The sequence below is a fragment of the Zingiber officinale genome, chromosome 1B (assembly GCF_018446385.1).
Source record: "Zingiber officinale cultivar Zhangliang chromosome 1B, Zo_v1.1, whole genome shotgun sequence".
Taxonomy (NCBI): domain Eukaryota; kingdom Viridiplantae; phylum Streptophyta; class Magnoliopsida; order Zingiberales; family Zingiberaceae; genus Zingiber; species Zingiber officinale.
Window position 1 is genome coordinate 58,575,828 of NC_055986.1, and position 144,179 is coordinate 58,720,006.

General features: G+C 37.1%; 2 protein-coding genes across 6 annotated transcripts; both read left to right on the top strand.

Moving 5' to 3' along the window:
• The first annotated feature begins 843 nt into the window (after window positions 1–843).
• On the top strand, window positions 844–7,558 carry LOC121967351. 4 transcript variants are annotated; one of them, XM_042517510.1, is made up of 6 exons: window positions 844–873; window positions 1,015–1,474; window positions 5,553–5,643; window positions 6,145–6,219; window positions 6,591–6,797; window positions 7,447–7,558. In XM_042517510.1, the coding sequence occupies exons 1-4, from the start codon at window positions 852–854 to the stop codon at window positions 6,208–6,210; spliced, it is 639 nt and encodes a 212-aa protein (XP_042373444.1). In that variant the 5' UTR covers window positions 844–851; the 3' UTR covers window positions 6,211–6,219; window positions 6,591–6,797; window positions 7,447–7,558. The 4 variants fall into 4 exon arrangements, 2 of the variants coding, with proteins under 2 accessions (XP_042373444.1, XP_042373452.1); XR_006107730.1 differs by lacking the exons at window positions 844–873; window positions 1,015–1,474 and adding exons at window positions 4,318–4,424; window positions 4,905–5,093; XR_006107732.1 differs by lacking the exons at window positions 844–873; window positions 1,015–1,474 and adding exons at window positions 4,318–4,424; window positions 4,905–4,984.
• A 9,417-nt stretch (window positions 7,559–16,975) lies between these two features.
• LOC121967368 (serine/threonine-protein kinase BSK2-like) lies at window positions 16,976–73,083 on the top strand. Of its 2 annotated transcripts, none has more exons than XM_042517544.1 (10): window positions 16,976–17,210; window positions 17,291–17,514; window positions 17,612–17,747; window positions 22,767–22,900; window positions 45,079–45,184; window positions 62,293–62,378; window positions 63,391–63,579; window positions 63,724–63,882; window positions 71,631–71,744; window positions 72,637–72,831. In XM_042517544.1, exons 1-10 carry the CDS (start codon window positions 17,129–17,131, stop codon window positions 72,685–72,687), a joined length of 1,281 nt encoding a protein of 426 aa, XP_042373478.1. In that variant the 5' UTR covers window positions 16,976–17,128; the 3' UTR covers window positions 72,688–72,831. The 2 variants fall into 2 exon arrangements, with proteins under 2 accessions (XP_042373478.1, XP_042373471.1); XM_042517537.1 differs by having other exon boundaries at window positions 16,977–17,210; window positions 72,593–73,083.
• Window positions 73,084–144,179: the final 71,096 nt, after the last annotated feature.

The window sequence follows — 144,179 nt, forward strand, 5'->3', positions numbered from 1 at the left end:
AATAAGGAAGTTTTAATTATGTTCAAAACTTTCCTTATTTGTCATGACTAAGGATTATTAAAGAGAGGGAGGGGTTGCCCCTTGGATAACACATCTATTATTTCTCTCTTCTAGTTCCTTGGTGGTCGGCCCTCTCCTCTCTTTTTTCTCTCTTCTCCTTTTGTTGAGGTCGGCGGCACTTGGAGGTCTTGTTTTATCTTGGTGGTCGGTTGCTTGTGGAGAAGACGAAGAGAAAGAAAGCTTCCCTTGAAGAATAGTTGGTGGTCGAAACTTGCAAGGAGAAGAAGGAGCACTACAAGAAAAACCCGCATAGACATCAGTGGAACAACAACAGTTTTAAGCAAAAACCGATGTCTTTGAGTATTTTACACCGATTTTTCCAAAAACCGGTGTCTATAAGCCCAGATTTTCGCTCATAGACATCGGTTTTTTAAGCCGATGTCTATGAGCGTCTTTTTTTCATTAATAGACATCAATTTTAACAGCGGTTTATAAAACCCGGTGTCTATGATAAAATAAAATAATATATTTTTCCCACCAATACTTAGCCGAAATTTGCAACACTTCACTCTTACCTCTAAACCTAAACCTATATCGCGCCGTTCACCGTATACCGTCATGACGCCACCACCACTTTCCTCCTCGCGCGCAGGCAGTCCAACCATCTCTCTCAGCTTCATCTTCCTCTTTCCCTTCTTAGATTGACGCCTCTTCCTCTCCTGATCAGGATTGACTCACGACGCATCTCCTCCACCTCCTCTCTTTGGGTAAGAAGAGGAACGAGAAAGGAGAGGTGACGAGTTGGTCTTGTTTTCTAGGGTTTCAGAGTAGTAACGACGGAGGGAGGCAAGATGAAGATGACTAGAGGGAAAGGTGATACTAAGTTCCACTGATCAAGACGATCAAATCGTACCTTTTATTTCTAAATTCTAAGTTTACAGGAACCTCACCGCTGCCCTCTTTCCTCTCTCCCTCTTCATCAAATTCTAAGTTTTCGATCTTCTTTTTTTCGAGGATCTCGACATCTCGTCACGGAGGAGACCAGAGAAGCGAAGCCTAAGGCTGGCACTTCCCTTTCCCGAGCCGCCGTCAGTGTAAGTTCCCACCTCTCGAGCCGCCGTCACTTCCCTTTCCCGAGCAGCTCAATCGACCAAAGCATGCCCAGTCTCCGACGCCACCCACCGCGATCCTCGCTGCCTCAGCGCCATCATCTCCGGCCTCGCCCTCGACGGTCGCCCGCTGGAAGCTCTTCGCCTCTTCAAATAGTTCCAGACCTCCGCCCTCGACCCCGACGAGTTCACCCTTTCCAATGCGCTCTCGCTCTCCGCCAATCTCAGCGCGCTGGACCAGGGAAGGCAGATCCAAGCTCTCGTCTTCAAGAAGAATCTACCCATGGACGTCGCCGCCACCAACTCGCTCATCAATCTCTACTTCAAGTGCGGCAGCATCGCCGACGCGGAGAAGGTGTTCGACGATATGCTTCTGAGAGACGTCTACACTTGGAACAATAGAAACAAAACGTCATCTAAAACACTCCCTAGATTCCAAAAACTCTACTTGAGAAGAAAACTCCTCTCTACAAGTTCTTGTTCTCCAAGATTCATTGCACGTGCGTTAATGTGTTGTGTGAACTTTAGTATGCAATTGGGGTAAAAAAAAATCATAGTACTGAAGTTACAACTCATCACATGCTTTGTGTAGGTGTAACGACCCGCCTCCTACTGACTAGGCTGCGAGGCCGATCGTTACGTAATGCTGTGCTAAATTACTATTGCGGAAAATCTGGATTGATTAAAATTTTTACTAAACTAATTACTGTAAACTGAACTTAATATTCTAGGTGTACCTAGGAGTTGTACACATGCTAGAGAAGGTAATCTATGCCTCTTAGATGACCTGCTAGCTGTAATCAGGCATTTCAATCGACTCATGGATCGATTGGGCTGTCGGATCGATCCAGTGATCGATCCAGCTTGACACTGGCACGGAAGAAGACTCTGGATCGGTCGGCTGACCGATCAGCAAGCCATCTCGCTGCTGTATGCGGCTGGATCGGTCCACCGACCGATCCAGGAGTGCACTGATCGGCCCAGATCCGATCGTTAACTCACCGATCGGCACCGACCGATCGCTGAGTTGTCGCACCGTTCGATTTGGATCGGTCGGTGACCGATCCTTAAACTCTCGGATCGGTCCACCGACCGATCAGTGCACTACTCCTCTCGATTGATCCGTGGATCGATCGGAGTTCTGATAGTCGAAACTCGATTTCAAAGACTTGTTCGTGCCAAAATCTCACATTTCACTTATACAATCCATAAAATATATTCTAATGACATAAAGCTAGCATTCTAAACTGGATATAAAGCATGGTTTACTAGTTCGTAGCATTTAACAATTAAAAGTGCGTGAAAATAGAAATACTAAAGGTTCAATTGTTTAAGCTTGCTAGATCCCCTAAGGATCTTTTATTCCATATTCCTGCCACACACACCATCTCTGCATTGACCTCCAGCTTCCTCTGCTAGTCCATCTTCCCTTTACCTTTATCTGCAGTATAAGGGAAAATAGTATCTGTAAGTTTTAAGCTTAGTAAGAAACCATCTACCTCACTAAAACATGCATACGATGCAATATGTTTTTAAAACATGCTATTTGAAAATACATACTGAATATGCTAAGCATGACATGGCATACAACACATAGAAGTAAACTGATCATGGCAATAAAGCTAATGATAAATTGTCATTTGTATCAACAGAAAACTAAACTGATCTGAACATAAACTGAGCTAGGCTGGAGCTGAATTCAAACTCAACTAACATAAATAATCTTTGTGAGTTTTGAAAAAAAACTAATAATGTAATAGATTAAAGTACATAATCATACTGCTAGTGGGCCCGGCAACTGTACATGCTATGCGCGCATCCTTAACTAGACCCGGGGTTGCAAATCCCGAATTTAGTAAGGTTTACTAGGTTATCTAAACCTAAGGACCGACTATGGGAGCCCAGCCTAGTGGATATCTAATCCTGTACAATGCCACTGAAAATAAAATACTGAACATAACTACTAATTGCTTATTTTGCTATTTCTAGGTTATCTGAACTTAGAGCTAGGTTATCTAAACCTAGAGGCGACTGTGGGAGCCCACCCATTGGACCGTAGTCCCCTGTAAGCTGTAGTAAGGCTAACTAAACTATTTTAGATGCTTCTATTGCATTTACTGAGCTATTACAAATACCTAAGTTGCATTTTACTGAGCTAATCATTTAATCGAACATCTAGTGTGCTTAACCTCTCCCCTCTATTAGGGAGACTACCCCTAGGCACCCGACAACATCTAAAACCTCCAACTGAAGGGGGAAAGATGTGTCCGGCCCATCTAAAGGTACTCACTAAATCCCTAAACCTGCGAGGAGGGTTAAATACACCCTATGTGTCCGAAAAATCTGCATATAACTAAACTAATGCATAGAAAACCAAACGGAGCTACTTATACCGCAGGTGAGGGGTTTCTTACCTCGTACGCTAATTTCCTTACAATACTATTCGCTAGAATTCCGGTGGAGACGACCCCTTCGACAATCTTCTCGCGTCTATGCGTTCCTCTCGCGAAGAAGAGCATCCTCGTGCCGGAGTTGTCGCCGGAAGATGACCTTGGGGCCCTAGGGAAGGAACCCTAGGGTTGGCGCCGAGAGAGAAAGAGGAGAGAAGGGAGAGGGTCGGCGGTGAGGGTTTGGGAGGAGGAGAAGTTGCCGAACCAAAATAACCCTTCACCTAATTAATTCCCTATTTATATTAAGTGGGTATTTTGGCCCAACTTAAACTCAAATATAAATGTTTCCCTTTCCTTTCAGCACGGCCCTGCTGGGTTCAACTGGTTACTAGAATTATTCGTAAACCATAGGTCTCGGGTTCAATTCCCGCCTAAGCTATTTTGCGGTTCTAATTATTTTTGCTGCTTTCGCTACTCGGAAAATTCCGGAAAAATATCTAAAAATTCCAGAAAACTCATAGAATATTTATAATGCAGTTTCGAGAATTTTCGGGCGTTATAGTAGGTCATGCATGCTGTGCACAGGTGTCATACTCATTTGGGCACATGATGTTCTGCTCAATACTGAGAAATACCATACCAAGCAATTCTTAGTAGAAATCATATTAAGTGGAAATCTCCTTGAATGTGTTTGGACGGTCTACTTGCACGATTTGTTCTTAGACATAACACAGTTCATGTTTTTTTTATTCCTCTAAATATAGATCACTATATTGAACTTCACCTCTCAGGTGCCATCTACCAGGCCAGATATGGTTGAAGTTGTGAACATACTCGAGATGATCAGATGCCCTCAGGATAATCCGGAAGAGGAGCTTTCTTGACGGTTTGGTCCACAATCTCTGCGACATAAACCAGTTATATGGTAGATACCTAGAATGATGAACTAGCATGGTAGTTGGATTTGGTTTGCACGAAATGAAAGTAGAAAAAGAAGGCCTAGCTGCTACAGAATAGCTTGACTAACAATTTGCAAGCCAGAAATCCTTGTGAAAGTTAATCGAGGTTTTTCCCTTTCTCTAGTATTAGTGTGCTGCTGCAAGGTGGATTACATTCACCAGGTTCTTATTTGTATAACCTTCTTAAGTTGCATTTTACCTTTCATGCTTCTTTGCTTCCGTTACCAATAAAAACATGGTTTCTTAGAAGCAGGTTGGGTAAAAGCACAATGTGCAACTCTTTATGTTAGTATGTTTTGAGTGTAATTTAGGAGGTTGATCGTGATAAATCAGTTTCAAATTGGTTTTACTCGATGTTATAGTTTTCTTACTCTTACAGTTTCCTTTATGGATGCATCCTGGATATCCATGTGATTGAATTCTGAGTTTTCGATTCGAACTTGCAGGCCCAAGTGATGCGATCATTCCATTCATCTTGTAGCAATTACCAGGAACTCTAAGTTGCATGTTTAATTAAATCTGAAAGGTCTTACTAGTATTCAAATATTGTTACCTCATGTTTCTCCTTCCTTGTTCAGTTCTTGCATATGTAGAGGATTGAGATTGTGAAAGTTGGTGAAGTTCATATAGAGAATGTAAGCCCACCAATGGTTAAAAAAGAACTTGATGATTTTTTTTTCATTTTCAATTGACAAATTTTTATCTTATTCATTTAATTGGTCAATTGCTTGAGTAGCATGTAATTATGTTCTATTACTTGAGTTTATAGATCACTATGACCTTCTATATTGAAAGTGTATCCCTCATAGAGTGACTAGTCATTTTAGGATGAAATGAGTTTTACTCATTAATCCCACATGGATGAATGTCGGTTGTCCATTATACCTATATATTACAAGTGTGTTGCCCTCTCAAGTGAATAAGCTCTGCTTGAATTCAGCACTAATGCTGCAAAGTGGTCACCAACAAGTCATCAAAAATACCATCAGTCACTATAAATGTTTCTTATCATCTCATGTCAGCTTCTTTTTCCAAGTCTGTCCTTGAGGATGGGAACTGACTCATTGCATTGTTCTTTTTATTGTTATTAATAGGCAAGTCTCCATAGAAGAAGGAGAAGGTAAAGCGCAAGAGCTCGGTGTCATGTTTATCAAAACAAGCGCAAAAGCTGGCTTCAATATAAAGGTAGCTATCATACCATGACAAGAACCTATTATGCTTCAAAATCACTTCATGTTTATGCTTTTCAAATTACCAATGCATATATGCCTGATCACAGCTGAAACAGACAAATACTTGTACTGCCAACATCTCCTTTAGGTGCACCAATGACTTGGCCCAAAGATCATTAAACTAATGATGTTATACTTGTTAGACAGATGCACTGAAAGCAACATATGTCATCTTTACGTGCCTAATTCTGTTCAATTCCTGACAAAATGCTTAACAATGGCATGCTAATTTAGTCTCACAAGGCTAGCAAGGGAAGTTAGCTAATGAATAGGATTTATATGGACTTAACATATACACTATTATTAACTCGGGCTTCAATATTTTATTCTCATGGCTGAGAATAAGTTTGTGGATCAATTTTTCCATCAAATCCAATGGCTTCTTATTTATTTATCTGAATATTTCTGATTTTTCAAGGACTGCGGTTACTAATTGCTTCCTCAATCTTTTCAGGCTCTCTTTCGAAAGATTGTGGCTGCCTTGCCCGGGATGGAAACCTTTCTCCTCCATGTTGCTTAGATTTATGAGGTTTAAGAATGAAGGAAGAATCTTTTATTTTGTTCTTTTGAAAATTTATTATGTCAATATAAGTAGAATCTTTTTGAGTTTATGAGGTTATCTATTTAAATAAAAATCTTCTCTTCCTATTTCATTTTGTTCTTTTGAAAATTTATTATGTCAATATAAGTAGAATCTTTTTTGAGTTTCTGAGTTTATCTGTTTAAATAAAAATCTTCTCTTCCTATTAGCTAATTTTGTTGCTTGCTAGTGATTATGCTTATTTACTATTTGCTTTACTCTCACATGTGAGAGTCAGTTCTTTTCTTACATGTTTCTTTATATCAGATATTTAAGTTTATTTTATTTATAACAAGTACTCTCTTTTTTCCTGTGTTTAGGAAAGTGAAAGTGAGGATGATGGTCTTGATATGGGTGATGATGATGATGTTGAGGAACTTGAAAATGAATCAGAGGCTGTTAGGAAAGAACCAACCATTGAGAAACTTGCTCCTGTTTCAGCATCATTTGTTGTTTGCCTATTGAAAATTAATGTCTTGGACGGAATGCTTTCTTGCATTTCTGTGTTCGGAGTTGCTATGAAGAAGGTAAGCTGCAATGCAACTAATATTTTTTTTTTAAGGTTCTTATCTAGGATGTTGACTTGCAACCAAATAGTCATCCTATGTTGGGAGCTAATGGATCCTGTCCAGATTTGGTTAGTCAATAGTCAAAAGACAATTATGTCATGGATACATATGGATGTTCATCTTAATAAAAAGGTTACATATTTCAGATATTGACAGAACATTAACTGAATGTGGAATTTGCACTAGTTGTGTCTTACTGAGCCTTTTGTGCTTTCTAGAGGTCCTTACTTGTCTCTTTAAGAATTTGCATAGGTTGATACAAACAAATCTTAATGAAGTATTTATGTCTATACGTCATAATATATGGACACTTTTTTAGTTTCATCTTATTCTATTTTACTTTTTTTTTCTAATAACATACTCTTTGATGCAAGGTCGAGAAAGCTCATACTACCGACCTTCATTGTGTGGACTGGAACCCCCATAATCAAAATCTTATTTTGACTACGTATATTCTTGATGTTTATTTGTTCCCATTCTATAACCTCTACTGGTTCTTAGGCAGTATTTTGTTACTTTCTCCTATAAACATGATGTCTTGAGTTTGTGAGTCAGTGATTATATGCAGCCTTAGCATTTCTTTATCTATGATCATATTTTTTCTCAGGTTTGTTGATAAGTCTGTGCATATGTTTGATCAACGTAACCTAACTTCTGGTGGTGTTGGTGCACCAATACACAAACTTGATGGTCACAAGGCTGCTGTTCTCTATGCTCAGGCATGCTATATTACTATATTATTAGCATTGGAATACTTCTATTAACTGTTGCTATAACTTACTGTCCTTTTGACTTTATTCCAGTGGTTTCTTGACAAAGCATCAATTTTTAGAAGAGCTGTTGAGGATGGCTTCCTCAATATATGGGATTATGAAGGTATTTGTTTATCTATAATGAAGGTTTTGGAAAGTCATTTTCCCATATATTTTTTTGAGGCGAGTCTTTAAAGACAATAGAGGACCTCTAACTACATTATCAGATAGAGACCCCTAACTACATTATTTAGGCTACAAGCTTGACCTCTACCACATGGCTATAGGGAAAATTTTCTTGTATTTAATTTTCAACTTTTATTTTGTTCTCCATTCATCAAGTTATCAATAATATGACATTGATTACCTATTCATTTAAATAATTTTATGCAACTGAATTTCATAAAATTTATATTACAAGAATAATCAGTTTGTCAATGTGATAACAACCAAGATCATGGTATAAAAATGTTATCAATATTATATAGAGTCTAACAAGTAATGGTATATAAAATCTAGCACTTGTTACATCAATCTATCTGATTAACCCTTTTCTGAATCCAAATTCAGCCTTAAATAAAAAAAGATGAAAAATCACCCAGCTCAATGGTAACCGTTGTATCAATTCACTAGCAAGAAAAATTTCTCCTAACAGGACTTCATTACTTACTAAACCATGATTTTATGGAATTTATATAGAAATCGCAAAAAAGAAACACACTGAATCATAGTGAGGAAATGATCATGTTGATCCCTAATCTTATCCCTAGCCGATCATTAAACATTAAATGTGTGGGAATTTACTAGAATCTACTCCTACATGAAGCAAATGAATAAAAACTACAAGTAAAGTTTACCATAAACCAAAGGGAAAATAGTTTATACTTACTAGAGGATTGAATGGACCCAAAAGGAAGCTCTAACTTGCTGTTTTGGGTGCTGAACTAAGGAGGCAGCTGCCTTCTTGCCGCATTCCTTGCTGCTGTGGTTGGTAGCAGAAATCACAAAAAATAGGGGGCTTAGTGCAGGATATTCAGGATACCAAGATGGCATCAGAGGTAGTACAATAAATAGTATATCTCTTCATCAGAGGTAGCTTTGTTCTTCTATGCTTCACTGGATTTGTTGTGTAGTCATATTTCTTTGTTCAACCATTATCATGCCTAGTAAGTTGTTGTATGATGCTGTCGGTTCTTATCGATCTGTACACTTGAATTAGAAGGAGCAAATTATCTATGTTATATTCTAAGCAGTATATACTAAGTGTCATATATGAAAGTTTTAGATTCTATGTTATATTCGTTATCTTCCACAACAGCCTTTAAAACTCAGTATTCTATTTTATTTGATACATGTACACATTTGTTTTAGTTATTTGACATATGGTGGATTTATGTGTTTTTACAGTTTACAAATCTCAAGTACGAAGTGCGGTTCGAGTGGGCTGAATGCATGCTAGATTACATTTGAAATGCGGTTCTACCTTGATGTGTTAAAAGAATGTTCTACCTTGATTTTGATATCTATTAGCTATCTTTTGATGTAAAAAGAATGTTTGGGTATTTTATGGATATTGTTGTAAGAAGATTATTTATATAATTTGTGAATATTTGTGTATTTTATGGATATTATTGAATGAAGAATATTTGTATAATTTGTGAATATTTGTGCATTTTTTTTTGTTATTATCGGTTTTTCATTGTTTCGGAAATCAAATTTGTGCTGTTAAAAAATATACATATTACATCGGTTTTCTACCGCTGCAAAATCGGTGTTATTAACTAATATTACATCGGTCATTTACCGCTGCCAAAACTGGTGTTATTAACATACAATATTACATCGGTTTTACACCGCTGATGAAACGGTGTCGTTAAGTGATACTACACCGGTTAACAACCGATTCGAAGACCGGTGTCGTTAAGTGATACTACACCGGTTTTAACCCGATGTCTAAAATGACAGACTTTTAACATCGGCTTCATAGACATCGGTCGAAAATGAAATAGACACCAGTGGAAAATCGATGTCTATGAAGGTTTTTGTTGTAGTGGAGGCTTGGGTGGATTCTCATCCTGGTAGATCGTCGCCCACACGACGTCCGAGATAAGAAGAGGAATACGATAGAAGATCAAGAGGTCTCTAGCTACAAAGAAAGGTATAACTAGTTGTCTTATTTCGCATCATACTAGTTTTCTTTATATGGATTTTGAAATACCAAACGCAAGAGGCTAACAATTCTAGGTTTCGAATTTATGATTCGATTTTGTGTTTCTTTTATTTTTTCGATCTTGTGATTCGATTGTTCTTAGTGGTTAAACATAGGGTTACTATAAGGAGATTAAATATTGAATTTCGTTGAAAGACTTTGACTAGGAAGTGGTGGATGATCCCATACCCAAGAAGGCCTAGTGATCCAAGTTTAACCTGGAAGCCGATTTCTGAAATAAATATTTAATCAACTTTGTAACATGGGTGGATTTGGATTAATAATGTCAAGCATCGTTTGTGATCCAAGTTTAAACCTCTAAGAGCAGATAAGTTGAATTTGAAATCAATAATGTTAAGTTCTGTTTGTGATTCCAAATTTAATTTCTAAAGAACACAATAGGTTGTTAGGAATGGTTCGGGGCTTGTACAAAATTTTTGTACAGGGGAACCAGTACGATATTTCGAGTAGCAACCAACAGGTATAAGATGAGATACCACAAGAAACTACTATACGTGTCACAAATGATACACAATTACAAGTAGTGTCTCGTCGTAGTGGGAGGGTTGTTAGGCAACCTGATAGATTTATGTTTTTGGGAGAATCTTCGAACTTGATCTTTGGTGAACATGAACCTGATCCCTGGACATATGATGTAGCACTCTAAGATAAAGATACAGCATCTTGTCAAAGTACAATGAACTCTGAAATATAATCTATGTATTCTAATCAAGTCTGGGAGCTTGTAGAACCACCAAATGGTGTAAAAATCATTGGATGTAAATGGGTCTATAAAAGAAAAAGAGAGACAGACAGAAAGGTGGAAACTATCAAAGCAAGGCTTGTTGCAAAAAGGTATACTCAGAAAGAGGGAATCGATTATGAGGAAACCTTTTCGTCGGTAGCCATGCTTAAGTCTATCCGGATTCTTTTATCTATTGCCGCTCATATGGATTATGAGATTTGGCAAATGGATGTCAAGACAACTTTTCTTAATGGAAGTCTTGAAGAAAATATCCATATGAAGCAACCATAGGGATTTAATGCGAAGGGCAAAGAGCATCTTGTATGTAAGCTCAATCGGTTTATCTATGGACTAAAGTAAGCTTCGAGATCTTGGAACATCCGATTTAATGAAGTGATCCAGTCTTATGGATTTATTCAGTGTCCGGATGAGTCTTGTGTATACAAGAAGAGTGACGGAAATGTGGTGATATTTCTTGTACTATATATAGATGACATTTTGTTAGTTGAAAACAATATCAAGGTGTTATCGGAAGTAAGGGTATGGTTGTCCAAGAAATTTGATATGAAGGACTTGGAAGAATCTGAACATATTCTTGGAATCAAAGTAATAAGGGATCGCAAGAAAAGAATGTTGTGCTTATCCCAGGCTTCATATATCGATACTATCCTAGCTCGTTTTAGCATGCAAGACTCCATGAAAGGTTTTTCTACCTTTTGGGCATGGAGTATCTTTATCTAAAGAGATATCTCCGAAGACATCAAATGAGATAGAAGAAATGAAAGCAGTTCCTTATGCTTCAGCTGTAGGGAGCCTAATGTATGCTATATTATGCACGAGACAGGATATCTGTTTTGCCATGGGCATAGTTAGTAGATATCAAAGCAATCCAGGACCCGGACGCTGGACTGCCGTAAAGCATATATTAAAGTACCTAAGAGGGACTAGAAATTATATGCTAGCTTACAAGGCAGATGCTTTGCTTCCTGTGGGATACACGGATTCAGACTTCCAATCTGATAGGGACAATAGTAAGTAAACCTCGGGGTTTTATGTTTACTTCAGGAAGTGAAGTCATAACTATGGAGGAGTGTTAAGCACTGGTGCTTTTTCAGACTCCACTATGGAAGCTGAGAAAATGGCAAACTCTGAGGCAGCCATAGAAGTTATATGACTCAGAAACTTCATGATGGACTTAAATATAATTTTTGGTTTGCCAAAAAATTATTACAATTTATTGTGATAATAGTGGTGCAGTAGTAAACTCGAAGAAACCATGAGTCTATAAGGCAAATAAACACATTGAGCGCAAGTACCACCTAATAAGAGACATCGTATAAACGAGAAAAAGTTGTTGTCGCCTAGATTGCATCAGATGATAACCTAGAAGATCCTCTCACTAATGCCTTTAAGGCAAGAGCTTTTGATGGGCATGTTGAGGGGTGAGGAATCAGATGTATGGTAGGGTATATGGCAGCATAGTCTTTTAGTATAAGTGGGAGATTGTTGGAATGTATACTAAAAGCCTAGTTTTTTGTATAAATATTTATTTAGAAATAAGAATCACATTGGTCAAATGTCTACATTTATGCTAAGTGTAGTTGTCCATTTAATTTATATTGTAGATAACATGGTGTGAGGAGACACACATAAGATCATGTTATCAGTTCCTTATAAATTATAAACAGTTGCTCACAACCAAGATATATGGAATGTGATAAACCATTGGAGTGGTTGTAATATAATTAGGTCTTAGTTTATCTTGACTAATAAATTACATTAGTACACTATGAGTATATTGAGCAAGACCATTTGAGGTAGTATCTTTTTATACTGACTATACAAAAGAACAATACCTCAGTTATTATGGAAGTGTGTACTCTTAATCCCGATATAACAACAAGCACATATACTTAGTATTTATTTCTTTGACTTATCAATGGGTGAGATTTAGCTCGTTAAATCATAAGGGTTGATAAGTTGGGAAATGATATTATTTATAGTGTGTGTTGTTGTTTATAGAAGGAAACTGTGTCCTAGTAATCTAGGTTGATGATGTCCCCTTGAGGACCTCATAAGGATTGTCATGTAAACCCTACAGGTGGACTTAGTCCGACATAACAATAAGGTTGAGTGGTACTACTCTTGGAGCTAGATATTAATTAAGTGAGTTGTCAGTAACTCATTTAATTAGTGGACATTTGATATCTTAAACACAGGAAGATTAACACACATGATAAGAAGGAGCCCATATAATAATATGGGATTGGTGCGGTAGTTCAATAATAACTCTTTAGTGGTATGTGTTATTATTGATGAACTCGAGTTGAGTGTTCGGGGCGAACACGGGAAGCTCAAGTTCATCGGGAGACTAAAATCAATTCCTCCTCTCGGTCCCTATTGTAGCCTTTTAATTATAAAGTCTTATATCCACCTAAAGCCCACCTTCTTACCCATCCTTAGGTGGCCAACCAAGCCAAGTTTGGAGCCCAAGCAAGGGTCAACCAAACCAAGCCTTGGATGGGATTAAGATGTGGCCGGCCTAACTTGGAGCCCAAGCTTAGGTGGCCGACCACATAAAAAATAAAAGGGAGTTTATTTTTAAAAACTTTCCTTATATGCAAGCCATGATTTTAAAAGAGAGTTTTAAAAATTAAATCTTTCCTTTTATAGTTTCTACAAAGGATTAAGAGAAAGGTTTGATATCTTTCCTTATTTGTAGTTAAAAGGAAGATTTTAATTTTTGGAGAAAACTTTCCTTAATTGTAATCATCCACATGTTTTAAAAGAGAGATTTTAATTTATAAAAGTTTCCTTTTATAACCAACCATGAAGGAAATTTAAAAGAGAAATTTTTATTTTAAAAATTTTCAGGAACAATAAGGAGGTTTTAATTTTATGTTTAAAACTTGTCTTGTTTAGTGCACATGATGTGGCCGACCATTGAAAGATTAAAAGGAAGTTTTAATTAAATTTTCTTTTTTAGTCATTGGCAAGGAAAATAAGGAAGTTTTAATTATGTTTAAAACTTTCCTTATTTGCCATGACCAAGGATTATAAAAGAGAGAGAGGGGTTGCCCCATGAGATAACACATCTATTATTCCTCTCCTCTCTTCCTTGGTGGTGGCCGACCCTCTTCTTCCCCTATTCTTTTTCCTTGGTGACCGGTGGCATCTCATCTCTAGGAGTTGTTGGTGGCCGGATCTTGTTAGAGGAAGAAGGAGAGATAGGAGGCAGTGTTTCTTAGCATCCCTTGGAGCTTGGTTGGTGCCCGAAGTTCTTCATCTCTAGAAGATTGCTGGTGGCCGAAACTTGCAAGGAGAAAAAGGAGGCTTGGGTGGATTCTCATCTTGGTAGATCGTCGTTCACACGACGCCCGAGATAAGAAGAGGAATGCGACAGAAGATCGTGAGGTCTATAAGCTACAAAAGGTATAACTAGTTTTGTTTTCGCATCATAACTAGTTCATCTTTTGTATAGATTTTGAAATACCAAACACAAGAGGCTAATGATTATAGGTTTCAGATTTATGATTCGATTTTGTGTTTCTTTTGTTTTTCGATCTTGTGATTCGATTGTTCTTAATGGTTAAACCTAGGGTTACTGTAAGGAGATTAAATATTGAATTTCGTTGAAAGACTTTGTCTAGGAAGTGGTGGATGATCCTATACCCAAGAAGGCCTAGTGCCTCGCCATGTTTAACTTGGAAGTCGATCTCTGAAATAAATATTTAATCAAATTTGTAACATGGGTGGATTTGGATTAATAATGTTAAGCATCGTTTGCGATCTAAGTTTAAACCTCTAAGAACATATAAATTGAATTTGGAATCAATAATGTTAAGTTCTGTTTACGATTCTAAATTTAATTTCTAAATAACACAATAGGTTGTTAGGAAAGGTTCGGGACTTGTACAAAATTTTTGTACAGGGGAACCGGTACGATATTCCGAGTAGTAACCAACAGAGAGGGACAAAGAGACATAAGAAGGGTTAAGGTGAAGGTGAGGTGAATCGAATGGAGGGTTAAGGTGAGGTATATACCGTGTGTTTGCTTCTTATATGGTGTTTGCTTGTTAGATGTAGGGTTAAGGTTTTTCATTTTTTTCTCCCAATTTTTTACAAGAGTTTTAAGGCAATAAAAGCACAACGGTTATAATTTTATTGACAATATTTTTTAATCATTGTCTTATTATCACAACCGCTCAACAACAATGGTTTATGCACTATTATTTTAACGATTATGATTTAACTAAAATGACATTTTGTTGACAACAATTCATTGCACTGTTGTCCCAACTACTTTTAAACTAAAAATGCTTAAAAATAACAGTTTTGGAAAATCATTGTAAAAAGCGTTGTTATTAAAAAAATGCACTCAACAACAACATATAATATAAACCCATTGTCTTTTGCATTTAATGGTCGTTCAAAGACAAATGTTTTTTTTAAAAAAAAATCATTGTCTTTTACCGAAATCATAATAGTTTATCCTAAAATCGTTGTCTTTGTGGTATTTTTTTTTAGCATTTTTGTTGTAGTGTATATTTAGATGATTATATTTAGATGCTATGCATTATGCATTTAGATGCTATGTACTTGGATGATTTTGAATGCTTGTTAGACTATTATTATTTAATGTAAGACTATTTACTTGATGATTGGATATATGCTTTGAGGTTATTATGGTGAAATTGTTTTTATAAAAATAGGATAGTAGATGTTTTTGTTTTATGATGATTTGTTTGTCGTGTTATCCATACTTTGTGTTTTTTCACATGTAGATTTAAGAGGCCAACTACATGGTATAACTCTGTGCTTAATTTTTTCAATTAGTGTTTCATTTTCAACAAGTGTTGTCGGTATTTCTCAAGTCTTATTCTAGTACTAGCTATTGTCGTGCAATTGTTAATGGATCAACACAATTTTTTTATCTTACCTATAGTTCTATTTGCCTTCAAAATTTTAGAGCCTTCTGATGTTGATGGCCTAGGAGTTATTTACATGCTATTCTTCTTTATCTTTCTCCTCCCATCAAAATTTTTATTGGTATTTGACATTTCACTAAGCATAGATGAAGATATGAGTAGTCTTGTATTTTTGTGAGAAATCATAAATGGAAGATAATTTTATAATTTTATATATTTAACATTCATTTATCTTGCTTTCCTTCGATGCATATTATGTTAATGAACTTTTCCTCCCTCATAAATAAATAAAAACATAACTACTTTACTTTTCTTACCTTCCCCTTCCTTTAATAAACCTTTTCTCACTCTCCAAATGCATAATGGTAGTTACATCTTCATCATTAAAAGTTTAAACACTTCCATGAAAGTGTTGATGACCATTAACATAAAAAATGCTACTAGATGGCGATCATATGGCCGGTAAATTGCTTTAAAAATCCCTAATAGCAAACTCAACTTCATCCTCAATCACTCTATCGGAAAAACTTTATTCCTATTCCATGCATGCAAACTTTTCTTTCCTTCAGTTTTTTAATGTACATTGATTTATCTAATTATCCTTATTTTATATATATAAAAAGTCTAAAAATAAGATATATTTCTTCCTAAGTGTAATAAATTTAATATAAAATATAATATATTTTTTATCAAATTGAGCACGACTATTTTTTCATTTGACCAATCAATTGATATACTCGATTTTAGTTAAATAATACTGCATTTAAGAAAAATTATATCTCATTTTAGATTTTTTATACCGATAAAAAATATCGAGGGATTTTAGTCTAAAAATAATGATATAATTTCTCATAAATTTAATATCATTTAATTAGAATCAAGTATATCAGTCGATTGATCATGTAAAAAAAGAATTGTATTCAATTTGATAAGAAATATATTAGATTCTAATTTAAAAATATACTGAATTTAAGATGAATTATATTTTATTTTAAATTTTTGTACATAAAAAATAAGAATAATTAAGTAAATCAATGTACAATACAAAGTTGAAAAAAATTTATATGCAAGAAATAAGAATAAATTTTTTATAATATAAGAACTGAGGAGAAAATTAAATTTGCATATAATGAGTTTATGATAATTTATCCACTACAATTGAATTATTAGATATATTTATTATTATTATTATTATTATTATTATTAGTTTATATTTGTGTTTGTGTTTGAATTTGCATTTGTATTTGTGTTTGTGTTTGAATTTGCATTTGTATTTCTATTTGCATTTGAATTTTTTGATTTTGTTTTTTTGTTTTTGTTAGTTTTTTGATTTTGTTATTTTGTTATTTGAACTGGTTTACACTGAGCTGAGCCTGAGCGGTCGAGTGTGGTTTGGTCGCGTCATCCGTCATCCGGTGAAACCAAGAAGACGCGTTGAGTTTGGCAGTGAGCATAGGACTTCCCACTTCATTTATATCCCGGTACGGATCCAAACACACATCCATCAGCTTCGCTTCTCTCTCCGCTGTCTTCCTCACTCTCTCTCTCTCTCTCTCTCTCTCTCTCTCTCCCACTTCGCAGTTCTCCCTGTCTCTCCCGCCTTCTGCAGCCGCCCGAGGCGAATGTGAATCTAGGGTTCCGGCCTTCCGTTGAAAATGGGGTGCTTCCATTCCAAAACCTCTAGTCTTCACTCCCCTGAGGATGATGATCCCAAACACGGAGACAAGCCAGATCACGGTGCTGTTCTACTTCAGCTTTTGCGCTTTCTCGTCTGTTTCTCATTTATGTTTTTTTGTCTATGTTGTCCTGGTAAATAGAAGCTAATGGCGAGGCGGGGGACCAGGATCAGGTGCCGGCGTTCAAGGAGTACGGGCTGGCGGAGCTGAGGGCGGCAACGAAGGGCTTTAGCTCGGAGCTGATAGTTTCCGAGAGCGGAGAGAAGGCGCCCAATGTTGTGTACCGGGGGAAGCTCGACGGGGGGCGGCTCGTGGCCGTTAAGAGGTTCTCCAAGCAGTCCTGGCCCGATGCTCAACAGTTTGTGGTCGGATCTCTGTTTTGGTTGGGGTGCTAGGTCCTGTGCCACTGGAGAAAGTTAAAATTTTTCTTTGCTAAGGGTGCTTTTTTGGGCTTTCCTTCAGGCGGAGGCTGCCGGGGTGGGGAAGCTCCGGCACAAGAGGCTGGTGAACCTGATCGGATGCTGTGCAGAGGGTGACGAGAGGCTTCTCGTGGCTGAGTTCATGCCAAATGACACGTTGTCGAGGCACCTTTTCCATTGTACGCTTTTTACATTCAATCTCTGCATTTATTTATTTTTGCTCTTTGCACTTTTTGTTTCGTAGTGCTTTTTTTTTGCCTCTCTCTTTTAGGCTATCTTCAACCTTTTTGATCAGTATCTTAGTATCGCTGTTGCTAAATAAAGAAGATTACAGAAAATATTGTTTCTTTCGGGAAAGTCCTGTGGCAATTAATGGAGAGGCATATAGTATAAAAAGAAAGTATCTAGTTGTCGATTTATAAGACTGGATAACCAATCTGCTTTTCCTTCTGCACATGATTCTGATTTGTCGCAAGCTGGTGTGGAACAAAATTGCCATGGGTGAGAACTTTTAAATTAATTAGAGGAACCTAAAGCAAAACTTTGGTTGCATGAAAATGTATTGTTTGTTGGTCAGAGATTCCTGCATAATCCACACAAATTGGAGATGCTCAGTGGAAGCAATAAGTACTTTTGACTTTAGAGAATGGTGGAGAAGAGAAGTGGACTCTCATGTGTTGCAGTAAGCAAAGGAAAAACTAAAGGATCTGACAAGATCTGCAACAGTCTGGAGGTGCGATTTCATGTACAAGGAGGTACCCCATCTAATAATAATGTAATAGAAAACATCCAAGAACATATAGCAACAATAAATAATTTAAGGTAAACAAGAAGCATTCAACAACATATGCATTTTATTCATTCCATTAAAAGCAAATACAGTAAGAGAATGTACAGGAACAAAATGCCAAATTAGAAGAAAGAAAAGTAAAAGCAAAATCTGACTTTTAACACATTGGAAAATCTTTGAGCAATTATATATGTAGGCTGAAACACGCTATAGCCTGAAGAATATGAGTAAACACAAGCGTTAAATGGTAAACAAAAAGTATGAATATTTAATTTTCATTAAGAGTTAAGAATCTAAATGAGATATGATTTTCATTTTAGAACTAGATTTTCAAGTAAGATTTTTATTTAATGTATCATCAACTCTTAATATTTATTCCACTTTTCAATGACCATTTATGCGTTCATATCCACTTTTAATCATCACGATTTGGTTGTGATAGACAAATCTAGTAAAAAGTGAAAAACTTGTCAAACCTATAAATAATGATATCTAATACATGGGCTAAGACCCTCACTGGTGATAAACAACAATTTAACATCAACACCTAGAATAAATAGTGTATGTGGATTACCCATAGATGACATATGTTACCACATCTTTGTGAGCTATCAATAGCTCTGAGGTTCTGAGGTCTTGAAGTTCCGATAAAAGGCTAATTTTACTTTTACTATTCATTTCAATCATATATTCCTTTTGGGGTGTTCAGATTTAAGTGTTATTTCATTTTCAGTTTTCATTGTGAAGTAATTATTTGTAGTTTGGGTAGATTAAGCGACTAACCTAGTCATTGTTTAATATCAATTGCACAGACTTCACACTGATTAAACAATATTTTAAATAGGGTTACAAATGCTAATTAGCCACAATGTTCATAAGTGATTAGGATTGACTATGTTGTCTTGAGGGTGTTTTGATATCTTTGACAAAGAGTTTATGTTTGGGTACTAATATGTGTGAAGGGAGGTGAGAGGGAAAAGGTTGATAGAGAGAGGGGGACAAGGAAAAAAGGCTACTATTGCAGGCTCTAGTTGGGTGGAACGCCTGCATGGTGGAGGGTCGGGTGGTGAGGTTGCATGAAGGAGAAGAAGAGAGTTGCAAGATAATTTAAGAGAGGAGCACATGGAATGATGGAGAGAAAAGAATATATATAATTTGCGACATTCCAAAAACTCCATTAAACCCATCCAAACGAGACTGAACCTAACTACCAGCTACCTAAGTAGCTTGATTCAGCTCTACATTGGCTAAAATGAGTCAAAACTGAGCTCGGTTTGGACCCACTTGACACTATCATCATGCATGCCTGATGGATACAACCAAGCCCTAAACTAACTTTCAATGGACCCCCAAAACCTAAACTAACTTTCAATGGACCCCCAAAACTCAAAATATTAGTTTGGTTCAGCTTGATTAGCCATAAAAATTTTAAAATTAAATCATGACAAATAAATTAAAATAGAACAAAATTTGATACATAACAGAATCAGGAATAAAATTTATAAAGCCTTTTTGTTCCCCACAAGATATTGGTTGTGAGACTATACCCATTTAAGCAACAAAGTGTAAAACCCTTTTTATTGTGGAGAAAAAGTGGTGAGAAAGGACATCATGGTGATTTGCACCTTCTCTACTGTTATGCAATGTGAAAGAAAATAACATTTAAAATAACTAAAAATAATAGGTCCTAATTGGTAAAACTTTTCCTTTTCTGATCTATTTTACTCTTTCTCGAATCAAATAATAGAAAAAATGTGTTCCAATTAGTTTTTCCCTTCATTTATACAAAGAGAAAAAAATTTTCACAACCCAAAACAAAAACTTTCATATCTTTTTCTCGTCTCTTAACTTTACCAATCCATTATCTAAGCAGAATAATTCTTTACATGTTACCACTGCATTATTAGTTCTTCTGTTCTCTTTAACTTATTATGAAATTCATGCAATATATATAACTATTTAGGGTGGAATGACTTTGATGCAATTAAGATTTTAGAACCTTGTTTTTTTATGACTGTTTGTTTTTGTACAGAAGACACGATAGGTACCCCTTCTTTAATTTTTGCACAGTTTAACTAGGAAAAAATATTAATTTTCACTACAATTGACTAGCAAATATTTCGATATGCCTCAACGGAATAGAAGTTTTCTCTAAAATTCTCTTCACTGCATTAAGCAAATTTTCATAATTTGAATGCCAAATTCCATTCTTGTATCTTCCAAAAAGAGTCAAACTTTTGCAAGAGGACTTGAGATGTAAAATGAGACAGTTGAGCAATTCATTATGTGCCGGTCTGCATAGATGATACATTCTGTTCCACTTTGTGTATCAAAGCTGAAACTCATCAATTTAAGTGAAACTTACATGTTTTTCGTTAGGTGCCAACATTGTTGTCCCATGTATCACCCACAAACTTGGGTTTTAGCCTATGAAAAGCAAAAAACCCTATGAGACTTAACTCATTTCAACTCAAAACCAAATCTAACTTAGGACTAATTCAAAATAATTACTCAACTAACAGACGGTTTGGGTTAATTCAAGCCTTAGGTATGATGATAGATTGATAGCTATATATAGTAGATAGCCATATATTGTATATATAACTACAGATACAAGGATTACATTAAGTCAATAAATTCATGAGTGCTCAGCTTAAATCAATGATTGAATTTCATAATATTCGTGACCTTCTAACTGCCCTGGTTCCAACGTCATACTCTGACAAATCAAATTAAAGCCCAAACAATTTACTTGTATCCAATTTTGTACCTATTCCCGGTCCAATTTCCATTATGATAATTAAACTTCCAATCTATGTTTTGGGAGTAATATTTAATCTAAGCTATTGAAAACTATGATGCAATCCACTTAGGTGCTATACAAACCGGAACCAATGTTCCAGATACAGTCCAGTACGAGGCACTGATTTTGATTTTAATGAAATCTGCTAGTATGTCTTAGACTCTCTTACTGGTACGATATGTTGAAATTGACATGCTTGTTATCCTTTTTAATTGTTTCTATGAAATCCAAGCCATTATGAAATTGATATTTTCTTATTTCTAGATGTAAACAAGTCAAATAGGAGACAAACAAAAGAGTGGAGCCAATTCAAAATCATGTCCATGCCTAGTGTTGGTATGGCTTAACATTGAGATGGCACCTTGATCAATATTCACACCCTAAATCATTATCATCTTTTGTTACCGATTAAGATAATTTTCAATTATTATTATTATTATTATTATTATTATTATTATTATTATTATTATTAAATGACAACAATGGTATAAATTTGAGCACGTGTATCAATGATATAAGTATTAGCATGTAAAAATATCACCAATGATATAAGTTTGGTAAATCTCTACTAGTAAAACCACTAAAAAGTGAATCACTAGAGTCGTCCTTAAAGTGTAATAACGGTATTTGATGTATAGGTTAAAAGCCCCTTCACCTATAATACAATAATATAGCGGTAGTGTGCAAATAAATACTAATTGAGATGACTCCTCACTACTACGTATCTCATATAGGTGATCATTAGGCACTCTGATATAAGGTTAGGTTTTGAGTTTCTAATTTTTAGTATTTTCTTTTCTCCATTTAACATCTTTATTATTTTACTTTAATTATTTTTACCTCTAGCAGTTAGTCTGATCCACCAGCCTATATCAACTTCTGAATAATTAATCTTTGTTCCAGGGTATACCGTCAGTAAAATATTGTTGCCACGGAGTATAGAAAATCCAGGTTAAATGGAGAACTCTTTAAGCTATCTTAATAGATATTGCTGAAATTTAAATGAATATCTGACCACGTGCTACAATTTTTGAAAGGAACAATCAGACATCTAAATCACTATTTAATATTAGATAGGAGTTAGTGAATCAATCCTTTATCATAGTTTTACAAGGGTTTTATTCTCTGTTCTTACTTCTGCCATCCATTGTCAGGTGCTTTTAAAAGACTGACACTACTATACTGTTTTCCCTTACCATTTCAACAATCTCTACACAAACTGCATTTATCTGACTATACTGCTATAGTTTACTTAGCAGGATATGTTAAGTTAGCCTGTTAAAATAATTCTAGATACAATCGGAAGAAAACAATATCTGATATATGACAATTGTTTTCTTAATTCCTTGAATACAGAGCTAGAGACATACTTCTGCCACCTGTTTCCTTTTGTAGCTTTTATGTATGCATGATGTTTGTGCATCCTCTTATGGAATAGCAATCTTTCTTATTGTTTTTTAAAATAAGATTAAGTAATTTAATCTGACTTATATTATGTAGCATTGTGCTACTGCGACATGCAGGAATCACAACTGGAATTTTTTTGAAATACAGTATGTGATTATATTGACATATTTTGATAACTACGTCTATTTCTCTTTTTAGGGGATAAACAACCTCTTCCATGGGCAATGCGGGTTAGAGTGGCATATTTCATTGCACAAGCACTTGATCATTGTAACTCTGAAAACCGGAGGATATATCATGATCTGAATTCTTATAGAGTTCTTTTTGATGAGGTATGATAAGTCAAATATCAACCTGTTCAAGTATTTATGTTGATCTTTTATGTAACTTATTGTTATGTGTGGTAAACTTTCTTATTCTTTTGATAAATTTCAATCTTGGTGCGCTTTGACTATTTATAGTATGATGCTATATTGACAACTCTATTTTTTAATATGCTAGCGATCCACAGTAGCTTCTTGAATGTCTAGAATCAAGGTTCTAAAATTCGCTAGGCGTTAGCTGGGCAACAGACCAACGCCTAGGTCGCCTAGGCGGGGATTAGGCACCGATAGGCGAATTCCTCGATATCTCTTATTTTATGTGGACTGTGGACAATGTCATATGCAAATCTGAATGTTGTCTTAAACAATTTCATAGCAATAGAGATCTAACTATGATGATGAAATAAATGCATACTTTTCAATACCAAAAAATGAAAAACTAGAAAAGAAAACTAACAATTTTGTGCAAAGGAAATATAATAGACTCTGTAAATACGAGCAAAAGAAACAATTGAACAATAGAACATGCACTAAGTCATCATAATCATGTAGTAAACAGTAGAACATTATATCCAACTCGAAATTTTAAAACCTTGCTATAAGCTAAAACAATTTTAGTGGTGGAAAACATTAGAAACTAGTAGCAAGAGTTCAATTCAAGATTACATCATGGTGAATTACTAAGCAAAATATAATTGTTGAATAACATAAATCATGCCTTAACAAAATGAGTTCAAAATTACACAACTAATAATATCTTAGACTCATATTTATTCTACTTCTTCTCCATAATTTTCAATAACTTGTTCTTACACAAACTCGATATCATTATTTGGATCCTCCTTTTCTTCTTCGGATGCAAAATCATCTTCATGAAGTTCTCTCACTCTAGAGCTTCTTCGGGATTGTAGATTTTCATTTGCTCCACTTGCTTTATCAACCATTTGCCAAGTGAGCCTGGAACCTAGTTCAACTTCATCATCTTCCCCACCATCCACAATCCAACCTTGTGCATTTGAAGCATCTTTTGCAAGAAGGACATCGATATTCTTTTCTTTTTCTTTTTTTTGTTTGTTCAACAATATAACATTAAATTGGACAAATACAAAATTGTTCAACCTATTCACCTGCAACTTATTTCTTTTCTTTGTATGAATCTAAAAAAAAAAGAGAAAGTAAATATTATAGTTAGTACACGAATATAAATGTTACAAATTATAGCTACTTTAATTAAAGACTAAAAGTTTAAAACTTACTCCTTCAAATGTACTCTAATTTCTTTCATACCCAGATTAACTTGTAGTTAATGAAAGTATCCTCAATGTCACCCTTAGCAAGTTGGATGTGTGAGCACCGTATGTACTCTATGCACATGGATCAAATGCATTATCATTTCTTTCACATGCTTTTGCTGTTCATGTTTTTTCCAATGACCCAGTCTTATCTCTATATTTTGCAAATTCCTTGTTAATAATTGTATCTTGTAAATCTAACTCATTGACATGCAAATTTTCATGCATTCAAAAATCCTCGTTGCGACCTTCTCATAAAGAGCAATGGAACTATCTTTATAGTAAAAATAAGGATTCAATGTAAAGGCAGTGGTATGCAATGATGTATCAAGTTTATCTTTCATTTTTGACTCAATAATGGCTATGATAGGCCGATAATTTGATTCCATGTTGTTCAAAACCACCTTGATATTTTCTTTAGCTTGAAGAAGCTCCTCATATAGAAACTCCATTGATGGCTTTCTATCTCCATCTACCAATCGAAGAATTCTTACCAAAGGAGCAAATATTTTTTAATAAAATGTCACAGCATTCCAAAAACTCATGCTCATCAGTAGAGTAAGCCAATTTTCTTTTGTTTATTTTTGACCATTTACATTTCTCTCACGTATCACTTGTAAACATGACCCTTAAACTATTTTTTTTTTCAATCAAACTTTGCAATGTGAGAAAATTTGATGCAAACCTAGTAACTCCTGGTTGGACTATGTCTCTCTTCTTCGTGAAACTTCTCATCAATGACAAAGTCTTATGGTGAGCATAGATGAAAATGGTAAAAGACTTGGATTGTTCAATAACCTTTTTATATCGTGCAAGTTTGCCAATACTTTCAAGCATGAGATTAACTGTGTGAGTTGCACATGAACTCCAAAAAATCTCATATCGCTTTTCTCTCATTAATTTAGCTGCAGCCATATTGTTGGTGGCATTGTCTATTACAATTTGAACAATATTCTGAGCTTTTACTTGTTCAACACACTTGTTAACATACTCAAAAATAAGTTCAGTTGTATGTGCCTCGTCTGAAAACTCCTTAGACTTTAAAAATATAGTACTCTCCTTGCAATTAACACATAAATTTAAGATGCTTCTTCTTTTTCTATCACTCCATGCATCTGTCAAGATTGAGCACCCATTCTTTGCCTATTCTTCATGTTTCTTCAGCAATTGTTTTGTTCTTTCAACTTCGGCTTTCAATGGTGGCTCCCTAAGTTGATATTGAGTTGGAGGCTTGAATTCTGGTCCAAATTGACCCACTGCCTCTATTAGTTGCTTGAAGCTATCATTATCAACAGTATTGAATGAGATTCCATTTTCATAAATCCATTTCCCAACATATTGTTGAACTTGTTGAGTTTTCTTTTTGAAAAGAGCCTCATTTATATTTTTTTGACGAAGCATTTTACTCCCACTTGAATATACATTTTTTTGAGCAATTACTGATGCATATCTATCCATGAGGCCAAGTGGAATAGGTTTTTTTAATTCCATCTATTTCTTCAATTTCAAGACCTTCTTCTTCGTCTAGAGAAATAACCATCTCTGCTCTACAACTTTATTCTTCTATTATTTGTTCTTCTTTCTGTTCCTTTCTTCTAAAATAGTTTGTTTGCATTTATTTTTATCTTCTTGAGATGCTTTTCGACAACCAGATACATTTCTATGTATATTTTCAATGTGCTCCTTGATCCTATACACTTCTCCCAATATTGTTTTTTGACACAACTTGCATTTAATTTTGTCGAGATTCTTAGATCAATCAATATCTCAAACTCCCATCCGATGTTATTTGACTCTCTTCTAAGAATCTCGAATTTGGGTTGAGTGACAGATGCTGTCGAAGATGGATTACTTGCCATTATGATAACAAATAACCTGAAAAAATTATATATAACATAATAAAATTTAATTACAAAATATACCATATGATATAAAACTTAATTTAATATTTTAAAATCTGATTAATACAATTATAAATTAATAAATTATAAAATTTATAAATCTGATTTATATAAATTAATAATATGTATTATTATTTTTAAATTTTAAATATAATTTTTATATTTTTAAATCTGATAATATTTATTAGAATTTTTAAATTTTAAATATATTTTTTAAATCTGCTATATAAATTAATAATATTTATTAAAAAAATAAATTATATATATTATTTATATATTTAAATCTGACTAATGATTATATAAATTAATTATGTTTATTAGAATTTTATATATAATTTTTATATATTTAAATTTGTTATATATAAATTAATAATATTTATTATAAAAAATTTAAATTTTAAATATATTTGATTAGGATAATTTTATTAGGCTTTATGAACCCTATTAAATTATCCCAGTTAGAAATTGTTTTATTTTTTTGAATCCTAAAAAAATTATGCACAGTAACAAAACGACAAATGCATGCACGAGACGGTGTGGACGACTCGCGGGAGGCGTCCGGCGTCGCCGGAAGCGTCGCTGGACGTGTCCGGTGCGTTTGGCGAAGTCTGACGTTGCTTCTAGAGGTGTTGGTAGTGTCGCGGAAAGCTTCCGGTGCTGTCGGAAGCATCGCGAGATGCTGTCGGATGCGTCCTGCGACGCTTCCGGCTGCTGCAGACATCCTGCGACATGTCCAGCACCGTCGGAGACTTGTCGCGACGACAATTCAACGGGAGACAAAAAAAAAATTAACAGAAATAAAAATAAAAACTTATTGGAAGCCGAAGCCGAAGCCGAAGCCGCGGCGATGAGAGAACATGAAGTCTCGAGCAAATTAGGATTTTAGATTTAGTCATATTAAAAGCCTAAAATATGCCTAAACTACTTGTGCCACATAGCCGAAGCCTGCAGAAACCCGCGAAGGTCGTCGAAGCCCGCGAGGACCGCCTAGGTCAACCGCTTGGTAGGTTTCCGGCGCGGCCTACAACCGCACAGCACCTAGGCGCCGCCTAGGGCATTTTTTCGAACACTATCTAGAATGGGATTGTAGGTTGGATGAATTATTAATACTTTTTTCTTGAATACTTAGATTTAATACCCTTCCATCTCTTGGATGCTCAATCAGTTTTAGCTATTCTTCCATATTTGGTGAGCTACTGCTGCTTTTTTGCAATGCCAACTATTGATCTGTTATGATATGCATGAAATCCAGCCCAATAAAATTTGACATAACAATGTTTTTCAGATTGGTAAATTGCTCATACTTTCATATAACATATTTATATTACCTTGTCTAATAGGATATAAATCTTCACAACAGAATTTTATGACATATGTCTAGGTTTCACATCCTTTTTATTTGTTTATGAGATTCTTTGGAGAGGTATTAACATAGAACACAAAACATGAAGCTTAGATACAGCGAGAATCTCAAAAAAAGAAGATAAAGTAGAATTCATATGAAATATTCATTAAAAATTGCAAACCTTTTATAAACTCAACTTTAAGAAAATTCTGAAACAAATGAGCCAATCCAGAAATATAACAATCTCATTGATTGATTACTCAAAATAAAAGAAAATAAAACACAACAAAAAAGAAGAAGATTATTTAACAAACAATTTGAATTTGAAATAAAAATTCAAATCTGATTTTTCAATCTGCATCATTCTCCGTATTAAGAATCCAATTTTGTGGAGTATAGCGATCAGACTTTCCAAATCAAGCTTTGTAATGCTGCACATAGGTGCAAAGTTGAGGCGTCTTCCAAGAGTTTATTGCTTTATTTCTTCAACCGAATTGGTAAGTGGTAAATTATAATACCAAATATCTATTTTTTTTTTTAACTTATAGACACCTAAGCAATTTTCTATAGTTGATGATCTCGGTGTGCCCAATAGTTTGTATACAACAACAACAACAACCAAGTCTTTTCCCACTAGGTGGGGTTGACTGTATAAATCCTTTTACGTCATTGAGCTATATCTCCTATTATATCATCATCTATATTTAAATAAATTTTATCTTGTTTTATTATTGCTAATCAAGTCTTTTTTTGTCTTCCTCTTCCTTGTTTGATATGCATGTTTATTATAGTTTCACATGCCTAACTGGAGCATTTATTGGTCGTCTAAGTACATGTTTATACCATCTTAAACGTGTCTCTCGGAGTTTTTCCTCAATAGATGCAACTCCGACTTTCTCTCTAATGCTCTCATTTCTTATTTTGTCCATCCTCGTATGCCTACACATCCATCTTAACATCCTCATCTCTGCAACTCTCATCTTCTGCTCATGTGCTCGAGTCATAGCTCAACATTCAGCTCCATATAACATAGCAGGTCTAACTGTGATTTTATAGAACTTACCTTTAAGTTTAAGAGATACTTTATGGTCACATAAAATACTCGACGCTCACCCATCCTCTTGTATTCTATGTAAGACATCTCTCTCAATCTCTCCATTGTTTTGCAAAAATGATCCTAAATATTTAAATCTATCAGTTCCGGGCAACTCGTCCTCTCCTATCTTAACAATTGTTTCATTACTTCTAATATTGTTAAACTTAAATTCCATATATTCTGTCTTTAATTTACTAAGCTTAAAACATTTCTCTTTTAGTGTTTCCCTCCAAGATTCTAGTTTATCATTTACTCCTTCACGTGTTTCATCTATCAAAATAATATCATCTGCAAACAACATGCACCACGGTACTATGTCTTCAATATGTGCAGTGAGTTCGTCCATAATTAGTATAAAAAGATAGGGACTTAGAGTTGATCTTTGATATAACCCTATCTTTATTGGAAATGCTTTAGTTACTCCGCCTGAAGTCTTTACTCTAGTCGTTACATCCTCATACATATCTTTAATTAGTTTAATATATGATACGCTAACATCTCTCTTTTCTAAAATTCTCCATATAATTTTTCTTGGGACTCTATCATAAGTTTTTTCTAAATTCATAGATCTTGTTTTTCTCCCGATATTTTTTAATTAATTGTCTAAGAAGATGTATAACTTATATTGTCAACCTTCCAAGCATGAACCCAAATTGATTTTCTATCACTGTGGTCTCCTTAATCTTTTTTCTATTAATTTTTCTCAAAGTTTCATAGTATGACTCATTAGTTTAATACCCCTATAGTTTGCATAATTTTATACTTCTCCCTTGTTCTTAAATAAGGGAACTAGAGTACTTATCCTCTATTGATCAGACATTTTTTTCGTTTTCAATATTATGTTAAATAATTTTATAAGACATTCAATACCTTGTTTCCCTAAGCACTTCCGTACTTCTATCGGGATATCATCTGGTCCAACGGGTTTTTCATTGTGCATCTCATTTAAAGTTTGTTTTACTTCTAAAGTTTGAATTCTACGATAAAAATTAAAATTTCTATGCTCATTTGACCTATTTAAATTACCTAAGTTAAGTTGGTCATATAAATCTTCATTAAAAAGTTGATGAAAATACCTTTTCCACCGTTCTTTTATTTCTTTGTCGTTTACTAATATCCTACTACATTCATCTTTAATACATTTTATTTGGCTGAGATCTCTTGTTTTCCTTTCTCTCACTTTAGCTATTCTATAAATGTCTCTTTCTCCCTCTTTTGTATCTAAATTTTGATATAATCATTTAAAAGTTTCATTTTTTGCTTCACTCACTACTTTCTTAGCTTCTTTCTTGGTTATTGTATATTTTTTCAAGTTTTCCTTGTTCTTACAAATATATAATTCCTTATAAGCTATTCGTTTTTCCTTCACTTTCTCTTGTACTTTCTCATTCCATCACCAAGATTCTTTATTTAGTGGTGCATGCCTTTTTGATTGACCGAGTACATTCTCAGCTACTATTTTCAACTTCGATACTATCTTATCCCATGCTATATTAGAGTTATCGTATATTTTACTTAATGCTTGTACTTCTACCTTCTCCTTGAATATATTTTGCTTCTCATCCTTTAACTTCCACCACTTAATTCTAAAAATTGTATATATTTTCTTTTTATTGATATTATGTTTGAGGCGTATATCCAACACTACTAACCTATGTTGGGTAGTTAAGCTTTCTCCAGGGATGACTTTGCAATTTTTACAATTCTTTTTATCCTTCTTAACTATAAGAAAGTCAATTTGCGATTTATTATTCCCACTTTTGAATGTGATTAAGTGTTATTCTCTTTTATTAAAAAATGTATTAGCTAATATAAGATTATATGCTATCGTAAAATCTAATATAGTTTTCCCTTCCTCATTTCTCGTTCCAAACCCATAACTCCCATGCACTCTTTCATATTCCTCATTTTTCACTTTGACATGTCCATTTAGATCACCTCCTATTAAAATCATTTTATTTGGTGGAATATTTTGTAATATTTCATCCAAGTCCTCCCAAAACCTTGATTTGGTAGCTTCATCTAATCCTACATGTGGTGCATATACGCTAATTATGTTCATAGTTTCTTTCGCCATTATTATCTTAAAGGCTATAATTCTATCTTCTTTTTTAACTGCTCCTACAGCTTCATCCTTTAACAAACTGTCTACAATAATACCCATTCCATTTCTTACTTTATTCTTTCCAGTGTACCATAACTTAAAACCCGAGTTCTCTATCATCTTTGCCTTATTGTCTGTCCATTTTGTCTCTTGTACACACAAAATATTAATTCTTCTCCTAATTATCATATCTACTACTTCTATTGATTTACCAGTGAGAGTTTCTATGTTCCATGTTCCAAATCTTAGATTATTAATTTTCCTATTATATTTGTTCTTATCCAACCTATGGTGTGAGAACTTTTGCCTATTTAACACTATATGAACTCTTGCATATTTAGTACTACACCCGAGTTCTGGAGATGTAGCGGTCCTTGTCAAGACGTTACAGTCGGACCCTGCAATGCGTTCCTTCCGGGGAACAATCTATCATTAGTACAATAGTTTAATGGATCAATTCATTGAATATTTGTCATAGTTTTGACGCTGGCTGTCAACCTAACGCAACCCTCCTCTTTTATCCGGGCTTGGGATCGGCCATGACCGGTTGTCATGCCCAATAGTATGTACGTGGAAAACAAATGAAAACTTAAGTTATGTTCTCAATAACTTCCCATGGATTTTAAAAAAAAAACAGATAACTTTACATCCCTATCTAAAAGTTGTAGACAGTAAAAAAAATTCGTATGAAACAAAAGACTTTCATGGTACTGCACTTGGAGAAGAAATCGGAGAAGGATTTGCCGATAGAAGAACGATCACAAATGAATCGAAAAGCTGTTCAAGGTTCACAAACCAAATCCCTCTTCTGCAAATGAGCCAATCAGCCTTGATCTGTTCCTCACTGCACACCCCTTTTGCACTAATTGCATTGAACGCCTTTTATATAAAAGGCAAGCGATGATAACGTTGCTAATTAAAGAGGAAGATGAAGGGGAAGAGGCGTCACCTTCTTAATTCTAACATCTCCCATCCGTCCAAGTCAATTCACAAAGGTCATCTAGTCACAAAGACTATGTAAAAACATTCAATTCATACTTTAGGAAAAATGGTTCATGTGACTGTAACCATACTGAGCAATTACTATTAAGAAAGTTGTTACACTTCATTGAGCTGCTCTATCAAACCAATCAAAGACATCAATAACTTATTTTTACACCAAATTAAATAATTTATATAAATATCTCTAATCTCTCATAATGATTATTATGTTGAAAGTATGTTCAATATTTTCAATTAATACAATTATTTACAATTATATTTTAAGTATTAAAAAAATATAACTGGTCGACCCGTGAATAAATGTCAAAGATGTAAATAAATTTAATCTTCCTTTTTTTAGCTAGAATCTATTTATTCTAATCAGCCGCTTTCTTAATTATACTCGATAGACCGAATCATCCATAGCTAATAGATACATGTTAAAGTAATAGATATTGATTAGAACTTTAAGTAGACTCACATAGTAGAGAAGTAGGGATCCATTCTTATACTACCGTTATTGTCACTATATCATGTATGAATCTACGATGTTTTTTTCTTTACTAAAAAGAGTATGTTTTTTTTTCAAAATTTAACATTATATGAGTTTTGATCTAGACATACCTAATGTCTAATTTTGAATTCAACTTATGAATTCCAATCTGACCTTTAGTAGATTCAGTAATTGGTGAGTTCATTTACTTTGATCATTATTAATATATAAATCATCTCATTTTGACACAATTATCAAGACGACCCTAACTTATGAGTATGTCTCTATTCACAACTACATAAGCAGTCTCATAAGTAATAATCTTACCTGTATTTATACTTAATAAATAGAAATAATTGTTTATGTGAGTGGACCAAACTCAACCTGTTAGCATGCTGCAACAACATATATGCTGAATAGATCATGATATTTGACAGAGGCTTAAAGACTTTACATATCCTTGAAATGACTCTTTAATACTTAGTAAAATAATCTGTAAGCATAACACGTGTAGGGATATATTTAAGAATTATCTTTTTCTTGTCCACAATATCCATTACAAAATTATACTTAATTTTTATGTGCTTGCCCTTGTTATGATATTTGAGATCCTTAGAAAAAACTATAACAGCTTGACTGCCATATAACATGACTTTTACTATTCTTAGCCATTTTCAAATGCTTCAGGAACCTTTTAACCAGATCTTGCACAACTGCTGCCACAAGCCATATGCTCAGCTTCCATTGTCGACAGCGCTATACTAGTCTGTTTTTTGCTATTTCATGATATGACACTATCATTTAGTAAGAAAGTATAACCAGATGTGGATTTTTTTTTCATCAAGGTCTTTCGCTTAATCTACATCTGCGTAGCCTTTCAAACTCATATTTAATCTTTGGAATCATAGACAATAATCTATTGTCCCTTTGAGATATTTGGATATCCTTTTCATCGCTTTCCAGTGTTTTGGGAAACGACTAACTAAGCCAATAACATAACTTATATCAAGACGTGTACACAACATACTATATTAAACTATCAAGGACATTGACATATGTTTTTTTCTTCATTTCAGTTATTTCTTTAGGAGTTTTGGGATATATACTTTTGCTCAGAACAGTACCTCTCACTGTAGTATTTGTTTAATGTTGCAATGTAACATATTGAAGTATTGTAGCATTTTAGTGATATAAGTCTCTTGAGACAAACTCAAAGGCCTTTTTGATCTATATCTAATGATCTTTACTCTTAAGATGTACTCAATTTCTCTTATATTTATTATATCAAATTGTGATGAAAGTCATGATTTGATTTCTATTATAAACTTTATGTCACTTCCATCTATTAACATATCATCAACATATAATGATAAAATGACATTTTTTTTTTCATTTTTTCCTTTTTAGGTAAACATAATGATCCTCATTGTTCATTTCGAAACCATAAGATTAAATGACTTCATTAATGTGACGTTTGGTTAAATGATGGGAATGACTATGAGTATGAGTTTGATAGTAAGGTGGAATGAGAATAGGAATGGAAATGAAACCCATCTAGTTATATGAGTTTTATTGATTCAGAATCTAGAAATCATTCCCAAATTGTTATTTCCAAATCCACAATCCAAACACTATCTTTAACTATCATTCCATTCCCTCATTCCCAAACCCATCAACCAAACAACCCCTAAATCTTATGTTTTATTGTCTTGATGATTGTTTTAGTTTATATATAGACTTTTTAAGTCTATATACTCTATTATCTTAGTCTTCAATAATATAACCTTCTGCCATGCTATTTAGATTTCCTCATCAAGATTACCATTATGGAAAGTCGTTTGTACATCTATTTGATATAATTCCATGCCAAAATGTGCTACTATAGGTAGGATGACACGTATTGACACAAACTTCACAACTGGGGAGAATGCCTTTTCAAAATCAATATCCTCTATTTAGGTATATCCTTTTACAACTAGTCGAGATTTGTAATCTTCTTGATTTTGAGAATCCACTTATTCCTAATAGTCATTTAGCCCGAAGGAAGATTGACTAAATTCCAAATTTGATTCTTTTTCATAGACCCCATTTCCTCATCCATTGTAACTTTCCATTCTTCTCTAACTGAGTATTTCAAAGCTTCCTCAACCGTTCGAGGTTCCTCATCGTTGGGAGAATCATTAATGCCTCATTCTCAATATGTAACTTTCTCCGATAAATAATTTGATAACTACTTTAAATGTTAGATTGTTGAGAAACTAAATCATTTATCGGTAAATCACTCCCACTAGGTTGACTAAATTCATGCATATCTCGTGATACCTCATCCGCTGATAGAGGAACATTATTGTAAATAAAGGAATGGTCTTATCAACTTCACCTCTTGTTGGGAACTCAGTTTCGATAAAAAATAATATCTCTTGACTATATTTCAGAGATGGTTCTATCTTCCTATTCACCGATGAAGACATAATCCTTAGAAGTATCAGAATACTTTATAAAGATATATTTCTTGCCTGGGTCATAATTTTTCATATTTGTGAGCCTTATCATGAACGTAGTTGATTTCCAAGGTCTCAGATTATTCAAATATGGTTTTCTACCAACAGATATACTTTTTGCCTGGGTTATAATTTTTCATATTTGTGAGTCTTTTCATGAACGTAGTTGATTCCCAAGGTCTCAAATTACTCAAATTCGATTTTCTATCAATCTAGCGTTCATATAGAGCAGATGAAATAGATTTAGAAGACACTCGATTAAGTATATAGGTTGTAGCTAATAACGTATCAACAAATTAGCTTGAGCCATCATATACTTAACCATATCTAGAAGAGTTCGATTTCTTCTTTTAGCAACCTCATTTTGCCTGGAGTTTCAGGGATAGTTTTTTAATAATTTCTTTCTCATCACATATTGTTATGAACTGATCAAGTAAATATTCATCTCCATAGTCAGTGCATAAGGTTTTAATCTTATTCTCTAATTGATTCTCAATTTCGTTTAAATAATTATTGAAGCAATCTAATGTTTCAGATTTATGAAAAATCAAATACACATGACCAAAATATGTAAAGTCATCAATAAATGTAATGTAATAAGAACTTCTTGTATAGTTTTAACATTTATTAGAGCACAAATATCCGAATGAATTAATTGTCATGGTGATTCAGCTTTGATAGCCTTATCAAATGGTTTCCTAGTTGCTTTTCCAGTAAGACAATGCTCATGTATAGACAAGTTAACTTTAGTATGAGTGCCGAGTAGACCCTTTTTAGCTAATTTATTCATTCGTTCTTGTCCTATATGTCCTAATCTAGCATGCCAAACTTTATCATCTACATGAACATTTAAAAAGAAACCATCATTGCTATAATTAATATCTGGTTCTACATCAAGAACCATGAAGCTATTTGATATATAACCATAGCCTATCAAATACTTAGTTCCACACAACGACTATAAAAGTTTGCATAATAACCCAAATCAAGAAGACTAGTAACGGAAACTAGATTCCGTCGAATCTCAGGAGTAGGATATCATATAAAAACAATGTACGCCCACCACGTAGGCTGAGTTTGCAAGTACCAACTCCTTTGGTACCAGACGGTACTCTATGTATATAGCTGGATCATGAGCTACATAGTTCGTTGCTTTGAATCTATAATCTATAATTATAAGAATCAACAAACAACACTGAATTAGTAATATAATGCTCATGGAAAGAAGATAAATATGAATCAACCTTTTTCGGCTCGGTACATTCCCGAGCAAAGCGATCCTTTTTGCTACGGTTAAAACATGTTAGCTGCTTGCTTTTAGGTTTCTTTCCATACTTCCTTTCTCCTTGATTGAGCCTTACCCAACAGGAGTACTAGCTTCTTTTCCCTTTCCCTTTTCTTTCGAGAATCATCTTTTCTTATTCTTGGATCCAGATATTCCAATAGAACCTTTAGCTACAAAAGCTTATCTAGAAATCCTTACGAATTCTATTCTCTCTGTCTCCAATTCAACATGACCTGAGACATTAGTGAAAGTCTTGATACTTTCACTGCGAGTCAGATTCTATTTTATTATTTCTCAAGAATCAGGAAGGGAAGGATAACTGCCTTAACCTGTTTTTCATCTCATGACCGATATTCTTTAAATCCTGAATTATATTGCCATTTCCCTATATGCTGGGCCACGATAACATTTGGATGATTTTTGTAGTTGTCAAACTTGATTGTTAGTTGATGAAGCTTGCATAAACTAACTCCATTGAATTTTTCTCTTAGGGTAACTCAGATGACATGAGCTGATGGTAATGACTCATATTCAAATACTAAGTCGTTTACCATTGAACTAATTAATATCCCTTAGCAGTGGAGTCCTTTTTCTTTCATGCCTTATAGGCATGAAGATCACGTCTATGTTGTGTTGTAGAACCATCGGTAGATTTTTTTATAAATTGATTTATGATTTCTAGAATTTCTTGTTTCTTAAAAACATATTGTATCTTAAGGTGCTATATTTTATAGTCATCTTTATATAATTTCTCTCCCTTATTGAGTTCAGTTATGATATTTGTAGTAGCCATGATCTAACATAAATAAACATATTATTCATTGATTTAGTGTATTTCTTCTGTATATAATGTATGATTGACTCAATACTAATTTGCGTCGGTTTACAATATCAAGTGACAATTGTGTTTCCATTCATCATTCGTACGATCCAATCTAACCAACATTGATTAATTGTATTATACACATCCCATAAAATAAACCTAATCATTATGTGAACAAATTATGAAATAAACTCACCATTTAAATAAACTAATTATTCTTTTAAGACGGTTAACACATAACATTCTCTTTTTTCGTAAAATATAGCACTCGTATATAGCAACAGCTTCTGTCACGCCCCGGAGGAGTCCCTGTCCGAAGAAATTTCGGCAGCATCTCCCCTGTATGGCGGACAATCTGAAACTTTCTACATATCCACATACCTCAGCCACATGCGGCTGGAATAATAGCAGAAATAAAATACAATCACAGACATTCCACGCAGTTTATATAATAAGTAAACAGAACAATAATACTCTGACTCGAAATCAACCCTACTCAACTACACTCGTAAAGCTCAAATCTGATTTTTCCTACTCCACTACACTCATAAAACACAAATCCAACAAACTCACCTCTTCTGCCGTCCAGGCAGGCATGTAGTAAAACATATCGAATAAAAATCCATCAACAAGGACAATCCATACAATTTCCAGGTATCAAACAAAACCAAGTGTAAACATGGTCAAATAAGAAGCAAAACAAAACCAAAAGATCCATAAGTGTTCGGGGTCTTCGGGGACCAGCAACTAGAACTCTCTCCTGACAGCATCATCCTGAAATATAACAACAATGGAGGCGGGGTGAGTCCAACACTCAGCAGGTGCAATTGATATGCAAAGTAAGGAAATAACACCTACCACTAATCATGCGTACAGTCTCTTGATAAAATAAAGGTAAATGCAAATCGAAGTAAAACAGGAGAGAAACTGTACTAACCACGATCTGGGTATCAGGACAAACAATCCGAGTGGTATAGAAATCCTGTATGCATGTCAAACATAGGTATCCAAACAATATGCAGCATATAAATGCAGCAAACACAAACACAAGCAATAAATGCATCATGCATATGATGTCAATGTCATGGTCACCCCGATCGACGCCACCACCAACTCCCAATGAAGTGGGACCGAGTGGGTAGACGGCGTGCACTCTGCATCACTACTCCCGATGAGTGACCGGGGATCTGTCGGAATACACACATACTCCTACCCCAAATCATAAACGGGGAGCGAACGCTCATCTCCCGACACGATGACGGGGGGTCCCTAACGTACACGTCACACACTACCCATGAGCGGACCAACGGAGCACCTAACTACCAAGCTGCGTCACGCTACCCACGAGCGTCAACAACGGAGCACCGAATAGTGATGAAACTCGACAATAATGGAGCAATCTATCACACAGCATGCAATCATGCGAATGATGCATGACACTAAGCATGGTAATATACTAAACCAATCTATGGACATATAATGATGTGCACCATAGTGAACAAATCATAACAAAGTACACTGATCAAATAAGGTATCAAACCTAGGTCCTGAACATGGTGAATCATGGTTATATCACTACCCCAGCATGTGTAATCAGGTACATAACAACACGAAATGCAAAACAAACAATCAATCAAGCAGGTAACAGGTAATCGGGTAGTGATTAACCGTAACAAATGAAGAACATAATTAACGCAACTTGTTAATTTCATTACTATGCATATCAAAGACAATAAGTCAAAAGTACCCGCCTCCAAATAACAAGATCCAAATCGGTCCAAATCCGACGTCGAGATGCTCGTCTCGCGTCAAAGTCCTGTGATATCAATATGTATATTTTACTTAGCTACAATCCAAAGAAATGGTTAAATAAAATCCTTAAGGCTAAATTAGGGTAAACCTAATCAACCTAACCATCCAAATTAGATCCAAGACTCAAATCCTCTATTAAGGTTAACTCATTACCTCTATTCACAGCCTTGTTACTGCTGGTGGAATACGACCCAAGGAGTTCACCACTGAAACTGGATCATCGGAACCGTGAATTACCCGCAATCAGTATTAACCTAAGTTATACTAACCAGACAAGAATAAAAATCTGATACAAATCATACATACCCCATTTCTGTGCCAAAAATCCCTTCCTCTCTAATGATCGGCAGCCAAATCTCTGCCGGCAATGTCACCAAATCTAGCCGTTGACAGAATCCACAGCCTACTAACGTCAACAGATCGAAGATGACGGCTTGGATCGGGAAGAGGGCATCGGCTCCTTGCTCCTTGCTCCTTGCTCCTGTCCGAAACCAAACGCGTGCAGAGGTGGCAGTGGACCGAGACTAGGGCACGGAAGCACAAAATCTCCAGCAATGGTCGGCACTACTCCGTGCGGCAGCGACCACAAATCGGGATCTAGGGCACGGTTCTTTGCTACCTGAGCACAGCAAGATCGGCAAATGTCACGAGCTCCGGGAGGAAGAAGCTTGGGTTGCCGAAGGGATAGGATCGGGTGCTAGTCAAAAGAGAAGAAACTCCGGGATGCTCGAGACGGTCATCGGTTGAACTTCAAGAGGCGCTTCAACCATCGGCGCTGGAGGAATCGGTGCCGGAGAGGAGAAGAGGAAGAGGGGTGCTAGGGCACAAGAGAAGGAAAGGGAAGAAGGCAGTGGTACCGGCTCGGGGAGGAAGAAGGAGAAGAGAAATGCCGTGGGCGCGTGCGGTTAGTGCAAGCCGTCAGCGCGAGAAAAGAAGGGAAGAGGGCGCGCGGGGGTTTCGGCGAGGAAGAGAGGAAATAAAGAAAAAAGAAAAAAAAGGAAAAAAAGAAAAGGAAATATAAAAATAGACATTTCCTCGCTTAAATGGGTAGCCTAAACAGACTTTCCCCGGGCTCCGCTATTATCCCCGTTAACTCATCCATACGAGCTCCGAAAAATTTCAAAAAATTCCGGAAAATTCCCCTATTAAAATTTCGCCTATTTTCCGGTATTTTACCGTTTCTATTACATTATTTTCATAAACTAAATGAGCTAATACTGTTTGTGCATAACGACAGTAAGAACAATAAAACTCCAATAAGCTAGATAAACTAACATTACTTTCACTAGGAGAGACACTAGTGTAGTGGTCAACATTATCCCTTTTATCCTAGACTTGGTTGGGACAATCTCAGGTATGCCAGCTTCAGGATTCTCCATTTGGTTTATATTTAGATCCTTTTCAAACTTTTCAGGATGCTCCTCAAACTTTTTAGGATCCTCTTGCTCTACATGGTGAAGTAGCTCCACACACGACTTTGTATATGAGGTACGCCCTTCAGAGACACCCATATATGGTGTGCTACCACCTTGGGATACTCCGGCAATGATCGAATGCCCGATCCTGTAATTATCCAGGATTAGAAACTCTTCCTGCTTGAGTTTTTAGAATAATTGGTCGAGCCGTCTAATATGTCCTCCGACTTCGTATTCCGGGTCATATTTTATCTACTGAATTGGCTCCCTTAGCTCGTTCCGTCGCACGTCGTAATGAGTCATCATGTTAGTACGAAATTGATAAATCAGTAACAAAATTGGTTCAATTCAATTCATACATATGCATAGAACAAATACACAAAATTCATAAGTAAATAAGAAAAATAAATTATCTTTATTTGAGGAGCTCCAGTTGACTGATACACTGCACCAGTCAATTGGGAAATTGGATTTTGAGCATTAGCTTGATCCATTATCTTCGTTAGAACTAATCTAATTGGATAGGAATCCCTTATATCTATGTACTATTGTTGCTTAACCTAAGTCCTTTTAATTTAGACTTAGACCTATTGATTAAACAAGACTCATTTGATCAATTCTGACCCATTGGACAATCTGTCCCAATTTTTATCAAATCTGGTCCGTTAAAATAAATCTGGCTCATTTGATCAGATCTGGAAAGATCCGGCCCAATAAATCAAACTGACCTATTAATTTTGATTAGCCCAGACCCATTGGATTAAACCATCCCAATTAGATACAATCCGGTCTGATTAAATGAAACTGATCTGGTTAAACCAATTAATGGTTTGAATCAGACCGAGGTCAAAAAGAACCAACCTGGTCGGGTTAAACCAACTAATGATTTGAACTAGATCTGGATCTGATTGGACCAACTTGGTCGGGTTCAAATAAACCAAACTGATCTGGTTTAAATGAACCAGACCGGTTCTTTTTCTCTAAACGTGAACCCAAGAAAAACTTTCACGTTTTTCCTTTTGTTTTGATTTTTTATTTTTAAAATCAAAATTTTCCTCTTTTGACGAATACAAGTTTTTTAAAATTTTTATCCAATCACCGACCTACCGAGGTAGTCGTCGACACTTTCCGATGTCGAACATATGTTGCTTGTGACTTCCTGCGTCGCTACATAGCTCTTCTCCGATGTAATTCTGCTGTGATGCGGTCGTCGGTGCGCCACACATTCGCTTGAGCGATTTCTTCTAGTCGAACATTACTTGCTCTGATACGTATACAGAAAGAAATTCATACGAAGCAAAAGACTTAGAGTGTTCTGTGCTTGGAGAAGAAACCGGAGAAGGACTTGATGGTGGAAGAGCAATTACAAACGAATCAAAAAGTTCTTTAAGGTTCACGAACTAAATCCCTCTTCTGCAAATGGATGAACCAACCTTGATCTATTCCTCACTGCACACCCTTTTTTGCACCGATTGCCTTGGACGCCTTTTATACAAAAGGCAAGCCACGATAATGTCGCTAATTAAAGAGGAAGATGAAGGTGAAAGGGGCTTCTTAACTCAACAAAAGTATTGTATGTGACAAATATTGACGTGGCTATCATGCATGTTAACAATCACCCTACAACTTGACTATTTGCAATGCATTGTTGGTCTAGTTTTGTGGAATGAAATCTGCCATCTTCAAGAATTGGTCTAACACTAAAAAAGATTTGTGGCTTTAGCTAATCCACACAAACTTAGAAAATGAAGTTCATGCTAATACATTTTAGTGTCCTTGGAGAATGAAAAACAATGCTTAAAGACCTATGTATTGCCTAGTTACCTTAGTTGTCTGACGCATTCAACTTTGCAATACAATCCAAGAAACATCCTGTCGCAATAAAGATTAGTAAAATCAATCTAACATGAGACCAATGATCTTAAACATCTTGTCACAATGAAGACTAGTAAAATCCATCTAACATGAGGCCAAGGTCTTATCTTTTCTGCAGCATCTAACTAGTGCATTTCAAAAACAAGAAAAAAGTGCCTAACTGAAGGCCTACGAATGCATAAATGTGTAACTTCAAATTGGTAATCATTTCTAACTATGAAATTATCTGAATCACAATGAATCTCATCACAAACATCTTAAAAATTTGTCCAAATGTTAGGACAAGAGGCATGCTTATCCTTAAGGCAATCAAATTCTAGACAATCGTGTTCATTGCATAATGTAGATATAACACAACTTGGTGCATCAACGAATTTGTTATTTACATAAGGTCAATGTTTTAGAATATAAGTGTATTCCTGGAGATGCTAGACCAACCTAGTATGCTTGACCTCCTAGCATCTTCTGAGATGGAATACAACTTAGTGCCTTGCGGTTAAAATGGAGGATGAACTCATGTAGCATCATGTGATAGAAGGTAGTAATGCTAATGTCTAAGGGCTTCTATGATAACAGATGCAATCAAGTGCCCTTCTTGTCTCAAAATTCCTCCTATCCCTTCCCCAAATGCATCACAAAATACCTTAAAAGGCGTGCAGACTTAAAAATATTTATGAAAGGGAGCTTTATTTATCTTTCTTTGATCTCCTGAAAAGGTTGTGGAGGTGGATATAACAATCTAAACTCTCCTTTCTGAAGGCAGGTTGCTATAAGAGTTGTAATGATGGTAAAGTTCTTAATAAAACATCTATAGAAAGATTTGAGGATATAAGGTTCGGGCTAGTCCTTGAGTTCCTTAATTATCTTGGGTTTGTTAAAATGATCTCTGCTCTCTTTTGAAAAAATAAATTAGAGGAAAGGAACCTGAGGTTACAAGGAACACTCCTTTAGATAAATAACAACTTATAGTATCAAGGACAAGACAAATGTGTTCCAAGTCAGTGTGTGAGTCTTGCTTTAGATTAGGATCTTATTAAAATCAATTACGAAGAATTTCTCTATACAAGATTTAAGAACTTGATTACCCAAGTTACAGTATTTAGATGGGGTAGGCTACCTAGTGACATTGTTTGAAGCCTTCAGCTGAGGGGTTGTTGGTCCCAAGTTATGGCAATCCTAGAATTGTGTAGGTTCATGAAGAGGTAAGTGGAGTGAAGGAGGGAACATTGATAGTATTTAGTCATTTGGAGTATTTAGCTGACTAGATCATGTTAGTGAACTGAAACTTTTTGTTTGCACAACAATCGATTGGATAAAGCTTCCACTTGACTAGAGACTTGAGTGGTTGGCTGGATGTCTCTCCAGTAGACTATACTATAGCCGTTGGCTTTTAACTGAAATATTTGCTTGAAAACTCGACTGAAGGGACATTCTAGTTGACTAGAGGTGGACAGAATGTGATTATTGGAAGCTTTTCTATATAAATTTTTGGGGGACCTTTAACCTTTAGAAGGGTGAACAAAACATTTATATATTCCTTTGATCAAGCGCTAACAATGCTTAAAGATCTCCAAGGGCTTGCACCCAATAACTCTTATGAAGGGGTGATTCTGTTAGAACATTTTAAGAATGATGCACCAAACAAATTATAGGTTATGGATTATGAGCAGTGTCTCCGAACCATGGTAAAATGTTGTTTGTTTATCTTTATTTCCGTTTTGTATTCATATTCTTGGACGAACAAATATAAAGGAGAACTCTCAAACATAAAATGTTTTGTCTTTGTTTTTGCATGAGATTTGCAATTAATAAGCTTTGTGTAATCACTCTCTCCCCCTCTAGCTGAACTCATATCCATAACATTGATAGTACTAGATAGCCTGCATGGAAACTACATTCATGGAGCTTTTATTGTGACTACGATTTTACTTGTTTCTGAACTTCACATCAATATGGATGATTGTAGTGCACTCCCATGTATCATTTGACATGAATGTGGACAAGATGAAACACACTATATGAAGCCCTATAGTATCTTCCTCACCTTCCACAGTCTCTTGGTCCTGAGTGTTCTTTGCTCAATATCTACCTTGGGCTTTGGATTAGACCTAAACCTTGTATTCAATCCCTTTCACATTGTAAGACCATCTTTATGCTAGCTTTTCGCAAATCCAGAAGTACTGGAGCCCACCACTTGAGCATTTTATTTTTTCTGGTTTTAAGCAGATTGGACGCTGAGTTGGGATCTAGGCAGCTGCTAATCTCTCTCATGAATGGGAAAGGGAACTCGACTTGTGGAGTTGATTGACACAGAGGAGATATAGCTTGTGTCAGGAGTATCAGTTACACTAGAAGAAGGTTGGCTATGGGTGGAAGAAGATTTCTGCTCATGGTGAGGCGATGGTGGCTTCATTGCTGTGGACAGTGCTTGGGTAGGAGAATAAGGTCAGTGGTGGCGATGGGCACTACTCGCTCTCTTGGTGAGTTCAAGATCTCATTTCAATTTATGTGGATTCAGCAAGGAGCGTCTCTCATGAAGTCAAAGATGGGGCATTCACATACTGTCGCTGACGTCAAGCATCACAAAGGGAAGAACATGGACTACTGGAGAGGTGGCAACACTCGATCAGAAGGGTCACCACATTGGTGGTTCACAGGAGGTGCTGTGTTGTTTTGCTACCTTCTGGTGAATGAGAATAACAGAGTTGAGGAGTTGTAGGCATTGGGTGGATAGGGACTAGTGGGCGGGAGAGGAAGGAAACAAATTATCAAATTGAATAAAGTTTGGCTCTAATACTAATCAACACAACACAAACAATTTGATACGATGCAATATTGAAATGCTTTGACACCAATTGACATAACACCATGGAACATAAACCTACAGCTAGGGGGAATCTCACATTGAGACATTGTGACACTTGTATAGGTTTGATCCTATAAAAACTAGGATACAAATCAGTAAATTGGGAAATACAATAATCTTATTAATTGCCCATCCAAAATGAATGATACCAAATTATCATATCAAACAACTTAAATTTGATTTCCAAATCTGCATCAGGCATATTACCTAGAAAGAAAATATTGTCGAGCCAAAGGCTTGGAAACTTGGTGCCAACTAAAAAAAAATAGAAAGAAAATATTGTCTTTAGCAGCATCTAAAATTTTGTCCTAGATTGTATTATCTTTGAAAGTAGTATTGTTGTTATTCTGTATGCTATTCACTTCAATGTTTATGTCAATTTTCTCTTTGTTTGTCAGGATGGAGATCCTCGCTTGTCTAGCTTTGGTCTCATGAAAAATAGTCGAGATGGAAAAAGTTATAGCACTAACCTAGCTTACACTCCTCCTGAATTCTTGCGAACTGGTAATTCTAGTCTGTCTTAGTTTTGCTGAGATTCAATTGATCTTATGAACTTCCCTTTTTGTATCTAGACCACCAAAATTAATTTGATATTTGTGGGATCTGCATTTTGTTGATTCCATAAATCTATGGAACCAGAGATGGGTTGGATAAACGTCTAGAGATCAACAAAGAGATCTTAGCTATAGAAACTCAAATGGTATATTGTATTTTTGCAAAACTAAGCTTGTAGTACTGGAAAATGATCTTACTGCATAGCATATACTTTATGATTAATTATATTATACTTATTTTTTAAAAGCCGTGATTTGTTTTCTTTGCTCCAAATATGCCAGGTGACTCTTTGCTTGCAAGTTTTTTTTCCCGTTTCTATGCATTCTTCCCATCTTTTATATAATTTTATGCACTGCTGTAATGTATTAAATTTGATAACATATGTAATTATATTATACAGTTAGCAACTAATATATTTTTACATATATCAAGAACAGATGTATTTCTGCACATATATAGAAAATGTGATATTTAAATAAGGCGGTTTTTGCCATTTTTCTCTAAATGTACAATGTTGAAGGGACTCTCCTAAATAAATGAAAAAAAATCCATTTGACTCGAGTCAATCCACAACTTTCCTAACTAAAAAACATGGTCCATTAATTCTTAAGCCAATCTAATAGTGGGAATGAAAATATGTTTACAATCATAAGTGAACAAGTAATAATTGATAAGGAATTACTAAACACATAACCACCACAAAAGATATCACACATCACATTACAACGAAGAAACAAAAATCACAACAATTGTAAAATTCATACTCTTAAAATTTATGTACAACAACAAATTCTTATCCCACTAGGTGGGGTCGGTTATTTATATCCTTTTATGCCATTGAACTCTATCTTCTATTATATTATCATCTATATTATTTAAATGAATTTTATTTTATTTTATTTTTGTTAACCAAGTCTTTTTTGATCTTCCTCGTTTGACGTGCGTATTTGTCATAGTTTTACATTGCCTAACTGGAGCATTTATTGGTTGCTTAAGTATATGTCCGTACTATCTTAAATGCGTCTCAGTAGATGCAATTTTGACTTTTTCTCTAATGCTCTCATTTCTTATTCTGTCCCTCTTCATATGTCCGCACATCCACTTTAATATCCTTATCTCTACAACTCTCATCTTTTGTTTATGTGCTTGAGTTATAGCCCAACAGTCAACACCACTGATTGCTGTTTTGTAGAACTTCCTTTTAAGTTTTAGAGATACTTAATGATCATATAAAATACCAGACACTCTCCTTCATTTTAACCATCTTGTATTTTATGTAAGATATCTCTCTCAATCCCTCCATTGTTTTATAAAAATGATTCTAAATACTTAAAGCCCTCAGTTCCATACAACTTATCTCCTATTTTAATAATGTCTCGTTATCTCTAATATTGCTCAACGTAAATTTCATATATACTATTTTTACTCTGCTACGTCTAAAACCTTTCACTATTAGTGTCTCCTATCAAAATTCTAGTTTAACATTTATTGTTTCACGTATTTCATCTACCAAAATAATATCATCTGTAAACAACCACGGTACTGTGTTTTGAATGTGTCTAGTGAGTTCGTCCATGATTAGTGTCAAAAGATAAAGATTTAGAGCTGATCATGATGTAATCCTATCTTTATTGGAAATGCTTCTGTTAATCCGTTTGAAATCTTTACTCTGGTCGTTAGATGCATATATTGTAAAATTCATGTACAATATATGCTATGCTAACATCTTTTTTTTAGAATTCTTCACCAGGGAGCTCCACGGTCACTTGGAGTATGCTTATGTGGCTGCAAACTTTATCAAAACATTTCCGCGGACTTTGGTCTCCTAATTTCCCTCTAGGCACTTGGAGCGTGGTCGAACTCCAATCTTGATTGCCTCCAACGGATCGCTGGATCACATATCTCCGCCACTTGGAAGCCTTCTCCGGACGTCGAGGTCGATTCGCTCCTCTCTCAGTCACTTGGAAGCTGTTGACTCCGTCGAGACTTATCCCTAGCTAGTCGTTTGGAACCGTCCAAACAACTTCTCTACAAGATAAACTTAGTAAGAAATAGTAATATAAAGACAAACTCACTTACCTTTGCTAGATGTTCAACTCTCAGTTGACCGACCCATCTAGACTTGTTGCCAAAACCTCAGCTGACTTGCTTGGACTTTCTTTACCTAGTTCCTAATTGGGTCTTTCTTGCTTGGTTCCTAACTAGTCTTCTCGCCTGATTCCCAATCAGGTCTTCCTTGCCTAATCCACTAGGGCTTCCCACTGCCTTATTGCTTCCGTTGCCTAGTCACATTAGGATTTTCCGCCACTTGGTTTCCAACTTGGACTTCATCATTGCCTAACCCCACTAGGTCTGAGCCATTCCTGAATTTCCAACGAGGATTTTGCCTCTTTTCAAGTTATTTGCATCTGCAAACTTGATAAAACTATCAGATCACAAATAACATAACTTTAAATTTAGTCATACATCAAAACATAGGTTCGATGTGGTGCTCCCAGCACCAACATAAGTTTGTACACTAATTCGGTTGTTGACTTTGTATCTCCATTAGACAATTTTACACATAGCAAAAACACTAAGCTTAATATACACTAGAACAAAATTTGGTGCTCATCACAATAGTTTTTGATTTCTTGGATTTAACATTTTTCCGTCTATTATTTGCATTGCACTTACTCATCTACTTATCTGAATGAATTACCTTTAACTTTTTTCACACATTCATAAATTTATGCAATGAAAGAAAAGAAGTTGCAGGCATTGTGATTCCAAGTCCTAGAAAATCCTTTTCTGAGTGATGAATCATGCTCAAAGGCATATAGACTCTATATAAAAATGAGAGTTCTTGCCTTTTCAACTATATTCTTGATCTTTTTTTTTCTTCTACCAGGTTCCTCAAGCATTAAATCAACACTACAAGCTACAAGGACCAAAATGTTTGGGGATATGCCTCTTTCATTGATCTTCCATACTAAATTTGTAGCAACATTATTTGCCACTATCTGCAAAACACTTTCTTCCTTGAAATCTTATTTAGCAATCATCAACAATAAGGCTGTGTTTGGTAGGGGGTAATCTGCCTTGTAATGTAATCCAGATTACATTACAAGGTTGATTATTTTGTTTGGTTTAATTTTAAACTTGTAATGTAATGTAATTTGGATTACAAAAGGTAGTGAAGATTTGTAATCTGGATTACAAAACAAATACTATGTAATCGGATTACATTACGAGGTTATCGTTTAACCAAAATTTAAATGTCGAATATACCCCTAGTCCACCGTGGCTATCATCCACTGCCGTCGACGACCACCGCCGGTCGTCGGCGACCACCGCTGGCCACCATCGACCACCGCCGGACGTCGGCGACCACTGCCGGCCGCTGGCCACCACCGCCGTCGGCCGCCGGCGACCACTGCCGGCCGCCGGTGAACACTGCCGGCCGCCGGCGACCACTGTCGGCCGCCGGCGACTACCGCCCGCCGACGTCATCGCCACTGCCGGCGACCACCGTCGGCCGCCGGCGACTACTACCGCTGACCATCACGGCCATTACCACCGACCACGGTTTATAGGATGAACCGGGAAGATTTACGGCTTATTGCCGCCACCGTCGATGACGACGGTGATTATCGCGAAGCGACCGCTCGCCAGAGCTTTCCCTTTGTCGGGCGGAGGAGGCCAACGGCGACGACCGTTGGTTGCCGCAGGATATTTTTGTCATTTTATAATAATACGAATTACATTCTTTATAAAAAATAATGGACACCAAACAAAAGAATGTAATCATCCTTGTAATCAAAGATTACATACATTACATTATCAAACATAGTAATGTAATCAAGATTACATTACATTACATTACAAATTTGATTACATTACAAGCAAGATTACATTACACCCAACCAAACGTAGCCTAAATAACAATGTATTCAGTTGTGTGAGAGGTCTCAAATGCATTAACGAACTTAAAGAAACTTATACCTAATTCACAATTTATGCATTAAGTTCATAATGCTTTTACCCAAGGTTTAAAATTTTGATCTGTGCCGAAGTTTCAGTCCCAGATCGGAACGATACGGTTTCGGTATTATATCGTGCCGTGCTGATACAGTTTCGATATTTTTTTATTTATATATAATAATTATTAAATAAATATATTTATTGTATATAATTTAAAAATAAGTTATATATTGATTTTATATAAGTTCTTTATTATTGAATTATTTAATATTGTTATAAAAAACAATTAAATATAGTTTTCTTTAAAAAAACAATTGATGTATAAATAACTCGAATTAAAATTGATACATCATAATATCATAATATGTTACCTTACTAAAAGGAGTGGCGTGAATCAAATGGAAGCATGATTCTTGTAATATTTTACTTAAATAACCTTTATAGTTCTCCAATGTCCAAATTAAATAATCATAATTATATAAATTAATACAAAATACAATTTTATATATAATAATCATATAAATTAACTAATTAATTAATAAATTAATAATTTAAATAATATATATTTAAAGTAGTAAAAAAATTAGAATATCAATTAAATATTAAAACAGTAAAATAATATAAAATAATTTAAAAATATATAAAAGAATATAAATTTGAATTATTAGAATTTTTATAATTTTTTTAAATTTTTAAGAATTTAAAATAGTAAAAATAGTTTCAGAATATTATTTAATAAAATTTAGTATTTTTTAAAATTTAAAATTTATTTTTTATATTTTATTGGGATAATTTAATTAGGGTTTATGAAAGCCTCTTTAAAATAACACAATTAAATGAGAATTATTTAATTTATTTAAATTGTAATTTTGCACAGTGTCCCGCGACCTGCGACCCACGCCCGCGACGCCTCCGACGGCGCCGGAGGAGTCCGGCGGCGCCAGAAGCGTTAGTGACGTTTTCGACGTCGCCAGAGACGTCGCGTCGCGACGCCTCTGGTGCCTGCGACGCGCTTCAAGCGCTGCGAACCTTCCGACGACGCCGGAAGCTTCTGGCGACGCTGTTCCCGACTCCTCCTGGCGCGTGACGCAGACGCACGACACGACGAAATCTTCACTATTTCGGTGCCGGTTTCGGTGCGCTGGAGGAACGGTAAGTTCGCCCGTTTCGCCCAGCACGGAATGAAATTTTGAACCGTGCTTTTACTCTTTTATTATCTATAAATGAGTTATGATAGTACAACCAATTCACTTTAAAGCATCCTTGAGATGGCAAATATGTTTCATCCTTGCCATTTCTTTCTTAAGCAAAGGTTTACCAAGCTAATAAGGAGTTGGAACTTATAGCCTGGACTATATTGACCAAACTGCCCATCTTTGTCTAGCCGGTGAGCTCGCATTAGAAATAATTTGGTCTCGTATCAATAACATCTTAATCAAGGGGGAGTTTGTAGAGGCTACCAGGACGACGGAGTGGCTCGGGCATATGACTTCTTTAGATATCCCAGTCCAAAGAAGGTATGAGCACGAATGGTGTGGAAGACTTACTTGCATCCTAGTTACATCACCACTTGCTGGATGCTGCCCTTGGGGCGTCTTCGCATAAAGACATGCAGGAGTACTTCGAGGATAGATAGTGCACATTTTGTCGACAGGTGTTGGAGACGTAGGATCATTTGTTTTTTGGGTGTTCCCCTATCGCTGAGTTATGGAGGAGGTTAAGAGACTGACTTTATATGTTACAGGAGATGTCCATTTCTCTAAAGGGTGTTTGGGAGATGTTACCATGGAAATAGGGTATTAATGAAGGCTTGACAATTGACTTTGTCTTCATTAATATACTATGTATGGAGAGCTAGAAATAAATGTATCTTTAAATGAGCAATTGAATGTTGAGCGGATATTCAGGAGTGTGAGTATACATATATACAAGTCTTTAGGGATGTACTATGTTTGTCTCAGATATAAGTATCCACTATAGACCACCATTTTCTGTACTCTTGACCCATGATATGATATTTTTTCTTATCCAAAAATTGACCCATTGCCTCTACGATAGTGTTGAAAAACTTCAAGGTGCTAAATGAACTCGAATGCTTAGTTCATTAAATCATCTAACATGTTGGTTGATTCCCTTTCTACTTGACAAATCTATTCTTTATGCTATTTTGCCTCGATCACTATCGTGATTGATCCTTTAGTTTTTAGCTTTTGACTATCTATTTTTTGGATTTTCCTATTGATGCCCCCGTAGGTATTGATCTCTGCTCTCTTTTTCTTCAAACAACTTTGTCATGTCATTCTTCTTTTCTATTGGCTTCATGTATTCGAAACTAACCTTCTTGACTTCAGAGGTTACCTTTTGACAGCCAACAATAGCAACCAGCAACATTACCTTGAATATGAGCCTCGAATAAAACAATGGTAAAAAGAACAAAAAAAAACAAATAAATTGGTCAAAAAAACATTTGGTATCAGTATGAAATTAAATGATGAAAAACATAAGAATGGATAAGAAGAATAGACAATTGATAATGGAGAACCCACCTATAGCAGAGAAAGAAGACTAGATGACTGCAAATGACCGTTGGTCGTAGAGATCAGATGAAAAAGGGGTAGCCGAATGGGTCATCATACATTTTCTATGTTAGGTGAAAAGAAATGACTAGGAATTGAGGAGTATGGAATAAGAATATGGCTAGAGGTTTTTATTTTATCAAGTAAACCTGCCTGAATTGCCTAGGCAGGCCACTTGGGTCGCCTAGGGTGCCAGGTTGGCTGCCTGAATAGCCTGCCTAATGGGAATCACCCACTGAGTAGGTGAGGCAGTCCCCATCTAATCCTCCTAGGCAGCCATGTAGGAAGCCTCTCAGAACTATGCTAGGGTGAGATTAGAAGGAAAAGGAAAGTCATTGTGAGTGAAAAATGGAGAATGTTTTGCCAAAAGAAGGGAGACAAACGAATCATGTGCATGGGCTCTTTTAAATAAGAAAGTTATTACATATTTATGCTAACTTGTTTGAGTGTATGTGTTGTGTGGCAACAAGTGGCCACTTAGTGTCCTATGAGCCATAAATATAGTAAATATTGGCACAATATATTTATAAATGTGTACAGGGAAAAAAGCTGATGATGAAGTCTACTGTTTATTAACTGTAAGACATTAATATAGAACAATGAAAGATAAATGTAATGTACAATTGGTTATAATAAGAATGAAAAGTAAAGAATCTGGAATGAAATTATAAGGTAATATGCAAAAATATCCAAAATTTACTAACTGTTTATAAATATTTTTAATAGACAATTTATTAATACATAATGTCTATTAGTATGATCATTGTATTAAATACAATAAGTATTAATATGCCACACTGAAGGCATCTTACAAAACTATCATTGAACATTTAGATTTTATAATATTTGAGGATATATTATATAATAGTTTTAGTATTTTTCAAATTTGATATATATTAAATTTATACATATTATTGATGATTAGAAGAAGTTTATTTACTTTGTCTTTGATTGCCTAATTAAAATCATAATTTTTTATTTTAAAATTATTTTTGAAACTCTAATCCTACAATTTTATCAACTTGAAATGGTTGATATTATGATTTTTGAATTGGGTGATCTGACTGCTTGATCTCGATACTCTTGATTCCACAAATTATGATGTGAAGACCTTGATAAAATGAACAATATTTTTTTTCATCATTAAAATTATTTTGAGGTCTTTTCATCACTTAGTGCCCAATAAAATTTATTTTGTAGTGAATAACAAACTCGTTTCTCTCTATCCTATCATTCTTGACTTGTTAAACCAATTGGGAATATTCCTTTTAATTTTACCCTAGTTGTAAACAAGCAAGAAGACATGATGTTTTCTCCGCTTACCAAGAATGATGAATTCTTCCATTGATGCTCACGGCAATAATACACCATGGAACTACACCTAGATAGTTATAATGCCTCTTTTAAATCAGGACGGTCCCAATGTATGTACTGTTTAACATGACAACCACGATGCCTCAAATCACCACAAGTATGACATAACAATCTATATTCAGCCAACTTCTAATTTTAAGTCCATAATGTAGGAATTCACCATATAATTTTTTTTGTTAATCCAAGTATCTAACTCGTTGAACTGACTAATCTTGGAGGTGACTTGTCTGACTCCACGAAAGTTTTCACTGGTCACCATGATAAATTGGAAAATACATATGGGTCCTGGTGGGCCACCCATATACCCTACATGAGTAGTTCGAGCATTGCGAATGTTCAAGAATGTCCAGCGTGGGAATTGAACCCTCGCTGCATGGGTATCCTATCCTACTGCTTACCAGCACACCATTGCTCTAGGGGCATATGAATTCATCATATAGTGATTTGCTACTAGATGGTATTCGTTGCACATTGTATTGTTGATTGTGTTAGTCAAATGGCTTAGGTTTGTGAGAATATTAATAATCACTAGTTGGAGTAGAATGTGTTTTGTGTAGGACTGAGTTGTCATATGTTTTTTAGAAGTTTAAATTTTGAAAATAATACTAAGAGTATTTTTCAAACATTTTTTCAATTGAAAATATTTTTCAAGATAAATTTTACAATTATGAATTAAAAAAAATAAGTGAAAATTAGTTTTAAAATTAAATTTTAAATTAATTTGCCTAAGTATGATAAATTTTCTGAAAAATTTTCCTTAGTAAACAAAAGTTTTCAAAAATATTTTTGAAAATGATATTTTCTAAAATATTTTTTAAAAATAGATTCAAAAATATTTTTTAAGTTATAAATAACCTTTGAATTTTAAGTCAAACTATAGATAATATTTGAAAATAAATTTTACAAAAAGGTTTTGAAAAAAGAAATGCTCTCCTTTAATTTGACACTTCCGTGGAAATTCTTGTTAAGAAAGTTATACCTATGTATGTAAGGGCTTAGGAGTTCATAGGTTGACTTAAGGATTATATGAGCTTAAGTAATGGTCAACAATCATTTTCAAAATATATTGATTTTTTGAAAAGTATCTACATAATTGCACCCAAATAAATCAATGTTTTGAAATAAATTTATAATTGCACCCAAACTAAAGAATATTTTCCATTTGCTTTTTCTATTACCTCGCACATTCTAAGTGATCTAATAAGGAGAACCCTATGGCTTTGTAAGATGATTTGTTTAATTGAAAATTTTATATTAGTTTGAATTTAATCACTTAAGTAAAACTTTAATTAAATTAAATCTTATTAATTAATTATGGATTAATTTGTATAATTAATGATTAATTAATTGAGTTTAAGATTAAGTTTTTAAACTATAAAATTAAGTTGATAAATTAGGTTTTATTTTAAGTAATTAGACTTGATTAAATTAAAGTTATTGTTTTAGATTATTAATTAATTTCGGTTTATTAATTAGGTTTTAAAATTGATTAGGTTAAGATTGATTAAAATTAATTTTAGATTAGTTGCAGAATAATTATTGATATTGAATTAATTAAGTTAATTAATTAAATAAATTAAGATAATTGATTATTAATTATTAGCTTTAGGTTTAATTAATTTAGGATTAATAATTAATTTCGAATGAATTAACTTAATTTAGATATAATTTGAGTTAATTATTATTTAGATTTCAATAAAAAGTTGATTATCATTTAAAGTTAAATTTATTTAGGTTTTAAATTAAGTTAGGAAATTTAATTTTAATTAAAGTAATTAATTGATCAATTAAGTTTCTAATTAATTAAGATTACATAGAGTTAAGGATTGATTATAGTTAATTATTTTAATTTAATTAAGAATTTGATTATTGATTTAATAAAAGTAATTTATTTGATTTGATTTAGTTAAATATTATATTTTTAAATTATAAAGTTAAGTTGATAATTAAGTAATTAGTTTTAGTTTTATTTAGGTTAGAATTAAATTAATTTCAAATTATTAGGCTTGATGAAAGATTACTTTAAGGTTAAATTAAACTAATTGGTATAAATTGTTGAAATTAATTATTCTTTAAATTCTTTAATAAGTTAAAATTAATTGCATATTTTGAAATATTGTTATTGAGTTAAAATTAATTTGGATTAATTATTTGCTTTGATTAATTAATTTAGGTTTAAAATAATTGATTATTGATTTTAAGTTTATATCAGGAGTTGTTTTAACTTGTACTTGATTTAAGCGTAACTTTGGGTGCTCCAAGTAAGCTTTCTTGAATAAGCTTCTAGGCTCTAGTGAGTCACTTGACATTATTAGAGTAACCATGTGCCTTAGACAAAGCTTTCCAATTAGTCTCACCCAGAGAACTTAGTTCTAAACTTTAATCTAATAAGTTATAACTAATTCTGATTTATCTAGTCCTAAGTGCCCAAGTGGGTAGTAGGTCAAGTTATTGAGGTGACAATTAGTTTGCCACCTCCCCTAAATATAGATTTTATATTTTTATGTTTGAGTAATGAATGCCATTTTTAGGATATAATATTGGTTTGTCCTACCTACTTTGTTAGATTAGCTTTCAAAACTCATGCTTGGACTTGTTGAAACGACCCTAAGTTGTTTCCAATATATAAGAAAACTGTTTGTAATTAATAAATCAGTCAAACATCCTGGGGATCTAAATTGAGTATTACTTTATTTTCTCTAAATTATAAATGTTTATTTATTCTTTATACGGAATCGGAAGCTCCTCGGGAGTGTATTGTCCAGCCCAGTCTCGTCAAGGGTCCAAGCCTCCAGTGTCATCCGTTTCTTCACCTGCCACAAACCAAACCTAGTGAGTTTAACTCAGCACCTCCAAACCGTAGCATCAAAATTCCTTAACCAGTCGCATGTATCATTAAATCTACCTTTAGTTGGAATTTATTGTCAAACATGCAAGCAGACATATAGGCATTTTTCCATAAAACATTAAATTATGAGTATCACACAACATTATTTTGAGTATCCTTCAATTGTTACATTATGGAGCATTTTCCTTTAGCATTTATCGTATATCATTCTTAGGTGGAGATGCATTAGTCATCCTTTATCCTTTGTTCAATTGATCAATCTGTTTAACCATGGTACCAGGTGGCGGGGCGTCAGCAACTCTCGTCACTGGGTCGTGGCCAAATATGAAAATCTGATGTTCGGGTCCCTCTAGGGCCTTGGCCTTCGCAGAATTTCCTTTAATCCTCTTCATTATATATATATATATATATATATATATATATATCCTTTCCATTAGGGTAATCATGCATCATAACTCTAGCATATCCTACCAGACTACGTAAAGTCTAATAAACATATATATCATTAAACTTCGCAACGCTTAATAAACATGCACATCATTAATCTACAAAATGTCTAATAAACATACAACAACAACAACAACAACAACCAAGCCTTTTCCCACTAAGTGGGGTCGGCTGTATGAATCCTTTTACGCCATTGAGCTCTATCTCCTATTATATCATCATCTATATTTAAATAAATTTTATCTTGTTTTATTGTTGCTAACCAAGTCTTTTTTGGTCTTCCTCTTCCTCGTTTTATATGCATGTTTATCATAGTTTCACATCGCCTAACTGGAGCATTTATTGGTCGTCTAAGTACATGTCCGTACCATCTTAAACGTGTCTCTCTGAGTTTTTCCTCAATAGATACTTTCTCTCTAATGCTCTCATTTCTTATTTTGTCCATCCTCGTATGTCCACACATCCACCTTAACATCCTCATCTCTGCAACTCTCATCTTCTGCTCATGTGCTCGAGTCATAGCCCAACATTCAGCTCCATATAACATAGCAGGTCTAACTGCTGTTTTATAGAACTTACCTTTAAGTTTAAGAGGTACTTTACGGTCACATAAAACACTCGACGCTCCCCTCCATTTCACCCATCCTGCTTGTATTCTATGTAAGATATCTCTCTCAATCCCTCCATCATTTTGTAAAAATGATCCTAAATATTTAAATTTCTCGGTTCCAGGCAACTCGTCCTCTCCTATCTTAATAATTGTTTCATTACTTCTAATATTGCTAAACTTAAATTCCATATATTCCGTCTTTAATCTACTAAGCTTAAAACCTTTCCCTTCTAGTGTTTCCCTCCAAGATCACGTGTCTCATCTACCAAAATAATATCATCTGCAAACAACATGTACCACGGTACTGTGTCTTGAATGTGTGCAGTGAGTTCGTCCATAATTAATGTAAAAAGATAGGGACTTAGAGCTGATCCTTGATGTAACCCTATCTTTATTGGAAATGCTTCAGTTACTCCGCCTGAAGTCTTTACTCTGGTCGTTACATCCTCATACATATCCTTAATTAGTTCAATATATGTTACGCTAACACCTCTCTTTTCTAAAATTCTCCATATAATTTCTCTTGGGACTCTATCATATGCCTTTTCTAAGTCAATGAATACCATGTGTAGATCTTGTCTTTGCTCTCGATATTTTTCAATTAATTGTCTAAGAAGATGTATAACTTCTATTGTCGACCTTCCAGGCATAAACCCAAATTGATTTTCTGTCACTATGGTCTCCTTCCTTAATCTTTTTTCTATTACTTTTTCCCAAAGTTTCATAGTATGACTCATTAGTTTAATACCCTATAGTTTGCACAATTTTAGACGTCTCCCTTATTCTTATATAAGGAACTAGAGTACTTATCCTCCATCGATCGGCATTTTTCGTTTTCAATATCATGTTAAATAATTTTGTAAGCCATTCAATACCTTGTTTCCCTAAGCACTTCCATACCTCTATCTAATATCATCCGGTCCAACGGCTTTTCCATTATCATCTCATTTAAAACTTGTTTTACTTCTAAAGTTTGAATTCTACGATAAAGATTTAAATCTCTATGCTCATTTGACCTACTTAAATTACCTAAGTTAAAGTTAATCACCTAAACCTTCTTTAAAAAGTTGATGAAAATACCTCTTCCACCGCCGCTCTTTTATTTCTCCATCGTTTACTAGCACCCTATTATATCCATTTTTAATACATTTTATTTAGATAAGATCTCTTGTCTTCCTTTCTCTTACTTTAGTGATTTTATAAATGTCTCTTTCGCCTTCTTTTGTATCTAATTTTTGATATAACCATTCAAAAGTTTCACTTTTTTCCTCACTCACTACTTTCTTAGCTTCTTTCTTGGCTATTGTATATTTTTTAAATTTTCCTCGTTCTTACAAATATATAATTCCTTATAAGCTATTCGTTTTTCTCACTTTCTCTTGTACTTTCTCATTCCACCACCAAGATTCTTTACTTAGCGGTGCATGCCCCTTTGACTCACCGAGGACACTCTTAGCTACTATTTTCAACTTTGATACCATCTTATCTCATGACCTAATGCTTGTACTTCGACCTTCTCCTTAAATATATTTTGCTTCCCATCCTTTAACTTCCACTACTTAAATTCTAGAAATCGTATATATTTTCTTTCTATTGTTACTATGTTTGAGGCGTATATCCAACGCTATTACCCTATGTTGGGTAGTTAAGCTTTCTCCTGGGATAACTTTGCAATCTTTACAAATCTTTCTATCCTTCTTTCTAACAATAAGAAAGTTAATTTGTGATTTATTATTCCCACTTTTGAATGCGACTAAGTATTCTTCTCTTTTTTTAAAAACCGTATTAGCTAATATGAGGTCATATGTTATCGCAAAATTTAATATACTTTTCCCTTCCTCATTCCTCGTTCCAAACCCATAACTCCCATGTACTCTGTCATATTCCTCATTTTTCACTCCGATATGCCCATTTAGATCACCTCCTATTAAAATCATTTCATGTGGTGGAATATTTTGTAATATTTCATCTAAGTCCTCCCAAAACCTTAATTTGGTAGCTTCATCTAATCCTACTTGTGGTGCATATACGCTAATTATGTTCATAGTTTCTTTCGCCACTATTATCTTAAGAGTTATAATTCTATCCCCTTTTCTAACTACTCCTACAACTTCATCCTTTAACAAACTATCTACAATAATACCCACTCCATTTCTTGTTTTACTTTTTCCAGTGTACCATAACTTAAAACCCGAGTTCTCTATCATCTTTGCCTTCTCACCTGTCCATTTTGTCTCTTGTACACATAAAATATTAATTTTTCTCCTAATCATCATATCTACTACCTCAATTGATTTACCAGTGAGAGTTCCTATATTCCATGTTTCAAATCTTAGATTATTAGTTTTCCTATCATATTTGTTCTTATCTAACCTATGGTGTGAGAACTCTTGCCTATTTAACACTACACCCAAGTTCTCATGGAGATGTAGCGGTTCTTGCTGAGACGTTACAGTCGGACCCTGTAACGCGAACTCTTGCATATTTATCACTACACCCGAGTTCTGGAGATGTAGCGGTCTTTGCCGAGACGTTATAGTCGGACCCTGCAACGCGTTCCTTCCGGGGAACAACCTAGCATTAGCACAATAGTTTAATGGATTCATTCATGAAATTTTGCCATAGTTTGACGCTGGCTGGCAACCTAACGCAACCCTCCTCCTTTATCCGGGCTTGGGACCGGCCATGACTGGTCATCATGGTCTAATAAACATATATAACATTAATCTACATAAAGCCCAATAAACATGCATATCATTAATCTACAAAGAAGCCCAATAAACATGCATATCATAATTTACATAAAGCTCAATAAACATGTATATCATTAAACTACATGAAGCTAAACAATCATTTACAGAACTCGTTTATTTTATTGTGTTGCGATTACTCATGGCGATGCCACGACTCCTATCTTCCTCGGACAAAAAGGTGGCCAACTATTTGTCAAAACCATCCGAAAATCTGCTACATACTACCCTCTAACACCCCTCGAAATATGTTGCCCACGATCTCAAACAACCATCCAAAAATCTGCTACATACCACCCTTAGACACCCCTCAAAGTCTGCTACCCACGACCTCAAACATTTTTCCAGAAATCTTCTATGTACTTCCCTCAAGCACCCCTCGAAATTTGCTGCACACGACCTAGAACAACCCTCATAAATTTGCTACTCTTAGCCTTCAAATCCACCTTGAAAACCTGCTGTAAATAACCCAAATATCTCTCAAAACCTACTACTTGAAGTCCACAATCCCCCTCGAAAATTTGCTGCGTATACATGTTCAAAGGCATAGAAAGAAAAGTCGAAAACTTGGTGCGTTTATAGATTTAAAGGTGTAGAAAGAAAACCTACTACATTTACAGATTCAAGGTGTAGAAAGAAAAGGGTTTAAGTGGTGCCTTGCTCGGAGGCTTGGTGTTGGCGCAGGTGACGACGAGGAGCAACGGCGGGGCGCCCCTTTGGTCTCGTTCTTCCTTCTAAGGTCGAAGCCAATAGCTCTCCCTCGTTATTCCCACTTTTGAATGTGACTAAGTGTTATTCTCTTTTATTAAAAAACGTATTAGCTAATATAAGGTCATATGCTATCGTAAAATCTAATATAGTTTTCCCTTCCTCATTCTTCGTTCCAAACCCATAACTCCCATGTACTCTTTCATATTCCTCATTTTTCACTCGGACATGCCCATTTAGATCACCTCCTATTAATATCATTTCATTTGGTGGAATATTTTGTATTATGTCATCTAAGTCCTCCCAAAACCTTGATTTGTTAGCTTCATCTAATCCTACTTGTGGTGCATATACTCTAATTATGTTCATAGTTTCTTTCGCCACTATTATCTTAAGGGCTATAATTCTATCTCCTTTTCTAACTACTCCTACAATTTCATCCTTAACAGACTATCTACAATAATACCCACTCCATTTCTTGCTTTACTCTTTCCAGTACCATAATTTAAAATCCGAGTTCTCTATCATCTTTGCCTTCTCGTCTGTCCATTTTGTCTCTTGTACACATAAAATATTAATTCTTCTCCTAATCATCATATCTACTACCTCAATTGATTTACCAGTGAGAGTTTCTATGAGAGTTTCTATGTTCCATGTTCCAAATTTTAGATTATTAGTTTTCCTATCATATTTGTTCTTATCCAACCTATGGTGTAAGGACTCTTGCCTATTTAACACTACACCCAAGTTCTCATGGAGATGTAGCGGTCCTTGTTGAAACGTTACAGTTGGACTCTGTAATGCGAATTCTTGCATATTTAGCACTACACCCGAGTTCTGGAGATGTAGCGGTCCTTACCGAGACGTTACAGTCGTACCCTGCAACGCATTCCTTCCGGGGAACAACCTAGGATTAGCGCAATAGTTTAATAGATCAATTTATTGAATATTTGCCATAGTTTTGACGCTGACTGATAACCTAATGCAACCCTCCTTTATCCGAGCTTGCAACCTAACAATTTAATTAATTATTAAATAATCAATTAATTATAAAATTGATTGTTAGTATTAATAATTTAATTAATAACCACTCTGGTGGTAAAAAGGTGAAGCCACCATCTTAGCAGGCCCTCAAGGATGACTCCACACACTCTGGAAGTGGGTAAATCATGAGGGCTTATTCAGTCTTAGTAGGGTGGCCTTCCTCGATAGGAGGCATGAGATAATCTAAAATAGTATTTGCATCTGTCGAGAATCGAACCATGCATCTTTGGTGGCAAGCCCTACCCAAGTGCCAACTCGGCTACACTCGCAGGGGCAATTAATAACCACTCAAACCATGCCACCATGGTATAATATGGTACAAAAAGTGTATCGTTTTGGTTAGAGCTTGAAGTTTTGATATGATTCGAATTTTTAAACCTTAATTGGGACCATGACACATCTCGCTTTGACAAGACATCAAAACTTCAGCATGAAATGAAACTGATGTTGATTGAAGTTGAAGGTGTTAGACATTAAATAACATTTGATATATGCGCATCTTTATATTGTCAAATTGAGTAGACCATTCATCAGATTGCTAGTGACAGGGACTAAACAAGCAAGGTTTTACTGATTTAAATTTTGTACCACTAAAACCAGTGATATTATCTGACTAATTTTATAGGGGAGCTATAAAATAACCAACAATTATTAATTTCATGTTATGGATGTCTAGTTCATACTTTTTCTTATTTAGTTTGGTACAGTTGAAAATGACTTGTCATATACTTTTGCAGGAAGGGTAATCCCAGAGAGTGTAATCTATAGCTATGGCACTGTGCTTTTGGATCTTTTGAGTGGGAAGCATATACCCCCAAGTCATGTATGTCCAGGTTATCAGAGTAGGCAATTCTCATTCTGTCAGTCAATCTCAAGCTAATGAAGTTCATAATCTTATCTCTTATTTTGTCACGAAGCAACAAAGGCATTCAGCTTAAGAAAACGCTTAAGCACTTAAATTTTCTAGAAAAATAATGATTATATTTATACGAAAAACTGTTAAGTTTTCATTGATTTGTGTTTGGATTACTCTGATATTTTAGATATGGTGTGAACCACGTTGCCATGTTGAAAATCTCTGATATCAGTGTGAGTTAAAATGTTTCATTAGCTGTCAACTGAAGTGTCAATCTTTTTCTTTATTCTACTTATGCATTCAATATGCATTTTTTTGGCAAGCTGTTTAGAAGTTGATATGATTCTAATGTTTTTGGCAAATATTTATGTTTGACAAGTGTTTGTCTTTCTTGTCTTGGTGCAAATATTAAGTAACTGAACTAAGAGAGAGAAATCTATATTTTTTTGTGTTTTGTGCAAAATAAAATTTGTGTGCTGCTCCCTAATTACTTTAGCTGATGATTTTATCATTGTACTGCCTTTTTATAATAAATTTTTAGTCTATATAACTTACCATTAAATCTTCAGTCACATTTCATTTTACATTATTGTATTTATATGTCACTGATGCCTCACCTAATTTTCCCAAATGATAATGTTCTATTTTTTATAACGTTCGAAGGGGAGACTTGGTGCAACCGTAAAGTTGTTGTTTTATGACAAAAAAGTCACGGGTTCAAATCTTGGAAACAGCTTCTTGCAAAAAGTAGGATAAAGTTGCGTGATCCTTCCCCGAGATCCCGCATGACGGGAGCTTTGTGCACCGGGTTGTTTTTTTTTTTTTTATAATGTTCTGTTTTCTCTTATTTGTTAGTGCTTCAGTACGTAAATAGATCCCAAGCAGTTTTCCTGATATACTTGCTTGTCTGTAAATTTATTGGTTGCTGTTCTAATGCCATGTGATTGTGCCAAACTGAATTTTTGTTGGATCTTGCCAGGCATTAGATCTGATAAGAGGAAAGAGTATGTTGATGATAATGGATTCATCGCTGGAGGGGCAATATGCTAACGAGGATGCTACAAAGCTAGTGGAACTAGCTTCGAAATGTCTACAGTTTGAGGCTAGAGATCGGCCTAATTCTAAGTTTCTTCTTTCTGCTGTATCACCACTTCAAACTCAGAAAGAGGTAGAGTTTTAGCAAGTGAACTGTTGTTTATTAAAGATTAGAATTTTCATTTATTTATAATTTTTCACATTTTTGGGGAGATACTCCCAAATTATTTCTAATGTATCACGCAATTATTTCTAATACAGATTCCTTCTAACACAGATTCCATCACATTCTCTGATGGGCATAACCAAGACAGAACAGGTGTTGCCAACAATGCTATCACCACTTGGAAAGGCTTGTGCAAAGATGGATTTAACTTCTGTTCATGATATATTGCTCAAGACAGGTTACAAAGATGAAGAAGGTGCAGAAAATGAGGTGAGTTCCATGAATAATGCAATTATGCAATAATGATGCTACTTTTGACAATCAATGTTTTGGAGTGTGTGGTGAATGGTAATTTTACCAATAAGGCAGTAACCACTTATGTGGCAACCGTTGCCGATGTAGCACTGAAGGTTTACAAAAGGAAAGTGGCTAGGCAGCAGGATATGATGAAGTAGAAGGGAGGAGGGATTCCAAACATGATGGGGGAATGATAACCATCAATTATCAGTAACTTTACTTAGGGATTCTCATTCCAAGGAAAGGGAGAGAATAAGATGTTTCTTTCTGAGGATTACTTAGATGAATTATTTATGGAAGAAAGTTGACGGTTGATTCTGTGGAAAATCGGGCCAATTTTACTTTTGCCCAAATACAGGCAAAAGGGGAGGAAAGAGCTGCCTGATGGGAAAAAGACCAGATGTCCTTTGCCTCTATGATCTAATATCGTGGCCACATCAAATATGATCTCTGGATTTGCAAGATGACAAGTATCACTGCTGTAATGGATCTAGGAAGAGGATGGATTTGATAGAGAAGGCGATGGATTGATAACAGGATAATTTGGTAGCTTTAAGCCGTCTTATCTCTTTTCCTTCTCATTACCAAGTCATCTTATGAGTTCCTCTCCTGCTGTCTCTTCTCTCCTTTCCTTCCCTTTTTTTCTCTCTTCCTTCTCTCGTGTGAAGTAATAACAACCTTAAGGAAGTTTCAGATTAGCTTTAACAGAGCGTTTATATTGGCTTTCTGTGCAATTTAAGGATGTTTAAAACTAGCTTTGACCAACCAATGTAATCAATTTTAGATTAGTTGTAACTCATCAAATTTTTAGGAAGCAATGGATAATTTTGTTGTTTTCTTATTGGCTAGGTAGTTATATTTGTGTTAATTATGTGCACACATCTGTGTATAAGTTCTGCCTATATGTGGACCTCTCTTTGTTCTCTAAACTCATATCTTCGTTCTCTATTTGGTGATTGTGTTCTCTCTTCTCTTAAGGAGGCATGAATCTCGATTTATCCATTCTGTTGGAGTCACTGATCAAGAATGTTGAAGCATCTTGTAGCAGAAGAGGGATACTATGTGAGGGGAGCAGATCTATCAGTTGGGGAAGACCATACATTGAAGATTTGGATGCCAACGCTGTTTTCCATATGGGAACAATTGTTACATCCTTCAGGTTTTAGTTTCCAGGTTACAGAGGCATGGAGGATCCCATCTGATGGATCAACGAATGTGAACAGTAATTCTGTGATGAACGAACATTCAAATATGGGAAAGTGGACTCTGAGTCATTCAACCTAATTGACAATGCTCAATTTTGGTTCCTGAAACTTGCTCCAGATCATTGTGAACTCTTGAGGTCTCAGTTTGAGGAACAATGTCACATACGCTTTGGATAGATGGCTCAGAATAGGAAGATGGAATAATTATCTGAGTTGCATAAGAGGGGTTGATGCAAAGTTACTAGAAGATTTTTGAAACTTCTTCTGTGAGTGATTTCTCTAATGAGGGAGCTAGAAATTGGCATCTGTTTGAGTCGTGACTATCCTTTTTTATAGGTGGAGATTAAAGGGCATCAATCTGGAAGATGGAATGGAGGTTCTATGTTAATTACTAAGGTCTTAATGTTGCCATAAATTTCCATCCAAGTTTTACCATCTTTTCTGTATGGTGAGCACAATGCTTCACCAAGGTATACCTCCACTCTAACTACCATCAAGATGGTTTCCAAAACAATCATGGGCATTTTGAGTTCCTAGAAATGCAATTAGGGCTTACAAATGCGGCATTGACATTGTTGTCATTGGTGAATGAGGTTTCTAGGCCAATTCTATGAAATTTTTTGCTTTTTTGAATATACATTAATTTACAGTCGGTCCTTCACAAAACATTTATTTGCATCTCTGTGAAATCTTCAACTTCCTACAACATAACTAATTCCTTAAACAAAGTAACTGCACCTTTGCCCAGACAGAAATTGTTTTTCTAGAGCACACCATTTTATCTAGTGTCGTTCGAGCAGACGAATGTAAGATCAACACCATATGCACTATTTGCAACTGTCTAATCCTGCAGCACTGTCGAGTCTTGGGCCTTGTACGTTATTACTGTTGCTGCATATGGACAGTGGAAACTAATGAGGCATTCCTATCCTGTAAAGCACTCCTTATCGCAAGCATCAGTCCTATCATTGAATGGGGTGCTGCACATTCAGGAATAGGAACAATCTTCCAACAAGGATGATGGCTAATCACTGGTTTAAGTCAAGTGCTGCCATTCAAGACCATCACCTTCTGCTTATGAGAGAATTTTTGGGGCTACTCGTAGTTCGATGCTACCCCTTCATCGTTGCTCTCGATGCTCATATTGGACGAGCTTTCCTCGTCTTCTTCTTCTTGATGACTTGCCATTAGTGCAAATCCGGTGTATGCCTCGTTCTCGAACTCTGACGACGACTCGTCCCACGTAGCTTTTATGCTTTTGTGCTTCGATCGTCTTGGCCCTTTGTCCTTTTCTCTCTTCTTTCTTTTTAGTTTCGGAAGTTATCCTTAATGTGTCATTCTCGGCACCTGTAGCATCTGATTTTACTCTTTCCCACGAGAATCTTGTTGGCCTGTTTCTTATCAAAATTGTTAGACTTAAAGAATTTTTAAAATCTTTACCATATATACTTTTTCATTTTTGTCGAGTGATGATTCAGAATTCGGCTCGATCTTGTTGGCTTGTAGTGCTAAACCCTGATTTGGCTCCTTTTTTTTTGTCTTGCACATCGAGACTCATGTAATTCAAAAGTAGAGAATAAATTTTCTAAGCTACTTACTTTGAGATCCTTGGAGATGTAATAGGAGTTTACTATAAACGTTCATTTCGGTGTTCTCGGGAACACATTTACGCATACATTTGTGAATCCTGATTCGTTATCGTTTTTCCAAGGTCCGTGAGTCCGGTGATCAGCTTCTTTATCTTTGCGTGTAGATAAGATACTATTTCTTCGTTTTCCATTCGGAGGTTACTGAGTTGGGTTCGGAGCAGATCCCATCTTTCGAGTTTTGCCCCCAAGGTTTCTTCGTGTAACTTCAGGAATTTCTCCCAGAATTCTTTGGTAGATTCGTAGGCGTCGATTTGGTTGATTTCTTGAGGCGGTAGTACGCTTATCAGATGAAATTCTGTTTTGTCGTTGGCTACGAGGTCCTTCTGCTCCTTGTTCTATAGATGTTCTTCCTTTTCTTCTCCGTGTTGATCTTTGGGTACTACAAAATCGTACTATATTGTTAAAAGAATTTCAGAGTCAGTTTTAAAATATATTTCCATTTTGCGCTTCCATACTGCAAACTCTCCCTCAAACTTTATGGGTGAATGCTTGATCCGACTATCGTCTTTTTGCTTTAGCTGGCGGTTAATTTTTCTAGAGCAATCTGGCTTTGATACCAATTATTGGACCATTGATGGCTGGCTAGAGGGGGGTGAATAACCTGGCAATTAATTAGAACAATTCTTTTGCTATTGACCTTAGCAAGGACACAAAATTAGATAATAGATATAATTAACATAAAAACAATAACATAAACAATAAGAGTAAGAAGGCTAAAGATTTATTTGGTTACAATCTAGTTAGTTGTTAATCTAAGGCAATTAAAAAAGTTTCACTAAAATAATCTTCTTCGTGAAGGCAGAGTAACCTTTTACAGACTTTGAAAGCTTACAAATGACTAAGAAAGTTGTTACATAGATTGTTATTGAACTTCTAGTTCCAGGTGCTATTTATAACATTCTGGGAAAAGTTATCGTTATGCTGACGTGGATTGGAGGTGCTTCTAAAGACATCCGAGGCGCCTCTAAGTGGATAAAACATTATCCTCGGCAAAAGCTAATTCTGCGGTTACTGTTCACTCGAGGTGCCTCCAATCAGCTGGAGGCGTCTCCAAGAGGATAAAACATTATCCTCAGCAAACGGTAACTCTACAGTTACTGTTCACTCGAGGTGCCTCCAATCAGCTGGAGGCGCCTCCAAGAGGATAAAACATTATCCTCAGTAAACGGTAACTCTATAGTTACTGTTCACTCGAGGTGCCTCCAAGCTGGAGGCGTCTTCAAGAGGATAAAACATTATCCTCAGCAAACGGTAACTCTACAGTTACTGTTCATTTGAGGCACCTCCGATCAGTTGGAGGCGTCTCAGGCACTGTTTATTTGAGGCGCCTTCAGTTCCTCTTTCGGTAGAGATGTTGTCGATGCTTGAGGCGCCTCCAAAGCCTTTGGAGGCGCCTCTAACATTGTTCATTGAATGGTCAATTGCATCATTGACCATTCTTTTCTTCGCGTTTGCTTGAGTGATGCTTCGATTGTTTGGAGTTGAATTCATCCGAATCTAACTCCGACCTTCTCGAGCAGACTTCTATCTCGGCTTCTCGTCCCTAGGATGCGCTGCACACGTCCTGCTCATTCACTGGTGTATTTTTTCACAACTCCTCATCCCTCGGATGTAGTGAGCCCGTCGACTCGCTTTCTGTGTCATTCTTCTCACTTGTTGCGTCTTCCGTTTGACTTCTTGTGTTCTTAAGTGCATGTACACTCAGACACAAGGTATCATACACAGAGTTTAACTCAACTCGATTGATCATATTAAAACTATCCTAGGTATACATTGATTAATTTGACTAAGCAACGAACTGTACTGAAGATGAGTTTTGACTCAATAATTTTTAGAAAGTAGTTTGTAATTTTGTTGCTTCGTCATTGTGTAGTTAGGACTAGGGGTGCTGATGCTTCACTAAATACAATATTTTGTTTATGTGTGAATTCTAACTTGTGGAAAGGAAAAATATTAATGCTTTGTTCTCTCAGTTTATATTTTCTGCTCTTTTTAAAGATTGTTTTCTCTCTTCTTAACAAGGTGCTGTCCCTTTAGTATAGGTTGAAAGAATAAGGCCATGAGAGCAAAGACTAGGCATGATCATATTTTTTTCGATGAACATTATTATGAAGGTGTTTTAAAATTTAAATAATGGTAGTGGGTTATTATAGAACTTTGCCCATGAGAACCAGTCACGACCGGTCTCAAGCCCGGGGAAAGGACAGTTGTGTTAGTTTGCTAACCAGCATTAAAAGTATGATAAATGTTTAATGAATGGATCCATTAAAATATTCTACTAATACTGGGTTGTTCCCCAGAAGGAACGCGTTACAGAGTCCGACTGTAACGTCTCGATAAGGACCGTTATATCTTTGGAACTCAGGTGTAGTGCTAAATATTTAAGAGTTCACATTGCAGGATCCGACAAGGACCGCTACATCTTCACGAGAATTTAAGTGTGGTGTTAAATAGGTAAGAACTCTCACACCATAGATTGGATAAGAATAAATATGATAGGAAAACTAATAGTCTAAGATTTGGAACATGGAATATAGGAACTTTCACAAGTAAATCAATGAAGGTAGTAGATACGATGATTAAAAGAAGATTTAGAATTTTGTGCGTATAAGAGACAAAATGAGTAGGTGAGAAGGTAAAGATGATATAGAATTCAAGTTTTAAGTTATGGTACACAGGAAAAAGTAAATCAAGAAATGGAGTAGGTATTGTTATAGATAGTTCATTAAAAAATGAAGTTTTAGGAGTAGCTAGAAAGGGTAAAGAATTATATCCCTTAAGATAATAGTGACGAAAGAAACTATGAACATAATTAATATATATACACCGTAAGTAGGATTAGATAAAACTACTAAATCAAGGTTTTGGGACAATTTAGATGAAGTATTACAAAATATTCCGCTAAATGAAATGATTTTAATAAGAGTTGATCTAAATGGATATTTTGGAGTGAAAAATGATGAATATGAGAGGATATATTGGGGTTATGGGTTTGGAACGAGAAATGAAGAAGGAAAAATTATATTAGATTTTACGATAGCATATGCCCTTATATTAGCTAATATATTTTTTAAGAAAAGAGAAGAACACTTAGTCACGTTCAAAAGTGAGAATAATAAATCATAAATTGACTTTCTTATGATTAGGAAAAAAGATAGAAAGATTTATAAAGATTTCAAGGTCATACTTGGAGAAAGTTTAACTACCTAATATAGGTTAGTAATGTTGGATATACGTCTTAAGTATAGTATTAATAGAAAGAAAATATATATGACTCCTAGAATTAAGTGGTGGAAGTTAAAAGATGTGAAAGAAAATATATGTAAGGAGAAGGTAGGAGTACAAGTATTAGGTGAAATATATGAGGACTCTAATACGACATGGCATAAGATGATATCAAAGTTGAAAATAGTAGCTAAGAGTACTCGGTGAGTCAAAGGGACATATTTATAAGAAATTATAAGAAAGTACAAGAAAAAGTGAAGGAAAAATGAACAAATTATAAGAAATTATATATTTGTAAGAACGACGAAAACTTAAAAAAAATACAATAATCGAGAAAGTAGTGAATGAAGCAAAGAATGAAATTTTTGAACGATTATATCAAAAAATAGATACAAAAGAAGAGGAAAGAGGCATTTATAGAATAGCTAAAGTGAGAGAAAGGAAGACAAGAGATTTTATCCAAATAAAATGTGTTAAAGATGAATATAATAGGGTACTAGTAAATGATGGAGAAATAAAAGAGCGATGGAAAATTTATTTGTATCAACTTTTTAATGAAGGTTTAGGTGACCAACTTAACTTAGGTAATTTAAGTAGGCAAAATAAGTTTAGAAATTTAAATTTTTATCGTAGAATTCAAACTTCAGAAGTAGAATAAATTTTAAATGGGATGTATAATGGAAAAGCCGTTCGACCAGATGATATTCCGATAGAGGTATGGAAGTGTCTAGAATGGAAAGATTTTAGGCTTAGTAGAATAAAGACTATATGAAATTTAAGTTTAACAATATTAGACGTAATGAAACAATTGTCAAAATATGATGAGTTGTCCAAAATCTAGAGGTTTAAATATTTATGATTATTTTTACAAAACGATGGAGGGATTGAGAGAGATATCTTACATTAAATATAAGTAGGATGATTGAAATGGAGGAGAGCGTCGGGTGTTTTATATGACCGTAAAGTACATTTAAAACTTAAAGGAAAGTTCTACAAAATCGCAGTTACACTTGCTATGTTGTATAAAACTGAATGTTGGGCTATGATTTGAGCACATGCGCAGAAGATGCGAGTTGCAGAGATAAGAATGTTAAGGTGGATGTGTGGACATACGAGGATGGACAGAATAAGGATGAACGGAATAAGAAATGAGAGCATTAGAGAGAAAGTCAGATTTGCATCTATTAAGAGAAAACTCGGAGAGATACGTTTAAGATGGTACGAGCATGTACTTAGGCGATCAATAAATGCTCCAGTTAGGCAATGTGAAATTTTGACAAACATGCATATCAAACGAGGAAGAGAAAGATAAAAAAAGATAAAATTTATTTAAGTATAGATGATGATATAGTAGGAGATCGAGCTCAATGGCGTAAAAGGATTTATATAGCCGACCCTATCTAGTGGGATAAGACTTGATTGTTGTTGTTGTTGTAGGGAGTTATTACTATTGGTCCTTAAACTTTCTGTAACAGGATAATATTTTCAACGAACATCATTGGTATGACCATTTTAAATTGGAAAAATGCTAATGGGTCATAAAATTGCTTTTCCTACGTTTTGTTTGTGGTAATACTTAGAATTTGATTATAAAGTCTTGAAAATCTCACAATACCCATGTTTGTGAACTTTGTTGTAAAAGCTTTCCTTCCAAGAATGGACACAACAAGTGCAAGAGATGCTGAACACGAAGAAATTTGGTGACATTGCATTCAGAGACAAGGACTTCAAGGGTGCTATTGAATACTACTCCAAGGTATGAGTCGATATCAACTTATGTATATTTGTTTCCTCAAGTGCGTTGTGACATTATTTCTCCTTTTGGTTAAAGGATGTTCTTCAATAGTATACTATGATCGTAAAATGGTTCTTATAACCTTCAGTTTACCTCTTAGTCTTATATAGTGTAGTAAGTATTGTTATTATATTGGGGTTATTGAAACAATTGATAATATGAAGAGTTGATATGCTCTCCTACTTGTATTGTCTCTTTAGATCATGTTATGCTCAATAACATACCTATTTGCTTCTCCACAAACCTAACTCATTTCAGGTTAGTGGGTTTATAATTATAAGCTTCTGCCACTATTTGCTTGTAGTACATTTTTTTTTGGGAAGAAAATAACAACTAATTTATTCGCCAATACATTAATTATATGCTGAAAACACAAGTAACAATGGGAATAAATAAAACTAGCTTTTAGTAAATGTTGGAAAAGTAAAGTATGGAAGGTCAACTCTTATCTTTAAACTCTTCTACATTCTAGCAGTCATTGAATAACAATATGCCTTAAAGGACAATCACTACAGTACTGCTACAAGAAGCTTTGATAAAAAAAAGTGGTAAATAAAAGACCTGTTTGTATTCTTAGTTCCATTGACATTCCATGTTTCAAGTGTTAACTAGCCTTTACCCTGCCAACGAATTCAATTTTCCCTTGCATGTTTAAGTGTTAACTAGGCTTGTACTAGTTTCATGGTAAATTTATTTTGTGCATGGTTTCTAATCAATGGTTTCTTTGCCATTTCTCAAGCCATGTGATGTGTTGCCATGTCTACAGTCAAAATGATATCATTTCCTCCCTTTTTTTCCCTATAATTCAGTTGGTGGCAATGATGTCAGTTCCTTCTGCGACTGTTTTTGCAAGGCGGAGTCTGTCATACTTGATGAACGGACAGCCAGAGCTGGCCCTACGTGATGCTATGCAAGCTCAGGTGTGCATGACCGAATGGCCAACAGCCTTCTACTTGCAAGCACTTGCTCTCTCAAAGCTTGGAATGGAAACTGATGCGCAGGACATGCTCAACGATGGAGCTGCCTTTGAAGCAAAGAAGCAGAACAGCTGGCGTGGCTAGGAAGCTTTGGTGTGGTTTCAGCATCTTCAAATCCAAACTATTTTATGTTTCTTCTACCAGTATCAAGCTTTCTCTTGGGTATCAATGTCAGAACAGAAGCCAGCTACTGTCATACGAAATCTGTTATTAGGTATTGATAATTTGTTGAGCATGAATTTAATATCTTTAGGTTATTAATTATTGTCCTTGTAACATGTGCAACGTTGCTGTCTATCTAGCTCGCCAAATGTTAACTTGTATCAGGATCTGTGCTTCTATTCGTTAAAGATGCAATATGCATTTCAATGTTATTGATACCAAGATAGAGTGATTTACCAGGAAAATTCACTTCTCACAAATAACTAAGCGCCATTTATATTCAGGTTCGCAAGTCATGCATTCAACATTGTTAATTAGTACGAATTTGTCAACTTAACATTTAGCACGTGGTACGAATTATTCAAAGTTTATTTTTGTGATCAATGAGATTAGATAGGGATATAAGTGATTTATTTGGTCAGTAAATTATCATAAATTTGACGGGAGGTTAGGTATTTAATAAGATATTTTATATCAGTTAAAAGTAAAATTTAAAATTTATTAGAATAAATATTTATAAGGTATTAACTATGCTAATCTGTGAAGGTCGTGTGGTCTGCATACATGAACGGTAGTTCGAACACTTGTGTAAATGAAGTTGTAAATGATTAACATGTACGAGACTAATTAAAAAAGAATTGAAGTTGAACCACTCAAATATGATATGCTAGATTAGATTTTTTTTTTTTTTTTTGTTTAAATCAATAAGAAATGAGTTGATTTTCAAACAGCATAGATAAATTTAACTTGCAAGCCAAACTAACCCAATTGAGTGAACATGTGGTGGTGGGGTGGGGACTTGTGTGGCCCTCAAAGTGCCTCTCCGTTTCTACAAATGAGTTTCCAATCTCTCACCTTCTGAAGGAGACAAAGATGGAGAGCAAGTTGTGACTTAACAAACTAACGATGGGATCAAGCTAAGTCCATGGAAGAAAATGAACATCCCACCCTAAATGTTCTTGATGATCTATTATGTATTAATAGAGGCCTCATTATAAGGGTTAAGGCTAAAAAGACGAAGGAATCAATTGAAGATTATAAGGTCAAAGCTACAATTGAAGCAGATTTAACCAAGAACAAGTCATATAGCTTAGTCAATATATTCCAAACCTTAGATTGGCTTAATTAATTAGTCACTTAAGTTACATTTATTAGAGTAAGAAGCTTTAGATAATCAAACTTGTGTTTTGATATTTGTTTGAGCAATATATTTAAAGAGATATGATCAAGGTTGACCAAAGATGGTAAGAGAAATCCAAGTAGGTTAATGTTGACTAGCTACTTGACAGTCAAAGTCTTGTTAGGTCAAGGGTGATCATGTGACTAATAAAGGAAAAGACCAGTTAGGTTAAGATTGACTTGATTGTTGGTGCAACCTTAGGTCAAGGTTGACCTGGTTGACCCGACTCGAGTTGACCTGACTCGAGTTGTATTTTGATGTTTGACGAGAATAGAAAAGTTGTATCTTGATGTTTGACAAGAATACAAACTTGAGAGATTGTGGGTGCAACCTTCGGTCAAGGTTGACCTGGTTGAACCGACTTGAGTAGACTTGGCACAGGAAAAGTCCAAGTATGGAGACCTGGCACGGGAAAAGTCCAAGTATGGAGACTTGGCACGGAAAAGTCCAAGCAGGGAGCTTGGCACGGGAAAAGACCAAGCAGGGAGCTTGGCACGGGGAAAAGTCCAAGTATGGAAGCTTGGCATGAGAAGTCAGAGAGGGCTCGGTAGCTCGTTCTCTGAACTAGATGGAGTCGGAGAGGGCTCGGTAGCTCGTTCTCCGGACTAGGTCAGAGAGGGCTCGGGAGCTCGTTCTCTGGACCGGACGAAGTCGGAGAGGGCTCGGTAGCTCGTTCTCCGGACTAGGTCAGAGAGGGCTCGGGAGCTCGTTCTCTGGACCGGACGAAGTCGGAGAGGGCTCGGTAGCTCGTTCTCCGGACTAAGTCAGAGAGGGCTCGGGAGCTCGTTCTCTGGACCGGACGTGGAAGTCGGAGAGGGCTCGGTAGCTCGTTCTCCGGACTAGGTCAGAGAGGGCTCGGGAGCTCGTTCTCTGGACCGGATGAAGTCGGAGAGGGCTCGGTAGCTCGTTCTCCGGACTAAGTAGAGTCCTAGCTGGCTTCTCGGCACGCGAAGTCGGAGAGGGCTCGGTAGCTCGTTCTCCGGACTAGGTCAGAGAGGGCTCGGTAGCTCGTTCTCTAGACCGGGAAGGCTTTAGGGTTTAGGGCTGGGAAGCTCTAAGGCATTGGATCGGTCTGGTGACCGATCCAGTGATACTCTGATTGTCTGGATCGGTCTGGTGACCGATCAGTAATCAAACAGAATGTTTCTGTGGGTTAATTGATCGGTCTGCAGACCGATCAGGAAACGATCTGGAGGCAGAAGAAGGTAGGGGGATCGGTCTGTGGACCGATCCACCTATAGCCTGATCGGTCCATAGACCGATCAGGCTTCGAAGCCAACTCTCACAGAGAGTTGGTTGATCGGTCTGGGGACCGATCAGCCTAGGGCCTGATCGGTCCATAGACCGATCAGGGACCTCCTGGACCGATCAGGATGGAGCCTGATCGGTCCAGGCTTAGCCGTTGTGACTCAACGGCTAGATTTCTGTGTTGTTCTTTGTCTTCTTCTTCGCAGGTGCAGATATAAATCAGATGCTGAGCGCCTCTACACAAGGCTCTTCTTCCTCACTCTTGCGATCTGAGCTTTGCTGAGCTCCCTATTATTGAAGCTTCGTGTGAGCTTCCCTCGACTGGGTGATCAGCTGCTGTTGACATCGTGAAGTTGCTGCTTCATCGAACTCCAGTCGACGAGAAGGCAAGCAAAGTATTTTTACATTTATATTGTTCTTGTTTTCTTTCTCTATTGGTTGTACTCCATTCTTGTTGTTGCAAGAGAGATTGTGGCGAGGTTTCTCCACCCAGAAGGAGTTCATATTAGCCGGTTATCCGGGGTCTCATCCACCGACGGATTGATAGGCTTCGTTCACCTTACGGACACGCCGAGGAGTTGGAGTATCATCTCCGAACCTCGTTACATCATCGTGTTTGAGGTTTGATCTTCTCCACTTTCGTTTCTACATTGTATTTCCGCTGCGCTAACCTAAATTGTAGGAAGAAACGAGAATTTGAGATCGGCTATTCACACCCCCCCCTCTCTAGCCGCTATCCGAAGGTCCTAACAAGTGGTATCAGAGCGAGGTCGCTCTTCGTCGGATTAACACCCGGGGGAGCACGAGCTAGAGAATGGATCAACTTGGAGAAGACATCACGATTCCACCCTTCTACGATCGCGACGACTTCGCGTATTGGAAGGTAAGAATGAAGTATTTTCTTATGACTAACCTAGTGAATTGGAATTGTGTACGAGTATGTTTTACTCCTCCGGTGGATAAAAAGGGAGAACCTCTCGAGAAGAAGAAGTGGACTAAGGAACAAATCCACCAATCCACAATCAACGACGAGGTAACGAAAATCCATGAATTTTCATTACCTAATGATATCTTGTGTAAGATAGGTGGATACAACGATGCCAAGGAGTTGTGGAACAACTTGGCTAAGTTCCATGAGGAGAGCTCCAATTCAAGTCATGAAGAGGAGTCAAGTGAGCCAAGTAGCTCACATCATGGAGGTATGAAATTAGAAGTTGAGGGCTACTCAACATCTAAGGAAGAAGAGGAGAAGAGTTCTTCTTCAAGATTGGAGCAAGAAGAAGAAGTCTCTACCTCCGGAAGGGATGAAGAAGAGAGTTTATGTTCATCCTCAACCCTAGGTAACTCAAGCAATTTAATTTCAAGTAAATTACATATAATGTGCTTTGAGTGTAGGGAATATGGACATTACAAGAGTAAATGTCCAAAGAGGATTAGGAAGACTCCACCGGCACCAAAGGTCAAGGAAGCCGGAGTCCCGAAACGCAAGAGAAAGGAGCACGTGGTGTGCTTCCAATACAAGCGAAGGGGACATTATAGGAGCCAATGTCCGAGGGGGAGGCAACCTCACAAGGACAAGAGAAGAAGCGCATCTAAGGGGGGAGCTAAGGCAAACCCTAAGGTACCCCTTAAGGCACATTATTGCAATTCTAATAAGACACATGCTAGTAGCTTTATTGCAATTGTCAATAATGATAAGCATGATAACTATAGAAACCGATACATGTGCTTAGGTGCAAAACATGTTAGCCTAGATAAGGACTATACTAGAAATGCCAACCCTAGGATTAACTCATCTAAGGTTAAGGAAAACCTAGGTAGGAATCCTAAAACAACTAGACATATGCCTAGGAATACCTCAAAGAAAAATGACAAATTAAAACTTGAGGTATTAGAGAAGAAAAATCAAGTCTTGAGGTCAAGACTTGACACCTTAGAAAAGACTCTTAAGAATTTGGAGAAGTCAACTCTAGGGTCTAAGGGTCAAAAGCAAAAGCCCAAGGACATGAGAGGTTCGAGTCACAAACCTAAGTCTCAAGTGGTCAAGCCCACTTACCATAATGTTCCATTCGATTATGGAACAAGACCTAGGGCTAGGAAGACCATCACTAAGGTCACAAGAGGAGTCACCCCTAGAGTTGATCTTGATGAGTCCCAAATGACCAAGGCTTTAAAGCCTAGGAGGGTCATTAGGAGGGTTGCTAGGGAAGTCATCCCTAGTGAATATTTAGTGAACCCAATGAGCTCAAATAGGTTTTGGGTTCCTAGGAGCGTGATTCCTTCACGCTAGATGGTTTAGGGTGTGCCAACCTTAATTGGATAGGTAGTTAACCTACTCATGGAAAAAGGTGGCATTTTAGGAATATTCAAGGTGTAATCAAGCCTTGAAAATGAAATTAAGAACTATTCCTAAGGTGATTAGGATGTGCCAACCACATTTGAGGAGTTTTCTAAGATCAATCTAATTGGCACATAGTGATCTAAAAGTCTTTAGTATATGATTTTTGTTGGGTTTTTCGGGCCGCGAAAACCGCTTTTCGCGTCGCGGAAATCCCGAATCACCCAAAGCCGTAGATCCGTGCAAGGAAAAGCCGAATGAAGTACAAGTACGAGTTTCAAAAATTTTAGATCTACTCCTAGATCTATGTGTTGAGAGCTTTTACCTTTGAAGCGTGCCCTCGCAAAATTCCCGCTCGTCCAAGGTACGTGTCGCATCTCCAAAGTATCAAGATAGATACTTCTCTAGTGACATCCACACGAACAAGGAGTGCTCTCTAGCACTCAAGGATGGAGAAGAGAGCCCCAAGTGTGCTAGCACTTTCTAGAGCTCTCGGATAGAATTTGAAAAGGGAGAAAAGAGAGAAAACAAGAAGACTCTCACATACTCAACTAGTAGTATCCTCTTCTTGTGTCCTTCACACTCTCTTATCTTTTCGTGGATGAAAACTCAACACCTTCTCCTCACCAAGGAAGTCACGGCAACAGCAAGAGGGAGAGGAGGAAGAAGCATCCAAGGAAGAAGAAACTAGAATGAATGCAAATCAATTGCATTCACACACCATCAAGTGTGTGGCCGACCACACAAATGTAGCCCCCTCATTTAATGTGGCCGGCCACATTAAAAGGAATGGGTGTGTAACCTCCATGAGGTGGCACACCATTATGAGGTGGTGATGATGTGGCAAGGATGTATCATGCCATGTAGGATGAGTCAACCTACATGATGTGGCAATGCATCAAGTCAAACTTGATGTTTCAACTTCCATTTGGTCAAGTCAAAATTGACCAATTTCTTCCTTGTTGAGTTAAATCCAACATTTGATTCAAGTCAATTTCAATTTAATGAATCTCAATTCATTAATATAAATGGACTCAATGAATCAAATTTAAATTAGACTCATTCAACAATTGAATCTAATTGAGTCTAACTCAATAAGTCTAATTTGAATCCAATCTTTGGTGCATCAAATGAACCCAATCCAATTGATTCATCATATGAACCTAATCTCCATCCACATGTTCTTTGTGTGTGACCCAATAGGTTCTTGTAACGTTGGCAATGCTTCTAAACTCCTTTAGAAACATAAGCAATGAGCGGCATCTAGCAATACATCATTGCTACCCAAGTTACAAGAATGTTGAGATCCAACATCACCTTGTGACTACTAATTGTGACTCCTCACAATATATGACAAGTGTCCTTCTATCCTAGACATCTAGATTGATCAATGTGAGGCATAGACCGTGTCATCCTCTGACCAATCTAAATCTTGAACTCCAAGTAGACTCACTCAATCAAATGAGCTCAATATCTCATATTGACTCATTTGGGTATGGCCATACACTTCGTGGTCTTACTCTATCAAGAATATCGATGTTACTCCCGTCATATAGGAGGGATAGATCCCATCTACATCACTCACATCCCTCTGCATAATTCGTTACATACCCAGTAATCGCCTTTATAGTCCACCCAGTTACGGGTGACGTTTGACGAAACCAAAATACATAACTCCTTATGTAGGGATCCATGGTGACTTCAGGTCTAAGGACTAATAGTCATACTAATAGCCACATGAGAAAGTATATGACACTCATATAACGATCCATGATACTTTCTCATGGCGGGTCATTCAGTATACATTCTCCAATGCATACCCATGTGTTAACTTGATATCTCCATATCCATGACTTGTGAGATCAAGTCATCGAGTTGACCTACATGCTAGTCTTATTGCATTAACATTGTCCCTGAATGTTAATACTCGACTAGGAATGATTTAGAGTAGTGTTCCCTATATCATCTCACTATCGATTCAACTAATCGATTGATATAGGTATGAACCTTCTACTCAAGGACGCTATTATACTTAGTCTATTTGGCACTAATACAAATAAGTATAATAACCAAACAAATGCCTTTATTAATATACAAGAATATGATACAATGAGTCCATACAATCATCAAATGATTGGCTCTAGGGATCTAACTAACACTTAGGGCTCTAATTGGCACATAGTGATCTAAAAGTCTTTAGTATATGATTTTAGGTCTATTACACTTAGGAATATAGAATTTATGGTAAAATGATCAAAACTATCAAAAATGGCAACTAAGGCTAGAATTAGGTATTTTCTATACCTTTATATGTTATTTGCCATATATTGTTTGCCATATGCCATGTCATAACATCATATTTATTTTATTATCATTTGAAATGTCATGATAATGCTTAGGTTAGTTATATGTCATGCCTTATTTAAGTTTCATACTTTATGCCATGACATCATGACATTGGCACATGTTTTCACTTATGATATTATTTGTTGGTGCAACATTCCTCAGGTCAAGGTTGACCTGGTTGACCAAGCTTGAGTCTTGGTTTGGATTTCGATGTTTGACAATGCAAGGGATTGAAGAAGAGTCAAGTAGGTCAAGGATGACCGGATACTTGACCAGGAGAAAAATCCTGGTGAGTGAAGCCAGGTGAAAGACCTAGTGAGTGAAGCTAGGCAGGAGAAAAATCCTGGTGAGTGAAGCCAGGTGAAAGACCTAGTGAGTGAAGCTAGGCAATTGGGAAAGTCCTGGTGAGTGAAGCCAGGCATGAGAAATCCAGATGGGTCAAGGTTGACCAGACATCTGGTGAGAGTCCAAGTAGGTCAAAGGGATTGACCGGATACTTGGCACGTGGAAGAAAAGTCCAAGTAGGTCAGAGGGATTGACCGGATACTTGGCAAGAAGAGAAAAGTCCAAGTGGGTCAAAGGGATTGACCAGACACTTGGTGAGAGAGTCCTAGCTGGTCAAGGGTGACCGGATGCTAGGTCTTATGTACCAACAAGTCATGGTTGACTAGATGTTGGTTTAGGGGGCTTTGGGCGTGGTTTTGGGCAAAAACCAGGTTTGGATTGATCCGTGGATTGATCCAGCAGGTTTGGATTGATCCGTGGATTGATCCAGCAGGTTTGGATTGATCCGTGGATTGATCCAGCAGGTTTGAATCGATCCGTGGATCGATTTAGCAGGTCTGAATCGATCCACCGATCGATCCGGTGAGTCCCCGCGAACAGAACCCCCTTGGATCGATCCGTGGATCGATCCAGAGGTCCCAATCGATCAGTGGATCGATTGGGACGCTGCTACTTCGCGCGATAAGCGCTGGATCGATCCGTGGATCGATCCAGAAGTTTTTCCAGAGCACAGAGGCGCTCTGGATCGATCCGTGGATCGATCCAAAGCCTCCCCGATCGATTGGGAGCATTCCAATCGATCGGGATTCGACCGTTAGCGTCGATTTAAGCCGCAGGCGTTCATTTCCTTCGGCAGAACTTCACCGATTCACTCCAGATCTCTCGCCAACTCCTCCACAGCGCTCTCAAAGATCAGATCGCCAGTTCTTGAAGGATCTTGGAAGCTTTCCAAGTCAAGAGGCGGATCAAAGGCAAGAAGAGAAGCTAGGGTTAGGGTTTTCTGTACTCATTGTAAGCTTTGCGCTTGTATTTTGTTTCCCTTTCCTTTCTTCTTGTACTGAGAGTCTTGTAGGGCTTCTCCGCCCTCGGTAGTTACCGAAAAGGAGTGTTTTCATATTGGAGGGTGCGTGCGTGGTGTGGATCCTTGGATTAGTCACCTCTTGTGAGGTGGATACCAAGTAAACCAACCGTGTTAGCGTTGTGTGTTTTGTTTCTATATTTTTCGCTGCACATCTTTGAAGAAACAAGCAACGCCGAGCGACGAGCACGCGACGAGCTATTCACCCCCCCTCTAGCTACTTTTGGTCCTAACAAGTGGTATCAGAGCAAGGCCGCTCTTCACCGGAATCATCGCCGGAAGGGTTAAGCGTAACAAGAAAAGCTAGAGGGTGAAGAAGTTGGAGCAAATTCTTCAAGTTCAAGATTTTATCAAGCTCAACTTCAAGATGCAATTCCAAGATGGACTTGGATTTGACACAAGGGTGGCTCCACCATATTCATCCACAAGCTTCGATTCTTGGAAATCAAGAATCGAAAATTTTCTTATGATGGAGATAGAGCAATGGTTTGCTCTTATGGAAGGCTTCAAGACTCCAACAAACTCAAAGGGCAAAGTTCTCAAGAAAAACAAATGGAGCTCGGAGCAAGTCCAAAGGCGCGAGGCAAATGACAAAGTGACCAAGCTTTTGGTCAATTTATTGCCAAGCATCATTCTTTGCAAAATTGGAAAATTTGAAGATGCAAAGGAACTATGGAGTAAATTGGCCAAGCTTCATGAAGAGATCCCCTCCACTGTACAAGAGCAAGAAGAATCCAGAGAGGGTGACTCCTTGGAGCAAGACCAAGAGGAGGACTCCGAGGTTGAGAAATGCTCAACCTCCGAAGAAGAAGCTTCATCTTCAAGGGAATGCAACGAAGGGAACAAGGAGGGAGCATACTCCTTGTTTCATATTCAAGATGATGAAGTCTCCACCTCTAGGATTGAGGGGGAGCAATCCTTGGTGACGCCGGATCAAGAAGAAGGAGAAGCTTCTACATCCGGGTCAAGAGACGAAGAGGAGGAAGAAGATTCTACCTCCACAAGTCAAGAAAAATCAAATGGAGGAGAATCAAAGTCCGATCAAGAGGAAGCTTCTACCTCCGGATCCAAAGGAAAAGATGCCACCCCTACAAGCAAAGGTATAAATATTTCAATTAATAATAAAAATCATATTATATGCTTTGAATGTAGGGAACATGGGCACTACAAGAGCAAGTGCCCTAAATTGGCCAAGAAGAAGGGCCAAGTGGCACAAAAGGGCAAGGTGAAGCCCAAGGAGATCATTCCCAACACAAAGAAGAGCAAGGAGCATATTATATGCTTCTCTTGCAATAAAAAGGGGCATTACCGAAGTCAATGCCCCAAGGGGAAGAAGGTGGTCAAGGCTCAAGGAGGCTCTAGTCAAGGGGGAGCCTCCAAGGTAAAGAAGAAGGTATCTTTTATTGAGCCTACCCCTTTACATTATGGTAAAAAGCATGATAGTTCTAATTTTTATCATTTTAATGCAATTTACCATAAGAATAGAAAGCATGAGGGCTTTAAGGAAAAGCATGTGGCCCTACATGCCAAAACTACCCAACCTAAGGTTAGGAAGGTAGATAGACACTTGGGCGGGAACACTAAGGAAAATAGATACATGCCCAAGATAAAAAATGCTCATGGACCAAAACCTAAGGATTTAATGATAGAAAATCAAGTCTTGAGGTCAAGACTTGATAAAATGGAAAAGACCCTAAAAAGGATGGAAAATATCCTAAAAGGGCAAAATGAGCAATACCTAGGGCTAGGAGCACAAAGGTCATCCAATGGCCATAGAGGTTTGGGATACAAACCAAAGGTTAAGAAGGATGCTCCCTCTTACCATAGAGTTCCATACAGTTATGGAACAAACCCTAGGTCTAGTGGTCAAGTCAAAAATACTAGGGAGGTCATCCCTAAGAGTGTTTTTGAAATAAAAGTGACTAAGGCTTCTAAGAAGTCTAAGAAAGTCACCAACAAGGTCACAAGGGAGGCTATCCCTAGAGTTGACCTAGAAAATGTGACCAAGGCTTTTAAGAAGCCCAACAAAGTCACTAGGAAGATATCTAGGGAAGTAATCCCTAGTGAATACCTAGAGCATCCAAGGAGCACCAATAGGTGTTGGGTTCCTAGGAGCATCTTCTCTACCCCATAGATGGGTTAGAGAGTGTCAACTCCGATTAGAAGGGTAGTTAACCCAACTTTGAGGAAATTGACACTCAAGGAGCATTTTCAAGGTTTTTGTTAACCTTTGAAAATGGAATGAAATTATTATTTACTCCTTGAAAGAGTAAAATGTGCCTAGTGGTGAAAAATTGATTTTATCTTAAAATGGCACAAATTAGGAAAACCTTGAGAAATACCAAGTTGGGATTTTGGTATTCTCTTGGAAATTTAAGGCAATCCGGGCCTTGATTTATGAGATTACTCTTGAAGAAAAATGGAATATGCCCACAATTGAGGACTTGCTTAATTTTTAAGTGGTATAAACAAATCAAGAGAAATGGAAATGTCAATTTAGGTTTTGGCATTTCTTTGGAGCATTTAGGGCAATCTAGGTTTAACGTTGTTAAGTTAAAAACAAGTAGTATATTTTGAGTTAGCTAAGTGATTAAGGATACTTAGATAGGTAATCTAAGTGTATTTTTATTCATGCTAAACTTTGCCATGATTGTTTGCCCATAACATGCCATGACATCATATTTTATTTGTATTTTGCATTCATGACTTATCATGAAAAATACAAAAATACCATGCCATGTCATACATACATCATGTAGTATAGGAACTTTCTTTTGAAAGCTATTTCATTTTGATGTATGCCATAACATTATCATGCATTATGTTTATTTCCTTAAAATTAAGGACATATGGCATTAGTTAAACAAGTGGCATTTGTTTAACAAGTGAATCAACAAGTAACATCCTTGTTGGATGTTTACCACTCAAAATGCCTAGATAAATATGCATGAACCCTAGATTAGGGCAAAACCAAAATATACATCTCACGAGGACTATAAGATGACTTGTATGTGTTTTGTGCATAATAGATACAAGTGAGATGTTAGGAAGATGAATAAAACTCAAGATGTTGATTTAGTGCATTCTTTTGAGTTTTAGGTTCATCAAAACACATAGTTATGTGTGTTCCCATCATTGGGAAAGCTAATGTACAAGTCATGTGCATTAAGCCCAAGGAACATGGTGGGATATTGGTTTTGAAAATGGTTTTAAAAATGATTTTGGAAAACCTTGGTGAAGGCTATCTTTTGATAGTGATCACCATTGAATAGTTAGACACAAACTTGAAGAAAACACTAAAGTTTTTGTAAGTTTTCAAGTTTGTGTCAATCTTTGAAAATATGATGTATTTTCATAGAAAACTATTTTTCCTTGATAGTATATACCCTAAATAATGTCTACACAAATTTTTACGATTTTTGGAATTTTGTAGAATTTTCTAGGGGTTTCTGAAATTGACTGAAATTGAATTTCAGCAATTTCAGGCCTCCAATCGATCAATGGATCGATTGGAGTGCCTCAATCGATCAGTCGATCGATTGATAAGGCATTTCTCGCGAGCAGAAGCTCGCTGGATCGATCAGCCGATCGATCCAAGAAGACTGAATCGATCAGTGGATCGATTCAGCAGGGTTCAATCGATTGGAACCCAACTCCAATCGATCCATGAAGCTGATTTTGGCTGGGAAAGCCTGATTTCAGCATCCTTGAACCTATTTTAGTCTAGGTAACCATTCCTAACCCCTGAAAATACATTTGTATACACAAAAAGGGTGTTTTCGTGTGGAAAACAAGGATGGATTGGTTAAGGAAGGCTAAGTTGAAGTTTAGGTTGAGGTTTGTTTCAAATTTTGAATATTTGAACCTCAAAACTTCTAAAATTGGGTTTCCTAAAGTTTTAAGGATTCCAAGTCATTGTTGGTGCAATGACAGAAGTTACCACCATGTCTTTAGGGGGAGGGACTCTTTAAAGACATGAAAATTATTTTTCATGAACCTTGGAAGGTGGTTAACCTTCTGTAGAGAAAATGCTCATGAATGAGCATTTGAACTTGAAATGGGGAGTGGATATCCTCATATTTTCAAGTGGTTTTTCGAGTGATTGAAAACGGCTCAAGGTTGGGCCTTTGTCTACATTGAGGGAGAATGTAGGGAAAATGAAGAGTATGAGACCTTCATTATCGTGTTGATCACAATAAGTGAAGTTGTGATTACGATGAGCAGCTCTTCAGGGGGAGAGTCTTTCAACAATGGATTTGTTGATGTGTGCCCAATATTGAGACATGGGTTGATGTGTGCTCAAGGCTGGGTTGATGTGTGCCAATAGGGGGAGAATGAAAGGACTTGTGAAAGGGAGTAAGTTAGGCTTTCATTACCTAAGAGGCCTCTTAGGGGGAGAATGAAGAGCTTAATTTCTGCTTTCATTACCTAGTGGCATGAAGAATGAGGCTATGGGATTAGTCTAACTTACATGTGGGATTGTAAGTGTTATTGTGGTATTGTCAAACATCAAAAAGGGGGAGATTGTTGGTGCAACATTCCTCAGGTCAAGGTTGACCTGGTTGACCAAGCTTGAGTCTTGGTTTGGATTTCGATGTTTGACAATGCAAGGGATTGAAGAAGAGTCAAGTAGGTCAAGGATGACCGGATACTTGACCAGGAGAAAAATCCTGGTGAGTGAAGCCAGGTGAAAGACCTAGTGAGTGAAGCTAGGCAGGAGAAAAATCCTGGTGAGTGAAGCCAGGTGAAAGACCTAGTGAGTGAAGCTAGGCAATTGGGAAAGTCCTGGTGAGTGAAGCCAGGCAAGAGAAATCCAGATGGGTCAAGGTTGACCAGACATCTGGTGAGAGTCCAAGTAGGTCAAAGGGATTGACCGGATACTTGGCACGTGGAAGAAAAGTCCAAGTAGGTCAGAGGGATTGACCGGATACTTGGCAAGAAGAGAAAAGTCCAAGTGGGTCAAAGGGATTGACCAGACACTTGGTGAGAGAGTCCTAGCTGGTCAAGGGTGACCGGATGCTAGGTCTTATGTACCAATAAGTCATGGTTGACTAGATGTTGGTTTAGGGGGCTTTGGGCGTGGTTTTGGGCAAAAACCAGGTTTGGATTGATCCGTGGATTGATCCAGCAGGTTTGGATTGATCCGTGGATTGATCCAGCAGGTTTGGATTGATCCGTGGATTGATCCAGCAGGTTTGAATCGATCCGTGGATCGATTCAGCAGGTCTGAATCGATCCACCGATCGATCCGGTGAGTCCCCGAGAACAGAACCCCTTTGGATCGATCCGTGGATCGATCCAGAGGTCCCAATCGATCAGTGGATCGATTGTGACGCTGCTGCTTCGCGCGATAAGCGCTGGATCGATCCGTGGATCGATCCAGAAGTTTTTCCAGAGCACAGAGGCGCTCTGGATCGATCCGTGGATCGATCCAAAGCCTCCCCGATCGATTGGGAGCATTCCAATCGATCGGGATTCGACCATTAGCGTCGATTTAAGCCGCAGGCGTTCATTTCCTTCGGCATCTCTTCACTGATTCACTCCAGATCTCTCGCCAACTCCTCCACAGCGCTCTCAAAGATCAGATCGCCAGTTCTTGAAGGATCTTGGAAGCTTTCCAAGTCAAGAGGCGGATCAAAGGCAAGAAGAGAAGCTAGGGTTAGGGTTTTCTGTACTCATTGTAAGCTTTGCGCTTGTATTTTGTTTCCCTTTCCTTTCTTCTTGTACTGAGAGTCTTGTAGGGCTTCTCCGCCCTCGGTAGTTACCGAAAAGGAGTGTTTTCATATTGGAGGGTGCGTGCGTGGTGTGGATCCTTGGATTAGTCACCTCTTGTGAGGTGGATACCAAGTAAACCAACCGTGTTAGCGTTGTGTGTTTTGTTTCTATATTTTCCGCTGCACATCTTTGAAGAAACAAGCAACGCCGAGCGACGAGCACGCGACGAGCTATTCACCCCCCCTCTAGCTACTTTTGGTCCTAACATTATTTTATGCCATGTCATCATCTCTTACATTTATGATCAATTAAATTGATTTAAGGATAAAAACTCAATTTGATATGGAAATCAAATTGTTGTGTAGAAAATGCATGAGAACTTAGCTTAAGATGACCTAAACCCATATCTCACATCAAAATTGACTTGGATGTGTTTGATACACCTTAGATGTGTGTGAGATATTAGGATTATGAGTTAGGATCAAGGTGCATAGTTCTTGTACCTAGATGAGCCTAATTCGAAATTGAGGATCATAGGGAAAGCTTGCGTACAAGTCATGTACACTTAGCCCTAAGATTGTGGTCCTAAATTAAATGGTTTAAAATCATTTCAAAATTGATTTGAAAAACCTTGATGAAGATTTTCTAGTGATAGCATTCATCATTGAGCAAGTTGATACAAAGATGGATTAACCTTGAGCTATTTCAAAGTTTTTCGAACTTTGTATCAAGATTTGAAAATGGAAGTTATTTTCATAGAAAACTATTTTTCCATGATAATATATGTTATGAGGAATGTATCCTCAAAATTTTATAATTTTTAGAATTTTCTGTGAATTTTTAGAGGTTTCTGAATTTCGGGAGAAAAATCAGAAATTCCTATCAGAGCTTTGTGGACCGATCAGAGGGGATGCTGATCGGTCCAGGGAGGTCTGGATCGGTCACTGGACCGGTCCAGGGAAGTGTGGATCGGTCTGGTGACCGATCCAGTAAAGGGCTGAGCGTGCCAAAATGCTGATTTTCGACTGATTGTCTGAAATTTCAGCTGGAAGTTGGTACTTTAGATTTCTAAAGGATTGAAACTCTCCAAGACATTGTTGGTGCAATGGTCAAGGGGGAGTTGACCTTTAGGGGGAGTTTTACCTATTGGTCAAGCAGGAGTTGACTTTTAGGGGAGTTTTTACTCGTCAAGATGAGTGATATGGGATTATCACTAAGTTGATTATTGTCTTTAGTATCAAGGGGGAAATTAAGGGTTTCAATGAAAGGTATGAGACTTTCATTAGGAAGAAACTCTTAATCTTGATTCACTCTTTTTGATGTGTGTCAAAAAGGGGGAGAAATGTCTAGAGAATGTTCAAGGAAGAATATTGGAGTTTGGGGAGAATGTTCAAGGAAGAACATTGATTGGAGATCTATTGGAAAACCTAAGTTAGGTTATTGGGTTAACCTAACTTGATTATGGCTTTTGTCAAACATCAAAAAGGGGGAGATTGTTGGTGCAACCTTAGGTCAAGGTTGACCTGGTTGACCCGACTCGAGTTGACCTGACTCGAGTTGTATTTTGATGTTTGACGAGAATAGAAAAGTTGTATCTTGATGTTTGACAAGAATACAAACTTGGGAGATTGTGGGTGCAACCTTCGGTCAAGGTTGACCTGGTTGACCCGACTTGAGTAGACTTGGCACAGGAAAAGTCCAAGTATGGAGACCTGGCACGGGAAAAGTCCAAGTATGGAGACTTGGCACGGAAAAGTCCAAGCAGGGAGCTTGGCACGGGAAAAGACCAAGCAGGGAGCTTGGCACGGGGAAAAGTCCAAGTATGGAAGCTTGGCATGGGAAGTCAGAGAGGGCTCGGTAGCTCGTTCTCTGAATTGGATGGAGTCGGAGAGGGCTCGGTAGCTCGTTCTCCGGACTAGGTCAGAGAGGGCTCGGGAGCTCGTTCTCTGGACCGAACGAAGTCGGAGAGGGCTTGGTAGCTCGTTCTCCGGACTAGGTCAGAGAGGGCTCGGGAGCTCGTTCTCTGGACCGGACGAAGTCGGAGAGGGCTCGGTAGCTCGTTCTCCGGACTAGGTCAGAGAGGGCTCGGGAGCTCGTTCTCTGGACCGGACGTGGAAGTCGGAGAGGGCTCGGTAGCTCGTTCTTCGGACTAGGTCAGAGAGGGCTCGGGAGCTCGTTCTCTGGACCGGATGAAGTCGGAGAGGGCTCGGTAGCTCGTTCTCTGGACTAAGTCAGAGAGGGCTCGGTAGCTCGTTCTCTGGACCGAACACGGAAGTCGGAGAGGGCTCGGTAGCTCGTTCTCTGGACTAGGTCAGAGAGGGCTCGGTAGCTCGTTCTCTAGACCGGGAAGGCTTTAGGGTTTAGGGCTGGGAAGCTCTAAGGCATTGGATCGGTCTGGTGACCGATCCAGTGATACTCTGATTGTCTGGATCGGTCTGGTGACCGATCAGTAACCAAATAGAATGTTTCTGTGGGTTAACTGATCGGTCTGCAGACCGATCAGGAAACGATCAGGAGGCATAAGAAGGTAGGGGGATCGGTCTGTGGTCCGATCCACCTATATCATCAGGCTTCGAAGCCAACTCTCACAGAGAGTTGGTTGATCGGTCTGGGGACCGATCAGCCTAGGGCCTGATCGGTCCATAGACCGATCAGGGACCTCCTGGACCGATCAGGATGGAGCCTGATCGGTCCAGGCTTAGCCGTTGTGACTCAACGGCTAGATTTCTGTGTTGTTCTTTGTCTTCTTCTTCGCAGGTGCAGATATAAATCAGATGCTGAGCGCCTCTACACAAGGCTCTTCTTCCTCACTCTTGCGATCTGAGCTTTGCTGAGCTCCCTATTCCTGAAGCTTCGTGTGAGCTTCCCTCGACTGGGTGATCAGCTGCTGTTGACATCGTGAAGTTGCTGCTTCATCGAACTCCAGTCGACGAGAAGGCAAGCAAAGTATTTTTACATTTATATTGTTCTTGTTTTCTTTCTCTATTGGTTGTACTCCATTCTTACTGTTGCAAGAGAGATTGTGGCGAGGTTTCTCCACTCAGAAGGAGTTCATATTAGCCGGTTATCCGGGGTCTCATCCACCGACGGATTGATAGGCTTCGTCCACCTTACGGACACGCCGAGGAGTAGGAGTATCATCTCCGAACCTCGTTACATCATCGTGTTTGAGGTTTGATCTTCTCCACTTTCGTTTCTACATTGTATTTCCGCTGCGCTAACCTAAATTGTAGGAAGAAACGAGAATTTGAGACCGGCTATTCACACCCCCCCCTCTCTAGCCGCTATCCGAAGGTCCTAACATTGATAACTATCAAAGGAAAAATCCAAGCAGGTCAAGGATAACTACTAAATGCTTGGCAAGTGAGAAGTCTTGATAGGTTAAGGTTGACCTAGGTAAGGGAAAATCCTAAGGGAGTGAATCTTAATTGGTGAAAAGTCTTGAAGGAGTAAACTTTAAGCAAAGGTCAAATTGGATCTGAACTGGTCCGATCAATCAGAGAACTAGTCTGGTTGACTAAAATGTTGGTCCGGTCGATCGAAAATAGGTCCGATCGACTGGATGAGTTTGCTTAGCAAAACTCAGGTTTTGGCAACTTATTTTGGTTCAATCGACCAAAAAAGTTTCGGTCGACTGAAAATTCTATAACGTCGAGATCACAAGGCTTAGTCCAAATTGTGAGGAGCTCAGTCTTTGGATCATGTTTGGCTAAAGTTTAGTTGATTGAACAAGTTTTAGGTTGGCCGGAAAAAGTTGAATCAAACTTTATAAAAGGCATTGAAGGCTCATGGCTCATGACAACAATCCACTCTAAAGCTCTCTATTTAGTGCAAAAAAAAAATCCCTTGAAGTTCTGGTTGTTCGTGTTGGTGCAATCAAGCTCCAGGTTTTTGATATTTGTTTGACAATATATTTTTTTTGGAAAAGTCCAATCAAGTCAAGTTTTACCGGATGACTGGTAATGGAAAATGAGTTGGTGAGAAGTTTAAGAAGGTTATAATTGATTGAATGCTTAGCAATCACGTGAGAAGTCCTGACAGATCAAGACTGACCTAAGCAAGTGAGAAGTTTTGATAGGTCAAGACTAACCTAGGTAAGTCAGTAGTCCTAGTAGGCCAATATTGATCTAAGTGTTGGTTGCTACCCGGAATATCGTACTGGTTCCCCTGTACAAAAATTTTGTACAAGTCTTGAACCTTTTCTAACAACCTATTGTGTTCTTTAGAAATTAAGTTTAAAATTGCAAACAGAACTTAACATTATTGATTCCAAATTCAACTTATCTGTTCTTAGAGGTTTAGATTTGGATCGCAAACGATGCTTAACATTATTAATCCAAATCCATCTTGTTAGTTAGAGCCCTAGAGCCAATCATTTGATGATTGTTGTATGGACTCGTTGTATCATATTCTTGTATATAAATAAAGGTATTTGTTTTTGGTTATTATACTTACTTGTATTGGTGCCAAATAACTAAGTATAATAGTGTCCTTGAGTAGAAGGTTCTTACTTATATCAATCGATTGGTTGAATCGATAGTGAGATGATATATGAAACACTACTCTTAATCATTCCTAGTCAAGTATTAGCATTCAGGGACAATGTTAATGCGACGAGACTAGCATGTAGGTCAACTCGATGACTTGATCTCACAAGCCATGGATATAGAGATATCAAGTTGACACATGGGTATGCATTGGAGAATGTATACTGAATGACCCGCCATGAGAAAGTATCATGGATCGTTATATGAGTGTCATATACTTTCTCATGTGGCTATTAGTATGACTATTAGTCCTTGGACCTGAAGTCACCATGGTTCCCTACATAAGGAGTTGCATACTTTAGCTTCGTCAAACGTTACCCGTAACTGGGTGGACTATAAAGGCGATTACTGGGTATGTAACAAATTATTCGGAGGGATGTGAGTGATGTAGACGGGATCTATCCCTCCTATATGACGGGAGTGACATCGATATTCTTGATAGAGTGAGACCACGGAGTGCATGACCATGCCCAAATGAGTCAATATGAGATATTGAGCTCATTTGATTGAGTGAGTCTACTTGGGATTCAAGATTTAGATTGATTAGAGGATGACACGGTCTATGCCTAACATTGATCGATCTAGATGTCAAGAATAGAAGGACACTTGTCATATATTGTGAGGAGTCACAATTAGTAGTCACAAGGTGATGTTGGATCTCAACATTCTTGTAACTTGGGTAGTAATGATGTGTTGCTAGATACCGCTCATTACATATGCTTCTAAATGAGTTTAGGAGCATTGCCAACGTTACAAGAACCTATAGGGTCACACACAAAGGGTAATTAGATGGAGATTAGGTTCATTTAATGAACCTAAAGGATTAGGTTCATGTAATGAACCAAATTGGATTAAGAGTAATCCAAATTGAGCTAATTTAGTTGGACTTAATTTGGTTCATGTGTTAAGTGAGTCTAATTTGGACTTAGACTCATTTAATTAATTTAATTCAATGAATAGAGATTCACTAAATTAAAATTGACTTGAACCAATGGTTAGATTAGATCAACCAAGGGAGAGAAGTGGTTAAGTTTGACTTGACTTGAGTGGAAGATGAAGGGTTAAGTTTGACTTGACCATTTGCCACCTCATTGGTGAGTTGACATTAAGTGGGCTAATGATGATATGCCACATCATCAAAATTAGCACATGTGTGTGCCATATCATGAGGGAGATCAAGAGTTGTGACTCTTGATATCCCATGGGGTTTAAAAACCCCTTCTTGAATGTGGCCAGCCACTTTTAGTGTGGTAGGAGTTTTCATTTTTTGTGTAACTCCATCATCTTCTTCCTCAAGCTCTCTCTTCTCTCCCTCTCTTCCTCCTTGCCGTGACCATCAAAGGTGCTAGCACACCTTTTGTTTGGTTTCTCCATCTCTTGCTTGTGTGGATACACATAGAGGAGTATCTACTTTGATACTCTCGAGATCCAGCGCACCTTGGACGAGCGAGATTAAGCGAAGGGCTTCGCATCAAGGGTAAATTCTTATCTTGTAGATCTAAAGTAGATCTAGGCTTAGAGAACTCGTACGTGAAAGTTTTTACGAAATTGTAATCTTCGCATGGATCCAGTGGCATGGGAATTTCGGGGTTTCCGCAACGCAAAAAACGGTTTTTGCGGCCCGAAAAACCCAACAGTGGTATCAGAGCCACCTGCGAAGCGCGTACGAGTTTTATTTTGAATTTTATGAAATTCTACAGATCTGTAAGTTTCTGTGTTTTTATGATTTTTATAGATTTTATGGGTAATTTTCTCGTAGAAGCGAAGCACAAGTGTTTAGACACTTGTAGGCTTCGACTACCGAGAAAATATTTCCGAAACGGCAAGGTTTCGCCCCAAATCGTTTTGGGACAGCGGACTAAGGCGCTGTAGGATCGCTTAGGAACACTCGCGATGGTTATATCGCGGGTAGGGGTGCTGCCCTTGACCCCACAAGGGGCTTCGTTCCGCGATTGCGCCCGAAAATCGCTAAACGGGACCGCCGAAAATTTTTACTCATAAAAATTGTAAGAAAAATTACAGAAATTTATAGAAATTACATAATTTAGAATTATGTATTATTTTGTGATGGTCATGGCCCAAAAGACCCAATTTGATTGGAAATTGTGTGTTGTAATTCATAATACGGCCTGCGTGCCGTCATGTGATTGTGTGTGTTGTATTTGATACGCGACCTGCGCGTCGTGCCTCTCTATTTTATATTCTTGTTGTAAAATAGTTTTAGACTCGAATGTAACTCGAGTTTCACCTTTTGTAATGTACAAAATTGGAGCGGTGGAAGATCCACTCAAGACGGAGTTACGAGGAGGTGCGAGCAACACAAGGTGGTCAAAGGAAGAGCTTGAGAAGCTGTTGACCTTAGGTTGACCATCCGATCTTCTCATTGGCTTGAGAAGATCGTAGTAAGGCCATGACTAATCAGAAAGAATATTTAATTAATTACTTGTGTGTGTATATGTGATGCATGCTAGAATAGTAATTAATTAGCGCCTTAACGATTAGATTAGATCTAAATCGCGTATATGATACACCTCTATGATTAGATTAGATCTAAATCGCATACATGATGTGCCCTAACGATTAGATTGGATCTAAATCGCGTATATGATACACATCGTCGATTAAATTAGATCTCAATCGCGTCAACTAAAAAATGCCTACCATGCCGTGATACCTATCACTACCTCGATCACATGTAGTTGTTGAATCTGCCAAAGCAGAACAACACATATTATCTTGGTAGGGTACGAAGGGACAATCTTGGTCCCGCCTATCAACGCATGGGTGAGTAAAAACTCAATTAGATTGAGTACAACTAGTTAAATCAAGTTTAACTGTAGGCATTTATCCAATAGTTGGAAGATAGGACAAAATCATGTTTATATTAACTCTTGGCGTATTAGCCAAAGCTAACTCGAGTTTTAATATAAATGCGGATCTTGATCCTATAAACAAGAGTTGCATAGAGATGTAATTGGTAATTAGTTACCTACTGATTATACTAAGTCTTGGGCGATTTAGCCAAAGCTAACTCAGGGCATAGTATGATGTGGATCTTGTCCCACATGAATTCTATAATTTAGTGGGAGCATCATTTAATTAAAGGCCTAATTAGATAATTAATTGGAATATGATATTTATTTTTCTACATTTTTCTATTGTAAATTACCATGACGTCAAATACGAACTCTTTCTCCCTGCGTTCCGTCCTTAAGAAGGACAAGCTCAACGGAGCTAATTTCCTGGACTGGTACAGAAATATGAGAATAGTTCTCACTCAAGAAAGAAAACTGTACGTCCTGGAGCAGCCCATTCCCGAGGCACCTCCTGCCACTGCCACGCGAGATGATCGTGATGCTTACAAGAAGCATCAAGATGGCGCATTAGATGTGTCCTGTCTCATGCTCGCGACCATGAACTCTGAGCTTCAGAAGCAACACGAGTTGATGGGCGCTTATGATATGGTTGAGCATCTTCGTCAACTATATCAAGGACAAGCGAGGCACGAGAGATTCGAGATCTCTAAGGCATTGTTTTAGTGCAAGATGCAAGACGGGACTCCCGTAGGCCCATATGTACTCAAAATGATTGGGTATATAGAAAACCTACAGAGGTTGGGATTCCCACTTGGCCAAGAGTTGGCCACTGACCTGATCTTACAATCCTTGCCAGATAGCTATAGTCAATTCGTTCTAAATTATAACATGAACGAAATTGACAAGCCACTGCCCGAGCTACTTAGCATGTTGAGAACTGCTGAGCTCAACCTTAAGAAGGTTAAACCCAACTCTATTCTGATGGTCCAGAAACACAAGGGCAAGGGCAAGCCCAAAGGTAAGGGAAAGTCCCAAGCCAAGGGCAAAGGCAAGGCACTGAAACCCAAAAGAGGGGTTGCCAAGGATGCTACCTGCTTCCACTATGGTCAGACCGGACACTGGAAGAGGAACTGCAAAGTTTACCTGGAAGATCTTAAGAAGAAGAGAAGTGAGACTTTCACTTCAGGTATATATGTTATAGAAGTCAATCTATCTATTTCTTCATCATGGGTATTAGATACCGGATGTGCTTCTCACATTTGTACTAATGTGTAGGCATTGAGAAATAGCAGGGCATTGACGAAGGGCGAGGTGGACCTATGCGTAGGCAATGGAGCACGGGTTGTTGTTGTTGCTGTAGGGACTTACTTTCTATCTCTGCCCTCTGGGCTTGTACTAGAATTAGATGAATGTTGTTATGTGCCTGCTTTAACTAAAAACATAATTTCAGTTTCTTGTTTGGACAAGAAAGGCTTCTCATTTATAATAAAGAACAAATGTTGTTCAGTTTATTTAAATAATATGTTCTATTGTAGTGCACCTCTGATGAACGGACTCTATATTCTAGACCTTGAGAGCCCTATCTATAACATAAGTACCAAGAGGTTCAAGTCAAATGACATGAACCAAACATATCTCTGCACTGTCGCTTAGGTCATATAAATGACAAGTGCTTATCCCAGCTCCATAAAGCTGGTTTGCTGAACTCATTTGATTTTGAATCATATGAGACATGCGAGTCATGCCTACTAGGCAAGATGACCAAGACTCCCTTTAGTGGACACAGTGAGAGAGCGACTGACTTGTTAGGTCTTATACATAGTGGTGTATGTGACCCTTTCAATGTTGCTGCCAGAGGTGGTTATAGGTAGTTCATTACATTTACTGATGACTTCAGTAGATATGGTTATGTGTACTTGATGACACATAAGTCAGAATCCTTTGAAAATTTCAAAGAATTCAAGAATAAAATACAAAACCAGCTTGGCAAGAGTATTAAGATACTTCGATCAGATCGAGGTGATGAATACCTTAGCCATGAGTTTCATGACTATCTAGCTGAGTGTGGGATTCTATCTCAACTCACTCATCCTGGAACACCACAGTGGAATGGTGTATCCGAAAGGAGGAATCGTACCCTATTAGATATGGTATGGTCTATGATGAGTCACACAGATCTTCCTATGTATCTTTGGGGCTATGCTCTAGACACAACAGCCTTCATTCTCAACCGAGTTCCATCTAAGGCTGTAATAAAGACACCATATAGGATATGGACTGGGAGAGATGCCCAGGTATCTTTTATGAGGATTTAGGGTTGTGAGGCTTACGTTAGACGTCAATTCTTGGACAAATTGGGACCCAAATCTGATAATTGTTATTTTATTAGATATCCCAAGGAAACGAAGGGATATTACTTCTACATTCCCAGTCAACACAAGATAGTTGTGGCTAAGACTGGGGTATTTCTAGAAAGAGATTTTGTTTCTAGAAAGACTAGTGGGAGTACGTTCGATCGATCTTGAAGAAGTTCAAGATGTGGACCATAGCACTAAAGCCTCGATGGAAGTTGAACTGGAACCATAAAGTGTTGTGGATGATGTTGTTCCACAAGGAGTTGAGGAACCACAACCAATTCAAGTAGACCTACCTCTTCGCAGATCTGATAGGGTACGTCGTCAGCCTGAGAGATACTCATTTCTCTTGTCTGACCATGATGACGTTGTGCTCATTGATAATGAGCCTACCTCCTATCAGGAAGCTGTGATGAGACCAGATTCCGAGAAATGGCTAAAGGCCATGAGATCCGAGATGGAATCCATGTACACTAACCAAGTATGGACTTTGGTTGATCCACCTGAAGGGGTCAAACCCATTGGGTGTAAGTGGGTCTTTAAAAGAAAGACTGACATGGATGGACTTATTTATAAGGGTCGCTTGGTAGCTAAAGGTTTCAAGCAAATTCATGGTATTGACTATGATGAAACCTTTTCTCCAGTAGCGATGTTTAAGTCCATTTGGATCATGCTTGCTATTGTAGCATACCATGACTATGAGATATGGTAGATGGATGTCAAAACCGCGTTTCTGAATGGAAACCTACTCGAGGATGTGTACATGACACAACTTGAGGGTTTTGTAGATCCACAGCATACTGGCAGAGTATGCAAGCTGCACAGGTCCATTTATGGACTAAAGCAAGCTTCTCGGAGCTGGAATCTTCGATTCAATGATGCAATCAAACAGTTTGGTTTCATCAAGAATGAAGATGAACCTTGTGTCTACAAAAAGGTTGTAGGGAACACAGTTGTCTTCCTTATATTGTATGTGGATGACATACTACTCATTGGGAAGGGCATCCCTTTGCTGCAGTCTGTCAAGACTTGGCTAGGGACTTGTTTCTCAATGAAGGACTTAGGTGAAGCATCTCACATTCTAGGCATACAGATCTATAGAGATAGATCTAAGAGGTTGCTTGGCCTAAGTCAGAGTACATATATTGACAAGGTACTCCTACGGTTTGCCATGCAGAATTCCAAGAAGGGATTTCTGCCGATGTCACATGGCGTGAGTCTTTCGAAGACTCAAGGTCCCTCTTCTAGAGAGGAGAGAGACCGCATGGATCAGATCCCTTATGCCTCAGCCATAGGATCTATCATGTATGTCATGCTATGTACTCGTCCTGATGTCTCGTATGCTTTGAGTATGACGAGCAGATACCAGTCAAATCCAGGTGAAAGTCACTGGATAGCAGTCAAGAATATTCTTAAGTACTTAAGAAGAACTAAAGAATATTTCTTGATATATGGAGGCGATGACGAGCTAGCTGTAAAGGGTTACAATGATGCTAGCTTCCAAACTGATCAGGATGATTATCGATCGCAGTCAGGGTTCGTGTTTTGCATAAATCGTGGTGCTGTGAGCTGGAAGAGTTCAAAGCAGGACACAGTCGTTGATTCTACAACAGAGGCCGAGTATATTGCTGCATCAGAAGCAGCAAAGGAGGCAGTTTGGATTCGCAAGTTCATTACTGAGCTTGGGGTGGTTCCTAGCATAGCTGATCCCATAGAGCTCTATTGTTACAACAATGGAGCAATAACACAGGCTAAGGAACCTCGCTCACACCAGCGGACCAAACACATACTACGGCGCTTCCATCTCATTCGAGAGATCATCGAGAGAGGAGATGTGAAGATTTGCAGAGTACCCACAGAGGCTAACATCGCAGATCCCTTGACCAAGACTTTGGCACAGAGAAAGCATGATGGTCACACTAGGTCATTAGGCCTTAGAGCCTACACTGATTGGCACTAGTGCTAGTGGGAGATTGTTAGTTAGAGCCCTAAAGCAATCATTTGATGATTGTTGAATGGAATCGTTGTATCATATTCTTGTATATAAATAAAGGCATTTGTTTTTGGTTATTATACTTACTTGTATTGGTGCCAAATAACTAAGTATAATAATGTCCTTGAGTAGAAGGTTCTTACTTATATCAATCGATTGGTTGAATCGATAGTGAAATGATATAGGAAACACTACTCTTAATCATTCCTAGTCAAGTATTAGCATTCAGGGACAATGTTAATGCGACAAGACTAGCATGTAGGTCAACTCGATGACTTGATCTCACAAGCCATGGATATAGAGATATCAAGTTGACACATGGGTATGCATTGGAGAATGTATACTGAATGGCCCGCCATGAGAAAGTATCATGGATCGTTATATGAGTGTCATATACTTTCTCATGTGGCTATTAGTATGACTATTAGTCCTTGGACCTGAAGTCACCATGGTTCCCTACAAAAGGAGTTGCATACTTTGGCTTCGTCAAACGTCACCCGTAACTGGGTGGACTATAAAGGCGATTACTGGGTATGTAACAAATTATGTGGAGGGATGTGAGTGATGTAGACAGGATCTATCCCTCCTATATGACGGGAGTGACATCGTATTCTTGATAGAGTTAGACCACGGAGTGCATGGTCATGCCCAAATGAGTCAATATGAGATATTGAGCTCATTTGATTGAGTGAGTCTACTTGGGATTCAAGATTTAGATTGATTAGAGGATGACACGGTCTATGCCTCACATTGATCGATCTAGATGTCAAGGATAGAAGGACACTTGTCATATATTGTGAGGAGTCACAATTAGTAGTCACAAAGTGATGTTGGATCTCAACATTCTTGTAACTTGGGTAGTAATGATGTGTTGCTAGATACCGCTCATTACTTATGCTTCTAAATGGGTTTAGGAGCATTGCCAATGTTACAAGAACCTATAGGGTCACACACAAAGGACAATTAGATGGAGATTAGGTTCATTTAATGAACCTAAAGGATTAGGTTCATGTAATGAACCAAATTGGATTAAGAGTAATCCAAATTGAGCTAATTGAGTTGGACTCAATTTGGTTCATGTGTTAAGTGAGTCTAATTTGGACTTAGACTTATTTAATTAATTTAATTCAATGAATAGAGATTCACTAAATTAAAATTGACTTGAACCAATGGTTAGATTAGATCAACCAAGGGAGAGAAGTGGTCAAGTTTGACTTGACTTGAGAGGAAGATGAAGGGTCAAGTTTGACTTGACCATTTGCCACCTCATTGGTGAGTTGGCATGGGTAATGATGATATGCCACATCATCAAGATTAGCACATGTATGTGCCACATCATGAGGGAGATCAAGAGTTGTGACTCTTGATATCTCATGGGGTTTAAAAACCCCTTCTTGAATGTGGCTGACCACTTTTAGTGTGGTAGGAGTTTTCATTTTTTGTGTAACTCCATCATCTTCTTCCTCAAGCTCTCTCTTCTCTCCCTCTCTTCCTCCTTGCCGTGACCATCAAAGGTGCTAGCACACCTTTTGTTTGGTTTCTCCATCTCTTGCTTGTGTGGATACACATAGAGGAGTATCTACTTTGATACTCTCGAGATCCGGCGCACCTTGGACGAGCGGGATTAAGCGAAGGGCTTCGCATCAAGGGTAAATTCTTATCTTGTAGATATAAAGTAGATCTAGGCTTAGAGAACTCATATGTGAAAGTTTTTACGAAATTTTAATCTTCGCACGGATCCGGTGGCATGGGAATTTCGGGGTTTCCGCAACGCAAAAAGTGGTTTTTTCGACCAGAAAAACCCAACACATCTATGTTACAAATTTGATTAAATATTTATTTCAGAGATCGGCTTCCAGGTCAAAGATGGTGAGGCACTAGGCCTTCTTGGGTATGGGATCATCCACCACTTCCTAGACAAAGTCTTTCAACGAAATTCAATATTTAATCTCCTTATAATAACCCTAGGTTTAACTATTAAGAGTAATCGAATCACAAGATCAAAAAACAAAAGAAACACAAAATCGAAACATAAATTCGATAGCCTATAATCATTAGCCTCTTGTGTTTGCTATTTCATGATCTAAACAAAAGAATAAACTAGTTATGATGAGGAAATTAATAACTAGTTATACCTTTTGTAGCTTATAGACCTCATGATCTTCTATCGTATTCCTCTTCTTATCTTGGACGTCGTGTGGGCGACGATCTACCGAAATGAGAATCCACCCAAGCCTCCTTCTCCTTACAAGTTTCGACCACCAACAATCTCCTTGAGATGAAGAACTTCGGCCACCAACCAAGCTCCAAGGGATGCTAAGAAACAAAGCCTCCTTTCTCTACTTCTTCTCCAAGCTAAATCCGGCCACCAACCAAGCTCCAAGAGATTGATGCCGCTGGCCATCAAAGAAGAAGAAAAGGAGGAGAGGAAGGATGAGAGCCAGCCACCACCAAAGAATAGAGAAGAGGAATAATAGATGTGTTGTTGTGAGGTGAGGCATCTCTACCCTCTCTTTTATATTCCTTGGTCTTGGCAAATAAGGAAAGTTTTAGACATAATAAAAACTTCCTTATTTTCCTAGACAATGACTAATAAGGAAAATTTAATTTCCTCTTAATCCATCTTGTGGCCGACCCCTTCAAGTCCTCAAAACAAGGAAAGTTTTAAACACAAAATTAAAACTTCCTAATTTGTTTCCGAAAATTTTTAAAATAAAATTCTCTTTTAAAAATTCCCTTCATGGTTGGTTATAAAAAGAAACTTTTATAAATTAAAATCTCTCTATTAAAATATGTGGATGATTACAAAAAAGAAAGTTTTCTCCAAAATTAAAATCTTCCTTTTAACTACAAATAAGGAAAGATATCAAACCTTCTCTTAATCCTTTGTAGAAACTATAAAAGGAAAATTTTAATTTTAAAACTCTCTTTTAAATCATGGCTTCCACATAAGGAAAGATTTTAAAAATTAAAATCCCTTTTATTTTAATTGTGGCCGACACCTTAGCTTGGGTTCCAAGCTAGGCCGACCACCACTTGATCCCATCAAACCTTGGTTTGGCCGCCCATAGCTTGGGCTCTAAGCTAGGCTTGGCCGGCCACCTTAAGGTGGGTAAGAAGTGTTGGTTGCTACTAAGAATATCGTACTGGTTCCCCTGTACAAAATTTTTGTACAAGTCATGAACCTTTCCTAACAACCTATTGTGTTCTTTAGAAATTAAATTTGGAATCGCAAACGGAACTTAACATTATTGATTCCAAATTTAACTTATCTGTTCTTAGAGGTTTAGACTTGGATCGCAAACGATGCTTAACATTATTGATACAAATCTACCCATACTACAAATTCAATTAAATATTAATTTTAGAGATCGACTTCCAGGTTAAACATGGCGAGGCACTAGGCCTTCTTGGATATGAAAGCAACCACCACTTCCTAGACAAAGCCTTTTAATGAAATTTAATATTTAATTTCCTTATAATAACTCTAGGTTTAACCAAAAGAAACAATCGAATCACAAGATCAAAAAACAAAGAAAACACAAATTCGAAACAAATCCAAAACCTAGAATCACTAGCCTCTTGTGTTTGGTATTTCATGATCTAAACAAAAAGGATGAACTAGTTATGATGCAGAAACTTATAACTAGTTATACCTTTTATAGCTTATAGACCTCACGATCTTCTATCGTATTCCTCTTCTTATCTCGGACGTCATGTGGGCGACGATCTACCGAGACAAGAATCCACCCAAGCTTCCTTCTTCTCCAAGCAAGTTTCGGCCACCACAAGAACTCCAAGAGAGGATGAGGTTCGGCCACCATCACCAAGCTCCAAGGGATGCTAGAAACAAAGTCTCCTTTCTCTCCTTCTCCAAGCAAAATCCGGCCACCACAAGAGCTCCAAGAGATGATGAGGTTCGGCCACAAGAAGAAGAAAGGAGAAAAGGAATAGGGCTGGCCACACACCAAGGAAGAGAGGAACCAAACAAGATAGATTGTTATAAGGTGAAGCATCTCTATCCTCTCTTTTATATTCCTTGGTCTTGGCAAATAAGGAAAGTTTTATTAAAACTTCCTTATTCTCTTTGCCAATGAAAGGAAGGTTTAATAAAATTTCCATTTCAAACTATATATGGCCAGCCACCTTAATCCCTCCAAACAAGGAAAGTTTAAACACAAAATTAAAACTTCCTAATTTGTTTCTGGAAATTTTTTAAATAAAAATTCCTCTTTTAAAAATTCCCTTCATGGTTGGTCATAAAAGGAAACTTTTATAAATTAAAATCTCTCTATTAAAACATATGGATGATTTACAAAAAGGAAAGTTTTCTCTAAAATTAAAATCTTCCTTTCAATCAACAAATAAGGAAAGATATCAAATCTTTTCTTAATCTTTTGTAGAAACTATAAAAGGAAAGATTTAATTTTAAAGCTTTCTTTTAAAATCATGAGGATGGTTTCATAAAAGGAAAGTTTTATAAAAAATTAAAATCTTCCTTTTAACTACAAATAAGGAAAGATATCAAACCTTTCACTTAATCTTTTGTAGAAAGGTATAAAAGGAAAGATTTATAATTTTTAAAACTCTCTTTTAAAACCATGAGGATAGTTACAAAAAGGAAAGTTTTCTCAAAAATTAAAATCTTCCTTTTAACTACAAATAAGGAAAGATATCAAACATTTCTCTTAATCTTTTGTAGAAAGCTATAAAAGGAAAGATTTAAATTTTAAACTTTTTTTTAAAATCATGGCTTCCACATAAGAGAAAATTTTAAAAAATAAAATCCTTTTATTTTTTATTATGGCCGACCACCGCCTTAGCTTGGGTTCAAGCTAGGGTCGACCACCTAAGCAAACCAACTCACCTTGGTTTGGCCGGCCCTAGTTGGGCTCCAAGCTAGGCTTGGCCGACCACCTTAAGGTGGGTAAGAAGATGGGTATGGGTGGGTATAATACTTTATATATAAGAGGCTACGATAGGGACCGAGAGGAGGAATTGGTTTTGGTCTCCCGATGAACTTGAACTTCCCGTGTTCGCCCCGAACACCCAACTCGAGTTGATCAATAATAACTCATTCCACTAAAGAGTTATTATTGAACTACCGTACCAATCCCATATTACTATATGGGCTCCTTCTTATCATGAGTGTGTTAATCTCTCTGTGTTTAAGATGTCGAATGTCCACTAATTAAATGAGTTACTGACAACTCACTTTAATTAATTTCTTAATCCAAGAGTAGTACCACTCAATCTCATTGTCGTGTCGATAAGTCCACCTGCAGGGTTTAACATGACAATCCTTATGAGCTCCTCTTGGGGACATTGTCAACCTAGATTTCTAGGACACAGTTTCCTTCTATAATCAACAACACACACTATAAATAATATCATTTCCCAACTTATCGGGCCTATTGATTTATCGAACTAAATCACACCCTTTGATAAATCAAAGAAGTAAATATTAAGTATATGTGCTTGTTATTATATTAGGATTAAGAGCACACACTTCTATAATAACAGAGGTATTGTTCTTTTATTCAGTCAGTATAAAAAGAAACTACCTCAAATGGTCCTGCTCAATACACTTAGAGTGTACTAGTGTAATTTTATAGTCAAGATAAACTAATACCAAATCTGAATATAATCTCTAGTCCTTCTCAGGTACTTTAATATATGCTTTACAGTAGTCTAATGTCCCTATCCTGGGTTACTTTGATATCTACTAACTATACCCATGATAAAAACAGATATCCGGTCTCATTCACAACATTGCATACATTAGGCTTCCGATAGCCGAAGCATAAGGGACTGCCTTCATGTCCTCTATCTCCTATGATGTCTTCGGAGACATCTCTTTTGATAAAGCTACTCCATGCCTGAAAAGTAGAAAGCCTTTCTTGGAGTCTTGCATGCTAAAATGAGCTAGGATAGTATGAAGCTCGGGATAAGCACAACATTATTTTCTTGTGATCCCTTTGATCCCGAGAATATGTACGTATTCTCCCAAGTCCTTCATATCGAATTAGTTGGACAACCAAACCCTTACCTCCGACAACACTTTGATATTGTTTCAAACTACCAAAAATGTCATCTACGTATAGTACAAGAAATACCACCACGTTTCCATCACACTTCTTGTATACACAAGACTTATTCGGACACTGAATAAATCCATCGGTCTAGATTACTTCATTAAATCGAATGTTCCAAGTCCTTGAAGCTTTGCTTCAGCCCATAAATAAACTGATTGAGCTTACATACTAGATGATATTTGCCCTTTGCAATGAACCCCTCTAGTTACTTTATATGGATGCTTTCTTCAAGACTTCCATTAAGGAAAGCTGTCTTGACATCCACTTGCCAAATCTCATAATCCATATGAGCAACAGTAGATAAAAGAATCCGGATAGACTTAAGCATAGCTATCGGTAAAAGGTTTTCCTTTTTCAACAAACCTTGCTTTGAAAGTTTTCACCTTCCCGTCTGTCCCTTTTTTTTTTTCTATTGTAGACCTATTTTCACCTAATGACTTTTACACCATTTGGTGGTTCTATAAGCTCCCAGAATTTATTAGAATACATAGATTCTATTTCTGTATTAATCGCTCTTTGCCAAGATGCTGCATCTTTATCTTGGAGCGCTTTGTCATATGTCCGGGGATCAAGTTCATGTTCACCAGGGATCAAGTCCAAAGACTCTCCCAAAACATGAATCTTTCAAGTTGCCTAACAACCCTCCCACTACGACGAGGCACTTTGTGCAATTGTGTATCATTTGTGATACGTGTTGCAGTTTCTTGTGATATTTCATCTTGTACAGTTGGTACTAGATTAGATGTGTCCTTTATAATTTCCTTAAGAACAAATTTACTTATGGGCTTGTGGTTCATTACATAGTCCTCTTCTAAGAATCAGACATTGGTGCTTACAATGACCTTCTGATTTTTAGGACTATAAACCTCCTTTCATTTCTCTAAGATAACCCACTAATAAGTGAACTCCTGTCCAACTTATCAGTGTCTCCCTTCAACATATGTGCTGGACTACCCCAAATTCGAATATGATTCAAACTAGGCTTACGCCCATTCTACAATTCTATTCTACAATTCTATGGGAGTAGAGGGCTCTGACTTTAGAAGGTACTATGTTCACTTCCGTTTCTAGAGTATATCCTCAAAATGAATTTGGTAATTCTGAATAACTCATCATTGATCTAACTATTTCCATAAGAGTCCTATTCCTTCGTTCTACTATACCATTCTGTTGGGGTGTACCAGGTGCAGTCAGTTGAGATTGAATCCTGACTTTTGATAAGTGACTCCTAAATTCTCCTAAGAGGTACTCGCCACTACGATCTCACCGTAGTGTCTTGATATTTTTACCTTGACGTTTCTCCACATCAGCCTTGTACTCTTTGAACTTATCAAAGCACTTAGACTTGCAACGCATCAAATAAATATACCCGTATCTCGAATAGTTGTCTATAAAAGAGACGAAATATTCGAAACCACCTCTTGCCTAGATAGTCATAGGTCCACACAAATCAGAATGAACCAATTCCAACACTTCTTTGGCTCAATACCCCTTAGACTTAAAAGGTCTCTTGGTCATTTTTCCTTCCAAGTAAGGCTTGTAGGTTGGAAAGTTTTCCACCACCAATGATCCCAAAAGTTCATCGGCTATTATCCTTTGAATCCTACTCAAGTCAATATGACATAGCCTTAGATGATAAAGATATGATTGGTTCATTTCCGAAGGTTGCTTTCTCTTATTAGAGTTAGAAGATGTATTATTAATCTTCATTTGTTGCATCGTGAGAGTTATTGGATTATAAATTGTCAACCAACGTACCAGAATAGATAACTTCTCTATTATTCTTGATAACAACTTTGTTATCAAAAGAGACAGAATATCAAGTTCTTTGATAGTTTAGAAACCGAAATCAAGTTCTTTCTAAACTTGGTACGTAAAGACAATTTCTCAAAATTCATATTTTATTCCTATCAGAGGATAAACATCTCCCACTGCAACAGCTGCTACTTTTGCAGTAGTGCCCATGTAGATAGTGTTTTCCCTTTCATATAGTTGTCGGGTTTCCTGGAACCCTGCAATGAATTGCAGACATGATCAGCAGTTCCTGTATCTACTCACCAGGTACCGGTAGATAACACCACTAAACATGTTTCAACAACTAATGAATAAAATACACTTATATTGTTCTTAGTTCTGAAAGGACAGTCCACCTTAATGTCCAAGTTTTATTTCCAATCATTATAATTGAACCAACTAAGTCTATTCTATAGTATAACACCTAGGGGATTGAAAACCTAAGAATCACAAAACATTTGGTCAAGACTTTAGAATTTAAAATAATATTGATTTCTCAAACAATATCATTTAAATTCACCAACACCTCAAACACCATGAATTTTGTATGCCACGATAGTGTGAATGTATACAAATTCAAATATTTGTAAGAGGAGGGTTTTACCCATTAATAACCTTGTCAACCTATCTTTATGATAAATAAAATTACCTCAAACACCGTGAATTTTGTATGCCACGATAGTGTGGACGTATACAAATCCAAACATTTGTAAGAGGGGTTTTACCCATTAATTTTATTATCTTGTCAACTTGACAAATAAAATTACCTCAAACACCGTGAATTTTGTATGCCACGATAGTGTGGACGTATACAAAATCTAAACATTTGTAAGAGGGGGTTTTAATTTTATTATCTTGTCAACCTATCTTTATGACAAATTAATAGTTGGTTTTCCTTCGGTCGCACAAATAATAGCAGTGACTCCGATGGGGAGAATACTATTAAATGTGCCTAAGTGTATACCATTACTTGATACTTAGTTTATTAAATAAGATTGTGCCCCTTCCGATGGGGAAGATCATACGCTCCTAATTAATTTCCTATAATCATCCAAAATAGAAGTTTGATCTAGTGATCTGTAAACAAACTCATCCGATGGAGAGGGAGGCACTTAGAGCCAATACGCAAGTTTGTCGCATCACTTACAAACCAGTAATGGAGACCGTGGAATTTATTTACTAATCCCTCTCCCACTTAGTTATTTAAGGTGAGGAATTTTAACCTAGCAAACACACATCACATACATCACAGTAAATAAAAGCAATAAATATGAAAATTAATTTTTCAACTATTATGACCTTTTCCATCACTGTCCTTCGCGTGCTGCCAGCCCTAGGGTTCATGTCGTCGGGTCCATCGAGCTTCCTTTTCCGCTGTACCTCTGGTCCTCCAATAGCACCACGCCTCGCAAGGATACGATCCGTGACAGAAAAAAAATTAAAATAAAATTTTACAAACATCGATCCTATATTCCACAAGGGAATGTACATCAAGTCTAGATCGAACATAAATGTAAAAGCATAGGGTTAATACAGCTCCTGCTGTATTAGTTAAATATAATCATGCACACACAATAAAATACCCTTGACATGTCCAAGGGCTCAATCACACACAATAACCATAAGCCATAATAGTTAGAGTCTGCAACCACAGAGTTAGCATATCCTACTATTATCCTGCCTAAATTATATATGACATGTACATAATTAAACTGAAAACCAAATACAGAGAGGCAAACCCTAGCTCTGATAGCAATTGTTGGTTGCTACTAGGAATATCGTATCGGTTCCCCTGTACAAAAATTTTGTACAAGTCCTGAACCTTTCTTAACAACCTATTGTGTTCTTGAGAAATTAAATTTGGAATCGCAAACGAAACTTAACATTATTGATTCCAAATTTAACTTATCTGTTCTTAGAGGTTTAGACTTGGATCGCAAACGATGTTTAACATTATTGATCCAAATCTACCCATGTTACAAATTCAATTAAATATTAATTTCAGAGATCGACTTCCAAGTTAAACATGGCGAGGCACTAGGCCTGCTTGGATATGAGAGCAACCACCACTTCCTAGACAAAGCCTTTCAAACAAATTTAATATTTAATTTCCTTATAGTAACTCTAGGTTTAACCAAAAGGAACAATCGAATTACAAGATTGAAAAATAAAGAAAACACAAATTCGAAACAAATCTGAAACCTAGAATCACAAGCCTCTTGTGTTTGGTATTTCATGATCTAAACAAAAAGGATGAACTAGTTATGATGCGGAAACTTATAACTAGTTATACCTTTTATAACTTATAGACCTCACGATCTTCTATCGTATTCCTCTTCTTATCTCGGACTCCAAGAGAGGAAGAGGTTGGGTGGCGATCTACCGAGATGAGAATCCACCCAAGCTTCTCTCCAAGCAAGTTTCGGCCACCACAAGAACTCCAAGAGAGGATGAGGTTCGGCCACCATCACCAAGCTCCAAGGGATGTTAGAAACAAAGTCTCCTTTCTCTCCTTCTCCAAGCAAAATCCGACCACCACAAGAGCTCCAAGAGATGATGAGGTTCGGCCACAAGAAGAAGAAAGGAGAAAAGGAATTAATCCGACCACACAACAATCCCTGAGCACCCAACTCGAGTTCATCAATAATAACTCATACCACTAAATAGTTATTATTGAACTACCGCACAAATCTCATATTACTATATGGGCTCCTTCTTATCATGAGTGTGTTAGTCTCCCTGTGTTTAAGATATAGAATGCCCACTAATTAAATGAGTTACTGACAACTTACTTAATTAATATCTAGCTCCAAGAGTAGTACCACTCAACCTTATCGTCATGTCAGATTAAGTCCACTTGCAGGGTTTACATGACAATCCTTATGAGCTCCTCAAGGGGGCATCATCAACCTAGATTACTAGGACACAGTTTCATTCTATAATCAACAACACGCCATATAAATAATATCATTTCCCAACTTATCGGGTCTATTGATTTAACGAGCTAAATCACACCCTTTGATAAATTAAAGAATTAAGTATTAAGTATATGCGCTTGTTATTATATCATGATTAAGAGTATACACTTCCATAATAATAGAGGTATTGTTCTTTTATATAGTCAGTATAAAAAGATACTACCTCAAATGGTCCTACTCAATACACTCAGAGTGTACTAGTGTAATTTTATAGTCAAGATAAACTAATACCAAATTACACTACGACTTATTCCAATGGTTTGTTCCTATCCATCTTAGTCGTGGGCTACTATTTATAATTTATAAGGAACTGATAACATGATCTTCTGTGTGTGACACCACACGCCATGTTATCTACAATATAAATTAATTGAACAACTACACTTAGCATATAAATGTAGACATTTGACCAATGTGATTCTTTATTTCAAAATAAATATTTACAAAAGCTAGGCTTTTAGTATACACTCTAACAATCTCCCACTTATATACTAAAAGACTATGCTGCCATAAACGCTGTCATACATCTGATTCCCATTCCTTCAACATGCCGATCAAAAGCTTTCGCCGGAAGGGCCTTAGTGAAAGGATCTGTCAGGTTATCTACTGATGTAATCTTGGCGACAATAACTTCTCATCGCTTTACGATGTCTCGTATCAGGTGATACTTACGCTCTATGTGTTTACTCGCCTTATATGCTCGTGGTTCCTTCGAGTTTGCTACTACACCGCTATTATCACAATAAATTGTGATGATTTTGGGCAAACTAGGAATCACATCTAAGTCCATTAGGAAGTTCCTAAGCCATACAACTTCTTTGGTTGCCTCAGAGGCTACCACATACTCAGCTTCCATGGTTGAGTCTAAAACGCATTTCTGCTTAACACTCCTCCATGTTATGGCTCCACCTCCTAAAGTAAACACATAGCCTGATGTAGACTTACTATTGTCCCTATCTGATTGGAAGTTAGAATCCGTGTAACCCACAGGGAGCAAATCATCTGCTTGGTAAACCAGCATATAATCTTTAGTCCTTCTCAGGTACTTCAATATATGCTTTACAGCAGTCCAATGTCCTTGTCCAGGGTTACTTTGATATCTGCTAACCATGCCCACGACAAAACATATATCTGGTCTCGTGCACAACATAACATGCATTAGGCTTCCTACTGCTGAAGCATAAGGAACGCCCTTCATTTCTTCTATCTCTTTTGATGTCTTCGGAAACATCTCTTTAGATAAAGATACTCCATGCCTAAAAGGTAGAAAACCTTTCTTGGAGTCTTGCATGCTAAAACGAGCTAGGATCGTATCGATATATGAAGCTTAGGATAATCACAACATTTTTTTCTTGTGATCCCTTATTACTTTGATCCAGAGAATATGTGCACATTCTCCCAAGTCCTTCATATCAAATTGCTTGGACAACCATACCCTTACTTCCGACAACACCTTGATATTGTTTCCAACTAACAAAATGTCATCTACGTATAGCACAAGAAATACCACCACATTTCCATCACACTTCTTGTATACACAAGACTCATTTGGACACTGAATAAATCCATACGACTGGATTACTTTATTAAACCGGATGTTCCAAGACCTTGAAGCTTCCTTCAGTCCATAAATAGACCGATTGAGCTTACATACTAGATGCCCTTTGCCCTTTGCAATAAACCCTTCTAGTTGCTTCATATGGATCTTTTTTTCAAGACTTCCGTTAAGGAAAGTTGTCTTGACATCCATTTGCCGAACCTCATAATCCATATGAGCAGCAATAGATAAGAGTATCTGGATAGACTTAAGCATAGCTATTGGCGAAAAGGTTTCCTCATAATCGATTCTCTCTTTCTGAGTATACCCCTTTGCAACAAGTCTTTCTTTGAAGGTTTCCACCTTCTCGTCTATCCCTCTTTTCCTTTTGTAGATCCATTTACATCCAATAGATTTTACACTATTTGATGGTTCTACTAGCTCCCAGACTTTGTTAGAATACATAGATTCTATTTCTGAATTCATTGCTCTTTGCCAAGATGCTACATCTTTATCTTGGAGTGCTTCATCATATGTTCGGGGATCAGGTTCATGTTTACTTGGGATCAAGTCCGACGACTCTCCTAAAAACATGAATCTTTCAGCTTGCCTAACAACCCTCCCACTACAACGAAGTATTGTCTGTTATTGTGTATGATTTGTGATACGTGTTGCAGTTTCTTGTGATATTTCATCTTGCGCTGTTGGTACTAAAGTAGGCATGTCCTCTCTCATTTCTTCTTCTTCTTACCTTTCGACTTAGAAGTAGAAACATTTTCAGCAAAGTGAATATGAGAACTATGATGAAATATACCTTCTGCTGCCTGAAGTTCTGTCAGAAGTTCTGCCAACGTATAAGCCCTTTTGTTCATGTTATAGTTCAGGCGGAACTGCTCAAAATTTATGGGTAGCATTTGGAGAATAATATCGATCTGGGTTTCCCCATCAATTTCAGCTCCAAGGATTTGTATTTTATTCAAATAAGCCATCATTTTTAGGATATGATCCCTTATGAGTGTCCCCTCTGACATGGTGGTTGTCATTAATTTTCTCATTGCCTCTTGCTTAGCAACCCGATTCTGGTGTCCGAATAGTTCCTTGAGATTTTTCATCATGTCATAAGTAGTTGGTAAGTCCTGATGCTGATGTTGCAGCACATTTGACATTGAAGCTAAAATGTAACACCGCACCATCTCATCTGCCTTTACCCATTTCTTATGATACTCAATCTACTCTTTACTAGAATCACTATTAGGCACATTAAGGTAGACCTTTAACAGTACAAACTTATAGCCTTCGGCAGTGAGGACAATGTCTAGGTTTCTTTTCCAATCTATGTAGTTGGGACCAGTAAGTTTGTTCTCTTTCAAAATAATAGTCAGTAGGTTGAAAGTCATCCTAAGAATCACAAAATAAACTTTTGGTCAAGATTCTAAATTTAGAATAATATTGATTCCTCAAACAATATTATTTAAATTTACCAACACCTCAAAACACCGTGAATTTTTCATGCCACGTTAGTGTGGACGTATACAAATTCAACATTTGTAAGAGGAGGTTTTACCCATTAATTTTATTATCTTGTCATCCTAATTTTATGACAAATAAAATTAATAGTTGGTTTTCCTTTGGTCTCACAAATAATAGCAGTGACATCGTTGAGGAGGATACTATTAAATGCACCTAAGTGTATACCATTACTTGATACTTAGTCCATTAAATAAGATTGTGCCCCTTCAGTTGGAGAAGATCACACGCTCCTAAATAATTTCCTATAACCATCCATAAAGGAAGTTTGATCTAGTGATCCGCAAACAAACTCATTCGTTGTGGAGGGAGGCACTCAGAGCCAACATGCAAGTTTGTTGCATCACTTACAAGCCAGTAATAGAGACCGTGGAATTTATTTACTAATCCCTCTCCCACTTAGTTATTTAAGGTGAGAAATTTTAACCAAGCAAGCACACATCACACACATCACAGTAAATAAAATCAATAAATATGGAAATTAATTTTCCAACTATTATGGCTTCTTCCATCACTGTCCTCCATGTGCTGTCAACCCTAGCTGCTGTCATCTTTAGCCAATGCAATCGGGTCTAGTCATCACATTTATCTTGCTTCTTATTCCGCTGCGTCGTTGGTCCTCAAATAGTACCACGCCTAGCAAGGATACGATCCACGACAAAAATAGAATTTTACATTTATCGATCCTATATTCCACAAGAGAATGTACATGTAATGTAGATCGAAACAAAAATGTAAAATCCTAAAACTAATACAGCTCCTACTGTATTTAATACATACAATCATGCACAAATATAAAATGCCCTTGACATATCCAAGGGTCCAATCACACATAATCACTATAAGCCATAATAGTTGGAGCCTGCAAGCACAGAGTTAGCATATCCTACTATTATCCTGCCTAAATTATGTATGTCATGTGCATAATTAAACTAAAAACCAAACACACATAGGAAAACCCTAGCTTTAATACCAATTGTTGATTGCTACCCGGAATATCGTACTGGTTCCCCTGTACAAAAGTTTTGTATAATTCCTGAACTTTTCCTAACAACCTATTGTTTTCTTTAGAAATTAAATTTGGAATCACAAACAGAACTTAACATTATTGATTCCAAATTCAACTTATCTGTTCTTAGAGGTTTAGACTTGGATCGCAAACGATGCTTAATATTATTAATCCAAATCCACCTATGTTACAAATTTGATTAAATATTTATTTTCAGAGATCGGCTTTTAGGTTAAACATGGTGAGGCACTAGGCCTTCTTGGGTATGGGATCATCCACCACTTCCTAGATAAAGCCTTTCAACGAAATTCAATATTTAATCTCCCTATAATAACCCTAGGTTTAACCATTAAGAACAATCGAATCACAAGATCAAAAAATAAAAGAAACACAAAATCGAAACATAAATTCGATAGCCTATAATTATTAGCCTCTTGTGTTTGGTATTTCAAGATCTAAACAAAAGAATAAACTAGTTATGATGAGGAAATTAATAACTAGTTATACCTTCTATAGCTTATAGACCTTACGATCTTCTATCATATTCCTCTTCTTATCTTGGACGTCATGTGGGAGATGATCTACCGAGATGAGAATCCATCCAAACCTCCTTCTTCTCCTTGCAAGTTTCGGCCACCAACAATCTCCTTGAGATGAAGAACTTCGGCCACCAACCAAGCTCCAAGGGATGCTAAGAAACAAAGCCTCCTTTCTCTACTTCTTCTCCAAGCTAAATCCGGCCACCAACCAAGCTCCAAGAGATTGATGCCGCCAGCCACCAAAGAAGAAGAAAAGGAGGAGAGGAAGAATGAGGGCCGGCCACCACCAAGGAATAGAGAAGAGGAATAATAGATGTATTGTTGTGAGGTGAGGCACCTTTACCCTCTCTTTTATATTCCTTGGTCTTGGCAAATAAGGAAAGTTTTAGACATAATTAAAACTTTCTTATTTTCCTTGCCAATGACTAATAAGGAAAATTTAATTTCCTCTTAATCCATCTTGTGGCCGGCCCCCTACAAGTCCTCCAAATAAGGAAAGTTTTAAACACAAAATTAAAACTTCCTAATTTGTTTCCGAAAATTTTTAAAATAAAAATTTTTCTTTTAAAAATTCTCTTCATGGTTGGTTATAAAAGGAAACTTTTATAAATTAAAATCTCTCTATTAAAACATGTGGATGATTACAAAAAGGAAAGTTTTCTCCAAAATTAAAATCTTCCTTTTAACTACAAATAAGGAAAGATATCAAACCTTTCTCTTAATCCTTTGTAGAAACTATAAAAGGAAAATTTTAATTTTAAAACTCTCTTTTAAATCATGGCTTCCACATAAGGAAAGATTTTAAAAATTAAAATCCCTTTTATTTTAATTATGGTCGGCCACCTTAGCTTGGGTTCCAAGCTAGGGCCGGCCACCACTTGATCCCATCTAACCTTGTTTTGGCCGGCCTTAGCTTAGGCTCCAAGCTAGGCTTGGCCGACCACCTTAAGGTAGGTAAGAAGTTGGGTTTAGGCGGGTATAAGACTTTATAAATAAGAGGCTACGACAGGGACCGAGAGGAGGAATTGGTTTTGGTCTCCCGATGAACTTAAGCTTCCTGTGTTCGCCCCGAACACCCAACTCGAGATCATCAATAATAACTCATACCACTAAAGAGTTATTATTGAACTACCGCACCAATCCCATATTACTATATGGGCTCCTTCTTATCATGAGTGTGTTAGTCTCCCTATGTTTAAGATATAGAATGCTCACTAATTAAATGAGTTACTAACAACTCACTTAATTAATATCTAGCTCCAAGAGTAGTAACACTCAACCTTATCGTCATGTCGGACTAAGTCCACCTGCAGGGTTTACATGACAATCCTTATGAGCTCCTCAAGGGGACATCATCAACCTAGATTACTAGGACACAGTTTCATTCTATAATCAACAACACGCCATATAAATAATATCATTTCCCAACTTATCGGGCCTATTGATTTAACGAGCTAAATCACACCCTTTGATAAATTAAATAAATAAGTATTAAGTATGCGCGCTTGTTATTATATCATGATTAAGAGTACACACTTCCATAATAACAGGGGTATTGTTCTTTTATATAGTCAGTATAAAAAGATACTACCTCAAATGGTCCTGCTCAATACACTCAGAGTGTACTAGTATAATTTTATAGTCAAGATAAACTAATACCAAATTACACTATGACTTATTCCAATTGTTTGATCCTATCCATCTTAGTCGTGAGCTACTATTTATAATTTATAAGGAATTGATAACATGATCTTTTGTGTGTGACACCACACACCATGTTATTTACAATATAAATTAATTGAATAAATACACTTAGCATATAAATGTAGACATTTGACCAATGTGATTCTTTATTTCAAAATAAATGTTTACAAAAAGCTAGGCTTTTAATATACACTCTAACACTAAGCAAGTGTGTCTTGATAGATCAAGGTTAATCTAGGCAAGTGAGAATAGGTTAAGGATGACCTAGGTAAGTGAGAAGTCCAGTCAAGTTAAGATACTAGAAAAGGAAAAAGTCCAAGCAAGTCAAGAGTGACTGGATGTTTGGCCAAGAAAAAAATCTTAGGGGAGTAAACTCTAGGTAATGAGAAGTCTTAAAGGAGTGAACTCCAAGTAAGTATGACCAAAGTACATTTTTTTTACTTTACTACTTCTATCTATTATGCTAACTTAATATTTCTAGAAAATGTTAGTGGATCAGAGTTGATCGAACACTAAGTAGAAGGAAATCCCAACAGGTCTGTTGGAGCGGATGTTTGGTAGATAATTAAGGTAAGTTCTAGAGAGACTTTTCAATCTTGGAAGGCATTGAGGGCACGTCCCATTTGGAACAAACCTTAGGCGTTGATTTGACTAAAGAAACTAACTAAGGTTTCTAAATCTAGATCAGACTTAACTGTCATATTAATTCATGTATAACTATTGATGTGTCGCAAACTTCAAGTGTACGGTCGTCGTCAAGTAATAAAAGTATCAATACCACGAGAACAGGAAATTGAATATTAATCTACGATATGAAAACAGTTATCTAAAGAATTTTAAAGTTGAGAAGGTCTCGAGAAAATAAAGATAATCGCTAGGAAAAGTTTCTTAGACAATATCTGATGTTAAGAAGTGATTCTAGGACCTCACTTTCATCACAATGACTGTAGACACCCTAACCTATATTTGGTTTCCTAATTCTCATTTGTTGTATGTATAGGTAGACAATCTCGATTTACCTAATGTGATAGTTTAGAACTACGCCGATGTATCCACGCAAATGTGATATCTACTTTTAGGGCTATATTGCTAAAGAATTGCCACTACAAACATAGATTTAGTGATGAAAAAAATTCATCACAAATTTACAACCCCCCAAAAAAATCGTTGCTAATTAATAACAAAATTAGTAACAACAAAATTTTCATCACAAAATTAGCAACAGAACATTTTTGTTGCAAAAGTCATTGCAAATTAGTGATGAATTTTGAATTCGTTGCTAATTCGCGATGAATTCAACAACAAATTTAGAATTTATGGAAAAATTTGTGATGAATTCTATTTTCATGGTAAAATGTGCCAAATTAAAAAAAAAATTAAAAATGTCATGGTAGAAACTTTGCCGTAAAAATAAACCTAAATTTTGCAACGAATTCAAATTTACAAAATTTTAAAAAATTTAAATTTTCAAAATTTGCTTTTTTGAATATTCACATAATTTTTAATGAATTTTGAAATTTTAAAAATCTTTCCTTTTGTGCCAACTCCGCCCATGATGACCGGTCATGGCCGGTCCCAAGCCCGGATAAAGGAGGAGGGTTGCGTTAGGTTGTCAGCCAACGTCAAACTATGACAAATATTCAATGAATGAATCCATTAAACTATTATGCTAATGCTAGGTTGTTCCCTGGAAGGAACGCATTGCAGGGTCCGACTGTAATGTCTCGGCAAGGACCGCTACATCTCCAGAACTCAGGTGTAGTGATAAATATGCAAGAGTTCGCGTTACAGGGTCCGACTGTAACGTCTCAGCAAGGACCGCTACATCTCCATGAGAACTTGGGTGTAGTGTTAAATAGGCAAGAGTTCTCACACGATAGGTTAGATAAGAACAAATATGATAGGAAAACTAATAATCAAATATTTGGAACATGGAACATAGGAACTCTCACTGGTAAATCAATAGAGGTAGTAGATATGATGATTAGGAGAAAAATTAATATTTTGTGTGTACAAGAGACAAAATGGACAGGCGAGAAGGTAAAGATGATAGAGAACTCGGGTTTTAAGTTATGGTACACTGGAAACAGTAAAGCAAGAAATGGAGTGGGTATTATTGTAGATAGTTTGTTAAAGGATGAAGTTGTAGGAGTAGTTAGAAAAGCAGATAGAATTATAGCCCTTAAGATAATAGTGACGAAAGAAACTATGAACATAATTAGCGTCTATGCACCACAAGTAAGATTAGATGAAGCTACCAAATCAAGGTTTTGGGAGGAATTAGATGAAATATTACAAAATATTCCACCAAATGAAATGATTTTAATAGGAGGTGATCTAAATGGGTATGTCAGAGTGGAAAATGAGGAATATGAGAGAGTACATGTGAGTTATGGGTTTGGAACGAGGAATGAGGAAGGGAAAACTATATTAGATTTTACGATAGCATATGATCTTATATTAGCTAATATGTGTTTCAAGAAAAGAGAAGAACACTTAGTCATATTCAAAAGTGGGAATAATAAATCGTAAATTGACTTTCTTATGGTTAGGAAGAAGGATAGAAAGATTTGTAAAGATTGCAAAGTCATCCCGGGAGAAAGCTTAACTACCCAACATAGGATAGTAGTGTTGGATATACGCCTCAAACATAGTATCAATAGAAAGAAAATATATACAATTCATAGAATTAAGTGGTGGAAGTTAAAGGATGGGAAATAAAATATATTTAAGGAGAAGGTAGAAGTACAAGCATTAGGTGAAATATACGATGACTCTAATACAACATGGGATAAGATGGTATCAAAGTTGAAAATAGTAGCTAAGAGTGTACTCGGTGAGTCAAAGGGACATGCACCACTAAGTAAAGAATCTTGGTGGTGGAAGGAGAAAGTACAAGAGAAAGTAAAGGAAAAACGAATAACTTATAAGAAATTATATATTTGTAAGAACGAGGAAAACTTAAAAAAAATATATAATAGCCAAGAAAGAAGCTAAGAAAGTAGTGAGTGAAGTAAAAAAAATGAAACTTTTGAACGGTTATATCAAAAATTGGATACAAAAGAAGGGGAAAGAGACATTTATAGAATAGCTAAAGTAAGAGAAAGGAAAACAAGAGATCTTAGCCAAATAAAATGTATTAAAGATGAATATAATAGGGTATTAGTAAACGATGGAGAAATAAAAGAGCGGTGGAAGAGGTATTTTCATCAACTTTTTAATGAAGGTTTATGTGACCAACTTAACTTAGGTAATTTAATTAGGTCAAATGAGCATAGAAATTTTAATTTTTATCATAGAATTCAAACTTCAGAAGTAAAATAAACTTTAAATGAGATGCACAATGGAAAAGCCATTGGACCAAATGATATTCCGATAGAGGTATGGAAGTGCTTAGGGAAACAAGGTATTGAATGACTTACAAAATTATTTAACATGATATTGAAAATGAAAAAAATGTCTGATCAATGGAGGATAAGTACTCTAGTTCCCTTATATAAGAACAAGGGAGACATACAAAATTGTGTAAACTATAGGGGTATTAAACTAATGAGTCACACTATGAAACTTTGGGAAAAAGTAATAGAAAAAAGATTAAGAAAGGAGACCACAGTGACAGAAAAATAATTTGGGTTCATGCTTGGAAGGTCGATAATAGAAGTTATACATCTTCTTAGACAAATCATTGAAAAATATCGAGAGCAAAAATAAGATCTACACATGGTATTCATTGACTTATAAAAAGCTTATGATAGAGTCCCAAGATAAATTATATGGAGAATTTTAGAAAAGAGAGGTGTTAGCGTAACATATATTGAACTAATTAAGGATATGTATGAGGATGTAACAACCAGAGTAAAGACTTCAGGTGGAGTAACTAAAGCATTTCCAATAAAGATAGGGTTATATCAAAGATCAGCTCTAAGTCCCTATCTTTTTACACTAGTTATGGACGAACTCACTGCGCACATTCAAGACACAGTACCATGGTGCATGTTGTTTGCAAATGATATTATTTTGGTAGATGAGACATGTGAAGGAGTAAATGCTAAGTTAGAATCTTGGAGGGAAACACTAGAAGGGAAAGGTTTTAAACTTAGTAGATTAAAAGACAGAATATATGAAATTTAAGTTTAGCAATATTAGAAGTAATGAAACAATTGTTAAGATAGGAGAGGATGAGTTGCCTGGAACCGAGAGATTTAAATATTTAGGATCATTTTTACAAAATGATGGAGGGATTGAGAGAGATGTCTTACATAGAATACAAGCAGGATGGGTGAAATAGAGGGGAGTGTCGAGGTTATTGGTTGGTCTTAGGAAGATCGTACCGGTTCCACTGTACAAAAATTTTGTACAAGTGTCGAACCTTTCCTAACAACCTATTGTGTTCTTTCAAAATTAAATTCAGAATCACAAACGGAACTTAATATTATTGATTCCAAATTTAACTTATCTGTTCTTAATGGTTTTGACTTGGATCGCAAACGGAACTTAACATTATTGATCCAAATCCACATATGTTATAAATTTAATTAAATATTAATTTCGAAAATTAGTTCCAGGACTGCATGGCGAGACACTAGTCCTTCTTGGGTATGGGATCATCCACCATCGCCTAGACAAAGCCTTTTAAGGAAATTTAATATTTAATTTCCTTATATAACTCTAGGTTTAACCAAAAGGAACAATCGAATCACAAATTTGAAAAATAAAAAAAAAACACAAACTCGAATCTCAAATTCGAAACTCTAGAATCATATGCCTCTTGTGTTTGGAATTCATACAAAGGAAAAACTAGCATGATGCGGAAAATAATTACTAGTTATACCTTTCTTTGTATGCAACGACCTCTTGATCTTCTACCGTATTCCTCTTCTTATCTCGGACGTTGTGTGGGCAACGATCTACCGAGATGAGAACCACCCAAGCCCTTCTTCTTCCTCACCAAGTTTCGGCCACCAAGACTCCTCCAAGGATGTAGAGGTTCGGCCACCACCACTAAGCTCCAAGGGATGCAAGAAACAAAGCCTCTTTTCTCTCCTTCTTCTCCTAGCTAGAACCGGCCACCAACAAGTGCTCCAAGAGAGGGATGAAAACCGACCACTAAGGAAGAAGAGAAGAGGAGAAGAAGAAGCTCTAGGGTTGGCTACCACCAAGGAAGAGAGGGAGGAAAATAGAATAGAGATGTTAGCCATGAAGGCACCCTACCCCCTCTTTTATAATTCTTGGTCTTGGCAAATAAGAAAAATTTAAATAAAAATTTCCTTATTACTTTTCCATGAAAAGGAAAATTTAATTAATTAAAAAATAATTTCCTTTTCATGAATCAAGTGGTCGGCCACCTCATAGCTCCTAAGCAAGGAAAGTTTTAACACAAAATTAAAATTTCCTAATTTGTTTCCGAGAATTTTAAAATAAAAATTTCTCTAACAATTTTTTCCTTTAAGGTTGGTTATAAAAGGAATTTTATAAATTAAAAATTTTCTATTAAAACATGTGGATGATTTTCAAAAAGAAAAGTTATCTTTAAAATTAAAATCTTCTTACAATATACAAATAATGAAAGATATCAAATCTTTTCTTAATCTTTTGTAGAAACTTATAAAAGGGAATATTTAATTTTAAACTCTCTTTTTAAATCATGAACAAGGTTATAAAAAAGGAAAGTTTTATCAAAATTAAAATCTTCCTTTCAATCTACAAATAAGGAAAGATATCAAATCTTTTCTTAATCTTTTGTAGAAAGCTATAAAAGGAAAGATTTAAATTTTAACTCTCTTTTAAAACCATGGAATCCACATGAGAAAAATTTTAAAAATAAAATCCTTTTAATTTTATTATGGTCGGCCACCTAAGCTTGGACTCATGCTAGGACCGCCCACCACTTGGTTCATCCAAGGATTAACTTGGTCAGCCCCTTGCTTGGGCTCCAAGCAAGGCTTGGTCGGCCACCTTAGGATGGGTATAAAGGTGGGTATAGGTGGGTATAATACTTTATAAATAAGAGGCTACGATAGGGACCGAGAGGAGGAATTGATTTTGGTCTTCCGATGAAATTAAGCTTCCCGTGTTCGCCCCGAACATCCAACTTAATTTCATCAATAATAATTCATACCACTAAAGAATTATTATTGAACTACCGCATCAATCCCAAATTATATTTTGAGCTCCTTCTTATCATGAGTGTGTTAGTCTCCCTGTGTTTAAGATGTCGAATGCCCACTAATTAAATGAGTTACTGACAACTCTCTTTAATCAATATCTTAGTCCAAGAGTAGTACTTAACCTTATCGTCATGTCGGACTAAGTCCACCTGCAGGGTTTAACATGACAATCCTTATGAGCTCCTCTTCGGGACATTATCAACTTAGATTACTAGGACACAGTTTCCTTCTATAATAAACAACACACACTATAAGTAATATCATTTCCCAACTTATCGGGCCTTTTGATTCATCGAGCTAAATCTCACCCTTTGATAAGTTAAAGAGATGAATACTAAATATATGTGCTTGTTATTATATTAGGATTAAGAGCACACACTTCCATAATAACTAAGGTCTTGTTCTTTTATTAAGTCAGCATAAAAAGAACTTACCTTAAATGGTCCTGCTCAATACACTCAGAGTGTACTAGTGTAATTTTATAGTTAAGATAAACTAATACCAAATTACACTACGACTATTCCAATGGTTTGTTCCTTTCCATTTTAGTCGTGAGCTTCTGTTTATAATTTATAAAGAACTGATAACATTATCTTCTGTGTGTGACACCACACACTATGTTATCTACAATATAAATTAATTGAACAACTACATTTAGCATATAAATGTAGACATTTGACCAATGTGATTTCTAAATAAATGTTTATACAAAAAGCTAGGCTTTTAGTATACACTCTAACAAAGGTTAGTGTGTATTTCCATATATTGCTGAATCAATTCATCCCTCAATCTTTCTCTATTTTGGCTTGTTTTATTGTTATCTCTCGATTACTCGGATTTCCCTTGTCTCCTCGCTTGTTCCACCACTTCTTCGTCCCTCGTCAGGTAGAGGATAACCTTTTTAAGTTTCAGAGTCTTCCTAAAGTCATTCTATTTAATAGAATCCCAGCTCAAGGAGAATGGAAGTATAAGTTCTTCTTTCTACGCCTTCCTTCTCCTCCTCCATACCCTATAACTTTGTAGTGGACTCTTTCTGTCCTCCCTAATCCCTAAGACGTGTCTGCTGACTTGACCTTTCAATCTTCTCTCTCAAAACTAAGGGGTGCCAAATTTAGTCTGCCAGCGTTAATCGCTGAAAGCCTGTTATTTGCCTTTGGGATAAGTTCTGTCGATACAGAATTAGATGTCCCTTTTGGTGAGTGGAACACCTTGCTTGTTTATTACTCTTAGATTAGTCTTTTTTTAAACTTATGATCTTTTGTTTTCTTTGGCTGACGCCATGCTCCCAGCTCTTATGTACAAGAATGCAGCATTGTCCAGATCATTTTTAACCAAGTTTGGGGAGGATTTATTAAAAGATTGTCGTCTCAATCCCGTATCTTCTACCCTTGGATTGCTTTCTTCTAATGAAGTGTCCGCAGAGAAGTCTGAATCTTCTGAGGAGGACTGTCCCTTTATTGCCCGACGGAGGAGAGCAAATGTTGATGGATATACCTCCCTTGGGCTTACCATCCCCACGATTGAACAAATTCCTATTGTCCCTTCTGAGGTTTCTTATGAGAGAGGTAAGGAGCCTATGCCTTATACTAGAATTCATTATAATTTATCCCTTAACATGATGAGACCGGACTTACTCATTTCTAATATTCTCCCAGTTGTTCCTGTTTCTAAGCCAGTGCGTATATCTTCTCAACTTCCATCAATTTTCTCTTCTTCCCCCACCGTCGTGAGAGCCAAGAGAACCCTGTGTAGGAGAACCTATGGCTCTAACTCCCAAGATATCTCCACTGAGTCAAACCCTGGCTTCCTACCCCTCATTGTACCATCTCCCATTCATGCCCCTGTACATAATCTTCCTATTACTTCAGGTGTTAGGACTTCACCTTCTATTCCAGAACCTTTGTCTACTTCTTCTGAGAGGCCTTCAACCTCTATCCCTCCCCGGGTTGTTTTTAGACAGGCCCAAGGACTACCTTCTATGTTGGGAAAGCTAGATCCTATTCCTATCTCTTTTGGGCTCCTTCAGTTGAGAAGCTCCTTAGCTGAGTCTTGGTTACAATGTCAAGCTTCTGTGAAAGGAAAAAGTATTTATGATCGAGCGGACGACCACAACCGCCAAGCTGCTGCTGTGAGTATTTTGAATATGTTTTATTAGTTTTCTTAATTTTCTTAGGTCGTGGGCTTAAACTACAAATGTGTTATTGTTACATTCAGTTTTTTGCTTCAAGTCTACATATGGGTCACCTAGATGCTGAACTAAAGCGAGAAAATAATACCTTGAAAGATTAGCTAAGGGTCTTAGGGGCAACTCCTCCTCCTCCCAGCAACGGTGTTCTTCCATTGAGAGAGAAATTGGGTTCTCAGGCTCAACATATGGCTCTCTTGGAGAAAGATCTTCAAAACCATCGACAACTATTACAGGTCCAAGAAGGCAAAAAAAGGACCCTAGTGTTGGGATCTAGCGCGCCAAAGACGCGGAAACACAGCGGAAAAATTACTAGATCCTTTATCCAGCAGATCCATGCGAAGGGAAAAACATTGCATACAAACAATCTATACTAAGTTACATGATAGAATTATACCTTTGTTGCGTGCCCTTCGCAATCCCGACAACAACATTTTCTTTGGATCCAGATCTCAGCGCGTTCAAGCGTCTGTGCCTCTATGGTATCCACACGAACATATCCTTCGTTCGTCGCACGAACTAAGCCTTTGGAGAAGAACCATCTTCTTGTGCTAGCAAGAAGTATGGTTCGGCCAAGCTTGAAGATTCGGCCAAGGAGGAAGGAAGAGGAAGAAGAGAGAAGCTCAAGAGACACCTTTTTTCATCTAATGAAAAAACAAATCCAAAAACCTATTTATATTCATCCAATGAATACCAAGGGTTTTTGTCTCTTTGTATTCCTCCTAATGGGTTGGATTTATTATATTGGATTAACCATTAATCCAATAACCCAATAAGTCTAACCTATTGAGTCTAACCTATTAATCCAATGTATCTAATTTGGATTGGACTCAATCCAATGAGTGAGTTCATTTGAGTCTAACTCAATGAGTAACCCAAAAGACCTAATCATCTCATGATTGGCTCTTAGGGCTAATTACAAACAATCTCCCACTAGCACTAGTGCCAATCACCACTAAGATGACATCAATACTTTGGATTTACCCATTATTCTTAATATCCTTAATATTTTAGTCAAACTAAAATACCTATCTCCAAACCAATATGTTCTTTGTGTGTGACCCTATAGGCTCTCATAACGTTGGCAATGTATCCAAATCAATATTTGCGATACATAAACAATGAGCGGCATCTAGCAATGCATCATTGCTACCCAAGTGACGAGAAAGTCGAGATCCGACCTAACCTGGCCATGACTATTATCTTATATGACTCAGTCCCTCTATCCTTGATATCTAGATTGATCAGTGAGGCATAGACCGTGGCATCCTCTTATCAATCTTTGTGTTTCTTGATCTCTAAGTAGACACACTAAGCAAATAAGCTCAATATCTCATATTGACTTATCTGAGTATGGTCATACATTCCTGTGTCCTACTAATAAAGGGGCCCACAGATATCGCTTCCATTATATGGAAGGGATAGATCTCATCTACATCACTCACATCCCTCCACATAATTTATTGCATACCCAGTGATCGACTTTATAGTCCACCCTATTACGGGTGACGTTTGACGATACTAAAATACACAACTCCTTATGTAGGGAACCGTAGTGACTTCAGGTCTAAGGACTATTCATACCAATAGTCACATGAGAATGTTTATGACACTCATATAACGATCCATGAAACATCTCATGGTGGGTCATTCGTATATATTCTCTAATATATACCCATGTGTCAACTTGATATTTCATATCCATGACTTGTGAGATCAAGTCATCTGTTGACCTACATGCTGTCTCAACGCATTAATATTGTCCTTGTATATTAATGCTCGACTAGGAACAATTAAGAGTAGTGTTCTCTACAATATCTCACTATCAATTCAACCAATTGATATATTGTAGATAAGAACTTACTACCCAAGGACATTATTATACTTATTCATTCGGCACTGAACTGAAGTAAATATAATAACCATAACCTTTGCCTTCTAATGAAATAACGAAATATGATACAAAATATCCTAAGTCAATCAACTCTTGATTGCCTCTTAGGGCTTACACTAACAATCTCCTTATATCACTAGTGTCAATCACTGAAATATCTCATATCCATTGACCTAGTGTGACCATCATGCTTTCTCGGTGCCAAAGCCTTGGTCAAAGGATCTGTAATGTTAGCATTGCTTGGTTCTCTGCATATCATCATATCTCATATATCGATGATCCCTCGAACCGTTGTAGTATCCAATACCCAAGACCACCATTTATGTAAAATATATGCCCTAACTGCGATCTAGAATCATCCTTATCAATTTGGAAGCTTACACCACTGTAACCCTTTACAGTAACAATTGTAACCCTTTACAGCAAGCTCTTCATCACCTCCAAAGATCAAGAAATAATTTTTGAGTTCTTCTCAAGTACTTAAGAATATTCTTGACTGTTGTCCAGTGACCTTCACCTGGATCTAACTGGTATCTACTCATCATGCTTAACGCATACGAGACATCTGGGTGAGTACAAAGCATGACGTATATGATAGATCCTATAGCAGATGCATAAGAAATCTAATCCATGCGGTCCCTTTCTACCTTAGAAGAAGGACATTAAGTCTTCGAAAGACTCACACCATGTGACATCGGCAGGAATTCCTTCTTGGAATTCTGCATGGAAAAATGTTTAAGTACCTTGTCAATATATGTACTCTTGCTTAGAACAAGTCATCTCCTGGATCTATCTCTATAGATCTTGATGCCCAAAATATAGGATGTTTCATCTAAGTCCTTCATTGAGAAACAATTTCCAAGCCAAGTCTTCACTGACTGAAGAGTAGGGATATCATTTCCAATATGAGAAAAATGACTGTGCTCCCACTAATTTTCTTGTAGACACAAGGTTCATCTTCATTCTTAATGAAACCAAACATTTTGATCACATCATCAAATCAAAGATTCCAACTTCTAGAAGCTTACTTTAATCCATAAATGGATTGTTGCGACTTACACACCTTTCCAGCATGCTCTGGATCGACAAAAACCCTCAGGTTGTGTCATGTATACATCCTCGAGTAGATTTCCATTAAGAAATGTGGTTTTGACATCCATCTACCAGATTTCATAATCATAGTAAGCAGCAATAGCAAGCATGATCTGAATGGACTTGAGCATCGCAACTGGTGAAAAGGTTTCATCATAGTCTATACTATGAATTTTCTTGAATCCTTTAGCTACCAATCTACCTTTATAGGTATATGCCTATCCATGTCAGTCTTCACCTTGAAGACTCACTTATACCCAATGAGTTTGATCGCTTCAAGTGGATCAACCAAAGTCCATACTTGGTTAGTGTACATGGATTCCATTTCGGATCTCATAGCCTCTAGCCATTTCTCAGAATCTGGGCCCTGTACAACTTCCTGATAAAATGTAGGCTCATCAAGACCAATAAGCACTACTCACCATTGTCAGACGAGATAAAAGAATACCTCTCTGGTTGATGACGGGTCCTATTAGATCTGCGTAGAGTTTATGCTACTTGAACAGGTTGTTGCTCCATAACCTCTTGTGGTGTAACAAAATTTTGATCCACAACATCTTGTGGTACCTGTTCAATTTCCATCAAGGCTTTGGTGCTAGTTTGTGTATCTTGAACTTCTTCAAGATCGACTTCACTCCCACTAGTTTTTCTAGAAATAAACTCCCTTTCTAGAAAGACATCATTTTTGACAACAAACAATTTGCCTTGTGTGGGATTATAGAAGTAATATCCCGTTGTTTCCTTGGGATATCCTATAAAATAACACTTGTCCGATTTGGGTCCTAGTTTATCTGAGACTTATCGCCGAATGTAAGCCTCACAACTCCAAATATTCATAAAAGATATCTTGGGACTCTTCCCTATCCATATCGTATATGGTGTCTTTATGACAGCCTTGGATGGAACTCGGTTAGTGTAAAAGCGACTATCTCTAGAGCATGTCCCCAGAAGGAAGTAGGAAGATATGTATGACTCATCATCGATCGTACCATATCTAATAAAGTATGATTTCTCCTTTCTGATACACCATTCCATTGTGGTGTTTCAGGTGGAGTGAGTTGAGATATGATCCCACACTCAATGAAGTTGGTCATGAAACTCTTGGCTAAGGTATTCCTAACCTTGATCTGATCGAAGCATCTTAATATTGTTACCAAGTTGGTTTTATACTTCATTCTTGAATTCTTTGAACTTTTCAAAGGATTCTGGCTTGTGTCTCATCAGATGCACATAGTCGTATCTACTAAAATCATCAGTAAAGATAATGAAGTAATAAAAGTCTCCTCTAGCTGCTATTCTGAAAGGACCACATACATCAGTATGTATGAGTTCTAACAGATCATTAGCCCTTTCGCCATGTCCACTAAATGGAGTCTTTGTCATCTTGCCTCGAAGACAAGATTCGCATACCTCATATGATTCAAAATCAAATGAGTCCAACAGTCCATCCTTATGGAGTTGGGATATGCGACTCTCATTTATGTGACCTAAGCGACAATGCCAGAGATATGTTTGGTTCAGATCATTAGATTTGAACCGCTTGGTATTAATGTTATAGATTGAGTTTTCAAAGTCTAGAACATAGAGTCCATTTATCAGAGGTGCACTACAATAAAATATATCGTTTAAATAAATAGAACAACATTTGTCCTTTTATAAATGAGAACCCCTTCTTGTCTAAACAAGAAATAGAGATTATGTTTTTAGTTAAAGCAGGCACATAACAACACTCTTCAAGTTCTAAAACAAACCCAGTGGGCAAAGATAAAGAGTAGGTTCCTACAGCGACGACGGCAACTCTTGCACCATTGCCTACTCGTAGGTCCACTTCACCCTTTGTCAATACTCTACTATTTCTCAGTGCCTGCACATTAGTATAAATGTGAGATGCACATCCGGTATCTAATACCCATGAAGAAGAAATAGATAGATTGACTTCTATAACAAATGTACCTGAGGTAGAAGTCTCACTTCTCTTCCTTTTCAGTTCCTCTAGGTATCCCTTGCAGTTCCTCTTCCAGTGTCTGGTCTCACCGCAGTGGAAGCAGGTCCCTTCCTTAGCAACCCCACCTTTGGGTTTCAGTGCATGAGCCTTGCCCTTACCTTTGGCTTGGGTCTTACCCTTACCTTTAGGCTTCCACTTGCCTTTGCCCTTAGATACTATCAAAATGGAACTAGGCTTTGCCTTCTTAAGATTGAGTTCAGCAGTTCTCAACATGCTTAACATTTCTGGCAGTGGTTTGTCAATTTTATTCATGTTATAATTCATGAAGAATTGACTATAGCTATCAGGCAACGACTGCAGAATAAAGTCAGTGGCCAATTCTTGGCCTAGTGGGAATCCTAACCTTTGTATATTCTCCACATACCCGATCATTTTAAGCACATAAGGCCCTACGGGACTTCCTTCTTGCATTCTGCATTGAAACAATGCTTTAGAGATCTCAAATCTCTCATGTCTTGATTGTCCTTGATATAGTTATCTAAGATGTTCAACCATATCATAAGCATCCATGTTTCCATGTTTGTTCTGAAACTCAGAGTTCATCATGGCGAGCATAAGGCATGACACATCTAATGCATCATCTTGACGCTTCTTGTAAGCATCCCTATCAGCTCTAGTGGCAGGGGGTACTTCAGGAATAGGCTTCTCTAGGACGTATAGTTTTCTTTCTCTCTTGAGAACTATTCTCATGTTTCTATACCAGTCTAGGAAATTAGCTCCATTGAGCTTGTCTTTATCAAGGACAGATCGCAGAGATAGTGTCTTCTACGCACTAGACGACATGGTGGTCTACAATAATAAAATGTAGAGAAGTATCATACTCAGATCATTTAATTAGGCCTTTAATTAAATGATTCTCCCACTGAATTCTAAATCTTGATAGGAGCAAGTCACTACTAGCTCTAAGCCCAAAAGCAAAGACATCCAAGTGGGACAAGATCCATATTATACCTCATCTTGAGTTAGCTTTGGCTAATCGCCCTAGACTTGTATAAATTAGATAGGCAACGTATACCAATTGGACAAGATCCATATTATACCTTCTTGAGTTAGCTTTGGTTAATCACCCAAGACTTAGTATAACTTAGGTAGACAACGTTTACCAATTACATCCTATGTAACTCTTGTATCCTTAGGTGAACAACACTGTTTGTTCATTTTCCCATCTTATGAAATCCATATTATAATTCATCTTGAGTTAGCTTTGGCTAATCGCCCAACACTAGTATAATATGATTTACATCTCATGGGTTATGCTTTTAAGTTCTCAATCCAATTGAGGTAACTTAATTAAGTCATACCCAAAGGTTAATAGTCGGGCATCACAATTGTCCAGTCGCACTCTACCAAGATAAAACGAGCCACTTTGCTTTGGCAAACCTGACTACAGATGATCGAGGTAGTAGTGAGTACCAAACTTTGGTAGGCATACGTAAATGACTTAATTACGATAGCTACACATGCATCACATACATCATGGTATATCATGGCATATATCAACATATACAAGTTTAAATGTGACATGGTTATGACCCCCATAAACTACGATCTTCTCAAGCCAATGAGAAGAGTGATAAGTCAACCTAGGCCTAAGCAGCTTCTCCAAGCGCTTCCTTGGTCGTCGTGTGTTTTTGTCCTTCCTTCCTTTTCACCCGTCTTCCAGAAGATTAACTCTTTCTAATTTTGTACATTACAAAATCTAAAGAAACTCGAGTTACATTCGAGTGTAATCAAATTACAACAAGAATTAAAGGGATGAAGGCACGATACGCAGGCCGTATTATGAATTACAACATTACACACATCCAATCACATTGGGGTTAAAGACCCATAACCATGCACCATGTCATATATATTCACAATATTCTTATGACATAAATTTACTATGATTTCAGCAAACAAATTATGAGCCACAACGCCACGGCGGTCCCGCTACCCACAATACCCAAGACTCACAGTCTGGCCGAGACCCATAATCTGGCATAGAGTCTTGTGTGGCCGAAACTCATAAGGTTTTACAAATCATAGTAAATCCTATCATACAATTTCTATATCATATATAAAAATTCTAAAACTTAGCATAGCCCTTCGCAAGTGGCTCTGATACCACTGTTGGGATCTAGCGCGCCAAAGATGCGGAAACGCAACGAAAAAATTACTAGATCCTTTATCCAGCAGATCCATGCGAAGGGAAAAACATTGCATACAAACAATCTATACTAAGTTACATGATAGGATTATACCTTTGTTGCGTGCCCTTCGTAATCCCGAAACAACCTTTTCTTTGGATCCAGATCTCAGCGCGTTCAAGCGTCCGCGCCTCTATGGTATCCACACGAACATATCCTTCGTTCGTTGCACGAACTAAGCCTTTGGAGAAGAACCATCTTCTTGTGCTAGCAAGAAGTATGGTTCGACCAATCTAGAAGATTCGGCCAAGGAGGAAGGAAGAGGAAGAAGAGAGAAGCTCAAGAGACACATTTTTTTCATCTAATGAAAAAACAAATCCAAAAACCTATTTATATTCATCCAATGAATACCAAAGATTTTTGTCTCTTTGTATTCCTCCTAATGGGTTAGATTTATTATATTGGATTAACCATTAATCTAATAACCCAATAAGTCTAACCTATTGAGTCTAACCCATTAATCCAATGTATCTAATTCGGATTGGACTTAATCCAATAAGTGAGTTCATTTGAGTCTAACTCAATGAGTAACCCAAAAGACCTAATCATCTCATGATTGGCTCTTAGGGATAATTACTAACACCTGGAATTATAGATAGAGAACCTGAATTCTAAATTAAACATGGAAACAACCCTAAAGGATAAAGTCATTGCAGATGCCACTCTTCATTCTTCTATTCTAGAGCATTTTCAAACTTCTCATTCCAAATCTCCAGATGTAGCTCAAGAGTTAGCCTCCCGAGATTTTGATCTATTACAATTACAAGAGCGGTTAAAAGCTGAAGATTCTCAGGTAGATTTCCTTACCAAAGATTTGGAGCAGAGTGAGATGATTTCAAAGGCAAAGTGGCCCAATTAGAGTTAGAGCTGCAATCCTATAATGTGAGTGAAAAAAGAACGTTGGGAGAGTTGGCATCGACAATATTTAGACTCCCCCGAATTTGCGAATGAGTTTGCTGAGCGCATTATAGGGACTTTAACTCATTCAGCTGATGGAGTCCTTAAGAAACTGTGAGAGGGAGGGTATTTACCTCAAGAACCTCCCCCTCAATTTATAGACCATCGGAGGCTCAATAAGGAACTACCCAAGAAGTTTCTTAGTAGTTTTAAGTGAACTGTTGGTGGATGAGCTAACCAAGGGTTAAACCAATTGTACTCGTTCTACTATACTTGTATCCCCCAGGGATACTATTGTTTTGTTGACTAACATTTGCATGTTTCCCCAGTTATTCTAAATGAAATTGCAAATGAATACTTTAAAAAGGTCATGCGATACTCATGATATCAAGAATAAGCATGTAAAATAAGCAGTTTCATGTATGTACTTTATTCTTAAATTGTAAACGGGTACCTGACACTTATTTGTTCGCTGCTTTTATACATCTTCAGAGCCCATCCTGTCATATTATTTTTTGCAGCTCTTATTTCTCTGAAAAATTTTCAAGCGGGCAAGATATAAAGAACTTTACCTGTTCTTAAGTTCTGGCTTAGTTTCATGTCCCAGGTGGATTAAGAAGGTCTGTAAGCTGTAACACCCTCTTATATCTTGACCATGACTGAATTACTCAACAGATTCGAACTGATGATTAAAGACCAAGATGTCAATATATCTCAGGCGGAGTATTGCTCCCGAGTGAGTCTGAATAGAGTGAATGCAAACCATATTGCTTGTCATATTTCGGTCAGAATTAGACTCCCGAGTGGGCTTGAGTTAGTAAGTGAATATCTGAGCATTGTTATATTTTGGTCGGGATCTCACTCCCACACGGGTTTTGAACGGCTGAGTGAAGACCATAATGCTTATCGTGTTTCAATCGAAATTAAACTCCCGATTGAGCTTGAGCTGACAAGGGAATATCCGAGCACCATTATATCTCGGTCGATTGATGCTGAGCGAAGGAAACATGCTAGGACATTTATAGCCGCTGCTCGACTTTTACGAGTTTAAAGTCACCGGTTTCTCCTAAGGAGGCTAGGCCAGTCACTCCTTAAGATCCCCGATCAACTGATGCTGAGTGGAGGAAGCACACTCGGAAGTTTATAGGCGCTGCTCGACTGTTAAGAGTTTAAAGTCTTCGGTTCCTCCTAAGGAAGTCAAGTCGGGCACTCCTTAAGATCCCCGATCAACTAGTGTTGAGCGGAGAAAGCACGCTCGGAAGTTTATAGTCGTTGCTCAACAGTTAAGAGTTTAAAATCTTCGGTTCCTCCTAAGGAAGCCAGGCCGGTCACTTCTTAAGATCTCCGATTGACTAGTGCTGAGCGAAGGAAGCATGCTCGGAAGTTTATAGTCGTTGCTCGACTGTTAAGAGTTTAAAGTCTTCGATTCCTCCTAAGGAAGTCAGGCCGGTCACTCCTTAATATCTCTAATCGACTAATGCTGAGTGGAGGAAGCACGCTCGGAAGTTTATAGTCACTGCTCGACTATTAAGTGTTTAAAGTCTTCGATTCTTCCTAAGGAAACTAGGTCGGTCACTCCTTAAGATCTCCGATCGACTAGTGCTGAGCGGAGGAAGCACGCTCGGAAGTTTATAGTCATTGCTCAATTGTTAAGAGTTTAAAGTCTTCAGTTCCTCCTAAGGAAGCTAGGTCAGTCACTCCTTAAGATCTCCGATCGACTAGTGCTGAGCGGAGGAAGCACGCTCAGAAGTTTATAGTCGCTACTCGACTGTTAAGAGTTTAAAATCTTTGGTTCCTCCTAATGAAGTCAGGTCGGTCACTCCTTAAGATCTCCGATCGACTAGTGCTGAGCGGAGGAAGCATGCTCGAAAGTTTATAGTCGCTGCTCGACTATTAAGAGTTTAAAGTCTTCGGTTCCTCCTAAAGAAGTCAGGCCGGTCACTCCTTAAGATCTCCGATCAACTAGTGCTGAGCGAAGAAAGCATGCTCGAAAGTTTATAGTCGTTGCTCGACTGTTAAGAGTTTAAAGTCTTCGGTTCCTCCTAAGGAAGCTAGGTCAGTCGCTCCTTAAGATCTCCAACGACTAGTGCTGAGCGGAGGAAGCACGCTCGAAAGTTTATAGTCACCGCTCGACTGTTAAGAGTTTAAAGTCTTCGGTTCCTCCTAAGGAAGCCATGTCGATCACTCCTTAAGATCCCTGATCGACTGATGCTAAGCGAAAGAAACACGCTCAGAAAAAAAATCAATTCGTCTATTTTAGCAGGTGTATGCGTGTCTTTCAGAGGAAAGATTCCTGCATTTTTCTATTATATTCAGAAATTAAGTGAAATACATGGATAAAGTACATACGTACTTGTTAAGCTCTGTATGGTTGTAAGTGATTTACACTCCAAGGTCGCTCAAGATTCCTTCCTTCTGCATCTTGGAGATAGTAAGAACCTGAGGCAAGCTTTTGTATAACTTTATATGGTCCTCCCCATTGGGGTGACAATTTGCTAACATCCCCCATGAGCTTGATACGCTTCTATATTACATTCCCTACTTGAAAGAATTGGGGGATGACTCTTTTGTTGTAGTTTTGTCTCATTCGTTGCCTATATGATGTAAGACGAGTTGTTGCCTTGTCTCAGATTTCCTCTATCAGATCTAGCTCCATAAGACATTGTCCTGCATTATCTTCGTCATATAATTGTCTCCGATTAGATTCTACTCCCACTTCAATGGGGACTACTGCTTCACCACCATATACTAGTTAGAATGGAGTTATCCCTGTAGCTTCTCGAGGAGTGGTACAATAAGCCCACAACATACTGGGTAACTCATCCACCCAACTATCACCAACATGATCTAACTTAGTTTTAAGTCCTCTGATGATTTCTCTATTTGTTACCTCTACTTGCCCATTACTCTGTGGATATGCCACAGAGGTGAATGCTTCTGTAATACCGTATCCAGCACACCATTCTTTGATCCTCTGTCCTTGAAATTATCTTCCATTATCAAAAACTAATTTATGTGGAATTTCGAATCTGCAAATGATATGCTTCCATAAGAATTTAATGACTGTGTTTTCAGTTATCTTTGCCAATGGCTCAGCTTCCACCCATTTTAAGAAATAATCCACAGCTACCAATAAGAACATTCTCTGTGCAGTCGCTAAGGGAAATGGACCTACTATATCCATTCCCCATTGGTCAAAAGGGCAAGAAACTATAGAAGTTTTCAATAACTGAGTAGGATGATGTGACAGATTCTAATGTTTCTGACAAGATAGGCATGTTCTTACGAGTTGCGCTGCGTCCTCTTGTAGAGTAGGCCAGAAGTATCCTACCAATAATATCTTACGGGCTAAGGATCTTCCTCCAATATGACTCCCACATGAACCCTGATGAACTTCTTGTAGAATATATTGTATGTCTTCAAACCCAATACATTTGAGCAAGGGACTAGAAAAGGCTCTCTTATAAAGATGGTCACCTACCAACGTATACCGAGTATCCCTTTTCTTGAAAACTCTCGCTTGCTCTCCTTCGGCTGGTACGATACCCTGTTGCAAGAATAGTATAATGGGCGTCCTCCAGTCACTCTGTATCTCCATATCATCTTTTCTCTCGATATAAGATACTATTACTGTTTGTTCCACAGGTCGATCCAGGTTCTAGGGTATTATTGTTGAAGCTAGTTTAGCTAATTCATCAGCCACTTGATTTTCTGACCGAGGTATCTTTTGTATCTTCACTTCTTAAAATCCAACCTTCAACTTATCGAATGCCTTTGTATATAACTTAAGACGATCATTGCTGAACTCAAAGCTACTTGTTAATTATTGTGCAGCCAACTGAGAGTCAGAATAGATCCATACTCGAGCGACCCCCATATGACGAGCGGCTTACAAACCGGCTATTAGTGCTTCATATTTTGCCTCGTTATTAATGGCTCTGTAATTCAATCAAACTGAAAGTTGAATCCTATATTCTCTTGGAGATATAAGGAGGATTCTGATTCTGCTGCCCTGCCTAGTGGAAGATCCATCTACATAGACTTTCCAAGTTCCTTCTTCTTCTGGACCTTGTACTTCTATTATGAAGTCTGCCAGAGCTTGTGCTTTGATGGCCGAACGAGGTTGGTACTGTATATCATATTCACTAAGCTCGGTTGTCCACTTGACTAACCGTCCAGATGCTTCCAGATTGAGGAGTACCCGGCTAAGAGTACTATTAGTTAATACTATAATTACATGTGATAAGAAGTAAGGACGCAACCTTCTTGCTGTTAACACCAACGTATAAGCTAATTTTTCAAGTGTAGTATATCTACACTCAGCCCCCTTTAATAAATGACTTAAGAAATACACCGGTCGTTGCTCTTTTCTCTCCTGCCCTACCAACACTAAGCCTACAGCCTGCTCATTTGCTGAAAGATAAATCCATAAAGTTTCTCCTACTACAGGTTTAGCTAAGACAGGGAGGGTTGACAAATAATCTTTCAATTCTTGAAATGCTTTGCCACACTCTTCATCCCACTGAAATTTGGTAGCCTTCTGGAGTATCTTGAAGAAATGAAAGCTTCAGTCGGCTGATCGAGAAATGAACTGAGATAAAGCAGTAATTCGATCAGTCAACCTTTGGGCCTCTTTCATGTTGTGTGGGGGCTCTATATCTTGAATTGCTCGAATTTTGCTGGGATTTGCTTCTATTCCTCATTTGTAACCATATAATCGAGGAACTTACCACCTTTAGCCCCAAATAAGCATTTGCAAGGGTTAAGCTTGAGTCCATATTGTCGCAAGGTCTGGCATGTTTCTTCTACGTCCTTGCATAAGTCTTCCACCCGAAGAGATTTAATGAGTATGTCATCTACATATACTTCCATGTTTCTTCCCATTTATTCTCGGAAAACTTTATTCATGAGCCTCTGGTAGTTGGCCCTGCATTCTTCAATCCAAAATGCATTACATTATACCAATAAGTACCTTTGGCTGTTATAAAACTAACCTTCTCTTGATCATCCTTGGCTAAAGGAACCTGATGATAGCCTTGATAGGCATCCAACATGCAAATATACTCACAGCCAGCTGTAAAATCCACCACTTGATCAATGCGATGTAGGGGATAGTAATCTTTCGGACAAGCTTTGCTGAGATCTTGAAAATCAATACACACTCGTCATTTATTTCCTAGTTTAGAAACCAGGACAACATTTGCTAACCAACTAGGAAATTGTACCTCCCGAATGTAGTCTGCCTCCATTAGTTTGTCTACCTCCTCCTTGATGATCTGATTTTGATCGGCTCCAAAATCTCTCTTCTTTTACTTGATAGGTCGAGCGTCTGGATAAACATTTAATGAATGTTCCATCACAAGGGGGGAGACACCTGTAACTTCCTTGGGGGTCCATGCAAACATATTATTGTTCCACACCAAACATTATATCAGCTTGGTCTGGAGTGGAGGATCCAAATCAGCAGCCACGTAAGTCACAGCTTCTGGTCACCTGACCTGTATTTGTATCTCCTCTTTTTCTTCATATATCAGACCGGGCGGTTTCTCATGAATAGTATTGACTTCCATTCTTTGAGCTTTGCGAGCAGTATTGGCTTCTGTCTAGATGATTTTCACATAACACTTTCACACTAGTAATTGATCTCTATGAACTTCCCCAACTTGATCATCAACAAGGAATTTCACCTTTTGATAGAAAGTAGAAACGACCGTCCGAAACTCGTTCAAGGCCGGTCGACCCAATATGACACTGTAAGCAGAAGGTGCATCTACCACCATGAAATAAGATCTTCTGGTCCTCATTAGGGGCTCCTCCCCTAAAGATATAACCAACTTTATTTAGCCGAGCGGCTGCACTTCATTGCCCGTGAAACCATATAGAGGAGTCACCATGGGTTGAAGTTCACTTGGATCTATTTGCAATTGATCAAAAGCTTTTTTTGAAAATGATATTAACAGAAATACCGGTGTCAATGAAAGTATAAGAAATATTGTAATTAGCTGTAACAATTTTAATTATTAATGCATCATCATGGAGTACTTCTACCCCTTCCAGATCTTTAGGACCAAAACTAATCTCCGGCCCTGTTGCCCTCTCCTGGCTACATCCTACTGCATGGATCTGTAATCGTCGAGCATGTGATTTTCTCGCCCAGTTTGAATCTCCATTGGTAGGCCTTCCGTTATCATATTGATGTTACCTCAGGCGGTATTGTTGTGATTCTCTTATTGCTGGGCAGTTGTTATCTCGAGCTGTATTTGTTCGGGTGTTCGAGGTGGCTTGCCCGATAATTGAAATACTCCTGACTATGGTTCAGTTGCCTGATATCCTAGCTTGAGCGGGCTACCTTGTCTCGGGTATGACTACCGGTTAGGAGATCGTCTACGATATCGGGCATTATTGGTCCTCTGGTTCTTTAGGGCAAAACAATTCTCTGTGTAATGAGTTCCTGACATATGATATGTACACCACCTTCTTGGGATTTCTTGTGGCACTCGCACATGCTGCACTACTTGAGGTCTGAGTTCAGGTTGACGATGTAAAGGAGGAGCTGCACGAGGTCCCCTAGGCGGATGAATAGGAACTGTAGATCGGTCATTAGTTAGAACCGGGACAAGTGCAACATTCTCCTTCTTGCAAGCTACTTGAACCTCTTCAACATTAATAGACTCAGTAGCTCACTCAATTAATAAATCAAAATTAGTTGGAGGATTTCGTACTTGGTCTTTGAAGAAATCATTGTCATTGAGCCCTTGAGAAAAAGCGCTCACCAAGATTTCTGTGGTGGCATTAGGGACATCGATGGCTACTTGATTAAACTGTTTAATATAAGCTCTAATACTTTCCTTGGGCCCCTGCTTGATAAAGAAAAGACTCCAAGGAGTTTTATGATACCTTCAATTACTAGAAAAATGATGAAGAAACACTTTACGGAAATCCTTGAAGCGCCGAATAGAATTCTTTGGTAGTCTTTTGAACCATCTTTGAGCCGCTCCTCCGAGAGTAGTAAGAAACATCCGACACTTAACCCCATCAGTAAACTGTTGTAGCAGAACTGTACTCTCAAAGTTAGACCGATGATCTCCAGGATCAGTAGTTCCAGAATATTATCTAATGTTCAAATTCTGATAACGTTTGGGCAGCGGATCATCAAGAACTCTCTGAGAGAACGAAGTGACAATTCTCTCAAGGGAGCTATCACTAGTCACCACTTTCCCTTTGCGTTTTTCCTTTATAGGTGCTTCATCCGAGGATTCCTGAAGCACCAACTTTCTCCCTCCTTGCTCCATAGGAGTACGAAAAAATGCTCGGGGATGCCAAGTAAGAGAAATAGGAGCAGGGGTTATATAAGCAATATCATCTTCTTCCATACCTCTGCTTTTCCGGTGATCTGTAGTCAAGATTGCTGGGTTTATTGCTGCTGGTAAAGTACCTCTAGTATTTGCTTGTTGTTTCTGTTGTAACGCCTTTTAGACCCTGAAGTTGATGAGCAACTCCAGATCTTCTTGAGTTAAAGTAATGGTGTTGGGTTTTCCAGCGTCCTCCATCACGTAGTCTTAGATTCAGGTGAAAGTTCCCACAGACGACGTCAAATTTGATCCTATCTGAAAGCTTAACGCAATGAAGAGCTGGGGATGTGATGACTTTTGAGGAAGGGCAGGCGATGACTCCCAAGGAAAGCAAATGATAATGGATCTGAGAAAACCAAAGCAGATCTTAAAAATATCTAATCAAGAATACCTCCCAGTGGCCAGAGCAGCGAGTCAAAACTGAATCGGAGAAACCCAAATCCAATCCAGAACAGAGACTCCGGCAAATGAGAATACTGCATCAAAGGGAATGCACGAATCAATGCCCTTGCAGATGCTATCACCTCCTGCGCACTACGAAGTCAACCGACAAAATGTTAGTGACCTAAGACCGGGGTGGAAATCCTTGGCTAAGCCCTCCGACACTCAAGTTAGTCTTCTCTGCTCCAAGTGGGAAGAAGAAGAAGTACAGTGAAACTGGAATGAAACTAGGGTTTCGGTGATGGTGTTGTGCGCGTGTCCCTAGTCAACGGAGAGGATTCCCCTTTTTATACCACTTTATATAACATCCGTAGTCATGAAGTGGACCCTGGTTTGTTAGAGTTTGTTATGAGATAACGTAAGTACCTACAATAATAGTTTAAGGAATCTTTTTCGTACCCCAGATGTGCCTTCCTTGTCGTCTAGCCCATTTACAGAAATTTCTAGAAGTCGTTTCCCGCTAGATTGTCATATGACTGTAATATTCCTTACTAGCTATGCTCATGAGATTTAATGAATGTGAGTGTCTTTATGTCCGTCCAGATTTTACCAGGTCGATTTTATACTAATAGCCTCCTAAAGGTGTGTGTTAGTATACCCGCCCGATATTACACTACCGAGCGAATTATGAGTATGCTCGTCCGAGCTCATTCTATCGACCGTGTTAAGCCGAGCCCCTTATGGAAATTTAGGTCTGTATTCCTGCTCGGTTACCCGAGATTACATTACCGATCGAGTTACGTATACGCTCGACCAGAATTATACCATCGGGCGAAACATGCTTGTGTTGTGTTGGTGTTCGTACGGGTTTCGCCTATCGAGTTAGGTTGGGCCTTATGACAGGCAATCGGTCTTTGCTAGACTGACTATAGAGATTGCTTAGGAATGTGCGTCTTTAAACTCAGCGGAGCATTGCTTGCTAAGTGCTTTCAGGTTTATCACCCCTCTGTTATTTTAACTTGGTCGATATTTTATGCTCGGTCATCCTTCTACTGCCGAGCGTATCAACACGTGCTAATCCTTTGTTTGTTGTAATTCGGTCTGGATTATACTATCGATCATACCCACATTCTCGGTTGATATTTCCTACTTGATCAAAACTTTCTCGTTGGGCGTAGGCGCACTTGTTAGTACTTCACCTACTTGGGTTTGTCCGATCTTATATACCTATTTATATCATGTGCTCTGATATTTTTATCCCGACCTGTCTAAAGTTGACGACCGAGATTTTCTTACCAAGCGCATTTGTCTTGATCGAACCTCCTTACTTCCTCTTTCTTCCCCTTATATCTCCTTTCACGTGTTGGTTGCTACTCGAAAAACCTAGAGGTTCCACTGTACAAAAAATTTTGTACAAAGGTCTGAACCTTTTCCTAGCTACCATGTGTTCTTTTAAATTAAATTTTGAATCGCCTGCGGAACTTAACACGTTTGATCCAAAACTTAATCTATTTGTTCTTTTAGGTTTTGACTTGGATCTTTTGCGAAACTTAACACGTTCGACCCAAGTCACCTTAAGTTATTAATTCCATTAAATATTAATTTCCATAATTGGTTCCCACTACTGACGTGGCGAGGCACATGACCTTCTTGGATATGGGAGCAACCACCACCAACTAGACAAAACCTTTTATGGAAAGCTAATATTTAATTTCCTAAAATAACTTTAGGTTAACCGAAAGGAACAATCAAATCACAAGGAAAAGAAAAAACAAAAGAACACAACATCGAAAAACATATTCGAAAACCTAGAATCGTAAGCCTCTTGTATTTGGTATTGTTTCCAAAAATAACTAGTATGATGCGAAAAGAAAAATTACTAGTTATACCTTTTAGAAAGACCTCTTGATCTTCTACCGTATTCCTCTTCTAACCTCGGACGTTGTGTGGGCAACGATCTTCCGAGATGAGAAACCACCAAACACCTTCTTCTCCTCCTAGCTAGGTTCGGCCAAAACAAGAAAGCTTCACCAAGGAAGAAGAAAATCACCAACCAAGCTCCAAGGGATGCAAGCTTTCTCTCCTTCTTCTTCTTCTTCTCCAAGTAGTATCCGGCTACCACAAGAGCTTCAAGGGAGATGAAGAATTCGGCCACCACAAAGAGGAAGAGAGAAAGAGAGGATGGCCGGCCACAACACCAAGGAAAAGAGGGAGAAACAATAGAAGTTGTAACCCATGAAGGCACCCCTACCCCTTCTTTTATATTCCTTGGCTTTGGCAAATAAGGAAATTTATTTATAATAAAATTTCCTTAACTTTCCTTGACAACAATTAATTAAGAAAAATTAAATAAATTTTCCTAATTAATTGTATGTGGCCGGCCACCTCATTTAGAGCAAATAGGATAATTTTAATTAACAATTAAAACTTCCTTATTTGTCTTTGGAAATTTTAAAAAAATAAAATTTCCTTTTAAAATCCCTTCATGGTTGATAAAAAAAATTTTCTATAATTTTAATTTTCAACATGTGAATAATTTTTCAAAGAGAAAAAATAAAATATCTTTCCAATCTACAAATAAGGAAAGAGATCTAATCTCTTTCTTTTAATCTTTTGTAGATCTTTTAAAGAGAGATATTTTAATTTTAATTCTCTGTAATAAATTATATCTTCCACATAATAAAAATTAAAATTAAAATTCTTTTTAATTTAATGGGGGCCAGCCACCTAAGCTTGGGTTCAAGCTAGGGTCGGCCACCCATGAACCAAGGCTTGGCCGACCCTAGCTTAAACCACAAGCTAGCTTGGCCGGCCCCCTTCTCATGGGTATGAAGGTGGGTATAGGTGTGTATAGTACTCTATAAATAAGAGGCTACGATAGGGACCGAGAGGAGGAATTGGTTTTGGTCTCCCGATAAAATTAAGCATCCCGTGTTCGCCCCGAACACACAACTTAATTTTATCAATAATAATTTATTCCACTAGAGAACTATTATTGAACTACCGCACCAATCCCAAATTACATTTTTGGGCTCCTTCTTATTATGAGTGTATTAGTCTCCCTGTGTTTAAGATGTCGAATGCCCATTAATTAAGTGAGTTACTGACAACTCATTTAATCAATATCTTAATCCAAGAATAGTACCACTCAACCTTATCGTCATGTCGGACTAAGTCCACCTGCAGGGTTTAACATGACAATCTTTATGAGCTCATCTTGGGGACATTATCAACCTAGATTACTAGGACACAGTTTCCTTCTATAATCAACAACACACACTATAAGTAATATCATTTCCCAACTTATTGAGCTTATTGATTCATCGAACTAAATCTCACCCATTGATAAATTAAAGAAATAAATATCAAATATATGTGCTTATTATTATATTAGGATTAAGAGCACACACTTCCATAATAACTGAGGTATTTGTTCCTTTATAAAGTCAGTATAAAAGAAACGACCTCAAATGGTCCTACTCAATACACTCTAAGTGTACTAGTGTAATTATATAGTCAAGATAAACTAATTCCTAATTACACTATGACCTTCCAATGGTTTGTTCCTTTCCATTTTGATCATGAGCTACTGTTTATAATTTATAAGGTATTGATAACATCATCTTCTGTATGTGACACCACATACTATGTTATCTACAATATAAATTAATTGAACAACTACAACAAATGTAGATGATTTGACTAAATGTGATTCTTTATTCGAAATAAATGTTTACAAAAGCTTAGGCTTTCAGTATACACTCTAACATCACGTTATTACACGGACTCCACTCCTTATAACCCATATCAAACCACTTTCTAGACAAAGCCTCATAAAGAAATTAAACGTTTAATGTACTCTTTGAAAGCCCTAAGCCCAATTAATCTTTAAGACAAGACTTTGGAACCCAATAAAGGTTCCTTCCAACTGGATTAACAAGAAATTTGTTAGGTAAATTTTTTCTTGATAATTTTTAAATTTTCCCTTTATGATATTTAAATTTCCAATATA

Bases quoted from the DNA above. Each gene is read 5' to 3' on its own strand.
- LOC121967351 (XM_042517510.1), top strand. From the start codon at position 852: ATGAAGATGACTAGAGGGAAAG. The intron at 874-1,014 runs GTGATACTAAGT...CTTTTTTTCGAG, and splicing joins GAAGATGACTAGAGGGAAAG to GATCTCGACATCTCGTCACG. The intron at 1,475-5,552 runs ATATGCTTCTGA...TGTTATTAATAG, and splicing joins CGCGGAGAAGGTGTTCGACG to GCAAGTCTCCATAGAAGAAG.
- LOC121967368 (XM_042517537.1), top strand. From the start codon at position 17,129: ATGGGGTGCTTCCATTCCAAAACCTCTAGTCTTCACTCCCCTGAGGAT. The intron at 22,901-45,078 runs GTATGATAAGTC...TTTGTTTGTCAG, and splicing joins ATAGAGTTCTTTTTGATGAG to GATGGAGATCCTCGCTTGTC. The intron at 62,379-63,390 runs GTATGTCCAGGT...GGATCTTGCCAG, and splicing joins AGCATATACCCCCAAGTCAT to GCATTAGATCTGATAAGAGG.